General features: G+C 33.3%; 3 protein-coding genes, 1 long non-coding RNA gene and 1 other non-coding gene across 7 annotated transcripts; 2 read left to right on the top strand and 3 right to left on the bottom strand.

Moving 5' to 3' along the window:
• The first annotated feature begins 26,185 nt into the window (after positions 1-26,185).
• LOC133192605 (uncharacterized) lies at positions 26,186-28,012 on the top strand. Its single transcript, XR_009721836.1, has 2 exons — positions 26,186-26,352; positions 27,679-28,012. It is a non-coding gene; the product is annotated as an uncharacterized LOC133192605 (long non-coding RNA).
• A 2,354-nt stretch (positions 28,013-30,366) lies between these two features.
• LOC133192604 (uncharacterized) lies at positions 30,367-48,584 on the bottom strand. 3 transcript variants are annotated; one of them, XM_061328598.1, is made up of 5 exons: positions 48,522-48,584; positions 45,989-46,057; positions 40,389-40,454; positions 40,200-40,265; positions 30,367-30,592 (listed from the first exon to the last, which is right to left on the bottom strand). In XM_061328598.1, the coding sequence occupies exons 1-5, from the start codon at positions 48,570-48,572 to the stop codon at positions 30,506-30,508; spliced, it is 339 nt and encodes a 112-aa protein (XP_061184582.1). In that variant the 5' UTR covers positions 48,573-48,584; the 3' UTR covers positions 30,367-30,505. The 3 variants fall into 3 exon arrangements, with proteins under 3 accessions (XP_061184582.1, XP_061184583.1, XP_061184584.1); XM_061328599.1 differs by having other exon boundaries at positions 30,367-30,589; XM_061328600.1 differs by lacking the exon at positions 40,389-40,454.
• LOC133192343 (uncharacterized) lies at positions 33,456-36,804 on the bottom strand. The gene is made up of 2 exons (XM_061328361.1): positions 34,690-36,804; positions 33,456-34,134 (listed from the first exon to the last, which is right to left on the bottom strand). The coding sequence occupies exons 1-2, from the start codon at positions 36,711-36,713 to the stop codon at positions 33,456-33,458; spliced, it is 2,703 nt and encodes a 900-aa protein (XP_061184345.1). The 5' UTR covers positions 36,714-36,804.
• Positions 48,585-51,061: 2,477 nt separating the features above from the next.
• Positions 51,062-105,672, top strand: LOC133192877 (sterile alpha motif domain-containing protein 9-like). Its single transcript, XM_061328881.1, has 10 exons — positions 51,062-51,087; positions 54,367-54,519; positions 76,005-76,042; positions 89,748-89,804; positions 92,717-93,103; positions 94,227-94,304; positions 98,004-98,364; positions 98,498-99,688; positions 99,890-104,415; positions 105,319-105,672. The coding sequence occupies exons 2-10, from the start codon at positions 54,447-54,449 to the stop codon at positions 105,412-105,414; spliced, it is 6,807 nt and encodes a 2,268-aa protein (XP_061184865.1). The 5' UTR covers positions 51,062-51,087; positions 54,367-54,446; the 3' UTR covers positions 105,415-105,672.
• On the bottom strand, positions 66,553-66,625 carry Trnat-cgu (transfer RNA threonine (anticodon CGU)). The gene has a single exon. It is a non-coding gene; the product is annotated as a tRNA-Thr (tRNA).
• Positions 105,673-144,179: the final 38,507 nt, after the last annotated feature.

Here is a 144,179-nt window from a genome sequence, read left to right as displayed (position 1 = left end):
GAGACAAACTTGCGTGCCTTGCTGGATGGCTATGTATTTTTTGGTACTAAAATCTTTATAAAGAATTGTTTTACAAGATCTGAAAAGGAAACTTCTCAAAAGTTTGTTTTGAATTAATACCATCTACTCAAAGTTGCGCATTTTTGGTAAGAATATATAGCAAAATTTAATACTGTTGTGCAACCTGCAGTAAAAGCAGATTTTATACTTCGAAATATTGTAGTCTATAATTTAAGGTTTAATTTCGTGAGTTTAGACGGAAAATGAGAAATAATGGCATTTTTTGACCGTCATTGCTGTTCGTTCGCGTTTAATGGAGCAGAGAAAATTAGTCCAGATTTCCTCTAAAATAATTTATCTTGACCACACAAGAGCCTGATTTCGATGTATCGGGTTGAGAGAAATGCATGAAAATTAGAGGACACTTTAACAAATACCTTGCCATCACACTCGTTAACATTATTTACTCATAAACAATTTCAAAATCTATAAAATCTATCAATTTAAAGAATTTACACTAAACCCGGAGCAAAATAAAAATTCTGAATATGTGTAAATATCCGTTAATTTGGAACACAGTGGTAACAGATAAAGAAATCTAGTTCGTAAAAAGAATTATTTAAGCAAAACAATGGTAATTAAGCAGAAAACGCCATGATATTTCAATAATATGTATTATTTCAATGCTCTTTTTAACCCCACCCCCCTTCCTTATGACAAAGACTACTTCTTTCGCCCTGTTATAAAAAGCAAACATATTTTAAATAATTTTTAATCCTTATGTGAATCAGTATGCATTAATTAAAAATCTGAGATGAAAAAACAACAAAAGTTCAACGCGCAAGATCATTACATACAGTTCAACTTTTGCCATATTTTTAGAAATCCGTGTTCACCGCGAACACCCCTGTCACCGAGTGTCGCCAATATTTTTCCTACCTTGAGACGGATTTTTATGAAACTTGCTTTATTACATTGAATATTCATTACAGATCGGGAAAATAGCATTATACTGGCAAGCAAAAATTTTCACTCTTATTGCAGGTGTCGTAACAGTATTTCACTTGAGGTTCACGTCAAATCATGGCTGACGCAAAATAATTCCTGAATCTTCCCTTCCGATTCGGGCATTTTAACACGAGACTGGAGCTGAATTTTTTTATGAGATGAAAAACAATATGTAAACTTCCTATATTGACTAGATTCATTAAAATTTAGGGCGTGCTGAATTTTCTATATACTGTATTTGAGTGGGGAGTGATTAGGTCCTGGACTTGATTTTCAAGCACCTGCTCGACTTCGAGCGAGACAAACTTGCGTGCCTTGCTGGATGGCTATGTATTTTTTGGTACTAAAATCTTTATAAAGAATTGTTTTACAAGATCTGAAAAGGAAACTTCTCAAAAGTTTGTTTTGAATTAATACCATCTACTCAAAGTTGCGCATTTTTGGTAAGAATATATAGCAAAATTTAATACTGTTGTGCAACCTGCAGTAAAAGCAGATTTTATACTTCGAAATATTGTAGTCTATAATTTAAGGTTTAATTTCGTGAGTTTAGACGGAAAATGAGAAATAATGGCATTTTTTGACCGTCATTGCTGTTCGTTCGCGTTTAATGGAGCAGAGAAAATTAGTCCAGATTTCCTCTAAAATAATTTATCTTGACCACACAAGAGCCTGATTTCGATGTATCGGGTTGAGAGAAATGCATGAAAATTAGAGGACACTTTAACAAATACCTTGCCATCACACTCGTTAACATTATTTACTCATAAACAATTTCAAAATCTATAAAATCTATCAATTTAAAGAATTTACACTAAACCCGGAGCAAAATAAAAATTCTGAATATGTGTAAATATCCGTTAATTTGGAACACAGTGGTAACAGATAAAGAAATCTAGTTCGTAAAAAGAATTATTTAAGCAAAACAATGGTAATTAAGCAGAAAACGCCATGATATTTCAATAATATGTATTATTTCAATGCTCTTTTTAACCCCACCCCCCTTCCTTATGACAAAGACTACTTCTTTCGCCCTGTTATAAAAAGCAAACATATTTTAAATAATTTTTAATCCTTATGTGAATCAGTATGCATTAATTAAAAATCTGAGATGAAAAAACAACAAAAGTTCAACGCGCAAGATCATTACATACAGTTCAACTTTTGCCATATTTTTAGAAATCCGTGTTCACCGCGAACACCCCTGTCACCGAGTGTCGCCAATATTTTTCCTACCTTGAGACGGATTTTTATGAAACTTGCTTTATTACATTGAATATTCATTACAGATCGGGAAAATAGCATTATACTGGCAAGCAAAAATTTTCACTCTTATTGCAGGTGTCGTAACAGTATTTCACTTGAGGTTCACGTCAAATCATGGCTGACGCAAAATAATTCCTGAATCTTCCCTTCCGATTCGGGCATTTTAACACGAGACTGGAGCTGAATTTTTTTATGAGATGAAAAACAATATGTAAACTTCCTATATTGACTAGATTCATTAAAATTTAGGGCGTGCTGAATTTTCTATATACTGTATTTGAGTGGGGAGTGATTAGGTCCTGGACTTGATTTTCAAGCACCTGCTCGACTTCGAGCGAGACAAACTTGCGTGCCTTGCTGGATGGCTATGTATTTTTTGGTACTAAAATCTTTATAAAGAATTGTTTTACAAGATCTGAAAAGGAAACTTCTCAAAAGTTTGTTTTGAATTAATACCATCTACTCAAAGTTGCGCATTTTTGGTAAGAATATATAGCAAAATTTAATACTGTTGTGCAACCTGCAGTAAAAGCAGATTTTATACTTCGAAATATTGTAGTCTATAATTTAAGGTTTAATTTCGTGAGTTTAGACGGAAAATGAGAAATAATGGCATTTTTTGACCGTCATTGCTGTTCGTTCGCGTTTAATGGAGCAGAGAAAATTAGTCCAGATTTCCTCTAAAATAATTTATCTTGACCACACAAGAGCCTGATTTCGATGTATCGGGTTGAGAGAAATGCATGAAAATTAGAGGACACTTTAACAAATACCTTGCCATCACACTCGTTAACATTATTTACTCATAAACAATTTCAAAATCTATAAAATCTATCAATTTAAAGAATTTACACTAAACCCGGAGCAAAATAAAAATTCTGAATATGTGTAAATATCCGTTAATTTGGAACACAGTGGTAACAGATAAAGAAATCTAGTTCGTAAAAAGAATTATTTAAGCAAAACAATGGTAATTAAGCAGAAAACGCCATGATATTTCAATAATATGTATTATTTCAATGCTCTTTTTAACCCCACCCCCCTTCCTTATGACAAAGACTACTTCTTTCGCCCTGTTATAAAAAGCAAACATATTTTAAATAATTTTTAATCCTTATGTGAATCAGTATGCATTAATTAAAAATCTGAGATGAAAAAACAACAAAAGTTCAACGCGCAAGATCATTACATACAGTTCAACTTTTGCCATATTTTTAGAAATCCGTGTTCACCGCGAACACCCCTGTCACCGAGTGTCGCCAATATTTTTCCTACCTTGAGACGGATTTTTATGAAACTTGCTTTATTACATTGAATATTCATTACAGATCGGGAAAATAGCATTATACTGGCAAGCAAAAATTTTCACTCTTATTGCAGGTGTCGTAACAGTATTTCACTTGAGGTTCACGTCAAATCATGGCTGACGCAAAATAATTCCTGAATCTTCCCTTCCGATTCGGGCATTTTAACACGAGACTGGAGCTGAATTTTTTTATGAGATGAAAAACAATATGTAAACTTCCTATATTGACTAGATTCATTAAAATTTAGGGCGTGCTGAATTTTCTATATACTGTATTTGAGTGGGGAGTGATTAGGTCCTGGACTTGATTTTCAAGCACCTGCTCGACTTCGAGCGAGACAAACTTGCGTGCCTTGCTGGATGGCTATGTATTTTTTGGTACTAAAATCTTTATAAAGAATTGTTTTACAAGATCTGAAAAGGAAACTTCTCAAAAGTTTGTTTTGAATTAATACCATCTACTCAAAGTTGCGCATTTTTGGTAAGAATATATAGCAAAATTTAATACTGTTGTGCAACCTGCAGTAAAAGCAGATTTTATACTTCGAAATATTGTAGTCTATAATTTAAGGTTTAATTTCGTGAGTTTAGACGGAAAATGAGAAATAATGGCATTTTTTGACCGTCATTGCTGTTCGTTCGCGTTTAATGGAGCAGAGAAAATTAGTCCAGATTTCCTCTAAAATAATTTATCTTGACCACACAAGAGCCTGATTTCGATGTATCGGGTTGAGAGAAATGCATGAAAATTAGAGGACACTTTAACAAATACCTTGCCATCACACTCGTTAACATTATTTACTCATAAACAATTTCAAAATCTATAAAATCTATCAATTTAAAGAATTTACACTAAACCCGGAGCAAAATAAAAATTCTGAATATGTGTAAATATCCGTTAATTTGGAACACAGTGGTAACAGATAAAGAAATCTAGTTCGTAAAAAGAATTATTTAAGCAAAACAATGGTAATTAAGCAGAAAACGCCATGATATTTCAATAATATGTATTATTTCAATGCTCTTTTTAACCCCACCCCCCTTCCTTATGACAAAGACTACTTCTTTCGCCCTGTTATAAAAAGCAAACATATTTTAAATAATTTTTAATCCTTATGTGAATCAGTATGCATTAATTAAAAATCTGAGATGAAAAAACAACAAAAGTTCAACGCGCAAGATCATTACATACAGTTCAACTTTTGCCATATTTTTAGAAATCCGTGTTCACCGCGAACACCCCTGTCACCGAGTGTCGCCAATATTTTTCCTACCTTGAGACGGATTTTTATGAAACTTGCTTTATTACATTGAATATTCATTACAGATCGGGAAAATAGCATTATACTGGCAAGCAAAAATTTTCACTCTTATTGCAGGTGTCGTAACAGTATTTCACTTGAGGTTCACGTCAAATCATGGCTGACGCAAAATAATTCCTGAATCTTCCCTTCCGATTCGGGCATTTTAACACGAGACTGGAGCTGAATTTTTTTATGAGATGAAAAACAATATGTAAACTTCCTATATTGACTAGATTCATTAAAATTTAGGGCGTGCTGAATTTTCTATATACTGTATTTGAGTGGGGAGTGATTAGGTCCTGGACTTGATTTTCAAGCACCTGCTCGACTTCGAGCGAGACAAACTTGCGTGCCTTGCTGGATGGCTATGTATTTTTTGGTACTAAAATCTTTATAAAGAATTGTTTTACAAGATCTGAAAGGGAAACTTCTCAAAAGTTTGTTTTGAATTAATACCATCTACTCAAAGTTGCGCATTTTTGGTAAGAATATATAGCAAAATTTAATACTGTTGTGCAACCTGCAGTAAAAGCAGATTTTATACTTCGAAATATTGTAGTCTATAATTTAAGGTTTAATTTCGTGAGTTTAGACGGAAAATGAGAAATAATGGCATTTTTTGACCGTCATTGCTGTTCGTTCGCGTTTAATGGAGCAGAGAAAATTAGTCCAGATTTCCTCTAAAATAATTTATCTTGACCACACAAGGGCCTGATTTCGATGTATCGGGTTGAGAGAAATGCATGAAAATTAGAGGACACTTTAACAAATACCTTGCCATCACACTCGTTAACATTATTTACTCATAAACAATTTCAAAATCTATAAAATCTATCAATTTAAAGAATTTACACTAAACCCGGAGCAAAATAAAAATTCTGAATATGTGTAAATATCCGTTAATTTGGAACACAGTGGTAACAGATAAAGAAATCTAGTTCGTAAAAAGAATTATTTAAGCAAAACAATGGTAATTAAGCAGAAAACGCCATGATATTTCAATAATATGTATTATTTCAATGCTCTTTTTAACCCCACCCCCCTTCCTTATGACAAAGACTACTTCTTTCGCCCTGTTATAAAAAGCAAACATATTTTAAATAATTTTTAATCCTTATGTGAATCAGTATGCATTAATTAAAAATCTGAGATGAAAAAACAACAAAAGTTCAACGCGCAAGATCATTACATACAGTTCAACTTTTGCCATATTTTTAGAAATCCGTGTTCACCGCGAACACCCCTGTCACCGAGTGTCGCCAATATTTTTCCTACCTTGAGACGGATTTTTATGAAACTTGCTTTATTACATTGAATATTCATTACAGATCGGGAAAATAGCATTATACTGGCAAGCAAAAATTTTCACTCTTATTGCAGGTGTCGTAACAGTATTTCACTTGAGGTTCACGTCAAATCATGGCTGACGCAAAATAATTCCTGAATCTTCCCTTCCGATTCGGGCATTTTAACACGAGACTGGAGCTGAATTTTTTTATGAGATGAAAAACAATATGTAAACTTCCTATATTGACTAGATTCATTAAAATTTAGGGCGTGCTGAATTTTCTATATACTGTATTTGAGTGGGGAGTGATTAGGTCCTGGACTTGATTTTCAAGCACCTGCTCGACTTCGAGCGAGACAAACTTGCGTGCCTTGCTGGATGGCTATGTATTTTTTGGTACTAAAATCTTTATAAAGAATTGTTTTACAAGATCTGAAAGGGAAACTTCTCAAAAGTTTGTTTTGAATTAATACCATCTACTCAAAGTTGCGCATTTTTGGTAAGAATATATAGCAAAATTTAATACTGTTGTGCAACCTGCAGTAAAAGCAGATTTTATACTTCGAAATATTGTAGTCTATAATTTAAGGTTTAATTTCGTGAGTTTAGACGGAAAATGAGAAATAATGGCATTTTTTGACCGTCATTGCTGTTCGTTCGCGTTTAATGGAGCAGAGAAAATTAGTCCAGATTTCCTCTAAAATAATTTATCTTGACCACACAAGGGCCTGATTTCGATGTATCGGGTTGAGAGAAATGCATGAAAATTAGAGGACACTTTAACAAATACCTTGCCATCACACTCGTTAACATTATTTACTCATAAACAATTTCAAAATCTATAAAATCTATCAATTTAAAGAATTTACACTAAACCCGGAGCAAAATAAAAATTCTGAATATGTGTAAATATCCGTTAATTTGGAACACAGTGGTAACAGATAAAGAAATCTAGTTCGTAAAAAGAATTATTTAAGCAAAACAATGGTAATTAAGCAGAAAACGCCATGATATTTCAATAATATGTATTATTTCAATGCTCTTTTTAACCCCACCCCCCTTCCTTATGACAAAGACTACTTCTTTCGCCCTGTTATAAAAAGCAAACATATTTTAAATAATTTTTAATCCTTATGTGAATCAGTATGCATTAATTAAAAATCTGAGATGAAAAAACAACAAAAGTTCAACGCGCAAGATCATTACATACAGTTCAACTTTTGCCATATTTTTAGAAATCCGTGTTCACCGCGAACACCCCTGTCACCGAGTGTCGCCAATATTTTTCCTACCTTGAGACGGATTTTTATGAAACTTGCTTTATTACATTGAATATTCATTACAGATCGGGAAAATAGCATTATACTGGCAAGCAAAAATTTTCACTCTTATTGCAGGTGTCGTAACAGTATTTCACTTGAGGTTCACGTCAAATCATGGCTGACGCAAAATAATTCCTGAATCTTCCCTTCCGATTCGGGCATTTTAACACGAGACTGGAGCTGAATTTTTTTATGAGATGAAAAACAATATGTAAACTTCCTATATTGACTAGATTCATTAAAATTTAGGGCGTGCTGAATTTTCTATATACTGTATTTGAGTGGGGAGTGATTAGGTCCTGGACTTGATTTTCAAGCACCTGCTCGACTTCGAGCGAGACAAACTTGCGTGCCTTGCTGGATGGCTATGTATTTTTTGGTACTAAAATCTTTATAAAGAATTGTTTTACAAGATCTGAAAAGGAAACTTCTCAAAAGTTTGTTTTGAATTAATACCATCTACTCAAAGTTGCGCATTTTTGGTAAGAATATATAGCAAAATTTAATACTGTTGTGCAACCTGCAGTAAAAGCAGATTTTATACTTCGAAATATTGTAGTCTATAATTTAAGGTTTAATTTCGTGAGTTTAGACGGAAAATGAGAAATAATGGCATTTTTTGACCGTCATTGCTGTTCGTTCGCGTTTAATGGAGCAGAGAAAATTAGTCCAGATTTCCTCTAAAATAATTTATCTTGACCACACAAGAGCCTGATTTCGATGTATCGGGTTGAGAGAAATGCATGAAAATTAGAGGACACTTTAACAAATACCTTGCCATCACACTCGTTAACATTATTTACTCATAAACAATTTCAAAATCTATAAAATCTATCAATTTAAAGAATTTACACTAAACCCGGAGCAAAATAAAAATTCTGAATATGTGTAAATATCCGTTAATTTGGAACACAGTGGTAACAGATAAAGAAATCTAGTTCGTAAAAAGAATTATTTAAGCAAAACAATGGTAATTAAGCAGAAAACGCCATGATATTTCAATAATATGTATTATTTCAATGCTCTTTTTAACCCCACCCCCCTTCCTTATGACAAAGACTACTTCTTTCGCCCTGTTATAAAAAGCAAACATATTTTAAATAATTTTTAATCCTTATGTGAATCAGTATGCATTAATTAAAAATCTGAGACGAAAAAACAACAAAAGTTCAACGCGCAAGATCATTACATACAGTTCAACTTTTGCCATATTTTTAGAAATCCGTGTTCACCGCGAACACCCCTGTCACCGAGTGTCGCCAATATTTTTCCTACCTTGAGACGGATTTTTATGAAACTTGCTTTATTACATTGAATATTCATTACAGATCGGGAAAATAGCATTATACTGGCAAGCAAAAATTTTCACTCTTATTGCAGGTGTCGTAACAGTATTTCACTTGAGGTTCACGTCAAATCATGGCTGACGCAAAATAATTCCTGAATCTTCCCTTCCGATTCGGGCATTTTAACACGAGACTGGAGCTGAATTTTTTTATGAGATGAAAAACAATATGTAAACTTCCTATATTGACTAGATTCATTAAAATTTAGGGCGTGCTGAATTTTCTATATACTGTATTTGAGTGGGGAGTGATTAGGTCCTGGACTTGATTTTCAAGCACCTGCTCGACTTCGAGCGAGACAAACTTGCGTGCCTTGCTGGATGGCTATGTATTTTTTGGTACTAAAATCTTTATAAAGAATTGTTTTACAAGATCTGAAAAGGAAACTTCTCAAAAGTTTGTTTTGAATTAATACCATCTACTCAAAGTTGCGCATTTTTGGTAAGAATATATAGCAAAATTTAATACTGTTGTGCAACCTGCAGTAAAAGCAGATTTTATACTTCGAAATATTGTAGTCTATAATTTAAGGTTTAATTTCGTGAGTTTAGACGGAAAATGAGAAATAATGGCATTTTTTGACCGTCATTGCTGTTCGTTCGCGTTTAATGGAGCAGAGAAAATTAGTCCAGATTTCCTCTAAAATAATTTATCTTGACCACACAAGGGCCTGATTTCGATGTATCGGGTTGAGAGAAATGCATGAAAATTAGAGGACACTTTAACAAATACCTTGCCATCACACTCGTTAACATTATTTACTCATAAACAATTTCAAAATCTATAAAATCTATCAATTTAAAGAATTTACACTAAACCCGGAGCAAAATAAAAATTCTGAATATGTGTAAATATCCGTTAATTTGGAACACAGTGGTAACAGATAAAGAAATCTAGTTCGTAAAAAGAATTATTTAAGCAAAACAATGGTAATTAAGCAGAAAACGCCATGATATTTCAATAATATGTATTATTTCAATGCTCTTTTTAACCCCACCCCCCTTCCTTATGACAAAGACTACTTCTTTCGCCCTGTTATAAAAAGCAAACATATTTTAAATAATTTTTAATCCTTATGTGAATCAGTATGCATTAATTAAAAATCTGAGACGAAAAAACAACAAAAGTTCAACGCGCAAGATCATTACATACAGTTCAACTTTTGCCATATTTTTAGAAATCCGTGTTCACCGCGAACACCCCTGTCACCGAGTGTCGCCAATATTTTTCCTACCTTGAGACGGATTTTTATGAAACTTGCTTTATTACATTGAATATTCATTACAGATCGGGAAAATAGCATTATACTGGCAAGCAAAAATTTTCACTCTTATTGCAGGTGTCGTAACAGTATTTCACTTGAGGTTCACGTCAAATCATGGCTGACGCAAAATAATTCCTGAATCTTCCCTTCCGATTCGGGCATTTTAACACGAGACTGGAGCTGAATTTTTTTATGAGATGAAAAACAATATGTAAACTTCCTATATTGACTAGATTCATTAAAATTTAGGGCGTGCTGAATTTTCTATATACTGTATTTGAGTGGGGAGTGATTAGGTCCTGGACTTGATTTTCAAGCACCTGCTCGACTTCGAGCGAGACAAACTTGCGTGCCTTGCTGGATGGCTATGTATTTTTTGGTACTAAAATCTTTATAAAGAATTGTTTTACAAGATCTGAAAAGGAAACTTCTCAAAAGTTTGTTTTGAATTAATACCATCTACTCAAAGTTGCGCATTTTTGGTAAGAATATATAGCAAAATTTAATACTGTTGTGCAACCTGCAGTAAAAGCAGATTTTATACTTCGAAATATTGTAGTCTATAATTTAAGGTTTAATTTCGTGAGTTTAGACGGAAAATGAGAAATAATGGCATTTTTTGACCGTCATTGCTGTTCGTTCGCGTTTAATGGAGCAGAGAAAATTAGTCCAGATTTCCTCTAAAATAATTTATCTTGACCACACAAGGGCCTGATTTCGATGTATCGGGTTGAGAGAAATGCATGAAAATTAGAGGACACTTTAACAAATACCTTGCCATCACACTCGTTAACATTATTTACTCATAAACAATTTCAAAATCTATAAAATCTATCAATTTAAAGAATTTACACTAAACCCGGAGCAAAATAAAAATTCTGAATATGTGTAAATATCCGTTAATTTGGAACACAGTGGTAACAGATAAAGAAATCTAGTTCGTAAAAAGAATTATTTAAGCAAAACAATGGTAATTAAGCAGAAAACGCCATGATATTTCAATAATATGTATTATTTCAATGCTCTTTTTAACCCCACCCCCCTTCCTTATGACAAAGACTACTTCTTTCGCCCTGTTATAAAAAGCAAACATATTTTAAATAATTTTTAATCCTTATGTGAATCAGTATGCATTAATTAAAAATCTGAGACGAAAAAACAACAAAAGTTCAACGCGCAAGATCATTACATACAGTTCAACTTTTGCCATATTTTTAGAAATCCGTGTTCACCGCGAACACCCCTGTCACCGAGTGTCGCCAATATTTTTCCTACCTTGAGACGGATTTTTATGAAACTTGCTTTATTACATTGAATATTCATTACAGATCGGGAAAATAGCATTATACTGGCAAGCAAAAATTTTCACTCTTATTGCAGGTGTCGTAACAGTATTTCACTTGAGGTTCACGTCAAATCATGGCTGACGCAAAATAATTCCTGAATCTTCCCTTCCGATTCGGGCATTTTAACACGAGACTGGAGCTGAATTTTTTTATGAGATGAAAAACAATATGTAAACTTCCTATATTGACTAGATTCATTAAAATTTAGGGCGTGCTGAATTTTCTATATACTGTATTTGAGTGGGGAGTGATTAGGTCCTGGACTTGATTTTCAAGCACCTGCTCGACTTCGAGCGAGACAAACTTGCGTGCCTTGCTGGATGGCTATGTATTTTTTGGTACTAAAATCTTTATAAAGAATTGTTTTACAAGATCTGAAAAGGAAACTTCTCAAAAGTTTGTTTTGAATTAATACCATCTACTCAAAGTTGCGCATTTTTGGTAAGAATATATAGCAAAATTTAATACTGTTGTGCAACCTGCAGTAAAAGCAGATTTTATACTTCGAAATATTGTAGTCTATAATTTAAGGTTTAATTTCGTGAGTTTAGACGGAAAATGAGAAATAATGGCATTTTTTGACCGTCATTGCTGTTCGTTCGCGTTTAATGGAGCAGAGAAAATTAGTCCAGATTTCCTCTAAAATAATTTATCTTGACCACACAAGGGCCTGATTTCGATGTATCGGGTTGAGAGAAATGCATGAAAATTAGAGGACACTTTAACAAATACCTTGCCATCACACTCGTTAACATTATTTACTCATAAACAATTTCAAAATCTATAAAATCTATCAATTTAAAGAATTTACACTAAACCCGGAGCAAAATAAAAATTCTGAATATGTGTAAATATCCGTTAATTTGGAACACAGTGGTAACAGATAAAGAAATCTAGTTCGTAAAAAGAATTATTTAAGCAAAACAATGGTAATTAAGCAGAAAACGCCATGATATTTCAATAATATGTATTATTTCAATGCTCTTTTTAACCCCACCCCCCTTCCTTATGACAAAGACTACTTCTTTCGCCCTGTTATAAAAAGCAAACATATTTTAAATAATTTTTAATCCTTATGTGAATCAGTATGCATTAATTAAAAATCTGAGACGAAAAAACAACAAAAGTTCAACGCGCAAGATCATTACATACAGTTCAACTTTTGCCATATTTTTAGAAATCCGTGTTCACCGCGAACACCCCTGTCACCGAGTGTCGCCAATATTTTTCCTACCTTGAGACGGATTTTTATGAAACTTGCTTTATTACATTGAATATTCATTACAGATCGGGAAAATAGCATTATACTGGCAAGCAAAAATTTTCACTCTTATTGCAGTAAAAGCAGATTTTATACTTCGAAATATTGTAGTCTATAATTTAAGGTTTAATTTCGTGAGTTTAGACGGAAAATGAGAAATAATGGCATTTTTGACCGTCATTGCTGTTCGTTCGCGTTTAATGGAGCAGAGAAAATTAGTCCAGATTTCCTCTAAAATAATTTATCTTGACCACACAAGGGCCTGATTTCGATGTATCGGGTTGAGAGAAATGCATGAAAATTAGAGGACACTTTAACAAATACCTTGCCATCACACTCGTTAACATTATTTACTCATAAACAATTTCAAAATCTATAAAATCTATCAATTTAAAGAATTTACACTAAACCCGGAGCAAAATAAAAATTCTGAATATGTGTAAATATCCGTTAATTTGGAACACAGTGGTAACAGATAAAGAAATCTAGTTCGTAAAAAGAATTATTTAAGCAAAACAATGGTAATTAAGCAGAAAACGCCATGATATTTCAATAATATGTATTATTTCAATGCTCTTTTTAACCCCACCCCCCTTCCTTATGACAAAGACTACTTCTTTCGCCCTGTTATAAAAAGCAAACATATTTTAAATAATTTTTAATCCTTATGTGAATCAGTATGCATTAATTAAAAATCTGAGATGAAAAAACAACAAAAGTTCAACGCGCAAGATCATTACATACAGTTCAACTTTTGCCATATTTTTAGAAATCCGTGTTCACCGCGAACACCCCTGTCACCGAGTGTCGCCAATATTTTTCCTACCTTGAGACGGATTTTTATGAAACTTGCTTTATTACATTGAATATTCATTACAGATCGGGAAAATAGCATTATACTGGCAAGCAAAAATTTTCACTCTTATTGCAGGTGTCGTAACAGTATTTCACTTGAGGTTCACGTCAAATCATGGCTGACGCAAAATAATTCCTGAATCTTCCCTTCCGATTCGGGCATTTTAACACGAGACTGGAGCTGAATTTTTTTATGAGATGAAAAACAATATGTAAACTTCCTATATTGACTAGATTCATTAAAATTTAGGGCGTGCTGAATTTTCTATATACTGTATTTGAGTGGGGAGTGATTAGGTCCTGGACTTGATTTTCAAGCACCTGCTCGACTTCGAGCGAGACAAACTTGCGTGCCTTGCTGGATGGCTATGTATTTTTTGGTACTAAAATCTTTATAAAGAATTGTTTTACAAGATCTGAAAAGGAAACTTCTCAAAAGTTTGTTTTGAATTAATACCATCTACTCAAAGTTGCGCATTTTTGGTAAGAATATATAGCAAAATTTAATACTGTTGTGCAACCTGCAGTAAAAGCAGATTTTATACTTCGAAATATTGTAGTCTATAATTTAAGGTTTAATTTCGTGAGTTTAGACGGAAAATGAGAAATAATGGCATTTTTTGACCGTCATTGCTGTTCGTTCGCGTTTAATGGAGCAGAGAAAATTAGTCCAGATTTCCTCTAAAATAATTTATCTTGACCACACAAGGGCCTGATTTCGATGTATCGGGTTGAGAGAAATGCATGAAAATTAGAGGACACTTTAACAAATACCTTGCCATCACACTCGTTAACATTATTTACTCATAAACAATTTCAAAATCTATAAAATCTATCAATTTAAAGAATTTACACTAAACCCGGAGCAAAATAAAAATTCTGAATATGTGTAAATATCCGTTAATTTGGAACACAGTGGTAACAGATAAAGAAATCTAGTTCGTAAAAAGAATTATTTAAGCAAAACAATGGTAATTAAGCAGAAAACGCCATGATATTTCAATAATATGTATTATTTCAATGCTCTTTTTAACCCCACCCCCCTTCCTTATGACAAAGACTACTTCTTTCGCCCTGTTATAAAAAGCAAACATATTTTAAATAATTTTTAATCCTTATGTGAATCAGTATGCATTAATTAAAAATCTGAGACGAAAAAACAACAAAAGTTCAACGCGCAAGATCATTACATACAGTTCAACTTTTGCCATATTTTTAGAAATCCGTGTTCACCGCGAACACCCCTGTCACCGAGTGTCGCCAATATTTTTCCTACCTTGAGACGAATTTTTATGAAACTTGCTTTATTACATTGAATATTCATTACAGATCGGGAAAATAGCATTATACTGGCAAGCAAAAATTTTCACTCTTATTGCAGTAAAAGCAGATTTTATACTTCGAAATATTGTAGTCTATAATTTAAGGTTTAATTTCGTGAGTTTAGACGGAAAATGAGAAATAATGGCATTTTTGACCGTCATTGCTGTTCGTTCGCGTTTAATGGAGCAGAGAAAATTAGTCCAGATTTCCTCTAAAATAATTTATCTTGACCACACAAGGGCCTGATTTCGATGTATCGGGTTGAGAGAAATGTATGAAAATTAGAGGACACTTTAACAAATACCTTGCCATCACACTCGTTAACATTATTTACTCATAAACAATTTCAAAATCTATAAAATCTATCAATTTAAAGAATTTACACTAAACCCGGAGCAAAATAAAAATTCTGAATATGTGTAAATATCCGTTAATTTGGAACACAGTGGTAACAGATAAAGAAATCTAGTTCGTAAAAAGAATTATTTAAGCAAAACAATGGTAATTAAGCAGAAAACGCCATGATATTTCAATAATATGTATTATTTCAATGCTCTTTTTAACCCCACCCCCCTTCCTTATGACAAAGACTACTTCTTTCGCCCTGTTATAAAAAGCAAACATATTTTAAATAATTTTTAATCCTTATGTGAATCAGTATGCATTAATTAAAAATCTGAGACGAAAAAACAACAAAAGTTCAACGCGCAAGATCATTACATACAGTTCAACTTTTGCCATATTTTTAGAAATCCGTGTTCACCGCGAACACCCCTGTCACCGAGTGTCGCCAATATTTTTCCTACCTTGAGACGGATTTTTATGAAACTTGCTTTATTACATTGAATATTCATTACAGATCGGGAAAATAGCATTATACTGGCAAGCAAAAATTTTCACTCTTATTGCAGTAAAAGCAGATTTTATACTTCGAAATATTGTAGTCTATAATTTAAGGTTTAATTTCGTGAGTTTAGACGGAAAATGAGAAATAATGGCATTTTTGACCGTCATTGCTGTTCGTTCGCGTTTAATGGAGCAGAGAAAATTAGTCCAGATTTCCTCTAAAATAATTTATCTTGACCACACAAGGGCCTGATTTCGATGTATCGGGTTGAGAGAAATGCATGAAAATTAGAGGACACTTTAACAAATACCTTGCCATCACACTCGTTAACATTATTTACTCATAAACAATTTCAAAATCTATCAATTTAAAGAATTTACACTAAACCCGGAGCAAAATAAAAATTCTGAATATGTGTAAATATCCGTTAATTTGGAACACAGTGGTAACAGATAAAGAAATCTAGTTCGTAAAAAGAATTATTTAAGCAAAACAATGGTAATTAAGCAGAAAACGCCATGATATTTCAATAATATGTATTATTTCAATGCTCTTTTTAACCCCACCCCCCTTCCTTATGACAAAGACTACTTCTTTCGCCCTGTTATAAAAAGCAAACATATTTTAAATAATTTTTAATCCTTATGTGAATCAGTATGCATTAATTAAAAATCTGAGACGAAAAAACAACAAAAGTTCAACGCGCAAGATCATTACATACAGTTCAACTTTTGCCATATTTTTAGAAATCCGTGTTCACCGCGAACACCCCTGTCACCGAGTGTCGCCAATATTTTTCCTACCTTGAGACGGATTTTTATGAAACTTGCTTTATTACATTGAATATTCATTACAGATCGGGAAAATAGCATTATACTGGCAAGCAAAAATTTTCACTCTTATTGCAGTAAAAGCAGATTTTATACTTCGAAATATTGTAGTCTATAATTTAAGGTTTAATTTCGTGAGTTTAGACGGAAAATGAGAAATAATGGCATTTTTGACCGTCATTGCTGTTCGTTCGCGTTTAATGGAGCAGAGAAAATTAGTCCAGATTTCCTCTAAAATAATTTATCTTGACCACACAAGGGCCTGATTTCGATGTATCGGGTTGAGAGAAATGCATGAAAATTAGAGGACACTTTAACAAATACCTTGCCATCACACTCGTTAACATTATTTACTCATAAACAATTTCAAAATCTATCAATTTAAAGAATTTACACTAAACCCGGAGCAAAATAAAAATTCTGAATATGTGTAAATATCCGTTAATTTGGAACACAGTGGTAACAGATAAAGAAATCTAGTTCGTAAAAAGAATTATTTAAGCAAAACAATGGTAATTAAGCAGAAAACGCCATGATATTTCAATAATATGTATTATTTCAATGCTCTTTTTAACCCCACCCCCCTTCCTTATGACAAAGACTACTTCTTTCGCCCTGTTATAAAAAGCAAACATATTTTAAATAATTTTTAATCCTTATGTGAATCAGTATGCATTAATTAAAAATCTGAGGCGAAAAAACAACAAAAGTTCAACGCGCAAGATCATTACATACAGTTCAACTTTTGCCATATTTTTAGAAATCCGTGTTCACCGCGAACACCCCTGTCACCGAGTGTCGCCAATATTTTTCCTACCTTGAGACGGATTTTTATGAAACTTGCTTTATTACATTGAATATTCATTACAGATCGGGAAAATAGCATTATACTGGCAAGCAAAAATTTTCACTCTTATTGCAGGTGTCGTAACAGTATTTCACTTGAGGTTCACGTCAAATCATGGCTGACGCAAAATAATTCCTGAATCTTCCCTTCCGATTCGGGCATTTTAACACGAGACTGGAGCTGAATTTTTTTATGAGATGAAAAACAATATGTAAACTTCCTATATTGACTAGATTCATTAAAATTTAGGGCGTGCTGAATTTTCTATATACTGTATTTGAGTGGGGAGTGATTAGGTCCTGGACTTGATTTTCAAGCACCTGCTCGACTTCGAGCGAGACAAACTTGCGTGCCTTGCTGGATGGCTATGTATTTTTTGGTACTAAAATCTTTATAAAGAATTGTTTTACAAGATCTGAAAAGGAAACTTCTCAAAAGTTTGTTTTGAATTAATACCATCTACTCAAAGTTGCGCATTTTTGGTAAGAATATATAGCAAAATTTAATACTGTTGTGCAACCTGTATATATCATCGGCCTGATTCTATGAGTGGGGTCTGTCAGCTAACATCCGCAACTGTACTCGGCAGTGCTGGTACCGGACATCCATGACTGTACCTGCTCACTAATATCAAAAACGGAATGCCAGAGCAAGATTTTCCGGATTGTTCAACATATTAAACTATATGTTCATGATGTTGTTAATTAAGTATGGATTGTTTTTTTAATGAAAAATACGAAATGTGTTCATATGGAGGAAAGAAAATTTCTGATTTTAAATAAATCTACTTTATGGAAGGCTGTTATCGCCAAAACGGTAACGATAACTGGCTTAGTGAATATATCGCGGAAAATATATGTAAACTTGACTATGCCTAAATTTTGCATATCTATGACTGTATACCTGTGCCTGATATACACCATCTGCGACTGTACCTGTGCCGTACATACACACTACCACTGACTCAATCCGCGCTTGATTAATAACATCCACAACAAAAAATTCTGTGGATTTTCTCCGATTTAGATTTAGACTGAATTCAATCAAAGCGCAATTAACGCTAATCTTTATATTACCCATGACAGTGATACCGAGACAAACGATGTCAGCAGTGATTAGGGAAGGATCCAAAACTTTTACAGATTTAAATTTAAAGCACAATATGAGCCAGGTCTTTATTTTTTTTTTTTTGGGGGGGGGGGGGGGGCTGGGGGCATGATTTCAATATCCTACGTGCTCAATAATAATGATGAATTTAAAATGAAACATGCTAGTATAATTATAGAAAATATACGAGTAAACAATAAACAAAGTAAAATAAAAAAGGAAATTAAAATAAATATTGGAATTAATTTGTAATCCTTAATTCTATGTTAGAAAGTATAAGTACGTCACAATATTATTAATTTCACCCATTTCATTGATCACGCAAGTGGTGTCAATGAAAAATACAGGTTTTTTCCCATAAATATACATTTGTATGTCTTACGATATATACGTGTGGAATGGGCTGATCCACGCGTTTTCAATGTGTTATATATAAACATTTCAAGTGCACCCCAGGAAGTAGCCTCCCATGCCCTGAAAAAGAATAGTTCCTGACAAAAAAAACCCTTTATTTATTTACAAAGTACATAAAATTTACTAGGCACAGGTATCAAAGTTGTAAAAATAGGCTGGAAGAACCCCCCCCCCCCCAAAAAAAAAAAAAAAATTCTCAAAAGAAATAAAAATTAATTTTATATGCATGGAACAATTAACATCTTGGCTGGTCGATAACCGTGGTGTGATACCTGAAATATGCAGGGTATGGTATTAAAATAATTGATCATATTAAAGGAAATTAATGCTATAATCATCGATAACATCCGAAGAAAATATTTGTATAAGTAAATAATTTTATTAGATCCGCCTCTCTAAGATTCTGCAATCAATTGTCTGGAATCAATCTATAGGGAATATCGGTGAATAGCGTTAATAGCACCTTTATTGTGTTCAGCTCAAAGAAAATCGTAAGGAATTTCTTGGGATGCAACATCCAAAACTGTACCTGTCCTGACAACTCTAGAAATTTTACACCATGACTGTACCGGTGCCTGATTGACAACATCCGCGACTGTACCTGTCCAGTACACACACTTTATTCTACATCCATGACTGTACCTGTGCCTTATAAACAACATCCACGACTGTACCTGTCCAGTACACACTTTATTCTACATCCATGACTGTACCTGTGCCTTATAAACAACATCCACGACTGTACCTGTGAGTATACACATCTAACTCTACATCCCTGACTGTACCTGTGCCTTATAAACATCCACGACTGTACCTGTCCAGTACACACTCTTTATTCTACATCCATGACTGTACTTGTGCCTTATAAACAACATCCACGACTGTACCTGTGCAGTATACAAACTTTACTCTACATCCATGACTGTACCTGTGCCTTATAAACAACATCCACGACTGTACCTGTGCATATATACATACTTTATTCTACATCCCTGACTGTACCTGTGCCTTATAAACAACATCCACGACTGTACCTGTGCAGTATACACATCTAACTCTACATCCATGACTGTACCTGTGCCTTATAAACAACATCCACGACTGTACCTGTGCATATATATACACACATTATTCTACATCCATGACTGTACCTGTGCCTTATAAACAACATCCACGACTGTACCTGTCCAGTACACACACTTTATTCTACATCCATGACTGTACCTGTGCCTTATAAACAACATCTACGACTGTACCTGTCCAGTACACACACTTTATTCTACATCCCTGACTGTACTGTGCCTTATAAACAACATCCACGACTGTACCTGTCCAGTACACACACTTTATTCTACATCCATGTCTGTAACTGTGCCTTATAAACAACATCTATGACTGTACCTGTCCAGTACACACACTTTATTCTACGTCCATGACTGTACCTGTGCCTTATAAACAACATCCACGACTGTACCTGTCCAACACACACATCTTAGTCTACATCCATGACTGTACCTGTGCCTTATAAACAATATCCACGGCTGTACCTGTGCATATATACATACTTTATTCTACATCCATGACTGTACTTGTGCCTTATAAACAACATCCACGACTGTACCTGTCCCGTACACACACTTTATTCTACATCCATGACTGTACCTGTGCCTTATAAACAACATCCACGACTGTACCTGTGCAGTATACACATCTAACTCTACATCCATGACTGTACATGTGTCTTATAAACAACATCCACGACTGTACCTGTCCAGTACACACACTTTATTCTACATCCCTGACTGTACCTGTGCCTTATAAACAACATCCACGACTGTACCTGTGCAGTATACACATCTAACTCTACATCCATGACTGTACCTGTGCCTTTTAAACAACATCCACGACTGTACCTGTGCATATATATACATACTTTATTCTACATCCCAAACTGTACCTGTGCCTTATAAACAACATCCACGACTGTACCTGTGCAGTATACACATCTAACTCTACATCCATGACTGTACATGTGTCTTATAAACAACATCCACGACTGTACCTGTCCAGTACACACACTTTATTCTAAATCCCTAACTGTACCTGTGCCTTATAAACAACATCCACGACTGTACCTGTCCAGTACATACACTTTATTCTACATCCATGACTGTACCTGTGCCTTATAAACAACATCCACAACTGTACCTGTGTATGACACACACTACATTCATGACTGTACCTATGCCTTATAATCAAGATTTACACACAATAAACTTCTCAGAGTTTAAGAGGTACGTTTTGTATACTGTATTTGGACCATCCTACCACAGAAAACAACAATATTTAAACATTTTATTTCACTCACAAATTTTAATCTTTAAGTGTGTCCTTGACTCTTAAAATTTGACCATGAAAATCAATTAGAATCAAGTTGAAGACACGAATAATCATCAGTGTACAGGTGGAGAACTCAAAGCTATAAGTCAACTCATAGCCAATTACTATTATTAATTTTATTTAATTTTAATAAACATTTGTCGTATATATTTGACGTATAATCAGTTGTAAACTATGATAATAATACCCCGCAACTTTGGGGTTGGCACAGAAGAAGGTGTAAAATGTTTTCATAGTTGAAAACATTTTAGGATGGAATAGTGCATTTTATCGTGTTAACAAAGAAAGACCTATTGAAAATAATTATTGCAGTAGATGTAATACTACATGTATCTACACTTCACAATTCATTGTATAAATGGCATTCAAAAGAATTAAAAAATAACCCAATGATGAAACATGACATAAACAGGAGGGGAAAATGAGGAAAAAGTTGGATTTTTTTTCTTGTGCTTAAGAGCCCTCTATACACTGCACACTAAAGAGTTCTAATTTTGTGGTACATTTATGCAAATAGAGTAATCTGTCCTTTCATCAAGAACAAGCATTCTGAGAGTAAATTGCATTAGCAATACTAGTCCCCTACCGGCAAGTGTAATCTAGTTCCCGTTAAAAATTGAAAATGCCATAATTCCGTCAAAAATCAATGGAGCTTAACGAAATGCAAACTTCATCTATAACTCATCAAGGTAAAGTCACATACCAAAATTCAGCTCAATATCTGCAAGCGTTTAGGTTCCCATTAAAAATTTTCAATTTCTAATGGGAACCAGATTACACTTGCCGGTAGGGGACTAGTATTGCTAATGCAGAAGGCTTGTCTCAATAGCTTTAATACGCATGCTTGAATAAACCATATGATAGCAAGAATCATAGTAAAATTCTGCCACCTATCGCAGAGTTAATTTAGAAAGCTAACATATTGGAATGATTTTTTCATATTTATATACCGAATATTTGTGTGAATTTTATCAAAAAACATAACTTATTTGGGAAACGAAGAGAGATAAGTCTATAATTTTGGTAAAACTTCATCTCTATAGAAATCAATGGAAAATATTTTTATCCCTCCCCCCCCCCCCCCTCACTGAAACAACAATTCCTTTTTCAAGTATTATGAATTGTTATTTCACAAATTCAGATTTATACCAATTGTTTGTTGTTTCAGGGGAGTGGGTTGTTGGGGGGGGGGGGGGTTGGAGAGTGGATGAGGGTGTAGAACATATGTTTACAGACTAAAAGCAGCAAAAATAGTCATTTTATTGCCAGTGAATCTAATATGTCAGTTGCCTTTTACATAAGTTAAACATACGGAGAGATTTGATGGTTATTTATCCATTTCCATGATATTTAAAATTTGGTTCACTCGTTATGTTTAAAGCCCGATTTCAATTTATAAAATTGTCTAACCCTTCCCCCTCTTTATGAGAAGAGTTTTAAATGAGCAGTTAACTTTTTGACACTGGTTTTAAAATAATTAATCCATTACTTATAAACTATTCTACAATAATAATAAAACTTGGCAGAAGTTGTGAAGGCGTGGATGGAGTATATCGAAAGAAGGAGTATTTCCTCTTAAAAACAAAAGTCTAAATCCCACGCTTTCTTGCAGGCATATGATTCAATTTTTTTTGACGGGGTTGGGGTTGCATTGGGGGTGAGGGTTCGGATCACAAAGGACAAAAGAACAAACTTTTAGTAGAGCCTTGAGTAACTTTTCTTCGATGTTGTTAATAACGCAAAGATGCAGTCATGGAAGTAGAATAAAGTGTGTGTACTGGACAGGTACAGTCAAGGATGTTGTTTATAAGCACAGGTACAGTCATGGATGTAGAGTAAGATGTGTATACTGCACAGGTACAGTCATGGATGTTTATAAGCACAGATACAGTCATGAATGTAGAGTAAGATGTGTATACTGGACAGGTAGAGTCATGGATGTTGTTTATAAGGCACAGGCACAGTCATGGATGTAGAATAAAGTGTGTGTACTGGACAGGTACAGTCGTGGATGTTGTTTATAAGGCACGGGTACAGTCATGGATGTCGTGTAAGATGTGTATACTGCACAGGTATGTACAGTCGTGGATGTTGTTTATAAGGCACGGGTACAGTCATGGATGTCGAGTAAGATGTGTATACTGCACAGGTACAGTTGTGGATGTTGTTTATAAGGCACAAGTACAGCCATGGATGTAGAATAAAGTGTGTGTACTTGTCAGGTACAGTCGTGGATGTTCTTTATAAGGCACAGGTACAGTCGGGGATGTAGAGTTAGATGTGTATACTGCACAGGTACAGTCGTGGTGTTGTTTATAAGGCACAGGTATAGTCATGGATGTAGAATAAAGTGTGTGTATTGGACAGGTACAATCATGGATGTTGTTTATAAGGCACAGTTACAGTCATGGATGTAGAATAAAGTGTGTGTACTGGACAGGTACAGTCATGGATGTTGTTTATAAGGCACAGGTACAGTCATGGATGTTGTTTATAAGGCACAGGTACAGTCATGGATGTTGTTTATAAGCACTGGTACAGTCATGGATGTAGAATAAAGTGTGTGTACTGGACAGGTACAGTCGTGGATGTTGTCAATCAGGCACCGGTACAGTCATGGTGTAAAATTTCTAGAGTTGTCTGGACAGTACAGCAGAATCTTAGAGAGGTGGATCTAATAAAAATATTTACTTATACAAATATTTTCTTCGGATGTTATCGATAATTATAGCATGAATTTCCTTTAATATGATCAATTATTTTAATACCATACCCTGCATATTTCAGGTATCACACCACGGTTATCGACCAGTCAAGATGTTAATTGTTCCATGCATATAAAATTAATTTTTATTTCTTTTGAGAATTTTTTTTTTTTGGGGGGGGGGGTTCTTCCAGCCTATTTTTACAACTTTGATACCTGTGCCTAGTAATTTTTATGTACTTTGTAAATAAATAAAGGTTTTTTGTCAGGAACTATTCTTTTTCAGGGCATGGGAGGCTACTTCCTGGGGTGCACTTGAAATGTTTATATATAACACATTGAAAACGCGTGGATCAGCCCATTCCACACGTATATATCGTAAGACATATATTTATGGGAAAAAACCTGTATTTTTCATTGAAACCACTTGCGTGATCAATGAAATGGGTGAAATTAATAATATTGTGACGTACTTATACTTTCTAACATAGAATTAAGGATTACAAATTAATTCCAATATTTATTTTAATTTCCTTTTTTATTTTACTTTGTTTATTGTTTACTCGTATATTTTCTATAATTATACTAGCATGTTTCATTTTAAATTCATCATTATTATTGAGCACGTAGGATATTGAAATCATGCCCCCAGCCTCCCCCCCCCAAAAAAAAAAAAAAAAAAAAAAATTAAAGACCTGGCTCATATTGTACTCTGAACATATAGCTTTAAATTTAAATCTGTAAAAGTTTTGGATCCTTCCCTAATCACTGCTGACATCGTTTGTCTCGGTATCACTGTCATGGGTAATATAAAGATTAGCGTTAATTGCGCTTTGATTGAATTCAGTCTAAATCTAAATCGGAGAAAATCCACAGAATTTTTTGTTGTGGATGTTATTAATAAGCGCGGGTAGAGTCAGTGGTAGTGCGTATGTACGGCACAGGTACAGTCGCAGATGGTGTATATCAGACACAGGTATACAGTCATAGATATACAAAATGTACGCTGTAGTAAATGTTACTTTTTAGACATTATAGCGATCCATGCAATGGATTTAGGAATAGTCAAGCTTACATATATTTTCCGCGATATATTCACTAAGCTAGTTATCGTTACCGTTTTGGCGATTACAGCCTTCCATAAAGTAGATTAATTATTAACACATTTCGTATTTTCATTAAAAAACAATCCATACTTAAAGGACATTGGCAAGGTTCCTGGTTATTGTATAGAATTTTTCAAGAACTCTTGAGTAGGTTTAAATGTACTAAACAGGCTATATTCTGGATCGTTTTACCTACCAATCCAATCTTCTTTTTTTGAATTTGTCAAATCAGTGTTTTTACACTTCTCAATGCATTTCCTATGTAAAATGTTGATAAAAGGAACCTACATAATTTTTCACCATAATATTTTCACAAAACCCACTTATTTCATACAGTTTTTGTATTATATACATTATTGTATCTTCATTTCCTATGACTTCTAAAAAATTTTCGCTGAAAAAATATATATCGGAACAAGACATGGATATACCGGCACCAATCATTATTTCTGAGTTGCTTCCCTTAACAGCTAAAATTGACCAAGAGACTGGTTGATTGTTTTTATCATGTAGTTGACTGAATTGATTGAAACACATTGTAACAAAAATATTGGCATTGTTTTATTTTTATTTTTTATTCGTAGTTACTAAACGCAGCTTCCTTCACACAACCTAGCTAAGAACTGTTCTCAGTCGGCCTACCTTTCAGAATATGTCACATCTTTGCTCTTCCCAGCACACTGAGCATAACTAACGTTAATGTCGACCTGTTGGCTCTTTGTCCCTGAATGCAATGTACAACAAAGCCATTACGACTTTTCTTTCTTGCTGTATAGATGATTCTACCCGTTAAGGAAGTACACGTGCTTTTATTTACCTCTGTAACATACGAATTCTACACGGGAGATCACTCTCAATCACTATTTTATAAGTGAAAAAACCCATGTATTAAACCTTCTTTTTCCGGAAAACCTTGACTTGCCAATGTCCTTAATTAATTAACAACATATAGTTTAATATGTTGAACAATCCGGAAAATCTTGCTCTGACATTCCGTTTTTGATATTAGTGAGCAGGTACAGTCATGGATGCGTACGGAAGCGACTTTTTGCAGCTTTTGGCCTACCGAAACATCCCGAATGTGGTTGCAATCGGAACATTGACTCACCTCACTGCGCATGCGCAGAAGTCACCTTCTTCCTGTGTAACGTAAACAAGGAAAATTTTCCCCTCCAGTACGACAAAAAGGTTATTGCCAATTACTGTATGTAAGTAGTAAGTTATATAGTATTGACTACATGTAAATAAATGAAAATTTTGATATAAGCATATTATTAAACTAATTTTATTATGTTTAAGGCGAAATATTTCAATACACATATTATACAATTATGGACTCTTTCGGTAATGAATATGGTTTGTTATTCTCCAAAAAAAATATCAATATTGACAGAGGCGAAGTAATAACATTGTATTTATAGACAAATATTATTTATAATAAATAATGATGATAAAGTTTAGCAGCGGCAGCATGATAAATAAAACATAACATACCCTATAAGGGGGGGGGGGTTAATATCACCAGACAACGAAGTTGAGGACAAATTATTTTCAGTACTTCCTAGCAAATATTTATTTCCAAAATTAATAGGCCATCCTCTTGTTATCTATGACCATAGCAGTGTTTGAAAAGGAAATTTGAAACAGGGGTATATCCTCCTCAATAAAACATTTAGAAGTTAACACATGATATTGTTATTGTGTATATTTTTGGCAAATTTATTAATCAGCCCTAACTATGCAGTGCACAAAAATTATCTCATATGCTGAAGTTAAAACTCCCTTTGGGCTTTATGGGATTTGATCATGTTGCTAACCTGTATTTAGTTTATTTACACCCCAATAAAACGCAAAAAATACCTTATTTCTTAATTTAAAAAAATTTATCTCCTTGCTTTGATCTCGTCAAGATAATTTTTTTTTTGGTTGAAATCCTCCGTGAGTTTTAGGAGATTAAGTACTAATAAACAATATTAAAATAGTACGTATACACACAAGCATGTAGATGTGACTGGCATAATTCATCCAGTGCATTTTAATGTAATACATTTATACTGCTACAGGGTTGTCTGTAGTGAAACCGGGGGGTCGGTTAATTTCCCCATGTATAATGACGTAATCCTTTAGTTATCCTGTTGTTACCCCTCAAGAACATGATAGGGGAAGAATCACAGACCCCTTGTGCTTTCTTAATATCCTGTACTATTGCAATTCTTAGAGACAACCCTGCAATTTTGTGATACATCTTGTTTCTGTACATGTAAGCTAACTACAGTAAAACACGCTTATCATGAAGTGCCAGGGATGGACAATTTGTTTAGTTGACAATATAATTTAAAGTCATGGGGAATGAAAATCACTGTGATATAAGCTTGTTTTACTGCATAACATTAAACTTAACCAAAATGTTCTTCATGAATGAATTTATATTCAGAAATAAATTTCCATGAATCTTGACATTTTATATTAAAATTCTTACTATACAAATGTTTAATAATTTTTTTTTTTTTAATTTGTTATGTTTTATGTTTAAGGAATCTATGTTCAACAAAGTCTTTGGTTCATGTGCAAACACCTTAGATGTCATCAACTTTCAAGAGGTATATCATTATCACAATGCCTGAATGGGATAATTAACCTCACAGATGAAAAAGACAGTGTCCTGATTGTTTTTCCCTGCCTAAAGAATATTGAAGAGAACAGAAGAGGTGTGTTGTCCTGACTGGCTTCAATTATTGCATATGCAAATATGACTTTTCTGATACAAAGTAATAAATTGTAACTTTATTTTGGAATGGCATCTGATTAACCTTTACATAAAATGTTTGTTTTTTTTAAAGGAAAGTAATAAAATTATTGTAAACATCATATACTGTTTTGAATTTTTTAAGCTATATAACAGTTTTCTTTTATTTTACTTGTAATGTACAGGGTGTGTCAGAAAACATGCAACCATTTACTTCCCTTACTTTGTTGATATGCAAACAGAAATTTTTACAAGTTTCATACCAAATTATACTAAAAAGGCCTAAGATTTTATTGATAACAAAAATATGGGGAATAAACATCAATTAAATTAGTTGTGACATCATATCTGACATCATTATAAACAAACAATTACCTATGAATCTACTAGAAACAATTAGCAGGTGTTGAAACTGGTATATAAAAGCACATCACAGGTTCTTGCGAGAAGAACAATGAAAAAAGGAATCCAGCAGAACTCAAATACTAATAAATGGAAGTTATAAAGAATGTTTAAAAAAAGGAAGTTAATGGAATACAAGACTAAGGTTAAGGACTAAAATCAAAGGCAGTCCTTGGCACAAGGGGAATCATTGAACTGGCCCATTTTTCTTTCAAGAATCGAAATGGAATGTGTCTATTCTGAAAAATACCTGAAATTGTTTCACAAGAAAGATCTACCCTTTGCAGAAGAAAACCAATGATGTGGAAAATGCATGGTTTCAGCAAAAATGAGGTGCCCAACATACCTCATAGTGTGTTCTGGACTGAATGCCAGTGGATGACAAAAACATCATCTTCTTCAATTCCATAATGTTAACGTTTGCCTTTTTTTGACACTCACGTATTGATTAAAACCCCTTTACTTTTATTTCCAAGGACATTTGAAGGACACCGTTTATAAAATAGGACCTCAGACTACAGAAAATTTGGCCATAAATTAAAAGCTGATTACACAGAAATCCTGTGCTATAGTTAGGCCATTCCAAGTTTTTTCTCTGTTTAGCGTCCACCCATCTTTTAAAAACCTACCTACCTATTTGCAAAAAACACACAAAAGAAAAAATAAAACAAAGAATATATAATCATAAAAATAAGGTCAATTATAGGATTTGATTTCATTAATCTATTTTCTCGTAGAAAGATCTATTCTTAAGCAAAATCAGAATATTAAATGCTTAAAGTTTACCTAACATGACATATTGTAGACAAATATTTCAAAAATTGACAGAATTCAAAGATTTTGACTAGAATAATCAGTTTCAGGTATCCTGATTTTGTTTGTTTTTTCTGATATAAGGTGTCAAAAACCTAGGCGCACGTGGACGCTAAACATAGAAAAAACTTGGAATGGCCTTATAGGAAATATCTAACATCAGATAATTAGATTTATTTATTCAACAAAAGGAACACCATTTAAAGCATATTTTGTAACAAAATGACATTTTACAACTTCTCTTAATTCTTTTGTAACTCATTAATTATTTGAGGGATTGTTTTCATTTTCATTTTCTTAAAAATAAATCTTGAAATTATACCTTTCAAAATGATAGGTTGTTGGCTGGTATTGATTGAAATCATAGAGAAATTCAGTAGTTTGAAATAGTTGCATGTTTTCTGAAACACCCTGTATGTTGAATGCATGATCCATCATCATTTAATACTATGCTTACTCTTATGAGTAATAGCCTCAGTTATGTAAGTAAGATACATATTTACTGTGATATACATGTAAGCAATATTTAGCCAAGGATAAGAGTGGCTTGCCTCTGTGTTTTTGACCTAAGCCCAGAAATTGCTTGTGTTTCAAGAAAGTTGTCATGTATTTTGTTTATTCTGCAAAATACATTTTTAATTTGACCTCCAATATGAGCTATTTTCCAACAAATTTAGGCCATCTATGCAGTTGAAACTATGTTAGCATGGCAAATAACTTTCTATAGATGACTTCACGATGCTTTTAAAGAAGTTGGAATGCACATGGTCATATTTGGGTAATGACTGAGTATTATAGTTTCATTTATTGGGGAACCTGTTTTCAGTCAAAGTAAGCAGTGGTTGTATAGAAAAAAAAAAGACACAGATGGTAAAAAGTATTGATTTTTTTATTTTACACACATCGCGACAGGAAATATAACTGAGTAAAAAAAGGTCGCGAAACTGGTTTCGAAAATTGGTTTACAGTAAGTGATATTGACACTTTTTGTCATAATTGATTTTTATAATGATAAGGCCATTCCAAGTTTTTTCTATGTTTACCTTCCACCCATCCTTCAAAATCCTACCTACCAATCCGCAAAAAACACACAGATCAAAAAATTAAAATACAGATTTCATAGTCATAAAAAGGATGTCATTCAAAGGATTTGATTTCATAAATTTTTTTTCTCACAGAAAGTCCTAAACTTTAGCAAAATCAAGGTATGAAACATGTTAAATGCTTAAAACATACCTAATATTACATATTATAGTATAGACAAATCATTGCAGAAAATGAAAGAATTCAAAGATCTCAGCCAGAATAATCAATTTCATGTACAATATGACTGTTCTTTGAGGGGTTTGTCATTCACACTGCATGCCACCAGTTATCTCTTCTGCAAGCTGGAGGACTGACTAGAACTCGTACAATATATCATCATACAATGGACTAAGCACTGAATTGGGCCTCATACGGTACTCTAAGTAGCCAGAAGAAATCTGCTTTAAAATACATAAAAGAATTGACACAGACAGTTGTGGTTTTTAAACAAATACACAGCATACTTTGCAAATGTAACAATAAAAGAGAAAATGTGACAGACTTGACCAGAATTTGAACACCCCCCCCCCTCCCTCCACCCTTAAAATAAGTAATCAGGTGCTTTACCAACCATGGCATGCAACATGTATCTGCTTACCAGCAAATGAATCTGCCTGACTGCCACACATTTGTTCAATTCATCAGATTGTCTCTTTGGGCCTCATCAGTCAGGGAAGAGATCAATCTGATGAAGTTTAAAATAAAATTGATATGTATTTCCCTGATACCTTCCTGGTGTATTAAAAGAATCATTTAATATTACTTTAAAATTTTTACCAAAACAAAATTTTTCACATTTTAAAACCACCAGGAAAGTTTCGGCCCATAAAATAAAACAAAACTAACGCTAAGAAAAACCAATGCATTGGAAAATTATCATATGCTCTTTTTGATAAAGATGTATGATATTGACTTACATTGGAACTAACCCTCTATTTTTTATATATTATTTGGTAAAGTATATTTTGACAGCGTTAGCTTTGTTTAGTTTGTTTTTGTTTTTTGTTTTTTTTCTTTCTTTTTTTTTTTTTTCTTTGGGTATTCAAAAATCAAAAATTTAATAAATATCAATGTCATTTATTTTAAAAGTAGAACAGAGGTAATCAGAGATTACAGAGCTCACCGCAATGATGTTTTCTTTAAGTAAGGCAAAGTCCCAAACTAAAGTAATAATGTAATAGTGTGCACCCCTAGATGAAACATTTATGCAATTTTGATCTGATGGGGCTTGCAGTTACTTGGGAATGGACTTATCTAAACACTTTAAACTATTCACTCATCCAGAAAATCCAGTCATCTAAAGCAAGTTTGAGAGTGTTCGTCCCTTGATGCTTCATCCATGCAAGTGTGGTTCAGATAAGCCTTATACTGGTAGTTACTTGGAAATGAGATCTGCTCAAAAAACTTTAACCTGGTCACTCATCTGGAAAATGTAGGTCAGATCCAGCAAGTACAGTAGTGTGCATCCTTAGATTATCATCCATGCAAGTCTGGTCAACATTAAAGGGCCTGTAGCTACTTTGAAATGAGACATGCTCCAAAAACTTTAACCTACTCCAAAAACTTTGACCTGCTCCAAAAACATTAACCTGGTCATTCTTCAGCTGAAATTGCAGCATCTGAAACCTTGACTGGTACAATGAAACACATTAGAAGCATCCTCAATGCATCTCTGATTAATATAGGGCATAGAAGTACTTAAAAAGAAAACTGCTCCACAAACTTTAACCTGGGACACCAACGCCGAGGGTATTACATAAGCTCCCCCAACTTCGTTGAGGTGAGCTAATAAAAATCATGATTCTTATTTAAAGAAAATTATGTTATCATTTTAACAGAAAATTATTAAATAAAAGATTATGTTTTCAGTGACTAATCTCATAATATGGAAAATGCTCTTTAACTAAATTATCAAGCATTCAATTTCAGTTAAACTTCAAAATGGGCCTGAAGAACAAGTAAAGAATAAATCTTGGTAACAATAACGAAACAAGGAGTAAGAACTCAAATTATTTTATAATTCTTTTAAATAAATGAATTATTAGAAATTTGTGTTCTAGAATTTTAAATTTATCCAAATTAAGCTGTAAATATAATCAATGAATATGAGTTGATACTCCTTAAAATTCTCAAGGAAATGTGTAATAAAAATAAAACTGCAAGAAACAATCATCTTTATACTTATTCTCCTACATAATGAAATGCTAATTTACAACTTATGGTATATGATTTGATGAAGATATGTATCCGTAATCATGTTTCCGTTACTGTGGTGTCGGTCTGACTAAAGCCAGCCCCTACTATTTCCATTCCTTCTACGAACAAAGTGAAATAGTAGGGACTGGCTTTAGTCAGACTGACTGTGGTGTACAACTTAGTCACAGATCTGAAATGCTGACCAGTCTTACAATAATAAAAATCTGAGTAATGTTCCTAATATGCTGCTAGAAGTTAACTGCTGACCTAACAAACTACAACTAGACACTCTCTTACACACCTGCTCCCATCCCAGTATTCTTCTTTTAGATAGCTGACAAACTGCAACTAGACACTGGCCTAGGGCAAAGCTGGAAATGCCCATCTACCATTGCCAATCTGCTACTGGACTGACTTTATGCCAGTTACAGCTGTCAACTAGATATGTCCAAAAAGTAATAACCTAAATCCTAACTTTTAAAAATTAAAATGGAAATAAAAGCCATCATAAACAAGATAAATATGTTACTTAGTTAAATTCTCTCTTACACACCTGCTCCCATCCCAGTATTCTTCTTTTAGATAGCTGACAAACTGCAACTAGACACTGGCCTAGGGCAAAGCTGGAAATGCCCATCTACCATTGCCAATCTGCTACTGGACTGACTTTATGCCAGTTACAGCTGTCAACTAGATATGTCCAAAAAAGTAATAACCTAAATCCTAACTTTTAAAACTTAAAATGAATTAAAAAAAATCATAACCCTTTACCAATTTGTAATTTACATGCAACTATGAAATAATGACCCAACAGATCTACATTTTTGAATTGCAAATGATATCTTTGAAAACGGTAAAGTATGGAAGAAGAGGAGGTTTACACACTTATGCAAGTTTGTCAGTTAGGTAGAATTTTCTATGCAAGTTGCTTGACATTCAAATCATATGCAAATTGGTTGTTTATGGTAAAAAAAAAATGAGTACACTCAAAGACTTTCATCTGGTTTTTCTGATGGAACATGAAATATTATATCTTGTTTTCGGTTATTCTGGATAACTGTTATTCTTCTACCATACAAAGATGGGGGTATTCTGTATGTCGAGGGTAGACCATGTTGTTGAAAAAACATTGAATAAGGGTTCAGTTGTTTGTATGGGTAAGTTTGCTGGCTGAGAAGGATGAACTAATCTTAGTGGGGGATATGGGGCAACAGATGGCCCTAACTCAGATGTTTGTAAATTTGCACCTTGTTCATTATCTCTACTTGATGTTTGATCAGAATCTGAGTTCTGCATATCAGAGATGGAGTTTTCACCTTCAAAATCCTGGTTTTGTTGCAAATTCTCTAAAAGTTTTATTTTTTCACCCTCAGATGGTTTTCGTAAAGGTGCTTTTCTTTTTCTACCAGCTGTTTTTTCTGTACGCCTAAATCTTGGTTGTTTCTCATTAATGGCATTTGATGTTATTTTTTCAGTTTTTGAGAACTGGAGGAATGACCTTGATATTTTTTTGCAACCCTCATTTGCAGATATGATATGGTTCAAAGCAAGAAGCACATTGTCTAGCCTATGATCTTGAACAGATTTGTCATTTTGGACCTGATCTGATATTATCTTTAATTTGTCTTGAATTTCTTTGATTTTGGTCATTTTGGATTGTGAAGTAATTGATGCACTAACAATTTGGACCTTATCTTGGACATTACTAGTTGGTATCTGATGACCTTCTATGTCTGTTTCTTTATTTCTGTTAATGATACAAAATACTTTATGAGTGTGCTTGCACATGTTTCCTTGACTATAGTCAGGACAGTTGCACATTAAGAGATGGCGACATAAATTTATGCATGGAATTTTCTTGCATTTGACTGCACATTGTGATTCTGGGCAGGTTTGGAAATGAATTTCTATTGTATAAATACATGTACCATTTTTTGAGATTATCATAAAAGTTTTTTCATTTACTTGTGAAACATCTGAATCTGAAATGCTGTAACTATTTTCATGACGGTCATTAACTTTAATATCTTCTTTTGATGGTAAATTGTAGGTTTTCTTTGTGAAATGTTTGAAAAAGAGGTTATTTTCAATCTGGAGTAATGTTTCTACAAGCACATCTACTCTGCGATTTCGTTTTCCTTCAAAATAAATATTTTTCAACTGATTGTGAAAGCTTTCAAGAAACATATTTGTGTCTACATTGTAGTATTCTGCAGTTCGAAAACACATAGCCCACTTTTCCTTTCTACAAAGGTAAAAATCCTGAAAATATTTCAAAAAAGCTGGGCTGACCTCCCCTAACTTCCTAACTAAACCTTGTATATATTGATTAAAATAATTTTCCGATTTGGTTTGTAAAGCTGAACATAATAGGTAATAAATCTCAGTTTGAAGTTGACTTTCTTTGATGTGTTGCTGGATTCTTCGCCTCCAATTTCTATGAACATGCCAAATACATAGAAATTGTTTTAAATCAGGCCCATATACCTTTTGAGCTGCATTCCACCCTGAATTATCGTCATCGGTCATTATAATTTTTACTTTTGTCTGAGGTGATCTGTTTTTTACTGACTGAAGAAAAATGCTAATTGCTTTCTCATCTTCTTTGTTTGAAATACAAAATGCCACGGGATAACCATTTCTAAATTCATCTGGAACTAACAGTGTTATTAATTTAAAAGAATAAATATTGGTTTTGTGGGTTGAATCCATACAAAGAATAATGGGGGCAAATTTTTCATACATGGTAAGTTGTTGTTTTGTCATAATTGCCAACATGAAATCCCCTTTATCAAGTCCTAATGTTTGGTCCACTACATCTTGTTGTTTATAAATTAAAACTGGATCAAATTTTTCTTTCCTAAGAGATTCTACACGCAAAAATGTTGATGTGGCATCATCACTGTGCTTAATGACCGAAGAATCGACTATTTTCTGTTTAATATTGTGAATTGTCTTCCTATCAATTAAGTGATAATGTTTAATTCCTTTCATGTCCTCACGATTATCCCTATCACAAAAATTTTCTCTTATTTTATCAAGAATATTACTAATAGGAATTTTCAAGGCCAACATTGTACTTATTTCACTTTTTATATTTTCGGGAATGGGAAGAAATTTACTTTGACCAAAATCAAGGGAGTGGGAATGCGATTTGATATACTTTACTTTGACAGTTCCATCTATCCCAACAGATACCGACATTCTTGACAAACAAAGACCTTCTATTTTACACGAACCTTTCTTGTTATTTCTTCTTTTTCCGGTTTTATCTATACATCTTTTTTTACCATCTCTATGACAAATTAAAATGAAATTTTTGCTGCCATCTTTATTTGTTTTAATTGATCTGTGTAGAACAAACCTTGTATTTTTTTGTAAAGATTCCTCCTCCTTAAATTTATCAAAAGCCCCCATATTCTCAAATTCCAAATTTTCAATTTCAATATCGGCACTGTGCGCATTGATCAAATGTTCAATTAGGTTCTCTATATGAAAAAAATTTAAATCACATGATGGTACAAAACATGACACCCTATTTTCATGATTTTTACTCTCTTTTTCATGCACTTTTTTTTTATGTCTAAGTAAAGTTGACCTATCATAGAATTTTTTTTTACATTGACTACACTGATTTTTTTCACTGACTTCAGGTTCTTTTTCTTTTCCATAAGAATGTATATTTTTTATGTAATCACCTGACTGCTGTGTCTTTTGATTTACCAGATTATACAAGTCATATTTCCTACAATACATATTTTCTTTCCATACATATTTACTAGATGGTTTAGATTTAGATAAGTCATTTTGCGATTGTTCATTAATATGCAATGCAGGATTTTCTAAAACACTTTCATAATGCCCACCCCCAAATCTTGTCCAAACCAGGTGAATTTGCGAATCTGATTGACCAAAGTTGTGTTCATGAGTGACCACATTTGGATTATCTATATCACCACCAAATGTTACCAAAATGTTAATGTGAAAGTGTCTTGACAAAGCTAAAATGCATTCCTGACCAGCATATGTCCCAAACTGCCTCAAATTATTTAATTCTATTTCAATTTCTTGGTCAGTCATTGGCATATTATCACTATCATGATAGAAAGACATCCTAAATTCATTTAAATTTTGTTGAATTTCATTGATAGCTGTTTCTCTAAGTTCGAGGTGGTGGTCTTGATCTCCAAACAATGATAAACTTATTGCTCTAAATAAACAATTTCCATCCCCTATGATAGGTTGCCTGAAAAGCCCAAAAACTCCTAAATATTCATTTTGACGTGTAATTTCTAAATCAAAATCATCTACCATTTGAAGTTGCATTTCATTATTAATGATTTGGTCAATTACGGAATGAACTGGATCTGCAATCTGTAACAATTTTGAAACATGGAAGCTTTTATTTCTTTATCAAAATAAATGTCTGCCAAAATTGAATCAAAAGAGGCTCAATTTCCTAAACAATACATACATATACAGTTATCACACATTATCCCATACAGTTTGCCAAAAATCAATTGAGAGGCTACAAGTCTCCCCCGAATCCCTATGGTTCTGCTATTCTTCATAGGCCGATTTTTCCTTATATATTTATTATGTAAATCTTAAATCACATAATGTGGCCTCACACTACCCTGTCAATTAGTTATTTCATTCTACACTATTAAGTAAAGCTTGAAATCAAATAAGTTTTAACTAGTGATGGGCTGATTGTCGGTTGTTAGGAGCTCTTGGATGTGACTAATTGAATACAAAATAAATGTCACTGACATCAAGAACATAAAATATTATTGCAATACTTATTACCATATCCAAGTGCAAAGAGTTTTAAGAAATTTTGAATATTCAAAATATTGAAGGTATCCATTCCACATTGATATTTTTACACCATGATTGAATATATATCAGAAAATTGACCTATTACAAGGTTTTACTATACACGAGAAAGCCCTTTTAGTACAAGGCATCTGTAAACATAAGTATAATCAGGAATACAAGTTCAATTTCTGGATAACTGCTTTTAAAACTTGTAATTCCAAGAAATAAATACATGTAATGCAAGGTTGGACAAATATCAGTAATATTCCCATTCAATATATATAATGAGATTTTTTTTTAAAAAAATAATTGTATAAAATCTCATTCAATATATTTTAGAGATTTTTTTAAAGTAAAGAAATAATAATATCCACTGATTTAAACCAAAAATTAATAAACATTTTTGAATGTTATATTTAAATGATTTTTTTTGTAAAAGTCTGAACTTAAAAATCTGAATAATTATAAGTTTTTTATATTTATTTCATTAAAGTTAAAAAAATTGATTATAACCGATTATAATCTGATTTTTTCCACTTTCCCATCACTAGTTTCAAATCTTTTGACCCTTTGATTCTTAAAGAAGATTTTTAAAAGATGTCATTAATTTTTCACAAATTCTTATATATATATATATCCCTTTGGAAGTGATGATGATGGCCCAAAATTTTAATTCCTTTTATCCAAGGATGCTCTGATTAAATTTGGTTGAAAATGGCTAAGTTGTTTTTCATCAAAAGTTAAAAATGTGAAACGTTGACAGATAGGCTGAAGAAAGCAGGGCAAATTGTGGTCATAAATGCCCATTTGAGCCCTCTGCTCAGGTGAGCTAAAAACCAAAATCAGGGGCAGATAACCCAAAATTATAGCATTTAATACTTTTACAGTAACTTGTTTCCATTGTGCCCTTGACTGATAAAGCAGTTGAATGAAAGGCAAAAGAAGAGTAAAACTATAGTTGGTAGAGTAAAATTATGCTACAATAAAAAAATCAAAAGCTTCAGTGAAATACTGTATATTTATCTAGCTTGTGTGTATTATATCCCCTAGCAAACGACTAAGTATAAAACAAATAATTCTAAATATAGGAAGTCCTAAACATATTAGTAGCCATCACCACTTTATCGATAAAATCATGCATAAAATTGTAACTTAAAGTTAAATATTGAAAAGTAACTAGCTGCCTGGTAGCGATGGGAATTGAACCCATGTCATAGACTGCCGAAACACTACCCATATTTACTGGTTTAATTAGTACTTATTTTTTAGGAAGTTGCTTTAACACAGCTCAAGTAATTTGTAAAAAATAATAAATAAAAAAGGAAAAAAAAAACATAAGAAACAAAATTGAGATATTTTCTCTTGTTCGAAAAAAAGCAATTTAAAAAAAAATTGCTAGTTGTTGGTTTAGAAATTAGAATAAATTAAGTAATCATTTCTCATGTAGTATAATTAAGGAATATTTCAGGTTTTGTGTGAGTTATTGGTGTGTCAATCACACACAATTAATTGTCACATAGGCATATTTCATGACACTTTAATTTGTGATTAGATAAAACTGGAAATATGTTGATAGGACATAAATGCCTCGCCCAGGGTTTATTAATAATGCAACATGAAAATTTGTATTAGTGCAAGACTTTGTTGAAAATACCATAATGGTTTCTTTATAAGTTAGTTTAATACACAATAAAAAGTCAAGTCAAAGGTCATTGGGAAGTTCAGGATAAATAAAATGAACATAGTTGATATATTCTCACCAAATATTGTATCAGTGCAAAAACTTGCATAAAAAATATCTGGGATAGTTTTTTTGAGCAGAAAACAAATTTGAGAAAGGTGAGGTCATGATCAAAGGAAAGTTCAAGGTCAAAAAATGTTAATGCAGTTAAACAGCTCTCATCTAGTTTATATACAGTATAAGCATACAGATTTGATAAGATTTTAGTTTGGTTTTTTTTTAACTGAGAGCTGAGTCAGTAAAAAGGATATTTGAGACCATTAAGTCAGCATTAACAGTTGCAAGTACCAAATGAGATTATAGTTATTCCCTAATTTAAAGATATACATGCTATATAAATGCAACCTTTTTTTATAAGTGAAACAAAATGATTAAATGACTTGAGAAACATAGTGTGTAATAAAAAATAATACTTTACACAAAGATTTACTAAGTAAGTCATTATAATTACAAAACAATTAAGCAAGATCTGCAATTAAGAATTCAGCCTTTTCATGAATATTGATGAAAGAAGTGCGTAAACAGTATATAGACACGCATGTCTGCGGGAAATCATAGACGACGAGCTACGTTGCATTTTGACTACAATCATGAGTAAAAGGTCAATATCTTTCATTACAGAGTAGATGGTTAATACTAGTTGTTTTAAAGGATAAGTATCTTTAAGCATTACACATGTGTCATCCATTTCAAAAGTTATTTGTATACCAAACAGCCTACCTCGTTTTCTTGACGCCATTTTTGTTTATCGTTCTAAAAGTAGCGACAGTGTCACGTGATGCATGATTTTAAATATAGAGGCATTGCTTTGCTAGTAGGACAATAAATAATTATAATTTGAGATCTTTATAACACGTTCATTTTTAATTGTTTAATTTACAGTATTTTCGTAACTTTATTTGGCAAACAAAATAAATAACAACTTTATTTTTATCTGACGCAAGTTATAGCGTGTATATCTTTAAGAAAAGTGAGGTCAAAGTAAATGTCAAGGTCAAAAAATGTTGATGAAGTTGAATTGTTGTCATCAATTTGTATCAAGGACAGAAACTGCTGATGAACCAAAATGGCTTTTATCAATATATCAGTGTATGAAGTTTGAAAAGGTATCTTAAATAAATTCTTTGAAACTGAGCTAAATGCATAGTGACAGAAAGACATAAGGATGGAAGACAGACATGACAAACACTATGTGCCCTGTCTATATTCATGGCAGGGCATAGAAACAAAAGCAACTTTTCAAAACTTACTGAATTCTGAATGGGAGCTATCTCTTCTGGTTCCGGCTGTCCAGGTATGTGTATTCTGACTGGTTCCTAAAATCGAGTACTGATGCATGAAAACTTAGAAATTCACAAAAATATTAATTCTTGGTAGTTTATCACCCCAAAATTAATTTGTAATAAAATAAAAAACAAAAGCAACTTTTCAAAACTTACTGAATTCTGAATGGGAGGTATCTCTTCTGTTTCCGGCTGTCCAGGTATGTGTATTCTGACTGGTTCCTAAAATCGAGTACTGATGCATGAAAACTTAGAAATTCAATCAGATATAATTTTTCATAGTTTATCATTGCTTATTTCTACATTATAACCTGTCTTTAGCCTAATTTTAAAGAATGAATTTAACAGTTACCAAAGTTATATGAGTTTCTGCTTCAGAAACCAGAGGGCATTTATGTCTGAATTGTCACCATATTCAGAACAAAGATTGTAGTTTTATGTACCACTAAAAATATTACAATTATGGACTTTTTATATGGTTAATATCTTTGGTTATTCACCAGAAAATTATCAATATTGACTGAGGCAAAATGGAAAGAATTTGGTTATGGTATTGTATGTGACTGAGATTATTTGAAATTTTTTTTACCCTGGCATTTTTATTATTTAGGCTGGAAATATACAAGTTGATAGACTTCCATAAGGCCAAAAATATTAAAAATAGTCTTGTTTCCTGCTACCCGACCGACCCATTTTTTTGCACCCGATCCTAAAGTTTTTTTTTGTTTTGGAAGAAAAAAAAAAATTGGGAATTCTGAAATTTCTTCGTTTTGTCACTGTAATCAGTTTCTGTGTTAATACAAAACAAGCATTTCATGAAATTCTCTGTTTTAAATATGGACTTTCATAAAATACCACTTGAGTTGTGCATGAAAAGACATGAAATTTAATTTTAAAAGACAATATTGACCTGTGATGTGTTTAATTATACCCGCACTTTCTAAAGAAAGTTCGGTATATTGTTGTTACTCATGTCTGTCCGTCCGTCCGTCCGTCTGTCACACTCTTCTTTCTTAAACTCCTCTTACATTTTACACAGTAGCCTAATCATCTTTTGGGAGATGGTTAGTGGTGTCATGTAGATGTGCAGTAAGGTTTCGGAATTTTCATTTTCACCCTAGGGGTCAAATGGGGGTCAAATTTTTTTTAAAAATATTTAACATGTTTAAATACCCTGGTTTCCAGAACCTCCCTTCTATTTTATGCATTAGCCTTAAATCATGATCATTTGGAAGATGATTGATTTTGTCCTGTAGATGTATAAAATGGTTTTAAAATTTGCATTTCCATGTGGATGGCAAATAGGGGCAGGAAAAAAATGGCCCCTCCCTAACCCATGGGGTCATGATTTGTAAAAACTTGAATCTATACTTCTTGAGAATGTTTTCATTTTAATCATGCTTTTGTTGTTCTTGAACATGTTGAAAAGAAGAATTTTGAAGATTTTTTTTCCCTTTTATTCCTATATAAAACTTTGATCCCTTATTGTGGCCTGACCCTATCCTCAGAGGTCATGATTTGAAAACTAGAAATATGTCCATAGGACATAAATGCCCCGCCAAATGTATGAAGTTTGATGAGAATATCTTGAATAGCTATAGTTTCTTTAAAATTGAAACTAAAATCTAAAAAAAAATTGGATATAGATGATAAATTCTCACCAAATTATGTATAAGTGCATGCTTACATAAAATATCTTAGATTGTTTCTTTAAAACTAAGCAAAATACAATTTGAAGAGAAGGTAGGTCTAAGGTCACAGGAAAGTGCAAGGTGGAAAGTTTTCGATGCAGTTGAATAGCTCTCACTAATACATGTCAGCATACTAGGTTTGATAAAAATATCTTGAATGATTTATTTAAATCTGAGCTTAACACTTATTTAAGAAAAGAGAGGTCAAGGTCAAAGGAAAGGTCAAGGTCTAAAAGATTGATGCAGTTGAAAAGCTTACATCAGTATGTATCAGCATATGACATTTAATTGAAGTCAGACATGACAAACACTATTTCATGGCAGGGCATAAAAAACTTGAATCTACACTATATGTTTCCATATCAAAATGACTAACAAGCAAATTCAAAGAATTGTGGTCCCCTACTTTCTGTGTCCTAGTGGATGGGATACCATTATTTATGACATATTGTTTCAAATATGCACGCCCTATTATATGTCATTCAAAAGTAATCACCAAAGTTAAAATTTTTGAAAATGAGGTAAAACATCAAGGTCAAGGGGTAAAGAATCATAGCATGCATGGAAACATATTGTTACAGATAACGTACATATCAAATATGAAAGTCCTATCTCTTCTCAATCAAAAGTTATTAAGAAATATAACATTTTTGAAAAATAGGTTAAACTTCAAGGTCAATGTCACAGAGTCAAAAGTCATGATATATTTAGAAAGATCTTGTCACAGGTAATATACATGTATAATATGAATGCCCTATCTTTTCTCTTTCAAAATGATCAATTTAAAATAATGTTAAATTTTTTGAAAAGTAGGTCAAACTTCAAGGTCATGGGCATGGGTTCAAAGATCATTGTATATTTAGAAAGTTCTTACAGGTTATGTACATGTGAAATATGAAAGCCCTATCTCTTATTATTCAAAAGTTATGATCAAGGTTAAATTTATTCAATATTATGACAGATGGACAGACTGACAAACAGACAGACTGACAGACAAATGAGATTTAATGTCCCCAAGATCCCTTTTGCGAAAACGGGGGACAATAATGCCATTGCTGTTCTTGAGAAGATTTATGATGGAAAAATTCCCCTGCATTTTTCTATGTAAATCTTTGGATCCCCATATGTGGCCCCACCCTACCCCAGTGGGTAATAATTTGAACAAAATTGAATCTACACTAAGTCTATGTAAAAGAAAGTTTCAACTTTTTGGGACCAGTCAGTGGTTCTTGAAAAGACTTTTTTGAAATGATATCACCAAATTTTCAGTAGTTCTTGATTATCCCCCCTTGAAAGTAGGTGTGACCCTTCATTTGAACAATCTTGAATCCCCTTTACCTGAAGATGCTTTGTGGCAAGGTTGGTTAAAATTGGCCCAGTGGTTCTAGTGAAGAAGACAAAAATGTGAAAAGTTTACAGACGGACAGATGGATGACAGACAAAATGTGATCAGAAAACCAGAAAAACTCAAGTGAGCTAAAAACTTATGATCACAAGTACTTGGAAAGAGTTACAGTATTTGAAAAGCAGTTTTTTTTCATGCATTGTTTTAAGAAGCTGAAAATGTATGACTTGTATCCATGTTGAAAAAACTGCACATTTCAGAAAACAGTATGATTAAAAATAGTTAATCAATGTGCTTTGAGTAGCAAAATAAGCTAAACTGGTATAGCTAATTCAACCACAGAGCTTACTAGTCAATTTTAAGATGCACAACCTTTTCAACTCTTAATCAATCTTAAAATATTTATATCATCATTTCTGATTCAAGGGAGAACTAGATATATGACATATGGTTCATATAAAGCCAAAACAGTATGCACATTGATGCAAAGAAGTCTTTAAAAAACAAAAGAAAGTTGTTTTCTCAGATTTCTACTATTATTGTCAACTTGTATACTAGTATATTAATAATGTCACATCAAGTTTGAATTGCATCAAAACATGAAATGTAGTTTCTTTATATAAAGGAAACAAGAGGCCCAAGGGCCTTAATGGTCACCTGAGTATAATACAAGACTGTAAAGGGTCCATAAAAGTATAAAACAAAATTAACTAATAGATGAAGCAATGTTGCCCAAGAATTTTGAAAATCTGGTAAAATTACCCTTGCTTATTGTAACGTGATAGACCCGAGTGATCTTCTTAGGATCATACAATGCAAAATATACAAATAACAGTACTTATTATATACCCAAATATTTGTCACTCAGTTTAAATTATTGTTGAATTTATGCAATCACGTGACGATCCGATGTTCCGGATCACCACACTGTGGTTTTCTGAATCCATATATATCACCCCTCTCTGAAACTGATGACGTAGTACATGTACACAGATAAATGACGTTTTTATTCTCGAGCATCTAAAAGTTTCTTGACAAAATGGTTTGTTCAATGGATAAAAGTTATGGAATTGATCCAAAAAGTTTCCTTTTATTATATTTTGCTAGTTGTAAAGGGGTATATAATAAATTTATCATTATAACAGTAACTTGATCAGAAGGGCCATATCACGTCTCGTTGACAGGCGCGGATCATCAGATCAAACGCGACACTTCGTAGTTTCATATATAATGAACACTTGCCTATTGTGTAAGGTATTCAATATATACAGATATGTTTTTGTCACTTGCTTAGTGATACAATTCAGTACATATAGACTTGGTTATACAACATGGCTATTTGCCACTGTCACAAATTACAATAAGTCACCCTGACTCTCTGTGATTTTTTATTAACTTTGATAAAGTATAAAACAACTTCGTCAAGTCTCTTGTCAACCATGACTCTACCAGTGACAACAACTCATCTACTGTCAAACAGAACACCACAGTGTAAACATACTATGTACAATTACAATTTTTGCTAAATATATATAAATAATCTTTATGTCAATCTTTTATATTGCTTTCCAGGCAAGAATCTGACTTTGAGAATGCTTTACTCATTTAAACCAAACATTAATTTTTATTTCGTTTCTAAATATATAACATTCTTTCTTGTATTCTCATTCAATCAAATAACCTGTTAATTAAATTATATACAAGGATTTCTTGATTAACAACATCTAGCAAAGGAGAGTAACTCTCGTTTGCTTCACTTATTACAATTGTGTACTCTTTTTGCCTCCTAGATACTCAGAAGCAAAGAAAAGGCACATTTACTCATAATTTTATTTAATACATTTACACTGATATTATTCCATTTAGTTTGTTTGCTTAGTACTCAGGGGCAGAGGAAAAGATTTTCAAAGCATTAATGCATTTTTGCTAATTAATCAATAGACTCCCACCCAAGCACAAGAACCCTTGACCCTGGGGCCATGAAATTCACAATTTTAGAGAGGCACCCTTTCTCATCATAACTATGTACTTAGTTCATTTGCTAAATACCCAGGAGCAGAGAAGATTTTCAAAGAATTAATGCATTTTCACTATATAATCATTACAGCCCCGCCCTAGCACCAGAACCCCTGTCCCAGGGGCCATGAAATTCACAATTTTGAAAGGAGGCACTCTTCCTCATCATAACTATGTACTTAGTTCATTTGCTTACCCAGGAGCAGAGGAGAAGTTTTTCAAAGAATTGTATAATTATTAGAGCCCCGCCCTAGTGCCAGAACCCCTGACCCAGGGGCCATGAATTTCACAATTTTGGTAGAGGCTCAATGCTTATTACAATCATGCCAACAGTTTGACTACTTGACGTTCAGGAGTAAAGAAGAAGATTCTAAAAGATTGCATTAATTTAATGATGATTTTTGCCCCACTCTCAGGCCCCAGGGGGGCAGAAACCATGAAATTCACAAATTTGTTCCCCTTCACCCATAGATGCCATATGCTAAAATTGGCTGAAATTGGTTCAGCGGTTTCAGAGAAGAAGCTGAAAATATTCAAATGTTAACACAAGACAGATGAAGCACAACGGACAACTGAGGATGCACGACGACGGACGAAAACAAATAGCAATAGGTCACCTGAGTTACTCAGGTGACCTAAAAAGTTTGGAATGCATATTTAAATATATATGTCTTGTCTGACTGTATAAATTTGAAGCAACTTACTGGGACACCAAATTGACCTAAAGGGTCAAATCCATCCTCCATCATTCCATATATGGAATACATTGTCATCTGAAATTAAAAAAATGCAATATAGGAAATTGAGAAATGGAAACTCTAAAAATAAGCCTCGATTTTTAGCTGCCTACTAATAACTTGTCCCTTTCAGAGGTTGTAAAATAATTTTTTTTCGGATTATTTATGACAACTGGTTGTAAGTCAATCTATCAAAGGTTAAAACATGTCATTATAAGAATTGAAGTAAATTACTTATGTGTTATGTATATTATGAACATTCTTCCTTGTTTTTTTATTTAACTGTATTGCTTGGCCCATATGGGGTTTAATATGCTATAAAGATTAAATATAAAGAAATTCATATTTGCCTATAACATTTTCAAGTCCTTATCAGGTTCAAATAAAATGATTTAATCCCCCCCCCCCCTTTCCTTGAAATCACCACTAGGCCTGAAATGCAAAAAACAACCACTAACTTAAGTATGAAATTAATATTAGATGAATCAGAAATTCTTATTATGAAGTTCTGGGGATGGGATAATTGAAAAAAGTAATTGTTATTGACCATAAATAATTACATTTTTTGAAGTAGTTGGATGTAATTTGTAATTCTAATGCAATTGTTTTGTAAAACACATTTTGATTGGCCGTTAATGCTGATTTAATGGTCATAAACATCTGTTTTACCAGCTCCGCTTACATGTGCCGGTAAAACTCAGTTTGCGACTGTTAAATCTGCATTAACAGTCACAAATACTAAATTAGAGGACAGTTATTCCCTAATTGAACAGATTTTCAATTTTGTACAACCTATCTATTTAGCTATGAAACATTTCATTCATTTTTGTTTGATCAATAATATTAATTCTAAAAGAATAGGACTGTGTGTGTCATTAAGATCTCTCTTTTTGGCTAGAGATAACTGCTGAAAATTGCAATCAAAACAAATCAACCCTAAAAAGAGACATTCAGTCCACGATTTGGAAGATAAGAACAATAGAGGTGGTTATTTAAATTAAAATTGCTCCACTAGCTTTAGAAAAGTATAACTTTCAATTCAATAATTATTTTATGAATAAAGTTTTGGAATTTGTATCTGAAAAAGTTACATCCAAATATTATACAGAAATAAAAATGTTCAACATTAAAAGCAAATTAGGAAATTCAGATTATCTATAATTGAGCATAATCTGAGGAGTTTCAGTTACTCGTTTATTCATTTAAATCATTTACTCTAAATAAGTCTCACAAGGCATGCAATTTGTGTACATGTAGGTTTTTTGTGGAGGAAACAGTGTCTAACTGATCACAGGTAATTCTTGAATGTTTTGAAAATGAAAGTTATAACACCATAAAGATGCACAATTTCTAAAGTCATATTTACTTTTTGTATTGTTTGTACAGAGGCTGCATGAGCTTGTACAATGGTGTTTCGTACATCTATAATCATTCATAAGGATTTTGAAAAATTGAATAAAATAAAAATGTAATTTGTAATTAATTAATTACTCTTTCAAAGTAATTGTAATTAATTACATGTCTTATATCTTATAAAGCATGTAATTAAATTGTAATTTAATTGAAGAAAAAGTCAAAGCAATTGTAATTATTGACCCCATCCCTGATTATGAAGCCTTAAAAAAATAAAACTAAATGCCAGGGCTTTCAAAATGATTATAACATGCAACATCTACAAAGACGTGGACAAAAATAGGAGGCACCACATGGATGGGATTTAAGTTAAATATGTTACTGAATTTTTCTAAAAAGGAATACTTAGTTGGTACAATCCTGATATCAGCTGGCTAAAAGGTATAGGGTACTTGCAAATTTTTAGTGGCCTACCATTCCCACTTCCTTTCAGAAAAAAATCAATGTTATTTTCACAACATTTAAAAAAATATTTTAAATTGTAGTTCTCTCACAATTCCTTTTTTTAGGGGTGGGAGGGGGGCACAATCATATCTCATTCTACCAATTAAAAAATTCACTTGGTTGACCTGAAAAGTGTTGGTCTTTAAATTTTTCCATACAAAATTCAGTGGGTAATATTTTGAATTCATTGAATAACTTGATAGAAGCATGTATTGATAATAAGAACACTTTTCTTAAACACTTAAAATGTCTTTGTGAATAATTCAAACAATTTTTTTTTAATAGAACCGACTATTGACATTGACAGAGACAAAGTTGCATACAATGTCAAGCAATGACCTTGGGCAAATGGTGATTTCCAAACAAAGCTGATGTTAATTGCAGATATATGATTAAATATTGGAAAAAATATCATTTCTTATTATTTTAATTATATAAGGCACAAGCATAATGTTTAATGATAATATGAGGCCTACTTCATTCATTTCTGATAAAGCACCTTCACAGAGTACGGAGAAACTGCTCAATTGTTTGTGTTTTTTCAATGAATCATTAACTAAAGTTTGCAAAAAAATATCAAAGATGCATCCAAGTTTTATAATTTTTATCATATTTTAAGTACTGGGGAGAAAACTAAGCTTACCACAGCAAAAACAATACACCGAAGTGCAAAGCCGCATCTTCTTACAGCCATGTTGAAGTAAGAGGGTTTCCGCATTTCGCGCATGCGCAAACTTTCGGGATGTTTCGGTAGGCCAAAAGCTGCAAAAAGTCGCTTTCGATGCGTACGGGATGTTGGGCGAAACCAGGGAGGGTGCACTCTTTATTTATCTTAATAGGAAAATTGATTTCTACGGAGTAAAAATCTTGAAATTATGAAATGTATAATCAAGGACATTTATCAGTTTATTTGCCTTCAATTAATTTCTTCCCAAACACATTTTAAATCACGATCACATCATTCAGGTCTTTATTTTATTCAGCATTTAGTGCGTCCCGAGAACTGATAAAAAATGTTTTTCAAAAAATAACAACGTAATATTATTGGAAATTAAGAAAACGAAAGTAGCACATTGGACTTGATCATGCAGATGTTGGTATCGATAACATAATGTCTTAATGTAAGTTCAATTTATTGTATGTTGTACATTGTATATGAAATTTTATTTTCCATAATTTTAGAATTAAACTGCCAAAGTACAGTAACTACAGTAACAGGCCCACCTAAGAATCGGGCACAAAGAGAAAGAACTTAGCCAGTGCTAGCAAGCTAATTTTTTTAACTCTCGATTCCCGCCTACATTTTACACCCATTTAAGGATACACCAAAGGCTTTTTTCAAGATTTTCAACAATTTTGAGATTTTTGGCTAAGAAAAAGAAGTTAATCACTGCTTTATAATGCATGCAAAATTCTGAGTAATTATGAAATGGTTTTCTAATTATTTAACAATAATGAAACATAAACACTACCACATGTGAATGTTCCGTTATTGAAGCTTCTGATTTGATCTGTGACTGCCTGCTCATGAAAGATGCAATAAATCACTGTGACCACTTGGGGAATTCTACACTAGCCACACAGAGGTTATCAGTAATTAAACTACAGGGACTCTAGATTTAGAGAAGAAGATCTAACAGATCACTGATGACCATAAAATAGGAGGTGGAGCTTAGCTCTTGCCATTTTGCCGGGAAATCTTTCTGATTCAGAATTGAACCTATTTTTATTACTTAATTAAAAGCATCTAAATACAGAAAAGAACCTCCCATTCTTGTGAATATGCATAGGAAATATGGCTAAGTGACAGGTATCCAAAGCTGAATCTCCAAGGTGTCATATATTCCTAGCTTTGGCAGATTTTGTTGTGTAATGGGTTTTTGCCCTCTACTGTAAAGTAAGATCAGACAGTTTGTGGTATTATTTCAAAGGATTCAGCTCCCTTATTTATTGACCAATTTCTCTGAAAATTGGATGGGTTGCTTCTCAAATGTGTGTTCACAAAACCGTATCTCAGATTTTTGATATCTAGCTTAGTTTTGGAATTATTGAGGGAAATGTTAAATTAGGCTAATAAATTGATAATATTGAAGAGCAAATGGCTGTAACTTTTGAATTAGAAGATTTATCAAAAATCTGAGATACAGTTTTTAAGTTCAATCTTTAATCTACCTTGAGGCAAAATGACCACTTTGAGGGGTTAAATACAAAATAGTTGATTTATAAAATATTTATGCACTAAAATTTACATTAATATTTAAATAATTTTTAAATAAGTTATTAATTAAAGTTTAAATTAGGATAATTATATAGTAAATTTAACAAGCTTTCAAATGATATATACTTTTATTATTTTATCTTTGATAATGAAAGAATTACATGTAAATTAAATTCTGGCATTTGGAAACCTTTGGTGTATCCTTAATTCAATACTAATGGCAATCTATTGAATGCAAAGAACAGTTCAATGGTAATTGACTGATAATTTTAATTCCAGTGTTAAATCACAGGGGCTTGTGTAGAGAAAAATCAGTTAGAAAATTAGTACCTTGGAGAAAAAAATCATGTTTTCTCTGAGGTACTAATTTTCTAACTGATTTATTTTCTCTACACAAGCCCCTGTGGTTAAATATTTAATTACCCCTAATTCCAGCTGGGTAGACGATATTTTTCATTGAAATCGGGCTTTAAAGTATCACTACACTTTCAAAATATTCTTGGATATGAGTAAATGTTCCTTAAATCTTTTCTTTTGTTTTACTCATATAAAATTAAACATATATTATTAATGAAATACAATGTTTTAGTTGTAATCCCCTTTGAAATTGGTGACAAAATAAGCATTTTAGTAGTTTTTTGTCTGTAAACATATGTCCCCCCCCCCCCCCCAATGAAACACAAAAAGCTTTGGTATGAATTTGTGAAATGACAGTCCATATATTACCTGTAAAAAGGATTTTTTGTTTCATGGGGGGCAGAGGGGGGGAAAGATGTTTTAAAAATATTTTCCGTTGATTTCTATAGTGAAAACACGTTTTCCCAAATTAAAGAGTTATCTCTGTTTTCCCAAAGAAGCAATGTTTTATGAAAATTCATTTAAATATATATATAGATATGAAAAATCATTCAAATGTGTTAACTTTTTAAAATTGTAGCATATTGGACTTGATCATGCAGATGCTGGCATCGATAACATAATGTCTTTAAATGTAAGTTATTGACTTGGAGGTAGGTGGGAGAACAATACTATCCTTCGCAGTTCTTATTAAGAAAAATGATAATCTATCATGTTTATTGCAAATTGCAGTAATGGATGTCTACTTAAATAAAGGCAGCTTTAAAGATTTTATAACTATTGCTAAATGTACATTGTATATCCCCATCTACCCAAACTCCGTCACACAAGCAGAAAACACGCCAGGTTACTCTCTCAATTATTTCTTTGATAAATTTGTTTTTTGTTTGCTACACTTAGTAATGAACTTAAACATCGTTTTCAGAACATTTTAAAATATTCAGTTGTTGGGCTTATACAAAACTAATATAAATAGAACGCGTATCACATCCGTGTACATTATGTACAATGAACCCAAACTCTGTCACCAGTGTCCTCTACAATATGTCAACAAATTGATTATAATTTTTTTTCCAGTTTGGTTTTATCTCCCTTCATCTTAAACTTGTAAACATAGAAAATTAGTTTTGAAGATTTAAAATAACAACAGAAAAAATAACGTTAATATAATGTATTTAATATGTAATACCTCACGCTACGTTATCGCCAACGTGAAGCATATTAGACCAAAATGAGATGAAAAATTTTTTTTAGCCATATTCAATATAGTATGTCTTATTAATCCTTTGTCAAAGACCTTCATGAATACGACTGACATGTAAAAATGAGCATATTGGCACACATGTCGGATGTATCGATGGAATAGTGCATAAAGGAAAAAGTACTAACTGATTTCACATAAAATATGATAGATACAATAGATCACATGTATTTATTATTTATTTTTGTCACATTCTTGAACTTGACTGTCATAATTTCTCGGCAATTGAGTGTAGATTTTCAGCATGTAAAAAGTGACCTCACAATCGCATTTGTTTACAAACAGCGCGGAGTTTCCCGAAAGTGACGTAGTTAGGGTAGTGACAAAGTTGGGGGGTTTGGCGATGATAATCACTCGGGAATTTAGAAGGGGCAATGAGGTCCTCCTAAAATTGTCAAAAGTTGGATTACCCCTACATATAAACTGTAATCAGGGAGGGAGAAATGTGACAGACCAGACCAGGATTCAAACCTGTTCCCCCTGAATCACAAGTCAGATGCTCCATGAATAGCCTGGTTCCCTGTCCCTGTTATGCTTTGTATATACTCCGCGACACTAACACTAACAATTGACATGCGATACTCTCCTGCCTTGGCAAGGATGAGCCAGGGAACCAGGCTACTCCATGAATAGCTGAGCTATCTTGCCACTAGGGATTGATCCGAAATGATGGTGACATTCCTCAATCTTCAGGGGGCTGTGCACCCAAAGACATCAACTCAGACTCTTCCATAGCAGGTCATTTTTAGCTCTACTGTCAGAGACAAGAAGAGCTTATGTGATAGTAGGGTGTCCATCGTCTGTCTGTCTGTCTGTCTGTCTGTCTGTCCCTCGTTTAACCATTTTTCAAAACGCTACTCCTAGTTTTGGTCTGATTTCAATGTAACTTGGCACACAAGTAGACTACACTAAGATACACAATTCTGTATATCTGTTTTTGATTCTGATGAAAGGTATTGCCATGGTTACTATAGAACAAAGAAAATTCTGTGAAATACTTTCTAAATGCTACTCCTCCTACAGTTTTGGTCTGATTTCAAAATAACTTGGCAAAAAAGTAGACTACACTAAGATACACAATTCTATACATATATATCTGTTTTTGATTCTGATGAAAGGTATTGCCATGGCTACTAAAAAAAGAAATTTCTGTGAAATACTTTCAAAATGCTACTCCTCCTACAGTTTTGGTCTGATTTCAATATAATTTGGCACTCAGGTAGACTACACTAAGAAACATAATTCTCTTTATCGTTTTTTTTTTTATTTCAATGAAACATAATGAAAGGTGTGCCTTGGTTACTAAAAATAGAAATTTCTGTGAAATACTTTAAAAATGCTACTCCTCCTACAGTTTTGGTCTGATTTCAATATAACTTGGCACATAAGTAGTCTTCACTAAGGCACACAATATTATTGTTTCAACATGTTCAAAGTTTCAAATCTAAGTGCTACTTTGCCCTTCCTTTGTTATAAGTACAATCCAGTAGAGCTATAGTATCATCAGCGACTTCTGGTTGATAGATACACAGTCAACAATATGGTCTAATGCATTGTCCACTAAAACGAAGCAGTTTCACTTTTCCAGAAATTCACAGTGCCATAATAGGCCCTAAGTGAACCTTATTCTTTTCTTGGGGATAAAATTTTGTTGTTTTGTCATCTAAGAAGGTTTCATGGGCATTTTTCATTGTTTCAAGAGTAACCCTATTCTATACATGTATATAGTCATATAAAAATTTTGTGTGGGATTTAATTTCATTGATAATTGTAAACCACAAAATAAATGAAATTGAACCCAAAAGAATATTTCTGCTTTTATCATGTTTATAGAATACATGAATGATGTCACAGTCTAGACTTTCTAGACTTTCCAAATGTCTCGCGTGGTTTGCACTCCATATTCAAGAATTCTGATCAAGTGACTGACTTCATGTCATTGAAAACTGAATGCTAGTTTCATTAGTATTTTCATTGGTAAATGTAAATATAACTTAATAGATCATTCTATAATTCCTACCTTGATGAAGGAGCAGCTATGAAAACTCAATCTTTATTGATCAGTCCTTTTCAAATGACAGGCTGATATTTATATAGGTATTGAAAACTGAATAGGTTTAATTATTTTAATGTCAAAATAACACAGTGACTGTGAATATGGGATATGGTGTGTACTTACAGTACCTGTAAAGTTCTAACAAATACTAGAATTATTTTTTTCAGAAACACTTTCAAGAATTTACCATCCTAGTTTTTTAAACACTTTAAAAGCAGAATTTGCTAAACCCTTTCAGTAACAAAAACTGTTTGCCTTAATTTATTTGACCTATGTAATAACTTCAGTTAATAAAAAGTTTGGTTCTTGGGTTGGCCAAAATGTATGTCATTGTAGCCTTTGAACCCAGTCAATAAATGTGTTTTTCTTTCGCATCGATGCTTGCATAATACTTATATGAAAAAAGAGAGAGAAAAAATTACTTATTGGCCTTAATTAAGGCATTGATAAATATTATTTATAAATTAAAGCATGCAACTAAATAATTAAGGGAAGGAATATTACACTGTATTTATGTTTTTTATTTATGTATAGTTGTATTAAAAAAACATTTTGCAGTGATGTATGAGTTTTCTGAAATGCATTTAATTTTACAGGCCAAAAATCTTGCAAGACTTGGAAAATTTCCACATGAGAGACTGAAATACAAAGGACAAAGTTTCTGATAAGTGACAAAATGACTCTTTATGTGAGTGGAATTCCAAAGATGACATGCAAGTCATCTGATGTGGAGAAACTTTTCAGCTCAGGTAATTAGAAGCTAGTATTTTAGTTAACGTCATTCTGCAATTGATGTGATTTACCACAATAGCTTTTCTAATAGAGATTTGCCTTCTGTCCATCATACTTGTCTTTAAATTATCTGTTAACTTCATGTGTTGTCAACATCTTTTAATTCTTTAGAATCAGTCCACTGTTCCTTTTTATAACAATTTTGTATGATTTAAGGTCTGATGACATGTTGCTTTAATACCTGTTTTGTATTTCTTCATATTAGTATACGACAAATTAATCATAATTATCATTATCTTGAGATTTTAAAACTGTTTTCAAAATGTCTATGTTTATTAATTATAAATCACCAAAAAATTGTTATATTGGCAATGCAAGTGATTTCCAGTAGGATTATGTTGTAAATAACATCCTCCGGTATCTTACACAAATGCCTGGTAAGGTAGCTTCATTTTTTGGGTGGAAATTTATCAAAGTAGCAATACTTCTATGACAAATTCTTGTAAAAAAATATGTATTATAAAGGTATGTGTCGCCTGTCCTTAAAGCATCCTGAAATCCTTCCAGAACAATTGTTTAATTTTTTTCAAAATAAAATTGTATTTGTATAAGAGAATAATTTAAGGTTTTGATTGCAATAAATGGTCAGTTATAAGGCTGATCAGTGGGAAAATGTTTCAAAACAATAATATAATAATTATTTTGTGATAGAAGAATCTACACACAGTCCAGTATAAAATGATAGGCATCCAGCTCACAGCTGGCCCTCATCTCATATTTAAATAACATTAGATTTAAAAGATGTTTATGAACTTCAAAAGTTAAAAGTCGATCTCTCTCTCTCAATTCTCAATTCATAGGCTTTGAGTTGATTAAAATGTTAGTTCCCCTATTTTGCTTATGTGGCAGATCTATTCATCACAATATGTGCAGGCCACTAAGTAACATCTAAAATTTAGGTGCCAGCTGGCTCATAATATTTTTAAATAGTTGTAAATGCAAATTTTTAGTCACCAGGCAAATATTTCTTTTGCGCCAATTTTAAAAGCTGATGTGTGTCAATGTAGGGACAGATGGAGGGGGTGTCTAGTACAAGTATATCTATGCCCTAGCTAATCTCCAGTCAGAATGGTTATGTAGGAGATATAATAGTAACTAGGAAATGTTCAAAGTAGAACTGTAATGCATTTGCCGAAAAATGAATGACAATTTTAAAACAATTTTAAAACATTATAAAGAAAAAATACCATAAAATATGTACTAGGCAGTTAAAATGTTAAATCCTACAAGCATACTTGTAAACTCTTCTATTAAAAAAAGAATAATAATTATTGATCATTTCCTTTTAAGAAAATTGAATCTAATCATGCTAATATTAATATTCTTTAAAAGTATGATGATACATGTATCTAGGATTGTTTTAAGCATTTTTTGATGTTGTCAGTCCTGTAACAGCACCTGGCTGTGCCAACAAATTGAATACCTCGCGTTAGTGAGGTATGATAATTTGTCGGCACAAACAGGTGGTGTTATAGGACCCACGACATCCAAAAATAAGAATTCAATGCTTATATTTCAGAGTTCTTGAAATCTTTTTTCTGCTGTCAGTCATTTGGACTGACTGCAATGTGAAGATTGCCAGTCCAGACAGATTTCTATCAGTCCAAAAAAAAAAAAAAAGATCAGTAAAAAGATGAAAACTGTATTTGAATTTTATCATCAATACAGTTTTTACCCTGCGTCAATACACTCTGTAGATTTCATGCTGATCTGATCGTCGTATAACAATTTTCATCGAATTCTCGTGGGGGTCGATTTTCTTCATAAGTTTTTAATCTAGTTTGATTTTCTCAGTTGGCTTAGCGCCGTCAACAAACTTGTTTTAACATATTATCAGTCATAGTTTGGCACTTGCGTTCATCGAAGAAGCCATTATGAGATACAGAAAAGCGTTTAACAGATTACGATCGGTATGTTATAGGGGATTCGTACGATTCTGTGTTTAGTCGGATTTTTGCAAGTTGCTCTGTCAACATATACCGGTCATTTGGACTGACACAGAACCTAAAGTAATCGGTCCTTGGTTGTTTTTATCGGTCTTGCCGACAGGACTGAAAGATTTCAAGAACTCTGATATTTACATTCTCTAATTTTCTCTCTTCATAATTCTTAATTTTGTCATGTTCGTTTTAAATCTTTATTATGAATTAAGCACCTTTCAGAACTGGTGTGATTAATAGACAAAAGAGCCGTTTGTGACACATGGAAAGTTAAAATAATGCAAATGAACATTGCGAGGGAAAAATTTGACAAATAATTTTTACCGCACAGTTTTTGTATTTTTACGATATTTAAAAGGATAATTCACAGTTTTTAAAGCTGACATGAATTCTTAAAAACGCAACATTTGCATTAATGTACGACTTGTTTCATACCAACTATTCCGCCATATTTCTTTCAGATACCTTGTCTTATTGTAACGATATATACCCAATTGCCCTCGTTACACTTGAGTGAATTTTTGGTTTGGCTATCGACGCGTGCACATCTCCGAAAGTAAAGTATTTGGGAACACATGAATTGATGAAAACATTTTAAAACCAGAACAGATAAAAACAGTCATAATGATAATTATGAATAATTATCGTTTTGAGTAACATAAATGCAAGTTTGGAAGAAAAAACAAAGTTGCGCGTGTTTTTTAAAAGCATACCAATATATGCACAATAAACTTGAAACGATACACAGTAAAACTCGTACAAACAATTTGCAATAATCTATCGTAAGAATGGAACAAACCACCACTTCACCAGCGTATTTCCTATGCATGTCCATATGCATTCAAATACAACTGATGCATATCGAGAGAACACGTAGAACACTGTAAACTTATTCATACCTGGAAATAGACCACTGTACCCGTTCGAAGATGTGCACATGCCGAATAATTTACACCTTGTATTCCATTTATTGAAATATGCATCACAAAAAGTAATAAACTCCATAAATAATCAACAGTAAACACATTGTCACTTCATCGTACAGCCTAGCACTCGAATACGCTTAGTCCGTGCTGATCAGATTTTGGTCAGGGAAAATATCAAAAATAAAAAAGGGAATTAGTATTAGCGCGACTGGGTAAAAAATAAGAAATCACTAAAAAAAAAAAGTTTGATTGCTGATTATGTGAAAACTAAACTAAGTAATTTTGTGTAAAAAATGATTTAGAACACGACATGAGAGCATTTAAGCAGAACACAAATTAACAAATATACACATATGTGGAGCGGGGGGGGGGGGGGGGGGGGGGTTACTCCCTTTTTTCAGAGTGTCTTTCAGGCACGTAGCATCTAAGAAATAATTCACACTTTACCTGAAAAATCTTTGACAAGCAAAAAAAAAAAAAAAAAAATTATGATAATTATGGATGGGGAGGGGCAATTTTATCAAGGATTTGACTATAGTGCAACAAAAAGTGGAGGAGATCAGCCTTTGAGTGTGTATCTCATACTAAACAGTAAAACATTATGCTCGGAAAAAGGGGGCATCCCCCACCCACGTGTTCGACAGGGATTTTTTTTATTTGAAGACTGGCTGCCCCCCCCCCCCCAACTCTAATCAACATTATTGTACATTGTACTCAAATATTTTTCTGCCGAAAATGATAGTATGAATAGAATCTGTCCCTCCCCTGACTACGGATTTTTTTAAATGCCTGTTTTCCTTCTTCATTCCCCCCAATTTTTAAGTTCCTAAAGTTTTTCGTTTGCTTGTGAATCATTTTACTGTCCCCGCTCCCCCTCGCATACACACATTTTGAGAAACGGTGCTACGTGCTTGTTTTATATGCATGTATAGAAAGTCTTTTCAGATTGGAGAGTTTCCGCAGGTAGTCTAAAATTGGGTACCTATTCAATTTCTTGTATTTTGAGAAAATCTTAAAAGATAGTTTAAGGATTACTTAAAACCTAAACCGCAAAGTTATAGATAAATATTTTTTGCATTTTCATACAAGTATACTCTCTCTCTCCCTCTCTCTTATATGTAAGCATCCATACATGTACATATGTAAGAGTAATAATGCATATAAAATCCGATGTAGTAAAAATCTTGGAAATGATATAGTCTTTAAAAGGGCAGATTGAGGAATTTTTCTGGGGCAGGGTGGATCAAACCTGCTGAAAAAAATTGTTTCCTTTTTTTGACACGCCAAAAAAAAAAAGGGAAAAGAAAAGAAGAAAAAAAAACCTACATACCCAAACGAAAAGGGAACAAAACAATTGTGAAAACTATATTTCACGGGAATGGAATTATGTGGACCCTTCTCGTGTACTTTCCAGAGGAAACAAATTCAGTTTTTTGTTTCTTTATACCTCCGAAGAGCACAGAGGGTTCCTACCAGAAATTATTTAGACAAGAAAAAAAAATCAAAATAAAAAAAAAAACTTTTGTGTGTGTGTGTGTTTGGGGGGGGGGGGGGGGGGGGGACTGTCAGGGGCACATTGTTTTCCTTTCCTATAAACTTTGACTATTAATTATATAATATTTAAAGAAATAATACACATGCACGCAACCATATTTTAATCATTCAGTCACATCACAAAATTTCTTTAAATATTATGTGTAGTTGTTAAAAAAAAAACTTATGTAATGTAATAATTAGTACTTTTGCATCGCCTCGTGATATCTTTGGCAATGCGCTCGAAGATTGTTGAATCACACCACTTCACATTTGGGTACACGGTAGAACTATTTCAATTATCAATATTACTTTGACATATACTAATAGTGTAATACTTACTCAACTTCAATATATACAAAAATATGTACTGTAGATTATTTTATATACACATAATTATGTCTGTGCTTGTTGGTAATTGTATCAATCGTGCTTGTAATTCGTGACGCCTAAAAGGGCCCTGTTTTGAAAATCTCTACAGAAACAAATTGTTCAGTGTGTGTTAATTTAAGATATATCAGTTTTATATCTAAAATAGTTGAGGCCAGTTCATTGCAAGTATATAAATATATTTGATCAAGGAAAATCCGACCTTTTTCCGACGTTTGTTTAAAATATATTGAAAAATGAATTCTACATATCCCCCCCTTTCATTTTCTTTAAAAGATGTAAGATCCGTAACAAGAATGTATGTTTATGTAATAAATTTATTGTAATAAAGTCACATTCATGAACATATTTACTACATGTACTGACAACAGTTAGTTCGATTTCTGAAACGTTTTATTTGCGTGACTATATTGTCTAATCAGGCAAATACCAGTGTCATTTCCACCTTCGATATTTTCCCTGACCAAAAATGCTGATCGGCAGGGACCACGTGTGTTCAAGTGCTAGTGACAATTTGTTTAGGTCGTTGAGTTATAAATGGAGTTATTTCTTCTGTGATGCATATTTCAATAAAAGGAAAATAGGAAGTAATTCTTTCGACATGTGCACATCCTTGTAGCGAGCTCTGTATTTCAGGCAGATGAGTATAAAGCGTTCGACGCATTTTCTCGGCATGCATGTATTACTTCAATGCGTAAGTTGCATAGTATGTGCTTATACCGTGTAGCATGCATAAAGCTCAACAGTACAGTGGGGTTTTTTTGGGAAAAAATACATGTGGTCGCTTCTTTATTGTTCAAATATATATGTAATGTATATCAAACATGCATTTGCCGTTTTGATTTTTATGCATTGCATCAAAATTATTCAAAATTTTTATATCCTTTCCAGTTTTCAGTAAAATTCCTAGTTTTGGTAGGATTGTTAGATTTATTGCATGTTCCAAAACTGCTTTATCGGAGATACAGGCCTATGTTTTCGGTCAGTTCATGACGTGTTCCAAAACTTTGCTATCGGAGATGTGTACATGCCGACAGCCAGGCTAGAAAATCACTCAAGTGTAAAAAGGCATCAGGGTTTATATAGCCGGTAAAATAAGTGAGCGAATCTGAAAGAAATATGGCGGAAAAGGGAGTGCGGGAATGAAATAAGTCGTACAAGGATGAAAATATCACATTTTTAAGAGTTCATGTCAGCTTTAATTAAATTGAGACTAACATGTACATTAATTTTGGTGTTCCTAGAGTATTGAAAGTGCATAGAGATCCTACTGTGTATTATTTTCTTCCTTGTTTCACGTACTCCTCCAAAAATAAATATTTTCTTGACTAATTTATTGAAAAACAAAGAAAAAGAATATATTGTAGGATTGTTGCATTCGTTACAAATCGCTTTTTATTCAAAATAACACAAACCAATTATATAATTTTTACAAAATAAACAATGAAGGGCTGGGTGGGCAGGGAAAACCAATGACACAAAACGACCTGCGATTCTTTGTAACGAACGTCGCATTAATTGAACATTTCCCAGTAAATGTATTTATAGTGAGCGCTAAAGGGCTCGTGCATGAAAAACCAGTATTCTTAAGATACGGAAATTCACGGAAAGTACCGAAGCTAAAAATGTAAAGAAATAATTAAATTTCTACCACACAGTAACAAGGTTTGGTGTGTGTTATAGAGATTTGAACATCGTAGATTTCCAATGAATTTCATAAGGAAAAATACACTGAATGTTAATATTACACAATAAACATTTTATGCTTGTCCGTACCATTACAACCTAACACTAATATGTAGACAATATTTCTAACGAGTGAGAATTTTATTAGCAAACAAATGACCACATCACCTGTCCATTTTACTGCATTTCACAATTGTCCATATTCTGGAACCAAAAATTACTGGGGACAGCTATTGTCTTATCTGGTCTACCTGAGCAGTCTGTATGCACTGACGTGACACAATATTTTGTTCGCATGTGCGCTGACTGATAAAAGAAACAATGAAGGTGGCAAAGAAAAAAAGAAATGCCCATTACTAAAATATGATTTTCTCCTCTTTTAAAATTTCTTTTGTCCAATTGTCTCTGTAGAAATATAATTGTTGAAAATGTTTATAGTTTTGGAATTTGATGATTGCCAAGTTACAGGGTAATTTAAATATGTCTCCAATTTGGTGATTTATGGCACCATGGCCAATTGTATGTATATTTTCCTAATCTTTTCAACAATACAAAACTCATTAAATCCATAAAACAGTTAATAATTTATCAAACTATTAACAGAATTTTTCAAATGCCCCTCATACTAAGCTTAAATAATTTCTTAAGTTGCCTCGCACCAAATGTCAGTAGCATAGAATGTGCTGTTTTTGAAATGTGCACACGTTTATTCTGAAAGTTCACATACACTAGCTGTAACTGCCTATATATTGACCATGCGCATTTTATAATTTTCCTTTATAATTAATAACTAAAGAAATTTAATAGCCAAATGCAAAGGATTAATAATTTTTTTTAATTTTATTAAGAATATAGAACAAATCAACAGATAAAAATGTCTGTTGGAATATATTTTTTAAAAACTTTTTAGCTCACCTGAGCCGAAGGCTCAAGTGAGCTTTTCTGATCAAAATTTGTCCGTTGTCTGTCGTCGTCGTCGGCGGCGGCATTGTTGTTGTTGTTGTCGTTGTAAACTTTTCACAATTTCATCTTCTTCTCCAGAACTACTGGGCCAATTTCAACCAAACTTGGCACAGAGTATCTGTGGGTGAAGGGGGTTCAAGTTTGTTCAAATGAAGGCCCACGCCTTCTTCCAAGGGGAGATAATCATGAATTCATGAAAAATTAATGGCATCATTTAAAAATCTTCTTCTCAAGAACCACTGTGCTTGAAAATATGAAACTTATATGGAAGCATCCTCAGGTAGTGTAGATTCAAGTTTGTTCAAATCATGACCACCGGGGGTAGGGTGGGGCCACAATGGGCGATCAAAGTCTTACATAGGAATATATAGGAAAATTCTTTAAAAATCTTCTTCTCAAGAACAGCAAAGCCATGATTGGTCATATTTATATGGAAGCATCCTCAGATAGTGTAGATTCAAGTTTGTTCAAATCATGACCCCCGGGTGTAGGGTGGGGCCACAATGGGCGATCAAAATTTTACATAGGAATATATAGGAAAACTCTTTAAAAATCTTCTTCTCAAGAACAGCAAAGCCATGATTGGTCATATTTATATGGAAGCATCCTCAGGTAATGTAGATTCAAATTTTGTTCAAATCATGACACCCCCCCCCCCCCCCAGGAGAATAGAGGGGCCATAACAGGGGATCATAGTTATACAAAGGAATATAAATGAAATATCAATAAAAAAATGTCTTCCTAAGAACAGCATAGCCATTATTTGTCATATTAATTCAAAAGCATCTCTTTGAAGTATAGATTCAAGTTCAAATTACCCCCCCCCCCCTCGAACCACTTTTATATCAAAACTTTTCAAGACTGAACTGATTTCTGCTTTTTCCTAACCAGAGTGCTCAGGTGAGCGATGTGGCCCCTGGGCCTCTTGTTTATTCTGCAATGTTCTGTTCAAATCTAAAAATGACAAATAATGCATATATATAAACAGAAAAAAATGGATACAAGACAATCATGGCTTGTAAATCACAATTTTCTAAGATTTTTGAGGGTTTACTTTTTTCCTAGCTGGCTTTTATTATTTTTTTTTTAGCTCACCTGAGCCGAAGGCTCAAGTGAGCTTTTCTGATCAAAATTTGTCCGTTGTCTGTCGTCGTTGTCGTCGTCGGCGTTGTTGTCGTTGTCGTTGTAAACTTTTCACAATTTCATCTTCTTCTCCAGAACTACTGGGCCAATTTCAACCAAACTTGGCACAGAGTATCCTTGGGTGAAGGGAATTCAAGTTTGTTCAAATGAAGGGCCACGCCTTCTTCCAAGGGGAGATAATCATGAATTCATGAAAAATTAATGGAATCATTTAAAAATCTTCTTCTCAAGAACCACTGTGCTTGAAAATATGAAACTTATGTAGAAGCATCCTCAGGTAGTGTAGATTCAAGTTTGTTCCAATCATGACCCCCGGGGGTAGGGTGGGGCCACAATGGGCGATCAAAGTTTTACATAGGAATATATAGGAAAACTCTTTAAAAATCTTCTTCTCAAGAACAGCAAAGCCATGATTGGTCATATTTATATGGAAGCATCCTCAGTTAGTGTAGATTCAAGTTTGTTCAAATCATGACCCCCAGGGGTAGGGTGGGGCCACAATGGATGATCAAATTTTAAATAGGAATATATAGGAAAACTCTTTAAAAATCTTCTTCTCAAGAACAGCAAAGCCATGATTGGTTATATTTATGTAGTAGCATCCTCAATAGTGTAGATTCAAGTTTGTTCAAATCATGACCCCCGGGGGTAGGGTGGGGCCACAATGGGCGATCAAAGTTTTACATAGGAATATGTAGGAAAATTCTTTAAAAATCTTCTTCTCAAGAACAGCAAAGCAATGAATGGTTATATTTATATGGAAGCATCCTCAGGTAGTGTAGATTCAAATTTGTTCCAATCATGACTCCCGGGGGTAGGGTGGGGCCACAATGGGCGATCTAAGTTTTAAATAAGAATACATAGGAAAAATCTGTAAAAATCTTGTTCACAAGAACAACAAAGCCATGATTGGTCATATTTACATGGAAGCATCCTCAAGTAGTGCAGGTTCAAGTTTGTTCCAATCATGACCCCCGAGGGTAAGGTGGAGCCACAATGGGTGATTAAAGTTTTACATAAAATACATAGGAAAAATTTATAAAAATCTTTTTCTCTAGAACAGCAAAGCCATGATTGTTTTTTTTTATGGGTGCATCCTCAGGTAGTGTAGATTCAAGTTTGTTTAAATCATGACCCCCCCCCCCCCAGGTGTAGGGTGGGGCCACAATGGGCGATCAAAGTTTTACATAGGAATACATAGGAAAAAGCAAGCCTTTTAAAATCTTCTTCTGAAGAACAGTAAAGCAATAATTAGTCATATTTAAATGCAAGCATCCTCAGGTAATGTAGATTCAAATTTTGTTCAAATCATGACCCCTAAGAGAATAGAGGGGCCATAACAGGGGATCATAGTTATACAAAGGAATACAAATGATATATCAATAAAAAACAGGGAATTATTTAATCTTAGACTAATTATAAATCCTGGATTTTCAGAAAATTTTGAAATCAGGTGTAGTGCCTGAAGACTAACTTAGTTTTGCTTGAAATTATCAGTTTTCACTGTAGTAGATACTGTCTAAATGGGTAAGTGTGTATATAAGAAGCTAATATAATTGAATTATTGTTTATTTTTATTCATTCATGTTTTTATTGTGTTCCAATTTCATATTTTTATTGTTTATTTTCAGTCATAATGATTATTTCTAGGGTAAATGTCTTTTATGCAGTGTATCTGGTGTTCTACTGTTGTAGCTGTAGAAAATAATGACGCATGCGCAGATGGGGGTTAGTCGATGCCTGGCATCAAAAAACGACTAACCCCCATCTGCACATGCGTCATTATTTTCTCGCTAAATTCTGCAGTTTTCTGCAATCAAACGGCGATATTAAAATAATCCATCGAATTTCCGTCATTAAATTATGCTACGACTCCACTGTTATCGCAAAACGTTCCTTCCGAGTTGTAGATATCCGTTAAACATTGCCAACAACGCACTGCTTCATAGTCCCCATGAATGAAGACCCGACTGAAGAAATGACTCGCAGCAAACGAAAATACATACCGATGCGTATTCAGCACGACAACTGCAAACACTTACATATGTTTTCACAATCGTAACAACTTTTAAATCCAACTAAATGGTCAGAAAAACGCAGCGATGTAAACACTACCAAATTTACAGCAGCTTCCTTGTGCAGACAATCATTCCTCGACGTCACAGTTGTAAAATACGACGTTACAGATACACTGTTTTCCCGAACTTTTCTAATGCAAAATGGCGATTAAGCATTGTACGTAATATAAGGTATACTGTCTTTGTTGTTCAGCACACGTACTTTTAATTTTTTGTAAAAAGTTCTCCTTTAACCAGGTAATTGAATATCACAAGAGGAAAGGAAAGTGGAATGTCTTAAGTACAGAAATCGGTCTTTGAAATTTAGTGTGCAAATCGAGAGTTTTAAAGCCATTGTGACGTCACCCTCAATAATTTGTAACAGATCAGTGAAATCTCACACATGAATCAATAAAAAAATAATAATTAAGAGTTAAACTGTGGAAAACATTAGTTTGAAGTCTTGTGTACTATAAACAAATTCCCAAGCCTGTGTGACATTACTCTTAAACTTGCAATGACGGGGAACAGACAAAAATACTGCGTCATAGATATAATAATAACAGTATTTAGATACACCAGTCTAATTAATCCACCCTATGTCCTCTTTTCTTGTACTTTACAAACGTGTTTTTTTTAGACAGAATCCCCCCCCCCCCCCTTGGCGAAAAACGGATCGAGTACTCGGTTCAAATATTTTTTCTTTCTTTTTTTTTTTAAATTTTCATCATCAATATATATTTGTACTGGCTCAAAAAAAATATTGAACAAGTTAAATTGATGCAAAGCATCAAATAGACCTCAAAACTATATAAAGCAAAAGTATATAAAGCATTCTGAAGTATTTCCAAAAGAAAGAATAAAAAAAAAATGCATTTATGGCAGAATCTTAGAGAGGTGGATCTAAAAAAAAAACTTAATATTTTCTTCAGTCGCATGTCTGATGCACCATGGAATTAAGTGGGTTTTTTTTTATAGCCTTAAAATATTTCTTAATCTAGTGAGAATCCATAGTGTGCAAGTCTTTCTAAGACACTGCGAGTTACCCCATACCCTGCATATTTCAATTGCCCATTGATTGATTGATTGATTGTATATTGTTTTACGTCCCATTCGAGAATCTTTCACTCATATAGAGACGTCACCATATACCGGTGAAGGGCTTCAAGTTTTGACCTTTACTCGGCACTCAGGGCCATTGAGCAGAGAGGGATCTTTATCGTACCAACGCCTGCCGTGACACGGGGCCTCGGTTTTTAAGGTCTCATCCGAAAGACCCGCAACTTTCACTTCAAAGTGCCGAGCGCATGGCGAAGGAACAGTTGCTACCTATTTTTTTATCGACTTAGGTCTGTCGCGGCCGAGATTCGAACTCACGACCTCCCGATCACGGAGCGAGCGCTCTACCGACTGAGCTACCGTGACCGGTTAATTGCCCATTGAGGAGAAGGTAAACATGGCCTATTTACACCCTTCTTACGTTCAAAGGCAACATTCTCAATATTCTAAATTTTAATTCTTTTCCCCAGATACTCTTCTTCCTATCTATGCCCTAAAATTAGTCCATTCCACCCCGTTCTCATCCTAAGACATATGGGGGGGGGGGCTGCGTTTTGGTGGTCAATGAAATATTGAATTTATGCCTAACCCCCTCCCCCCCCCCCCCCCCCACCGAAAAAATTTAAAGGCGTCATGTTGTTCCCTAAAAATAAAATTTAAAGCTTTAATCTTAAATCTGTAAAAGTTTTGGATCCTTACTGCTGACATCATTGTCTCGGATAATGTAAAGATAACTGTAAGCCAGCGTTAATTGCGCTTTGACTGAATTCAGTCTACATACAGCTACACCAGAGAAAATCCACAGAATTTCTTCCTATGTAGAAAAGTACATCTTTGTGATAGATTTTTACACTTGTTAGACTTTTCTGTGTATTTTTTATCCCCTCGCAATGGAGTTGCGTGTTTGTGGGTGAGTGACATAGTTCTGTGCGAAACGGAAGTGACGTAATTTGCATTGGGATCGATGTCGGATGCTGCCTTGACTTATGGATAATAAATTGCGCAGCTCGATCACTAGCGCTTCATGAAAAATATGCCTACGTGCAAGTCTGTGTGATTTACACACCAGTAAATCACACAAAACTTAAAAGCATTCCTTATATTTACATTTTACAAGTTTAAAAGAACCATTGATATACTCAATATCTAAATTTCTTACTGCCCTATATCGTTACATTTTTATTAATGTCTCTGTAGCCTCATTGTGACGCCACTTTAGCGCGAGTTTCACCGTGTATATTTCTACGCGTGAGTATGACTTTCAAATCAATTTCACAATTGGCTTAGTAGAAAAACACAGCAAATGTAAATATTATATTATAGTATGCTGCTAATCTATTATTGTTATCATTTTCTTTAGCTTCATGTGGTTTTCTACCCTCTCAATCTTCCATTTATACCTACATGTTAAATATAACATGGTTAATATTCTACCATATTACAATATTTTAATATTATTTAATTAAATATGATCTTACTGTAATAATTGTATTCGTCCTCTGAGGGCCCTTGATTGGTGAATAAACATACTACATGTATTATACATCATATTTCAACAACAAGGGAATGGGAAGGGGCTGTAAATTCTGTCTTTCCATATAGCGTTCCTGCATTGATGATGGTTTTTCTGCTCGATGTTCACAGGCTCGACTTGTAGTACTAGTAATGCAGTGCTGGATTTTCAAACTCGCAATCGCATGGCAATATTGTATAGGAAAAGTTCATGTCACATTTTGATAAAATTGGGGAAAAAAAATTAATGATAGTGAAGGTAACATAATGTAAGCAAAATCATATAATTGTTCTTTCCTTGCTGGGAAAATTGTTAGACTGGAGTAATGCTTTTATTATATGCACAGTATTATTTCTTCTTCGAACAACATTTAACACTTAACATGGAGGTTTACAATTCCTTAATTTTGTTGATACCAATGTAGAATAAATATTATCAGTAATGTTAACCTTTTTTTATATGCTATTTTTAAATATCTCGTTTCGGCTGATGCATAAAAAGAGAGATTTCTTTTTATTGACAAGCAGACCAGTAAAATGCTGGGGGGGGGGGTTGTTTTTAAGTATAGTTTTTCACTGTAGTAAATCTTTATTTAAATGCTTCCTGCAGTCTCCCCATTTTGTTGCAGCATTAAGATCGAGCACTCGCAAATTCCTGCAGTTGAAAAAGAAATGTACTAATGTACCCCCCCCCCCTCTCGAAATAGGTGTTTTGAATTTGGAGACTAGCATTTTTTTTACTGCATAAACATGATAAATATTGCATCTCAAAGTAATTGCCCCCAAAAAATCTCAGTAAATGCTAATGATAGATTTATAATTAAGCTGTCAGTGCATAATATCAAATAAAGTAGTTCGTCGTATAATGTAAGCGTTATTGTTTATATTTGCCGTGACATGGAATCAGCAACATGTACAAGCTTATCCTTTAAAAAGAAAGCTGATCTAGCGCTGGGGCCATCATAAAACACAGAAGTAGATATCTGAACCATTGGTTTAAGTTGCTGAATCGATTAATTATAAATAAAAAGGCATAGTGAACTGGGGGGGGGGGGGTCAGTTCAGAAAGGTGAATCCAGAGTGGGCTTCACATCGGCAATGGCATTACTCATTAGTCATGTTATAAGCATTCTGTAGTTTACTGTAATTTAAATTTTGAGGTGAAACGTAAGAGATCAGTAGAACCAATGAGCACTTAGTTTAAAAATATTCCAGTGTGGTACTGTTTTGTAGCAATTGCATCTTCTCGGGTCTTTCCGGCAAGCTCGGCAAGCATATCCAAGGTTGTTATCCGAGCGTGTCGGAAAGTAGTTAAGAAAAGCTAGATATTTATCATAATTTTAGAATTAACTGATATCTTCATTCTTTGCATTATTAGACCTAAGTAACTGTTACTTTTCGTACATTTATGTACAGGTTAAACAACAAAGCACGAATCTTTTAAAGATAATGAAACGAAATTGTCATGGTACAATTTATCTACAGTTGTATTCCCAGAATGCCCTACCATTAGGTCGAGCATGCGTACTCCAGAAAAAAGAGTAATGTAGTCGCCAGCGAACCGATCACAAAAAATTAACAAGTAAAATTGATGCAAAGCATCAAATCGGCCGCAAACAAAATTTAGCATTTTCAAAAAGTACTTTCCCAGTTAAGCATCCAAGAAAGCACAAGATATTCGAAGCTGAAAGCAGGATCGTTTTTTTTTTTTTCAGACTGTCTTCAACGCAAAAACTAAATAAATAAAAATTAAGAAATAAAAAAATAAAGAAATAGAAATTCAAGTACATTTGTTCATCAAATTGATTCCTCAATTTAATAAAGTCAGTGATAAATGATAAAAATTTCTTGAGATGATGCCGATGATGATTTCTGCAGTGTAGACTATGCTGCACGACGCAGTGCAAAATGTAGAAGAATTATCCTTGTGTCATTCGCAACTGTAGCATATTCAAAGCAATATTTGCTTGTTGCACAACTTTTCAACTTTTATTCATCATATATTTTACCACTTAATTATCATCCGGAAAATCATAACGATTTGTGTTCATATCTTACTCACTCCCAGGTTGGGGAGTACCTATTGTTAACTCTTCTTATATAATCATAAATTAATAATTATCTGAAGAGAAATGAAAATGGAATATAAAAACACAATAAAGAAATTTTTCAAAGCAAATTTTCCGCATAATTCACTCATCATTTTTTTTTTTTACATGTTATCATTAAAGAATAATTTTACTGAACAAATAGAAAAATAACGTCTCGTTTCCACATGTGCATTTTCTAACACAACCACAAATAGATCGGCCGCTGCTTCGGCCGATAATAAAGAGAGAAAATATGTAGTAAAATTTGTTGTGACACCACGATAATTTATTTTTGATACATCACATTTCAGTAGTAATCATTAATATTGTATCATCACGTAACATAGATCCAGGGTAGTATGATGATCCACGTGGAAAGATTGCTGCCGATTTCTTCTTTGTTTCCTTCTCCAACTGTAATTGGCAAAATGGCAGCAAGAACATTTTAATTAAGTTTTTTTTTTGTTCAGCGTCCATTCATCTTTCAGAAATCTACCCATCTATATAGTTTTTACTATTTTAGGAGCGATAATGGATCGACAAAAGGAAAACTAAGTGTTTTTCATAATAAACAAAGAAAAAATTAAATATTCTAAAAATCACGGTAATGCCTAAAATGAATACACTTGCACTTGGATGGTGTTGTATTTTCGCTGTATTTTCCTCAAATGTTACCGATGGTGAAAACGCAAAGTACACTTCAAATTATTTTGAATAAATAAATGCATATATTCAGTACTTCGATATAAACACAAACACTGGGCTAATCCAGGAGAGGTGAGGTAACAGCACTTAAAACGACATCAATATTTGAAAAATAAAGAGCTTAATTAAGCATTTAAAATTTCAATTGAAGTTTTTGCAGATAGAGACAGATAGGAGGACAGACGGGACAAAAGCATTATGCCACCATCTAAGTTCGTCGGGGGAAAATATTCCTCTAGGAAATTCTTCTGAGTTTCATAGTTAAAATTGTTGGCACATTCAATCTCATTTAACAAGCATGCATTCAAATCTCAATAGTTTGGATACATAACTCGAAATGTCTGCTTGTATGTTGTTTAACGTCCCTCTCGAGAATTTTTCACTCGTATGGAGACGCCACCACTTGCCGGTGGAGAGCTGCAAATTTTGACCTATACTAGGCACTTAGGGCCATTGAGCAGTAGAAGATCTTTTTCGTGCCAGCACCTACTGCGACATGAATCCTCGGTTTATATAGTCTTATTCGAAGGACTGGTCTCCACGTCCCTTAGTGGATTCGAACCTGCGACGTAAGGATCAACTACTCCGCAACTCTAGAGCAGACGTTCTAACCACTTCGCCACCCTAACGACTAACTCAAAATGAAGTACATGTATATAATCACTAGTTAAAAATATTAAACAAATGCTAGTATTTGTGTTTGTAATTCATTAAACTAGAGTTCACAGGATATTCAAATATTATCTTTACTTTCAAAAAAAAAAATCTTCATCTGCCTTATTTGTGTATTAAACAGGGGCTTGAAAATGAAGCGCAAAGCATAATCACTTAAAAATGAAATGACAGTACATTAGATATATGACGTTTTGTGTGAAAACACTATCAAGCACACTTTACAGAGTGGATTGATCATGTGTTTAAAAAAAAGGGGGGGGGGGAGAGGGATGATCGTCCAAGTAACTATATGCTAATTCTTACAGACAAAGGGTAAAGCATTAATTCATGTTTGTGGCCACAAAATCCATGACTTCAAAACTTTTTATCTGGATTGCACAAAGAAAAAAAAATCATTCAAAAGAATTCACAAATGATTTGCTGGCATCATGAGGAATAAACCAGGCACGAAGCATCGTTTTTCAAGAAATGGGGGATAATTGATGACGTCTGAAAAATTTTGACAAGCATACCCCCTTCCCTGAAAAAAGAAAACAAATAAAAGGAAAATACCAAAACTTGCAAAACTTATTTCGGGGGGGGGGGGGCAATTTATTACCATTAAACCTGCTGAAGAGACTTCTATACAATATCCAGGAACCTTGCTAATGCCCTTAAGTACAAAACAGTAAAGCTTCAGTCTCATCAGACACTTCTATTGTTTTAAATACAGATGGAATTGCAGGTACATGTATTGAGATGCATACATACATGTTATACGTTACCTTAGATTTTTGTAACATGATTTTCACCTCTAATTTTACATACTCAGTAAATTAAAATGGTATCAGATAAAAATATACAAAACACAGTATGACTATATTTCATTTAACCGAAATCCAAGGCTTGATGCGCGAGTCAAAGGAGGACGAAATGTGTGTGTAATCTCTTAATTATTTGTCTTTACAAAATTCAGGAGGCAAAGACATGTTATGCTATTACTTTTGTTTAATTCGTTTTAGACTTTCCGATGAGGATGACAGTTATTGGAATAATAATAAATAACTTAACATGCAACTTCTGGAAATACAAGTACTGTACCCCCCCCCCCTTTTTTTTATTTTTGTTGAATGGATTATTCAGTAAAGGTCGACAAAATATTCTCATGGTGTTTTTGATAAATATTAAAATGGTTCTTGAAGGAATCTAACTTGCGAAGAACAAAATAAAACACTCACGGCCAGCACCAAGACCATTTGACAGACTAATCGATTTATGAAAGTATCTTTTAATGATCGAGTTTTCACTTGATAAAAATATATGTAAGCTTCTCTGAAACAAAAATCGTAAACAAAGTTTTAAACTTCAGAATGTTTTAAATGTAGAAGAACTGCTCTCTTAGACGATAGAAACTGAGCAATTGTCATTTAACGGAACTAAAAGCACAGCACTTCCTTGAGCAGTGTTTGGTAACACCCCCCCCCCCCAACTGCCCTTCTTTTCCTCGGCAATTCTGAGTGACATTTCCTTCACAGGTGGCCTGGCAGGTATAATAGTTCTAGTAAAACTGATGAGCATGTTATATCTCTATATTGCTATTCATAATTAAATAGATATGTGTAGCACAAGAGTTTTGATGGAAATGTGCTACATGTATTACATTTGTATATTTGAAGAATTTTTCCCCGTTAATGACAGATCTACTAGAAATTATAGGGAAAGAATGGAGCGACTAATAGTTTATTCGGGGGATATCATACATGTACTTAAAATACGTCGACAGTAACATATCTTTATACTCATTCCATATACTTCGATTTTTCGGCAAGTGACAATATCGCTAAGATTTTAGTCGAACTTATAATCTACAGTGAAGGGAACTAATTTTGTTACATAAACCAGCATTAGCATAAGCATTAGTAGCATCAGGATCGAGCTAGCATCAGCATTTAAAAAACAGCATTACCAGGATCAGCATCAGCAAGCAAAGGATAAAACCAGCATTGACCTACATAAAATCAGCATTATCCTACTAGCATCAGAAAATCAATGAGTTTTAATTCAGTAAAAAATTAAAAAAAAAAGAAAGAATATTGGTTAAAGTATTCACATTATTGATACATAGTGAGATATTATGATCAAATAATTGTAAAAGGCACTTTTATTGCTTTAAACGGCAATGCTGAAATTCATTATCTACTTCCGGTAGCATGATGCTACTTCCGGTAGCATTGACCTAATTATAAAACAGCATCAGGATAAGGATTACTAGCATTAAATCAGCAAGCAAAGGAAGTATTCAAATCAGCAAGCAAAGGAAGCATTCAAATCAGCATCGATGCTGTAACAAAATTAGTTTCCTGCACTGTATAAAGTCTAGTTAAAAATTATTAAAAGCGATTTCATATCCATATATCTCGGATGAACCAACGGTAAATATTTATAGAAATGTCTCTTGCACCTGTGCTCAATGGAGGATTTCAAGGGGATGTTGGGGAGGATGTCCGCAACAACCCCTACACCCCCTCCCCCTTTCACACAAATACACACAGAAACACACTAAAAATTCTTACAATACATCTTAATTTTGCTTGCATAAGACTCTATAAAAAAAGTGTGAACAAAAGCATGTGTGACTTTCGATATTTTAATAGAGAAAATTACGAATTTCACCGAGTATACGGGAGCATTTTTCCTGGTGGGGGTAGGTATCTAGAATTTTTTAAAAAATATTTAATATAAAAAAGGGGATCATTATCCAGTATCATATAAAATCGCTGGGGATTTATAGATATTTTAAGAGAAATCCATTTGCTATTTGCTAAGGGACCTGTATAAAGGATAAGAAGTCGACCCCCACCCTATTCCAGTCACCCCCCCCCCCCCGTTCCAGTAAACCCACTTCTAGTTAGTTCTTGCTCATACACAAATCAATCAATAAAAGGGTTCAATACAAATTTATTTCGGGGGCAGGTTGGGTATCTCAAATAAACGGATTATCTACAGTATATTTACATGTACATCAAGTACTAACTATCATATTGTATTACATGTACATCAAGTACTACTATATTAATGCTGCCTTGTGGAGGATTGTTGTGCCTTACACCTGATTAATCAGTAATAATTTGTTTATAGTACACAAGACTTCAAACTAATGTTTTCCACAGTTTAACTCTTTATTATTATTTTTTTTATTGATTCATGTGTGAGATTTCACTGATCTGTTACAAATTATTGAGGGTGACGTCACAATGGCTTTAAAACTCTCGATTTGCACACTAAATATGCACCTCTTAGCTGGAGGTGAAACAAGTGGGCGGATCATGGATCTTCAAATTTCAAAGACCGATTTCTGTACTTAAGACATTCCACTTCCCTTTCCTCTTGTGATATTCAATTACCTGGTTAAAGGAGAACTTTTTACAAACAATTAAAAGTACGTGTGCTGAACAACAAAGACAGTATACCTTATATTACGTACAATGCTTAATCGCCATTTTGCATTAGAAAAGTTCGGGAAAACAGTGTATCTGTGACGTCGTATTTTACAACTGTGACGTCGAGGAGTGGTTGTCTGCATAAGGAAGCTGCTGTAAATTTGGTAGTGTTTACATCGCTGCGTTTTTCTGACCATTTAGTTGGATTTAAAAGTTGTTACGATTGTGAAAACATATGTAAGTGTTTGCAGTTGTCGTGCTGAATACGCATCGGTATGTATTTTCGTTTGCTGCGAGTCATTTCTTCAGTCGGGTCTTCATTCATGGGGACTATGAAGCAGTGCGTTGTTGGCAATGTTTAACGGATATCTACAACTCGGAAGGAACGTTTTGCGATAACAGTGGAGTTGTAGCATAATTTAATGACGGAAATTCGATGGATTATTTTAATATCGCCGTTTGATTGCAGAAAACTGCAGAATTTAGCGAGAAAATAATGACGCATGCGCAGATGGGGGTTAGTCGTTTTTTGATGCCAGGCATCGACTAACCCCCATCTGCGCATGCGTCATTATTTTCTACAGATACAACAGTAGAACACCAGATACACTGCATAAAAGACATTTACCCTAGAAATAATAATTATGACTGAAAATAAACAATAAAAATATGAAATTGGAACACAATAAAAACATGAATGAATAAAATTAAACAATAATTCAATTATATTAGCTTCTTAGATACACACTTACCCATTTAGACAGTATCTACTACAGTGAAAACTGATAATTTCAAGCAAAACTAAGTTAGTCTTCAGGCACTACACCTGATTTCAAAATTTTCTGAAAATCCAGGATTTATAATTAATCTAAGATTAAATAATTCCCTGTTAAAAATTGTCTTCCTAAGAACAGCATAGCCATTATTTGTCATATTAATTCAAAAGCATCCCTTTGAAGTATAGATTCAAGTTCAAATTAACCCCATCCCCCCTCGAACCACTTTTATATCAAAACTTTTCAAGACTGAACTGATTTCTGCTTTTTCCTAACCAGAGTGCTCAGGTGAGCGATGTGGCCCTTGGGCCTCTTGTTTTAAATTAACATGCATTTTACAATTATTTCTGGCTAATTTTGACCCTTGATATATTCCATGATTAGGCACACGTATTAATAAGCAGACATCCTTAAGAGATTCAAATTTATTCAAATCTCTAGAGCTAAGAAATAATATTAAAAAATTGGAAACTCAATGAAAATTATTCAAATTTAATGATACATGTAAATATTTATTTTTTAATAATTATTTCTTGATAATTTCATTGTTCTTATTTTCTTCTTCAAGTTGCTCAGTTAAAAAGAGTTGAATTTAATACGGAAAAGGTAAGAATACAGTTTCATTATATATCATATTATGAATTAAATCATGATTGATGTATTCTATTGTGTTTCTGTAATATATTTGTATTTTGTTATTATAAACAATTCAATTACTCAGCTACTTACAGTCCCTGAAACGTTCTACTTTCCCATTTTTCCGTTCGCTTACCGTTCATTCACTGTGCGCTCACCGTGCGTTCACCGTGCGTTTACCGTTCGCTCTCCGTTCACAGTTTTGCGTTCAGCGTTCACCGTGCGCTCGCGTTCACCATTCACAAAGCGTTCAGCATTCGCTCTTCGTTCGTTCACTTTGCGTTCACCTTGCGTTCAGCGTTCACTTATCGTTCAGTCTTTATTGTCATTCGGAACTCCAAAGTGAATGGACTTATCTTTTTTTAAGTAAGGATTTACAAATTTAATAATTAACATATCGTGTTTAAAGAAAAAAATATCTACAATATTTATTTTTATTATTCTTACTTAGCTGTTAGGTTATTTATTAAATTTATCTGGAAAATAAATGTTTTTATAAGTACATGTATGTACCTATGTAGAACGATGCTGAAAAATTAAATTTAAATACAGGCAATATACAGATGCTTCAAGCACTGCAACATTTTGTTGTTATGTTAAAGACAACAAATCATTAATGGATAGATAATAACCGAAGTCAATTAATTTACCAACTTCAGCAGAAATACGAAAATATTTATTTCTAACACACTTTTTTTCAAATAATACAGAAATACATGTTAGAACTACCCCTGCGAAAGTATCAAGAATAATTCTTGAACTTTTAAGAAAAGTTCATGAATTATTTTTTTGAATCTGCTCATGAAATATTCATGAAGATCCTATGAAGTTAAAATTGGACATTCATGATTTCGTGAATTTTATTCATGAAAACCAAGTTAAAGAATATTCATGAATAGTGGGTTGTTCATGAACTACTTACTACTCTTGAAAATTCATGAACTTGCTTATAGAATTCATGAAATCATAGTGTCCAATTTTATGATCTTTCATGAACATTTCAGGAACTTTTTAAGAATATTATTCTTGAATTACATAATTTGACAGAAGGCCAAATTACTGTGAGTACCCTCAAAATACATGTACATAAATATTCTATTCAAAATTTGATATTATATAAATAATGACTACAATATTCTAAACTAAATGCTATGTATTAATTCACTGAATTTATAAATGTATACAGCTTTTAGCCAACACACTCTTAAACAATTACATGTACAGCCTGGATCAGTTTCAGAATCTTAAACAACGCTTGTGTTCTTCTTTTGGCACGTTCAAGTAAGTCAGATGCCTGTGGTGCATTTGTTATCCCTGTCAACTTTGCTTCTTGACATTCCAAAAATGAATTTTTCTCTATGGGTGTCTGCTGGATCACTCATTAATTCATCCAAAATTGAAATCCGTCCTTTAAATCATGATGTGGTAATTTTTTTCTTATGCTCTTTTACAATAGGCCTTGTTTTTCTCTTCACTCTCCCTTAAAATACATATACATGTATATAAATGATATGCCAAATAGAAATAAATATTACAGGGAACAGGATACTTTTAAATGATATGGGAATTGCGGTGATGCTGCAACTGGAGGCCAGAAAAAATATAGGAATTACCTGTCTTTTATACAGAACACTTGGTCTTTAATTTTTGAAGAGTCAGGAATCCTCAGGGACGAGTCAAAGTCAATTTGTTCTAATCTGTAAAGAAAATTTAAAAATGATTTTTAATAGTTTCAATTTAGAATCAAGTTTCCTTTTTTTCTTCAATTAGAGCTAGACCGTGGGCACACAGGGGTATGTATGCATTCCCCTTCCATTTTTTAGCTCTTCTGAGCCAAAGGCTCAAAGAGCTAATGCTATGGCCATTTGTGCGGTGTGCGGCGTGCGGTGTGCGTAAACTTTTTAGAATATGGGCCATAACTCAAGAACCCCTTGGCCAATTATTGTCAAATTTGTCACAAGGTATCCTTGGCCCAAGGGCTCCCTTTTATACTAAAACTGGGGTTGTGACCCTTTAACAAGGGGAGATAATTAGGAAAATAGAAACAAAAGTACTGGTTGCTAAAAAATCTTCTTCTCAAGAACCACTGGGCAGATTATAACCAAACTTACACAAAAGGATGAGGATATGTTGTAGATTAAAATTTGCATGGGGATTTACCCTGGGGCAAAGGGTGTGGTCTCAAGGTCACTTCAAAGTTGACCAAAAATTACATTTTATTAAAATGTTGATATTTTGCTTACTATAAGGACTAGGATCATCAAATCTTGTCAGTTGATGTATCTAAGGACCTCATATCATGTTGACTCAAAAGTAGGTCACGGTGACCTACTTTTTAAATTTTGCGGCCATTCTTTTTCAAAATGATTTAAAGGCATATTTTGAACAATTTAAGGCCTATGATCATCAAACTTTGTCAGTTGATGTATTTTGGGTCCTCAAAGTACGTCAACTAAAAAGTAGGTCACCTTGACCTATTTTTTGAATTTTATGGCTTATCTATTTCAAAACAATTAAGGTCATTAATTTGAATACCGAGAGGTTTAGAATCATTAAATCTTGTAAGATGATGCATCTTGGGGCCATAAAACATATTTATTAAAAAGTAGGTCACAGTGACCTACTTTTTGAACTTTGCAGGCATTTGATTTCAAAGCATTTTAGAGGCATTATTTGGACATTTTAAGTTCTATGATCATAAAACTTTGTAAGATGATGCATCTTGGGTCCTCAAAAAAGGTCAACTGAAAAGTAGGTCATCGTGACCTACTTCTCAATTTATATGACTATAATTTAATATTTCAGGTATTAATTGGCTTAGAATCATCAAACTTTGTCAGTTGATGCATCTTGGGTCTTCGGAGTAGGTCGACTAAAAAAGTAGGTCACCATGACCTACTTTTGAAAATTTTTGGCTTTAATTAAATATATGGGGTACTAATTGGCTTAGAATCATCAAACTTTGTCAGTTGATGACTTTTGGGTCTTCGGAGAAGGTCGACTAAAAAGTAGGTCACCGTGACCTACTTGCAAAAATTTATGGCTTTAATTAAATATTTCGGGTACTAATTGGCTTAGAATCATAAAACTTTGTCAGTTCATGTGTCTTGGGTCCTTGGAGTGCAACAAGTGAAAAGTAGGTCATGGTGACCTACTTTTGAAATTTTATGGCTGTATTTAATATTTTCAGGAATTATTTGGCTTAGAATCGTCAAAATTTGTCAGTTGATGCATCTTTGGGAGTAGATTGACTGAAAAGTAGGTCATTGTGACCTACTTTTGAAAATTTATGGCTTTAATTAAATATTTCAGGTACTAATTGGCTTAGAATCATTAAACTTTGTCAATTGATGCGTCTTGGGTCCTCAGAGTACAGCAACTGAAAAGTAGGTTACGGTGACCTACTTTTAAAAACTTATGGCTTTAATTAAATATTTTGGGTACTTATTGGCTTAGAATCATCAAACTTTGTCAGTTGATGCATCTTGGGTCCTTGGAGTACGACAACTGAAAAGTAGGTCACGGTGACCTACTTTTGAAATTTTATGGCTGTATTTAATATTTTCAGGAATTATTTGCCTTAGAATCATCAAAATTTGTCAGTTGATGCATCTTTGGGAGTAGATTGACTGAAAAGTAGGTCACTGTGACCTACTTTTGAAAATTTATGGCTTTAATTAAATATTTTGGGTACTTATTGGCTTAGAATCATCAAACTTCGTCAGTCGATGTATCTTTGGTCCTCGGAGTACAGCAACTGAAAAGTAGGTCACCGTGACCTACTTTTGAAAATTTATGGCTTTAATTAAATATTTCAGGTACTAATTGGCTTAAAATCATCAAACTTTGTCAATTGATGCATCTTGGGTCCTTGGAGTACAACAATTGAAAAGTAGGTCACTTTGACCTACTTATAAAATTTTATGGTTATAATTTTAAGAAATATTTTAGGTATTAATTGGCTTAGAATCATCAAACTTAGTTGATGGGTCTTTAGAGAATGACAAGTGATAAGTAGGTCACCATGACCAACTCTCAGGTACTAATTGGCTTAGAATCATCTTGGGTTCTCAGAGTGTGAATTGGAATTTCAAGGGTTTATCTAAATATACAGGATACTTCGAGGGTTCAAATAGAAGTGATAGGTTGCACAGGTTATCAGAAGAGCGATTCAAGGCCCATGGGCCTCTTGTTATTATAAAATTAAAAAAAAATATTTTGAGAGCAACACACACAAGTTTTTTAAAATAATTTTTTAAAACATATTTCATTAAATTCATTTCATTTAACAATAACTTAAATTATATTTCTCTCTGAGTTATATTTTTTTAAATCAAGTTTGTTTTGCATGCATGCAACAAGTGCTTATCAACAAATTTGGAACCAAAATAATTAAAAAATTATGTTCTTACCACATGCTTTCTGTATTGCAGTCCTTCCTTTCTATGAATACATGTATAATAGTTAACACTCCATTAAAAAATGTTGACAGAATCAAGATCTACCGACAATCTTCTAACAATGCAATGCACGTATTCCTTCCTTTCAATCTATTGAAAATTTGGCGCTCGCGTTACTGTTTAACTAATCAGTAATGATGTTATAAATCAGCTACCAGAAGCGTCCAATCAAACGACGTTTTATAAAAACGATTGAGGTTGCGATTCAAATCATACCCGTAATATTAATTGGCCGCCAATGTATTCTTGTTTGGGGTACCTTGATAAAAAATGACGAATAAATAGGCCTAGTTAATCGTGGACTGGTACTATTGAATAAAGTTTTACTTTTTTCAATATATTTATGCCAACGTTTCGACAAACTTTAAAAAAATCTTTGAATAAAAAGGGTGTGAAAAATTATTGATACGAATTGCCTCGCCACCCGCTTAAAAGATGGCGGCCTTTTTCGGTGGGCGATAGAAGTTTGTAAACTTCAGAATTTACAATATACACTGCACTGGAGGTTATATTTTAAATGCACACCATGCAAACAACATCCACAGAAAGATCAGCACTGTTCCGCCTGCATTCATCAGCTCACAACGTGTCATTGAGTAAGTTTTCATCTGTTTTATACATGTTCACTGATGTTAAAACCTACAAGGTTGTTGTTTCAAATGTTCTTAAATTAATTATATTTTTATGGCCCTATTTATTGTTTGGTTTGTTCGAATTTCGAAATGAGATTGGCAAGGCATTTGCTTTTTTCTCAAGAATGAAACAAGGGGGAGATAAAATACGATTTAAAATTGTATATAGTGTTGTTAGTTGACAGAGTTTGACACAATCCGTGTCCTCACAGATTATTTAGTAGGCAAAAAGTAACGATATTATGTGGAAATATTTTATATAGTATTTAAACTTAATATTTTTTTTAATTATCTAACTTATTGAATTCAGGGAAAACGATTGTGTTTCTATTTATACATCAAAATTATTCACATAAATTGAAACTTAAGTCATCACAGGCATACTAGACGTTTGAAACTTTTGATGCAGATAGTTGCTGAATGTTTTGTTTGTTTTTGTTTTTTTTTTTTGTCAATGGCTATTCATTTAAAATATAACTTTCATTAAGAGTGTACAATTATTACAGGTCTAACAAAGAAACAACTATAGAACTGAAATATTCCAAAAGACAGAAGAATCAGCGGCAAGAATCAGCTATGTTTATCAGTGAAGGAGAATTGACAGGAGTATGATTCTTATGGAACCAAGTTGTTCTGGATCTTCTCATGCAAGCACACAATATGAAACTGACATCATAGACAAGACTATTATGATATATTTTCAGATGATCAGCAACATGTTTATTAACCTCAAAATTTTTATTTTCTACCTTAAGATGTTACCTTATAAAAAAATAAATATATATGTTGTAAATTTTAGAATAATTTATGCCCATGAACAAAAATGTTGCAATAGGCATGGAGGCTTTTTTTAAATAATAAATTATAGGTTTTAGGGATCAAATAGTATTTTTTAATATACTGGACTGTGAGTGATGGTTATCATTACTTGAAAACATTGATGATTCATGTATTTCTTAAATGGACATGAGTAAATACAATTCATGTTAATGTGTATGCACCACAATTGTATACATATTTTGCATTTTAAGACTTAAATTTACATAAATTCCCTGATTTGCAACTGATAGTCTATAATGATGTTAAAAAAAAAACTCCAGCAAACTTTTCTACAGTCTATTTAGTCTTTCCATTTCAACATTGAACAGTATTGTAATACATGTAATGTTAAGCAATTACCAATGGAGAACACTCAGTTAATTAAAATTGTACTTTAAAAATTCAATATCAGTAAATTTGAATCATAGAATTCAAATTGTATTGAGTCATGAATAATCATGAATAAACATGAAACTTGTGTTGCTGTGTAATGTTGAAGATTTTTGAATTTCATGAAGGTTCATCATTGTTCATGAAGTATAATTTTTTTTCAATATGAATGTCTTCATGAATTAAATTCATGAACTACTTTTATGAAGCTGTTATGAATCTTTTATGAGCATTCATGAACAATGATGAACAACTCATAAAAGTTCTTTAAGTCATGAATATCATCTCGCAGGGGTAATTCTGAGGATTATAAACAGTACTGCAGCTATCCAGTTAATTAAATATCTTTAGAGGAAATTAAATTGATAGTGTGGTTTGAAAAAAAAATATTTGTTTGAAATGTAATACATTATGGAATTTTTTTCTACTTTACAAATATAAAGTAGAGAGAGAGAAATGCCTTTACAACATGATTATCATTAATATAACCAAAGTGATTCTCCAGTATGATATTTTTCAACGTAACTTTATATGTTTGCCATTAGATATAATTAAGAGCCCCCCCCCCCCTTTCCCGTTAATCTGTTACTTAGTTAGTATTTCCAGTATATTTTAATTAACATTTAAATAGAAGTTAATGTGTTTTGTAGCACAAAAATTTCAGTCTCAAAACAAACATGCATCTAAACAAAGTCATTAAACAATATTTGTTCAAAATATACATGTGCCAGCGGTGATATTTTAAATTGGCAAGGAGTAGGTTTCAAATTCAAGCGGCTTAATCATTCATAGTGCTTATGCCCAATGTATTTTATTCATTTATTATTATTTTTTTTTTTAGAAATGTTGGAATCAGATCTAGAAATGACAAGAAAAAATGTTAAAACTTCTTGGAGATACTTAACACTTTGCCTTCGGTGTGACGAGACTTTCACACCTGCACAGTGTTGAATGATTTTGATTGACAGGTCAAGCACGTGGATTGAAGCAGGAAAATAAAAACCGATTATGACTGTAACACAAATAGGTTTGGAGATAAAAATAGTTTTTTCATTGCCTGGTATATTTAGAAAATAATTAAGAAATTTTATTTGATATAGGTACAAACATTTGAGGAAGGGGGGGGGGGTAAAACCGAATCTCTCTCTCTCTCTCATTTGTCTGTTTAATAAAAACTATGACAGCATATTACCTAAATATGAAGTTGTGAAAATTTAATATTTAACAAATAATATTAATGCCTCTTTGTATCATCTTGTCCGAGTATAATCACAGCCGAGAAACATGTAGAAGTCTGCTCATATTGTTAGAAACTTAAATTAATAATTTACTTAATGTGCAAGTATCGTCTTTCTTAGGATACTTTTCATTGATTTGTTTATTTATTTATTATTCATTTATTTTTTTAGCACCAGGCATACATACAATAGAATAGTTTCAATGTAAGGAAAAGATCAGAGGCATTCCGAACAAATCGGTTCATCTTGCGTTCACCGTTCGTTCACCGTTCACTTTGCATTCGCGTTTGCGCTCCGTTCGCGTTCTGCGTTCGCTCACCGTTCACACATCGTTCACCAAGTTGCGTTCAGCGTTCACACATTGTTCACTCACCGTTCGCTCTGCGTTCGTTCAGCGTTCGTTCACCGTTCGTTCAGCGTTTGCTTACCGTTCAAGTGGGAAAGTAGAACGTTTCAGGGACTGTACCTGCAGTCTACACCTATTAACTACATGTATTAATTATATAAGTCACAAAAACTTTCTACATTGTTGAAAACAGACACCAATCATGCCAATTTTTAGTTCACTTTCAAGAATCTGAAAGGCTTTAAGCCTCATACAAGGAAATAATTTCACTATGTGTTACTATATACAGTGATGTAGCTTTAATTAAATTAATTAATTAACTAGACTCTCTGCAGATAATTCATGAAAGAGAAAATAAAGATTAATGATGAGACAAAAATTTGAGATCAGAAAAAATATGCCTTATTTTGTTTTTAAGAAAAAAAATTGACAGTTAACATACCTACCCCAAAGTACATGTGGGTTTCACATGTTGACAAATAGCCTACACACCATCCAGGAAGTTGCATCATGTGCACCTAAAAAAGAGTTCCCTTTAATTAGTGATATGATATTCCTAGTACTTGAGTCCAAAATTAAGACTGTAGACCTAAAAAAAGTTGCTGAAAATGAAAAAAGAAAAAGAAATTGTCTCTATATAATTATATAGAACTATAATTGAATAAGTTCATTTTGATTGGCTATTTCCTTGCATAAGACCTTAAGTGAGCATATATATGCACCTCTGGTCAGATTGTTTTTATAGCATCTGTCCTATCAATGTCATGTTGTCTTTAATCATTTTAGTAAACTCAGGTGACCTATTGCTATCTGTTTTCGTCCATTGTCATCCATCGTGCGTCGTGTAAATATTTAAACATTTTCAAATGTAAATTTTATTATATTAGAAATATCGCCATTTGATATATAATATCCAATTCTTCATTTTAAAATGCACGTCGATCCAATGTGTTGCATGTGAAGCTCTGACTACCAAAATACAACTGATGTGCAATTTCCCAACACTTAGAAAATTTGGATTCTGTGTAAAAACCCTTATTACTCTTTTCAACAACTTGATTATACTGTTCATGTGATTTGAAATATAAACAGTTAATGATATTTCATAATGAACAATAAATATAAATCTATTTTGGGAAATTGTTGGAATTATTGTTTATTCATTTGGGGGTGGGGTGGGAGAGTAATTATAATTTCTAACATAAATGCACATTTTAATTCTGTTTTGTCAACCCACTTACCAGCCCAATGTTTGAAAAAAGTCTTGAAAAATAATCAATATAAAAAGTTCTTGCAATGACAGCTAGGACCTCTACTTTATACATTTCAGTTTTACCACAATTCATTATACAAAGTTGTAACCGTTAGATGGGTTTTATTACATCATTCAACTGTAATTTAAAAAAAAAATGTTTTCAGATCTTTTGCTTTTAATTACACTGTAACTTCCATCTACAAAAGGGACTCTTTCAATGCACTTTTTGGTAAAGATCACAACGTAAACAACTGGTAAACTGTTAAAAAGGGTCTACTTTCCCAGTAGCAAAAGCAACCTTATAACATGTATGTCATAAAAATATTGTATCAGGGACGCATACTAGTATATACCTCCCTGATTGATTTGTATCAATTAATTTTTTTTCTAAAAAATAATAACAATCACAGTTTATTCACGTAATTCAATAAAGTGACATTCGATTATCGAAGATAGAAGAAAAGGTCAAGATCTAGTGAATGAAAGGTGCCCACAGATTTCTCAAATTTGAGATACACATTCTTTTAATGATCCTTTACGAATATAGCTTGGTAAAATAAGGTGTATCCGGACATAATTTGTTGTAAACTCATTGGAATAACATATTATAAACTGCCCATTTTCAATGAAAAATGAAGAAAGTCTGGTATAAATATGGGAGTTTTTTCCATCTCAGACAAAGGAAATGTATCAATATTGCCTACAGTCTCTCAGAAAACGTATTTTCATATCTTCTTGATCTCTACTTTAAAATGATATTAAACGGAATAAGGGTTTCGGAGTTATATTTGACATGATTTCAAATTAAATTCCATGAAAGTGCTTTATTTTCTACATAATTCTATTGAAGCCGTAAAGTACGGGAAAAATTAAGTTTAAATCAATTATGACGTCATAATGAATCTAGCACCAAGAAGAAAGTCTAAACTCATTTACTAGATCTTGACCTTAAGCAATACCAAAACAATACCATAATAACTATGGGCAGTTCTGGTTGTTAGTATATGACCTTGTGTCATCACTAGCTGCATAGACTATCATGATCTCTATACTGTTGATTACCTGTGTATTGTGTGTGCTTAAGAGGAAAGGGTTTTCTCCTAACCTGGTGACTGTATATTTCACCTCTTTGTGTAAAACAATGGGCTTGGATAGAGTTTCATTTATAAAATATAATTGTTAAAATGACACTTTTAAAAAATTGTTTTTTGATTGGGGGGGGGGGGGGGGGTCCTGAACCCCAAGCCCCCTTAATCTGCCACTGAAGATCTTCTCCTCTGCTCCTGGGTATTATGCTGATGATTTAAGTATATAGTTATTATGAGGAAGGATGCGTCTTTCAAAATTATGAATTTTAAGGCCCCTGGGTCAGGGTTAGCAGAGGGGGGGGGGGACTCTAATGATTATATACTGAAAATGAATTAATGCTTTGAAATCTGCTCCTTGGTATTAATCAAACATTTATGATGAGCAAGGGTGCCTTTTCCAAAATTGTGAAATGTGTGGCCCCAGGGCCAGGGGTTCTTGTGGGATGGGGGCACTACTGATTATTGCTAATTATTACTGATTAATGGAAATGTTTTTTTTTTCTTTCTACTCTGCCTCTGGGTATTAAGTTATCAAACTTAAAGCATACTATGTGTATATAGTTATGATGAGCAATGGTGTATCTTTCAAAATTGTGAATTTCATGGTCCCTGGTTTAAAAGACCAACCAATTGAGTTGTTGGAAAGTTGTTACATGATACTCAGGTGACCTATAAGGCCAGTGAGCCTCTTGTTTACATTTTAAAATTCTTCTCCAGAACCACTTGGCACAATTCACTTACACCTGCCACTATTATTAAAAGCATTCTTGGGTGTAGGGGTACATTCAGATACATTCAGATAAAATGAAGGGCCAAACCATTTTTCAAGGGAAGCTAATCAAGAAATATTGAATACTGTGGCATATCTTAAATTCTAATGAGGAGCCACACCAGAAATGACATAATTCTATAAAAATTGTTAAAAGAACAGCAGGGTCATGATTAGTTACATGTTAATAAGTTATATATTAATATGGAAGCATACTCAGGTAGTGCAGTTTCAAAGAACAAGGTTCACTTAGGGCCTTTTTTGGCCCTGTGAATTTCTAAAAAATCAAAGTTTTAGTTGAGAATACATTAAATTTCACTTGGACCCTTAGTGACTGCATACATGTATCTATTAAAAATGACATAATCTTCTTATTTGTTTATGTATTATGACGTCATGAATTGCGTCATTATCCCTGAATCCTGAACATTTCTTCAAAAATGGCCAAAATTTTTAGCTGTTCTTCAACATTTTGTATAGACCCCAACCTCTGATATAAAATGTTGAATTATACATGTTATATAATGAAAATACAGTTTCAGAAGATTTTAATCCATATGTTTTATTTTTTGTAATGCGGGATGGGCTCATATTTTAATTCTTAACTGAAGGTGCTGAAATACACCCATTTTCTTCAAAATTCAAGAACAAAACACTTTCTTAAAGTCTGTTTTTCAATACCTGGACTTCGAGGAGAAACTTTTTTATAGGAAATAAAAGCACCAAGTCTCTACTTTATAATGATGTTTGAAATGGGACATAATTGGGACTTGGTCAGTTAATTGATATATGGACAGGGCCATTTATAGAGATACATGCAGTGAACCCAGCTCTTTATGGCCAAAGTTTTATTGGGAATATGTTTGAAATGAATAAAAGCTTTTAGGAGTAGCAGGAAAAACTAAATTATGGCAATTAATAAATATGCAAACATATCAAAATTCTGTGGATTCAAGTTTTAATGAACCTTGGGTAAGAGTGGGGCCTTAATTGGGGATCATATTTTACAAAATTCATACAGAAAAGAAAATCTTTTAAAAATCTTTTCAGAAAAGCAAAGTCATTTTAAGTCATATTGATAATAAAGCATCCCCATGTTGTATGTATTTAAGTTCAGCTATGAAGTGACTTCTAGGATGGGGCCTCATTATAGGGTCAAAATTTTCATGGAAAGAAAGAGTGAAATAAATACCTTCTGAAATATTGTTTGAAAGAACAGCAGGGCCATGTTGTTTCAGATGTGCATTTTCACCCATGGGCCTCTTGTTTGATAAAATTTTCAACTTTTACACTTGTTCTAAGACAAACAAGGGCACTGCAAAGCAGAGCATCCCCTCGCAAAGAGCAGATCTAAAAATCAAAGTAGCATTTGACATCAATCCTGATGCAAATTAAAAAAAACCCTTCTATTTTGCACACAGGACAAACTAACCCCCCCCCCCCCCCAACACACAAGTGCATTACTATACCCCCACCAACTCCATTGTGAAGGGATAACTCAGTGCCTGGGAAGGTCAAGCAACAGGTGGGGCCAATGGCCCCACTGTTCATAAAATGATGGGGCCATTTTGAAATTTAAGGGGCCAAGGGGAAATATATTAGGGCTGTTCTAAAATAAATCATAGTATGATGCTATAGGATAATGCATATATCTCTGACAACAAAATTTAGGAAAATTAAAAAGAAAAGTGCGATAGGAATTGACAAGTCATATGACATTGCATGACTAGTGTGCAAATGATTTTTCCGTTTCTAAGAACTTCAGTCATGCAATCGTCATCTAGATTCTAACCAACTAGTATTTAGAAAAATTATATTTAAACCAAAAGCACCATTTTTCAACGATGCCGATTTAGAGATCACGGGACAGGCTAAAATAAGTGGACTTCATTGAAAAGGTTTTTCATTGTAAGGTATATAAATTTTCCATGTGTGTGACTTTCGTAAAGCTGTGGTCAACCATCGAAAACGACTTGACACTTATGAATTGAACGACATGAAAAAAAAACTGTTTCTTTGCCAGTGGATGTCAATATGCTGAATGATGGTTCGGATTTTATTATATAATACATTACAGATTCCATCTAACCTCAATGAAGAATACAGATAGTGCGGACTGCGATGAACTTACAAAGTAATAAAACATGCATACTCGCATTTTGCGGGGCGCGCCGCAAGGCGCTGCGCACTATTATTTCATTGCGCCATTTTTCGACAGTATGCGCCAGGCCCTGATAACTAACTGACAAATGAACAATATTGGATTGATTGATTATTTGTTGTTAATGATATTGGATGTTGGTCAGTTTCAGTATGATACAAAATTAATATTGATGCATGTCAATATACATGTATCAGTACATGTATGATAATCAGTGCATTTATATTAATTCTACTTAATTTTGATTAAGTTATGTCCTCCTGTCCATATAATGGGTAGGACCACAGTAAGAATTAGAATTTACATAGGAAACTTTCTTAATCATATATGCATACCCCCCCCCCCCCTTCCCCAAAAATGTGATTTGTATGAACATGATATCAGTTAGTTTACTGTAGTTTAATATTTTGGATTTAAACTTTAAGTTTGGGGAAAAAGTAAAGGTGTTAATTCACACATTTTTGTCAGGAAGGGAAATCCGACTCAATATTAATCATGCTAACACATTTTTTAACAGGGTTGTGCTAAATTGTCATTATTTGATAAGAACACAACACAGTTTGTCATTGAAAAGGTATGTATATGCATGATGTTCTTTAAAAATGTTTTAACTAGCTCTTTTAAAGTTAGTATAATCTGTCCAATATTTATTGTTGTTAATATGGTCCACCTTGTTTTATCCAACTTATTGATCATTGTACATGTATATTACAAGTAAATTGAACAAGTGATAGTCACTTTATTTCATGCAAACTTAAAGTTTGTTGTTATACTGATTCTTGTTGACAGCACCATAACTTTGAAATGGAGAATCAAGGAAGCTCACACTTGGTACAAAGATTGTTTAGATCCAAATTTGAATGGGCACTTTTTATGCCTCTCCTCCAAAAAGGGAGGGAATATTGCTTTGCTGCTGTCTGTCGGCCAGTCTGTCTGTCTGCTGGTCCACCAACAGTGCATTTTCTTTGCAGAGGTTGCACATACTGAAATGAAATTAACGGTATACAGGTTTTAACATAAGAATATCTAGGTCAGGTTCTGTTTTGGGTATGATCGAGCAATTAATTTTTGACAGAGTTATGCCCCTTGGACTTAGAAAAATTTCCAATTAGTTGCAGTTTCCATTCATTTTCTTTATTTGCAGGTTGCACATACTGAAATGAAATTCAGTATACAGATTTATCATAAGAATATCTAGGCCAAGTTCTGTTTTTGGGTACAATCGAGCAATTTTGACAGCAGAGGTTGCACATACTGAAATAAAATTTCACTATTTGGTATACAGATTTATCGTAAGAATATCTAGGTCAAGTTCTGCTCTGTTCTGGGGGGGGGGGGGGGGAAGGAGGGGGGCATAAGTGTTTCACAAACATCTCTTGTTAAAAAAAATGCAGCAGGGATAACATTTTGTGAGCTCGTTAAAAGTACCTCTAATAATTTTTTTTACAACTTGCTATAGAATGTTTAAGTTTGTATACATACCACTTGAACTTGTGCATAGTATTTTCAGATTGAGTAAAAAAATATTAAGAATTTCATTTTTCAAAAGGCTCACATTTTATAGAAAGGTAGCTTGTATCCAGAGATGTACCTGTACATGTATCTTGACCCTGTGGCAAGGTCATTATATGCAAGATCAAGGTCATAGGTTTGAAAAGTATGAAATCATTGTTTGGTCAACAGCCTTAAAATGAAGAAACACATTAGAAGGCTGCTACTGGAGACAAGGATTGTTTGTGACTCAAGGGTTTGTCCTGATCTTAGATCAGGGTAATTTTAGAGCTTTGCACTACTTTTCTATTACAGAAATTTCGTATCATTCCAAATTTTTATTTCAAAATAAGCATTTCACACCCAAAAATTAAGCTTCCTGGTTTTTGTTTTTTGTGAGCTAGGGTTCACAGTGAATACCTCAAAGCAGAAACATAGATAACAGATTTTGGCAACTCTACCTTTAACATGTTTATTTGCTAAAATATGTGATGGTCCCAGAATTTACTTTTTTTTTTATTGTTTGTGTATTTTGATCTAAACTTAAATTTTATAGCTTTACAATTATTTTATTAAAGTCTTAAAACAATTTTTTCTACGTATATGGAAAATAGCTTTAAAAACAAAAATCATATACATCAAAAGTTATCACATATGCATAGCATATTAAACAGGTTGGGACCAATCGCCCAAATGGGATATAATAGCCTGTTTGGGATATAATATCCCGAAGAGGATATAAATGTACAGTGCAAAAAATGAAAATTTTTATTTTGGCTATAAATATATCATAAATCCGCATCAACATACTTATAAAGGAATAAGGTTTGGTTTTCAAGTTTTTCTGTATGCCCACTGTTTATGAGATTGATCCCTCGGTAGTTCCTAAACTTCTTGGGGGATCAATCTAACAAACTGTAGGGTTGCAGAAAAACTTCTATGCCAAAAGTTAATCCTTTTTAAGAATTCTGATGTGGATTTATGATATTTATAGCCAAAATGAAAATTTTCATTTTTTGCACTGTGAATGTATATCCCATTTGGGATATTATATCGCAAACTGGCTATTATATCCCATTAAGGCGATTGGTCCCAACCTGTTAAAGCCATTTGTAGACTATGGACAAAAAGCTTAAAAACAATAAAGATGCACGCTAACTCTCAATTCCCGCATACATTTTACACCCATTAAATTCAATACTAATGGCAATTTGGCCATAAAATCTTTATTGAATGCAAAGAAGAGTTCAATGGTAATTGATTAATAATTTTAATACCTGTGTTAAATAGTTAATTACTCTTAATTCCAGCTCTTTTTATAAGGAGGGGGGGGGGGGGTAGATGATGTTTTCCATTGATATCGGGCTTGAAAGCATCAGCATGTTTTAAAATATTTTTGGATATGGATAAATGTTCCTTAAATCTTTTCGTATGTTTTACGCATATAATATTAAACATATGTTATTGATAAAATACAATGTTTAAGTTGTAAACCCCTTCGAAATTGGAGGAAAAAAAATAAGAATTTTTTACGTTTTTTGTCTGTAAACATGTCCACCCCCCTTCCGTGAAGCACAAAAAGCTTTGGTTTGAATTTGTGAAATAACAATCTTTATTTGGGGGGGGGGGGGTGTTTAAAATTTTTTTTTTCATTTTCAGTTGATTTCTACTGTGAAAAACACAAGTTTTACCAAAATTAGAGATTTATCTCTCTTTGTTTTCCCAAATTAGTAATGTTTTATGAAAATTTATATAAATATCTATATAAATATGAAATTCATTCAAATATGTTAACTTTTGAAAAATTGACTTGGAGGTAGGCAGGAGAACAATACTATATATCGTTCGCAGTTCTTATACATTGACTCTTATCTATAAGTACAGGGAAACTTAAGAAAGCTTGCTACAAATATAGGGGCTTATATATATAGGAAATATTTCTACAAAAAGCTGCAGGATCTTGCTAAGCTGATAATAAGTCTCATTATTTTACAGACATGGAAAATAAATGGAGCAGAGTTATTTATAAAAGAGCTACCAGGATTCAACAAAAAATATTTTGACTGGAAATCGGAAATGTCACATGCTAAAACAAAAAGGAGTGAAAATACTGAGCATACCAAACCAGGGACTGATATGCCTTACCAGGCATATAAGAGGAAAGCAAGTTCATTCTGGAAGGACATTCCTCATCAAGAAGCTAAAATACGGAAAAAAATACCTAGAGGCAAATTTCATTTGTCAAAACTTAAAATCAAATGTCTAAAAAATAACTCTGTGCTAAGCATAAAAGGAAGCAACAAACACCCAAAGAAAAAACAGAGGAAATTATCAAAAGATGTTTCTGAGAAAAACCTTGATAAATATAGTTCAATTACATTGGTAAGAATTTTGCTTTTCAGTTGCAAATATTGAGAGAATGTGTTTATTCATATTTGTCGTGTTTCAAATAAGCAGATTATCATTGTGATGTGAATTAAAGTTGACCATGCATGTTTTATCAAGGAAGTTCATCAGTTAATCAAATGGGGAGTGTAAAAACAGTATACATGTTCATGTATAATTATATATTTACATGCAAAAGAAACTCAACAAATAGCTTACAATAAATGTTTGAATATTTTTATATCGTGATATTTTAAACTTAAACACAGATTTTTACAGTAAGAGATAACTTGATTAAAAAAAAACCAAACAGTTGAACATTAACACATTACTTCAGAAAGTAACTGATAACTATTCACTCCCCCCCCCCCCCCCCCCCCCTTCACAATTCAATAGCGATTATTTGAGACATATACAGCAGGTGCAGCTGGGATTCTACGATGTATTGAGTTTTTCAATCTTGACTTGAGTGAGAAATATTCTGTCAGTCTTTTTGATGAGGATGTTTCTCAGATGCTGTAGTTGAATTACTCAATTCTATGCAGAGGAGTAACCCTTGGTGTTCTGGTCCGTGGACTTTTTGTCTAGATCCAGAGAGACGTTCTCATAAGTAGAGATGGTATTTAAGTAAATATTTGCACCTGCAACACTTTTTAACCTTATTTTGAAAATTCCCCACCAGAAATTGGAAATATTTTTTTGACAATGTTGTTATACATATGAAGAAGCTAACTCTTGTAAACCCAAATCATAGCCAAATTTTTTGTTAAACCTGCAGTTTAAGGATTCTGTTAAACACATGTTAAATCAGGACAGAACTTTTGTCCTGAAACAACATGAAAATCAGTCAACTGACAATTTTTGACTACATAAAGTTGAATTGTACTAACTAACAGTACAAAGTTTTACTTTATTTGTGATTTTATTCCCTGAAAAATAGCATGCTGCGTTTCTTTTGCATGTCAGTTTTTAACTATAAACTGGCAAAGAGTGCTCCTGATAAATTTAACAACAATTTAATACATTGTCAGAATGCTGAAACTGAACATATTTAAATTATTTAATCAAGATTTGATGAAATACTGACACACATTATTGAAATTTTCTTAAATGTTTAAAGGAAAAGTTCATTGGATATCTGGACAAAGTGAAGAGAGAAGTGTTTTCAACAGGACCAGAAATACACACTCGTGTTCAGGTATTTAGATCATACCTCAGTCTGTCCATCTGTCAGTCTGTCACAAAAACGTAAACCCTTGTCATAACTTTTGAATGTTTAAATGAGCGCAAAGATAGGGCTTTCATTTGCTTTAAGAAGGTAATATTAATTTTGAACTTGTGACCTTGACCTTAAAAGTTTGATCTAATTTTCAAAATTTTACATTGGTTATAACTTTTGAATGAGAGTAGATAGGATTTCATATTTTTAATGTACATTACCTGTGACAACACCTTTCATGGAATACTATCATTTTTTACCTCATGGCCTTAAAGTTTTATCTTCTTTTAATTAGCTTTTGCACCTCAAGAGATATGGCTTTCATATTTTTACAAGTTTAATACCTGTGACAAGACCCTTCCCAATATATGATGATTTGACCTCATGACATTGACCATGAAGTGTGACCTATTTGGCTGTAACTTTTTAACCTAAAGAGACAAGGTTATCAAATTTTTAGGTCACCTGAGTCATTCAGATGACCTATTGCTATATGTTTTCATCGGTCGTCGTGCGATTTGCATTAACATTTTCACCTTCTCCTCTGAAACCGTTCAACCAAGTTTGTAGCCCGTGTGGTACAGTAGTTAGAGTGTTTGCTCTAGAGTTGCAGAGAAAGGAGTTGATCCTTACGTCGCATGGTCAAATCCCATTGTTGGACATGGAGACCGATCCTTCAGTTGAGACTGGATACCGGTAAACAGAGGTCCTGTGTCGCAGCATTGTTGGATACCCACTGGTGATCTCGTCTTTTACTAATCACCCATTGGCAAACTCGCTGAAATATCATCATAACTTAATTAATATGCACGGGTCATTTGATTGGCTGCTTCACAGAATCGCGTTAGCAAATCATGAATCACAATTTACGTTACGTACGTATGTTGTTGCCCGCGTGGCAAAGTGGTTAGAGCATCTGCTCTAGAGTGGGGAAGTAAGGAGTTTATCCTTACGTCGCGGGTTCGAATCCCACTGTGGGACGTGGAGACCGGTCCTACGGATGAGACTGTATAAACCGAGGTCCCATGACGCAGTAGGTGCTGGCACGAAAACGATCCCTCACTGCTCAATGGCCGTAAGTGCCGAGTATAGGACAAAATTTGCAGCTCTCCACCGGCAAGTGGTGGTGTCTCCATATGAGTGAAAAATTCTCGAGAGGGACGTTAAACAACATACAAAAAAAAACCAAAATGTATGTATGTTCAGCAGTGACAAATGCTTTTCCCTTGTTAACATACCAATTGTAAACAAATGCACTCACCGATGAGTTAAGCAGCTTTTTAGCGGTTTGAGAAATACTCGGTATAGGTTCTTGTGTTAGGACTGAGATCTATTGATAATATAGTGAAAATGCATAAATTCTTTGAAAAACCTCTCTCCCCCTGTATATAAATAAGATAAACTAGGTGCATGGGTATGATGATCAAGGGCGCCTCTTCCAAAATTGTGAAATTTGTGGCCCAAGGGTGAGTGGTTCTGCAGGAGGGGGGAAATAAGTATTAAGAATTTAGTAGTAAAATTAATCCCCTGGGATTAATTATCTTGCCTGGTGCAGAAAATTTTGGACACTAATTTTTATTTGTCACTTTAAGATAAATTAACACCTTTGTCTGCAACTGATGTTTGTTTTGAAGTTCATGTTAAGCTTAGGTGATATTTGCATTCACTGAAGGCTGGCATTTTATAGAACACATACTTTATTCTTGTTTAAATATACATTTAATTGAGTTATTATAGATATGATTTTTTTACTGCCTTATGTAAATACAAGGATGCTATTTACAGGTTGTTGGATATTACGGAACTTGAAATTTTATAAATACAGTTGTAGTTGCATATTCTTTATATATTTTTAATTTTTTGCATGTAATCAAGTAAAATTCTCATTCTGTAAGCTGCACTCTTATATTTCTACCCCTCGGCGGGGCCCTTGCTGACTTGTCAGTTTTCTGGTTACATTCGTGTGTATTTAAAAAACGTTGGATACAAAATCTGAAATTACTTGTCCATCATTTACATTGTGCGTTTGAGAATCGCTTAGATGAACTAAAATGAACTTTGAACAATAATTTTGATCCAGTGTTTTCTCAAACGCCTGCGTTGAATTCTACCCACCTATTTCGTTGTGATATTTTCCATAATAAGCATTTCTTTGAAGCACGCTTCTTCCTGTGTGTGTCACTATTACTAGCATATATAAATATGTTTACTTGCATACAATAATACATGAATGGAGAATAGAACAGAAGACCTCTCGTTTCTCGCAACGAGTTTCTAGTTGCAATCTTTTTTTTTTTCAATGTAATAAAAAACAATTTAATTATTAGGATTGATGTTTTATTAGGCTGCAACTTAGTTTCATTCATTAAAAAATATAATAAGCAATTACATTTGCACTCTAAATGTTTAAGCAAATTGTAAACACCTCTTAAATTCAGAAAACATTAGTGATTTGGCACCTTCTCTGAAAAACCCAGCCGGGGAGGGAGGGGGGAGGGGGTAGGAGGGGGTATTTTTCCCTTTTGGACAGTTCTAGTTTTTAAGTCTTCTTTACCCCTTGGTAATTAACAGAAAAAACTAATTGCGTGGTTATGACGAGCAAGGTTATCTTTTTTAAAAGTTTGAAATTCATAATGATGTTTTGGTGAGACTCTTTTGAATATGTAGTAGAAATGCATTATTTCTTTGAAAATCTTCTCTGCCCATTGTTATTTAGGAAACCTACTAAGTGCATTGTTATGGTGAGCAAGATTACTTCTTGGATGGATCAGGGGCTTTGGTAATAGCTATAGGGTGTGGCTATATTGAATCTATAGTGTAAATGGATTATTTCCTTGAAAATCTTCTTGTCTGCTATTGGGCATCTAGGAGGCAAATAGAGTATGTGAAAGTGAAATAAGCAAGGGTGCTTTTACCAGATTTTGAAAATCTGTACCCTTTGGTCAGTTTATAAATTTCTACTGAGAGAAAGTTATTCTACTTTGCTATCCACCTGTAATAGTTAATCACTGTAAATAATGTAACTTTAATGGACATTTGAATTACAGAATTTTACAAGAATTTTTATAATATTTCATACAAAAGTACTTTCATAGTTTTTTAATAGTCAGATAAACTTTTAAATAATAGATATATAAAAATGGGACAAAAATACTGTATCTTTGTACAATAGATAATCTTCAAAGACTAAGAGAGGCCAATGTGAGGGGGAATGAAATGTGTTAACTAATAGTGCTCTAGAACTATTGTTTTGTTTAGTCCGCTTTAGGATAGTGATAAATGGGGGAAAGTATAGGCAAATAAATAGATCAACTTTAAGATTTGTTACTGAGTACTAAATTAATATTTTGCAGATCCCTGATCATCCTATTTCTCTTGCTTTTCGGCAACATAGCTTTTATATTATTTATCAGCTTATTTTGTTTTAATGTAGGGATCGTTACATTATACTCAGGTGACCGTTAAGGCTCTAAGGCCTGTTGTCTCAATTATGGGAATAAAAAAAGCTCTAAAAGCAATGCATGTTCAAAGTGCAACTCTAAAATTACGGTGGTCTCATTAGACACCTCTTCCAACATTAACTTATCAGAAATTACATGTAGGTGCAACAAAACTAACTATAGTCTGTATTAGGTAATTTCCACTTTAACACTCAAAAGTTTCTGTTTGTCTTCACAGGACATGGAACATTCAGGTGAAAATGAGTGTCATATAAGGAGCGTAGGAAGTAGAGAAGAATCCAAGAGGACCTCCTCACATTTAACTGAAGAAAAATGTAATGATATTGCCCATTCTCAAAGAATCCCAGTCTGTCTTCTCTATAGAGAAAAAAATACTGTTGTTAAGTTCGATTCACATTCAAACTCTTTGTTTGAATTGAAAGAAAAGATAAGATCAGAGTTTGGAATTCCAAGCAAGTTACAGTTAATGCTTTACAAAGGAAAAATTGTGAACCAACTCAGTTCCATCCATTTTGAGCCATTTGACAACATTTATGTTTTGGTAAAGGGTAAAGGTGGAATGCAAGAATCCTCAACTGGTAAGATATCCAGAATGATTCTACCATTTATAAGGTTTTTATAAAGACTTCACAAAATTATCAAAATATATGGAATTTATTTAATCATAAAATACATGCAGCTATTACGTTTGAATTTTTATTGTCTTTTCAGATATAGCTACAGATAGTTCAGAGACAGATGTTGAGCAGTGGTTAAAGGATGAAGTAGGATTAAATGATGGTCTTTTGAATGAGTTTAGCATTCTTTCTGTTTTGGATGGGCAAACATTATTTTCTTATGACATTAGCTGCATAGACTCCTTCCTAACAGATACAGAATTACCAGTTGGACTGGCAAGGAAAATCTTAGGTTTTAGGGACAAAATATATGAAGGAATATCAAATCCTTTGCTAAATTACTCATCATTGCAAATATCGGAATTTATAAAAGGAATTTTTCCTTTAAACGAGAGTATTGATCAACTTTGTCAGTGTGCAGTTGATAGACATGTCGATGGATATGTTTTTTACAGTTACAAAGATGAGAAACAAATACAACATGACTTCCAAGATTTGAATTTAAAAGGATTGTATTTCAAAAAAATATTTTTAAAGCGCAATGAAAAATTTAAAATTGGACAGGATCCAATAAAAACACCTGAGTTCACAACTTTTTTATCTGAAAATGTGGCAACAGGAAGTTCATTTCCATTTAAACCAATTCAGGAAGAACATGGTGGTGAGGTTGTTGATTACCCAGTTCAAGAGGCATTTTCTGAAAATTCTTTTGATAATGATTATGAATATGCCTTATGCAGATTGCTTCAGTTAAATAAATTACAGAGAGATGATTGTGAACCATGCCAACTGAGTATTCTCCATGGAGGGTGGACAAACATGAATGAGTTAGAGAAAAATTTTGTCTTCTTTATCATAAGCTGTGAAGATGAGTGCAGAGAAAAACAGCAGCAATATGGGCTTTGGAAGCAAATAGGCAAGCATATGGGCCTATGGCTTGATCATCTTCCACCCAGGACAAGAGATATGTTTACAGAGAGTAGGCAGTCAGGTGTTTATTTGTATAACAGGAAAAAAAGCGTACAACTTTCAAACCAGTGTAAACTTGCATTTGTTATGGATAAGGATCTTGCTACAGTTCTCAAATTTGAAGTTGCAATACTTCTGATAAGCAAAACACTTTTGCAAATACCTTGTGTTGGAGGATATGTGACAAGTTTGTCGAGAAACCCTAAAAAACCAGAGCATTTTAAGTTTTCTTTTAATTCTTTAAAGGAATACTACATTTTTAATCCAGAAGACTATTCAGAAGGATTTTGTAAGGAAGTAATACCAGCAACATATTGTGGACAACAAACACCAGTTAACTTTAGTGAATTTGTTGACACAAGGATTAGGGAAATACCTGTAAACATTAGTAATACGGTTGAACAAGTACCAGAAATAAGTACATCTGACACAAAAGAAAATCTGGATCACCAAAAACAAAAAGCTTGTGAATCAAGCATTAAACAACTAGGAGATGGAACGAAAAAGTCATCTAAAGATATGACAGTACATGAGAGGAATATAAAGGGGAAAGAGAAGCAAATTGAGACTCAGATTCCAAGAGATTTTAAAAAAAGTTCCGACTATGTAGTATACTCTGCAGGAAAAATATTCTCCCAACCAGAAAATGACGGAACATTATCAACAAGGTGTTTAGAATTCAAATCATTTTTCAATTGTGTAAATAAGGCAAAAGAAAATAGACTGATCAAATTCCAGTTGGAGGTATTAAGATTTGCCTGTGGTTGTCTCAATGCACGAAAAAATGGAACCATTTATTTTGGGGTGGCAGATTCTGTGGCTAGCACTGACAATGAAACACATAAACACGGTGAAATTGTTGGTTTTGAAATAAGTGAAATAGATTTAGATAGCAGAACAAAATATACAGATGCGTTGCGTGATGGCATATCAAGATGTTTTTTCAGTGAAATGGTGACCATTGTTCAGAAATGTATATCCAATCCAATATTTGTGAAAGTCGTTATTCCAGGTGAAAACATTTGCCGCTATGTAATGGAGGTAGATGTAGAACCTTCATATGGTAGATGCAAAGAACACCATTTTAAAGTAAATTTGAAAAACATAAAAAATTTGTCAAATAAATCGGTGGAAAATAAACCCTTGCTTTATGTGCGGAAAGGTTCCTCAACGACACACCTTACAAATGAACGAGAAGAACTTTTTATCAAAGCAGAGTTGTTGGAAAATGTGAAGGAAAGACAACTGTGTGATAATGAAAGAAAAACTGAACTTTCACCGAAAAGGGAAGAATTAGCTACAAAATTAGAGCGTCTTCTGACAAGAGGTACATTTAGATTCGATAAACGACTCTGGCCAGTTCTTGTGCTTAGTAAACCTACGGATCAGCAGAAGTTGAATGAAAAATGGACAGAAAGCATGTCTTTTATAAAACGAATGCAGTTCACTGCTGTATTTGATTTTGACGATTTTTCCAATAAAAATGGTTTGTGTCACTTGTATAGAAACACAGAGAGGTCTTATTTACAAACAGAACGTTTGTTCCACGATAACGCTGGGAACTTTCAAGAACTGGCAAACAAACTAGGTCTGCCTTATGATGTGAAAACTGTGTGGATATTTGCTAATGGACGAAATGATTATTTTGAAGATAAACCTCATCTGAACAGGTCTGGATGGCACGTATCATACTCAGCTGGTGTTTGTGATGCTGTCTCATTTTTTAACCAAAATTTCGTGATTCCTAAAGGAAGAGCAGTAATATTAATCCTTCTTTTTTCAAGTGACTATTTTGGATTAATAGATACATTTAACGAAATAACAAGAAACTTTGGTTGGGAACCAGTTGTAATCATTGCAGAACACCAAAGAGTATTTGACGATTTTGCTGAAACTATACAACAAGAATGTAAAGGGGATAGGGAACAGTTAGAGAATGTTTCAGTAGTAGGGATGCCATGGGAACATGTGAAAAGTACTATCACTTCATTAACGGGATATGATGAAAAAATGAATTGTTTTTTGCCATCTTCATCTGGTGCTCTTGTTCATGTTGATGAGAGATTTATAGATGCTTTAGATGACTTAAGTATATTGAGCGCAAATCAATGTGAAAGCAAAGAATTCAAGAACAGTAAAGTTCGAAAACAGTTTGCTGGAGAACAAGAATTACAGTTTTACAAAGGCAAGCATGTAACATGGTGGAATTTCTTTTTCGAAAACCATGTTTGTGAAAGATATAAATTCTTGACTTTACAAGAGAGAGCTCAGTCTCTGCTCCTTTTTGCCAAAGAAGAAACACGGAAAATAGTAACACTTACTATTGCACATGAACCGGGAGCTGGAGCTACAACCCTTGGACACCAACTTTTATGGAATTTCAGACGAAAGTATAGATGTTGTGTAATTCAGAAAATATCAGAAATGACCACCTCTCATATTCTTTCACTTTGGCAATACAAGGAATGCGACGAAAATGAATCGCAACCGGGACCAGTTATTCTATTGTTGGATGACATTGTTCAAACAGAACTTTCTATAACTGAATTTACAAGGCAATTGAATATTGAATTCAGGAAAAAAACTTTGAGTGAAGGGATGGATTGTCTTTTAATAATGTGTCAAAGGGAGGAAAAAATAAGTTACGGTGAATATCAAAGTCAGAATATATTCTATCTAAAACAGGAACTTAGCAAAAGCGAGAAGACATGGTTCACAGACAAATTTGATGAGTTAGAGCGAACTGGAAAGGAATTAGAATTAGAAGAATATAAACCTCAACATTTAATATCATTCATGATCATGCGCTCAGAATTCAATCCAGAATATATCAAAACAACCATCCAGCATTTAATCTGTGACATTGACCCTACGTCAAATGAATACAAATTAATGAAATACGTGTCTTTTCTTGCATCATACTCGTCATTTACAAGACGTGGGGTAAAGGTTTTTATTCCACTCGAATGTTGTGATGAGCTAATGGGAAGCAAGCATGGATTCTGGGAAGATCGTTTATCAAGTCCTCTACGTGTTTTACTTATAATCGAGGAAAAGGAAAATGCAAGTGGACGACAAGTTCGAATAGCACACCCTAGCCTTGGAAAAGTACTCCTAAAGGAAATAATGAAACGTGAAGAAACGCAGCTGACTGACATTGCAGAAGAATATCTCAACTGCTCACTTTTACAAAGTAATTCGTATGGGAAAAAGCTCCTCGTCGATTTCACTTTAGATATGCTTAAGCGTCGGAAAAAAGAAGAATATGACGACGAGAAGACGACACAATTTAGTCCTTTGATTGAAGATATAATTAGTGGATCGGTAGATAACTATGGTAAAGCTGCAGAAATATTACAGCTGGGATTTTACAAATTCAAGGATTATATGTTACCACAGGCTTTAGCTCGACTTTATTTGAAATGGCAGAAATATGATGAGGCCATAAAATGGGCTAAAGAAGCTGTTGACTTATCATCGAAACAATCACTATCATATATTCTTCACACATACGGCCTTGCATTGCGAGAAAAATTTAAACATCTCACAAAGCAGAAATTTTTTCAACCGAAAGATGCATGTGAACACTTAGACCTGATTTTAAATTCCTTGGAGGTGTTTCTTCGTGCTCAGAGGGAACGGGACGATGAAACAGACACACAGAAATTGCTTAATCCCTTTCATGATGCCATTCACACCATTAATGAAATAACAAAATTTTTAACGATGAACATCAACTGCACTATGGATAGAAAAGATATGGTACACTATCTCAAAAATACGGAATTTATTCCCGATGAAATATCTATCGTTTGGCAAAGTTTTCATCAGCGTCTGAAACAAATGAGGGAGCAGGGTCATAATGCTTTTAAGGTTTTGGAGGACAATGTTTGTTTCAATACCACTTTTTATGCACCTGAAGAAGCTTTTAGAAACACAACTAAATTGAAGGAGCACAGATTTTATCGAAGTTTTCACTATGGACATGAAAGAATGTTGGAAAGATTTTCTCAAATTTATGGTGAATCTGATCCTCATAATCAGGTTGAAGGTGTGAATCAAGCAAGCAGGGATGCATATCACAGAGGAAGATTATGGACTCTCAAAGGAAACTCGTATATGAATATTTTCAGTCATATGAAAAATAGTGGAAACAAGCTAGGACCTAAACAAATACAGGAGAATTTAAACAAAATTAAAGAACATGTCATGGCAATTGAATCGAAGGATTCAAACGATCTTGCTAACCAAGTTTGTGTAAATGTTGCTCTTGGGATTATGGGGAGTCCAAATCGTGATTCTGAAAAGGATATTCTTAAAACTTGTCAAAAAATCATTTCTGCAGGCTCAGAAAGGGTGGATTTAGCATATTTATTCATCAGTATGCTTCTGTGGCCCTGTGATAATCCAAAGAGTTTTTACGACGATTCTCTATTGCAGAAATCACTTTCCTATTTAAAAAGGAATTATAAACAAGAAAAATACAAACCAAATGTACAAAAATTTTCTCATTTCATTAAAGAAGAACGGAATATCTCGCAACCAACACCGCAATTTTTCCTTGCAAAAGGAAAAGGATTGAGGTCTCTATGTCATCGATGGGAAATGCCCGTGTTTGTTAGAGAGAATCCCGACTCCCAGTTTGATAACTCTTTATGGGACCACTATAAAACTAAAGAAAAGCTCCGGCGTTTACATGGGACAACCACATTTAGTAGTGATGGCTCAAGTCCGTACATTGTTTTCGAAAATAAACACGGAGAACCAATAAGAATAAGTAAAATCAGAGGTACAAACAAAGGATTTGTGTCCGAGGAGAAAGTTTTGTTTTATTTAGGATTTAGTATTGCTGGACCAATCGCATATAATGTCAAGCCAGCACGATATGAAAAGCAATTGCCTGAAACATTTAGTCGAATAGAATTATTTTCATCATCAAAAATAGAAGATTACATGAAGAAAACTACAGACGAGCTTCGGAAAATACTTTTAAAAATCAAAGGATTAGAAGAGAAAAGACCAGAATACTTAAAAGAACGAGAGGTTTAAATTATTTTAAAGTGATATGGTCAATCATTTTGCTTGCAGTTGACAACTGAAAATAAGTTTATTTTGGTAAATACGTGTACGAGGACAATGCTGTTCGAAATTATATTTTCCACACATCTTCTTTCAGTACCCATTTGAAGAACAACTTTTTGAGAAAATTGAGATTTTATGAATTTTAATCAACATAAACCTGAAATTGGTATACATTATATATATATATATATATATATATATATATATATATATATATATATATATATATATATATATATATATATGAAGTTATTTCAATGAAAAAGTTAAAACTGTTATGTGACCAGATATTTTATGCTGCATGAAACAAGTTTGAATGGTTTTCGTCTTCGATACTGATTTCTGGCAATCTAAATTCATATACATGTAACTATACATTTGAAATGCTTTGACTTAACAAATGTTGGTACATTGAAAAATAATCCGCGATTCCTTACTTTCTTAACCCGCTTTTATCTTTTGGCACTGATTCAGTCAAAACTTGTATTTAGTTTACTTGATTTCAGTTTTCTTTGGGATCAGACTTTTCATATACATGTATGCATAATTATATATTTTATTTACACTTCTTAAAACACCGTAAACACGATGTTAAAAAGAAATCTTTTCGCCAGCTATTTGTACGCAAAATTACGGACCATATCACTTTCATTTATTTGCACATTTTTATTATAATAGTGTAATATAATAAACCATGTGGTGTTTCAATTAATCAGATCACTAAGTTTAGGAATCATATTCACAAGCCAAGTGGAATTTATTCGCTCATTCTCTTATAAATGGCTCTTTTATGTAACCAATATCGTACCTTTGCTTCCTGTAATGATATACATGTTGACAAATTCTATCTTTGTCTAATTTCAGAAGCAGTTAATGAAGGATAAAGACGATGTCAAAGAAGCGTTAGATCGACTTGAAATAAATAATGGAGAAACAGATCTTTCATTGTTAGCGGAGTAAGACTGTACTCCGATTAGAACAGTGTTATTACACGTATAGGAGAGAGAAGAGAGAGAAAGAAAGAGAGACTGTGTTTGTGTGTGAGTGAGTCAAACAATTGAAAATATCACATTTATGTAAAATTGTCATGCTTTTCAAATTCTTATTTTTCGAGCACTGCTTGTACATGTATAGATATATGTAACTGAATCAAGTTTCTTCTGTACTTTATCATGCCATAGCAGAAACTAGTCATTAAAAATTAACGTGGCAACTTTATTACGTGTCATCAACAAATTAGTTTAGATTTTTAGAGTGTATACATGTATGTATTTGAAAACTGTTTTGTTAGCTCACCTGAGCTGAAAGCTCAAGTGAGCTTTTCTGATCACATTTTGTCCGGCGTCCGTCTGTCTGTCCGTCTGTCTGTCTGTCTGTCTGTCTGTAAACTTTTCACATTTTCGACTTCTTCTCAACAACCACTGGGCAAATTTCAACCAAACTTGCCACAAAGTATCCTTGGGTAAAGGGGATTCAAGTTTGTTCAAATAAAGGGCCACGCCCTCTTTCAAGGGGAGATAATTAGGAATTAGTGAAAAAATAATGGCAACATTTAAAAATCTACTTCTCAAGAACCATAGGGCCAGGAAAGATGAAAGTCATGTGGAAGCATCCTCAGGTAGTGTACATTCAAATTTGTTCAAATCATGACCCCCGGGGGTAGGGCGGGGCCACAAATGGAGGATCAAAGTTTTACATAGAAATATATAGGAAAAATCTTCTTCTCAAGAACAGCAAGGTCATGATGAGTCATATTTATATGGAAGCATCTTCAGGTAGTGTAGATTTAAGTTAGTTAAAATCATGACCCCAGGGGGTAGCGCGGGGCCACAATGGAGGATCAAAGTTTTACATAGAAATATATATGAAGAATCTTTAAAAGTCTTCTTCTCAAGAACAGCAAAGCCATGATGAGTCATTTATATGGAAGCATCCTCAGGTAGTGTAGATTCAAGTTTGTACAAACCATGACCCTCGGGGGTAGGGCGGGGCCACAATGGAGGATCAAAGTTTTACATAGAAATATATAGGAAAAATCTTTACAAATCTTCTTCTCAAGAACAGCAAGGTCATGATGAGTCATATTTATATGGAAACATCTTCAGATAGTGTAGATTTAAGTTTGTTAAAATCATGACCCCAGGGGGTAGGGCGGGGCCACAATGGAGGATCAAAGTTTTACATAGAAATATATATGAAGAATCTTTAAAAATCTTCTTTTCAAGAACAGCAAGGTCATGATGAGTCATATTTATATGGAAGCATCTTCAGGTAGTGTAGATTCAAGTTTGTTAAAATCATGACCCCAAAGGGTAGGGCGGGGCCACAATGGAGGATCAAAGATTTACATAGAAATATGTAGGGAAAATCTTTAAAAATCTTCTTCTCAAGAACAGCAAAGTCATGATGAGTCATATTTATATGGAAGCATCCTCAGGTAGTGTAGATTCAAATTTGTTCAAATCATGACCCCAGGGGATAGGGCGGGGCCACAATGGAGGATCAAAGTTTTACATAGAAATATATATAAAGAATCTTTAAAAATCTTCTCAAGAACAGCAAAGTCATGATGAATCATATTTATATGGAAGCATCCTCAGATAGTGTAGATTCAAGTTTGTTCAAACCATGACCCCAGGGGGTAGGGCGGGGCCACAATGGAGGATCAAAGTTTTACATAGCAATATATAAGAAAAATCTTTAAAAATCTTCTTCTCAAGAAAAACAAAGTTATGATGAGTCATATTTATATGGAAGCATCTTCAGGTAGTGTAGATTCAAGTTTGTTAAAATCATGACCCCAGAGGGTAGGGCGGGGCCACAATGGAGGATCAAAGTTTTACATAGAAATATATAGGGAAAATCTTTAAAAATCTTCTTCTCAAGAACAGCAAAGTCATGATGAATCATATTTATATGGAAGCATCCTCAGGTAGTGTAGATTCAAATTTGTTAAAATCATGACCCCAGGGGATAGGGCGGGGCCACAATGGAGGATCACAGTTTTACATAGAAATATATATGAAGAATCTTTAAAAATCTTCTTCTCAAGAACAGCAAAGTCATGATGAGTCATATTTATATGGAAGCATCCTCTGATAGTGTAGATTCAAGTTTGTTCAAACCATGACCCCAGAGGGTAGGGCGTGGCCACAATGGAGGATCAAAGTTTTACATAGAAATATATAGGAAAAATCTTTAAAAATCTTCTTCTCAAGAAATACAAAGTTATGATGAGTCATATTTATATGGAAGCATCCTCAGGTAGTGTAGATTCAAGTTTGATCAAATCATGACCCCCGGGGGTAGCGCGGGGCCACAATGGAGGATCAAAGTTTTATATAGCAATATATATATATATATAGGGAAAATCTTTAAAAATCTTCTCAAGAACAGCAAAGCCATGATGAGTCATATTTATATGGAAGCATCCTCAGGTAGTGTAGATTCAAATTTGTTCAAATCATGACCACCGGGGGTAGGGTAGGGCCACAATGGACTATCAAAGTTGTACATAGAAATATATAGGAAAAATCTTTTTCTCAGGAACAGCAAAGCCCAGATTGTTCATATTTATATGGAAGCATCCTCAGGTAGTGTAGATTCAAATTTATTCAAATCATGACCCCCGGGGGATAGGGCGGGGCCACAATGGAGGATCAAAGTTTTACATAGAAATGTATAGGACAAATTTTAAAAATCTTCTCATCAGGAACAGCAAAGCCCTTATTGATCATATTTATATGGAAGCATCCTCAGGTAGTGTAGATTCTATTTTGTTGAAAACATGACCCTCGTGGGTAGGATGGGGCCACAATGGAGGATCAAAGTCTTAAATAGAAATATATAGGAAAATATCTTCTTCTGAAGAACTGCAAACCATGATTAGTCATTTTGATATGGAAGCATCCTCAGGTAGTGTAGATTCAATTTTGTTCAAATGATGACCCCCAGGGGTTGGATGGGGCCCATTGGGGGATCGAAAGTTTTACATAAGAACATATAGAAAAAAATATTTCTTCTCAAGAACAGGAAAGCTATGTTTAGTCATATTGATATGGAGGCATCCTCAGGTAGTGTAGATTCAAGTTCAAATGATGACCCCTGGGATAGGGAGGAGCCACAATGGAGGATCAAATTTTTACAAAGGAATATATGGGAAAGTTTTTTTTAAAATCTTCGAATTCTCAAGTACAATAAAGCCATTTGTTATATTGACATGGAAGCATCATCAGGTAATTTAAAATTCAAGCCCCCCACCCCCAACGTAATCTTTTCAATACTGAACTGATTTGTGCTTTTGCCTAGCCAATGTGCTCAGGTGAAGCGATGTGGCCCATGGGCCTCTTGTATTATCATATTACGGCACCTAAACAGTTTATCAACACAATATAAAGATGAAAACCTCAACATGTATGTACAATGTAATCATTCTCATTCTATGACTCCAAATTGACATATCACTGTCGCTTATGTGAGGAAAAGGGATAAAATTAAATGTTTTGCAATAAGTGAATTAGGGGGTATATTTTCTGTTTTTGTGATGTCTCAAACCATATTGACTGCCAAAATAAAGACGTTACACAGTTTTACACGTGTCGCAAAATAGGGTAGTGATAATGGGGGGGGGGGGGGGGAGTTTTTTTTATCGATATAGAGGCTCGTAAAATAAAAAAGTGAAAAAAATCAACATTATTCAACTCTGCCTTTCAGGAGCAAAAATAAAAACCATTCGTCAATTGAATTCAAATAAATGATTGATAAAATCTTGTCGCTATGAAAGCATTAGCAAGCGTTCCAAAAAATCCTACCATAAGAATTTAGGTAGAAACGATCATTCACAGATTAGTTTTCACTTTAATTCTACTACATGTATGTACTCAAGAGCACCGATCTATTTTTAGCTCTTCTGAGCCAAATGCTCAAAGAGCTAATGCTATGGCCATTTGTGCGGTGTGCGTAAACTTTTTATACGCCCGTGTTTAGACGGGACATATTGTGTTATGGCGTTCATGTCCGTCTGTCTGTCTGTTAGCTTTTCTCGTGTCCGGCTCATAACTTTAATACTTAGTCTATTAGGCCTAGGATTATCAAACTTTGTCAGCTGATACTCTTTGGGTAGAAGGTGTGTCGTGCACTAAAAGTAGGTCGCTCTGACCTTTCATTAAGATGCTATGGCCAAATATGGAAAAGTCCTGTCCGGCTCATAACCAGAAAACTATTGGACTTAGAAAATCATCAAACATGGCCAATTTATGCATCTTAGGTAGAAGGTGTGTCGCGACCTATTTCAAGGTCACTGTGGCCTTTAATTTAAGTGGAATTTAAAAAAAAAACTTTTTTTACTATTAGATTGCACAATCCCAAAAATGCAAGATTGTCGCAGTATCCTTATTAAAAAAATGTTAAATCAAGAAAATACTTATTTTTTTCACTATATACTTTACAGCAATCTATAACAAATGTAATGTTAAAAGAGAAATTCCACCTCTCCCAGGGGTGTAATTATCAAGCACTGGTCAAGGAGAATTTGATAACAGAAAATTGCACATCAAATTAGAGAGAAATTAATGAGTTTAGTATGAGGAGCTAACTGGTAGAGCATCTCTGATCAAGCAGGTGTTATCTATATCTCTTGGGAACTGGGCAAAAAGAATCAGCTGTGTTGGATTAAATAGATGGCTAGCCTAACTTTTAAAATGAATTTGGTGAAAAGTAAACTTATTTGATATTGTATAATAAATTAATTTGATATTGTATGATAAACTAATTTGATATTGTATAATACAATTAAAACTAATTATACTGGGGGGGGGGGGTGATATTGGAATGAAATGCAGCTTAAAACCAGTCTGACATTAAATCTAAAAAAAAAAAAAATGTATTTAAAAAAATGTTTTAATTATGGTAGATAGTCCCTACAAATCTAAGAGTAATACAGGAACCTTATTAAAATGTTGCATCAAGATTTTTTTTTCTTTTTATAAATCTTTGTAACAAATAAAAAAAAATTGTTTTCAAATTTAAATTTCAAAATGACATAGATATGCATTTTTATTGCACTACAAAGCAGATACTAGTTGAATGTATAGATCCATTCATCCGTTGGGAGTAATGAGTGGACATGCATCCAGTTAAAGATTAATTAATGAGTTCAGTGTAGGAAGGCTAGCTGTCTCAATCATTTCTTTTAGTGGATCTCTGATCAAGCAGCTCTTATCTGTATCCTTTGGGAATTAGACAGAAGAACTGCTTGTCAGTTTATAGCATAAATGTCATTTGATGGCCAGCCTTTTATTTTTAAAATTAATTTGATATAGATTAAAGCTGAACACGCCTCGTAAAAAGAATCTGTCCGCCATATTCAATTGGAGTGGCGCTATATCTGAGAGCCCCTATATATAGAGCCGCTCACTTGGTCACTTTTCAGTGTAATCAGTTGTCACCGGTGTAGACGGACGTATGCTACATAGCATTTGGTAGCGACAAAAATAACTGTGCGCTTCTTCTAATGCAGGAGAGTAAGATACCAAAGAGATTTACAACAGTTGCACAGGTCAGTGTAGTATACAAACACAAATATACCTAACTGCAATAAAATGTAAACAAAAGTAATGCAAGATAACCAGCACGAACATTCCACGCCGATACCCGTGACAATAAAGCAGTCAGGTGTAACGAATGCGAAGAGTATACCCTGGTGCTGATATCTAAGATAGTAATATCGAAAATGGCGTAGGTATTCCTATTTACGAGTCATTTTCAGCTTTAAGTTGTTAAGACTAAATTGATATTGGTTAATATGATATTTTTATTTAATTTTTTGAAAATATAAACTAATTCAGAGCAATATGTCTGACAAATCTGTAAGCTGGGGGGGGGGGGGGGGGGCTGCAGATGGGCATTTGTCAAGCTCTAACACAACCAGTTGAGGATCTATAATGTAATATTTGTTATATTTAATGCCTACACCACAGGGATGTATAAACAAATATTATAAGGAATGGAAAAATCATTGAAATCCTTGTATCAAGGTTGACATCATTTTCTTGCACTCTAAACTGTTTATGACAATTGAACAATATTTGACGCGCGTATCATGCTGTGGCGGGGCACTTTATAAGAATATGGGCCATAACTCAAGAACCCCTTGGCCAATCATTGTCAAATTTGTCACAGGGTATCCTTGATCCAAAGGCTCCTGTTTATACTAAAACTAGGATTGTGACCCTTAAACAAGGGGAGATTTAGGAAATAGAAACAAAAGTACTGGTTGCTAAACAATCTTCTCAGCAACCACTGGGCAGATTATCACCAAACTTACACAAAAGGATAAGGATATGTTGTAGATTTAAATTTGCACGGGGAATCACCCTGGGGCAAAGGGCGTGGTCTCAAGGTTACTTCAAAGTTGACCAAAAATTACATTTTATTAAAATGTTGATATTTTGCTTACTATAAGGACTAGGATCATCAAATCTTGACCATTGATGCATCTAAGGACATCATATCATGTTGACTCAAAAGTAGGTCACGATGACCTACTTTTTAAATTTTGCGGCCATTCTTTTTCAAGATGATTTAGAGGCATATTTTGAACAATTTAAGGCTTATGATAATCAAACTTAGTCAGTTGATGTATCTTGGGTCCTCGGAGTACGTCAACTAAAAATTAGGTCACCTTGACCCACTTTTCGAATTTTATGGCTAATCTTTTTCAAAACAATTAAGGTCATTAATTCGAATATTGAGAGGTTTAGAATCATTAAATCTTGTAAGGTGATGCATCTTGGGGCCATAAAACATATTTATTAAAAAGTAGGTCATAGTGACCTACAGTACTGACCAGACACAACCTAAGAGAAAGCGAACCGAAAGCACACCCTGGGTTCACTTTCCGGGTTCGCTTTGGATTTGCTTGTGATTCGCTATAGCTGACCCTGAGCGAACCCAGAGCGGACCCCAATTGAACCTGCAGCGGACCCAGAGCGAATGCTGAAAGCGAACCCCAATTTCAGTAGCGAACCCAGAAAGCGAAGACGTGTTCGGTGTTGCTTAACAGAGCTGTCAATCAGGATTAGCGATAAAATGTGTTAACCAAACAGCACGTCAACCAATCAGCATGCCAGTTTGTCATTCGATGTAAATAAAACATTGTACAAGCAAAGCGTAATAATGTACAGTGTTAAACTATTATTAACATAAAAAAACTTAAATTAATATATTTTAATTATCCAGGTAGTATATTATATTTACATATTTATTTTCTTTATTTTTCATTTTCAAAATCCATTGATATACATTAAGTACATTTATCAGACAAAACGTATTTTAATGTATAAAAGAAAAAAAAAGCAATGGTTAATACAATTGTTACTAGAAACAAAAACAAAAAATGGTTTTTGACAAATTTTAGCGTTTCATCATCTCAAGATACTGTTTATGTATGTGTTCTTATTCAATTATTTTATTTTTATAATTCTAATGTACATTTTCGTTTCAATCCAGATCAACATCAAAATAATGGATCTTCTTAATTGAAAATAAAGAAAAATTAAATGTACAGCATCAATGTACATGTATGTCCAATCGTAATCTTCTACATAATGGCATTATTTTGATTCATCTTTTACAAAAAGTAATGTAAAGTTTGATTTCGCTTTTTTGTTTTCTTTTAAATGAAATAAAAAGAAAAAAAAATGAAGCGCGATTTACATAATTGAACGAACTAATTATCGGTAGTAAATAAGGAATATAGTAAGTCGTACAGTATTTTATTCTCTTAAAATATTGTAACTTTTAATGATAAAGATTTAAGATGCTAAACGATTTTTCTCTGATGTTAAGTATGTGAACTGCTAATTGTGGTCATGACATTTTTATATCAATACATCAAAAATGTATCAGTTGTTGTATTTTGGGTCCTCGGAGTATGTCTACTGAAAAGTAGGTCACAGTGACCTACTTTTCTATTTATATGGCTATAATGAAATATTTCAGGTACTAATTAGCTTAGAATCATCAAACTTTGTCAGTTGATGCATCTTGGGTACTCGGAGTAAGTTGACTGAAATGTAGGTCACTGTGACTTACTTTTGAAATTTTAATGCTTAAATTAGATATTTTAAGGTACTAATTAGCTTAGAATCACCAAACTTTATCAGTTGATGCATCTTCGGTCCGTTAGTCGACTGAAAAGGAGGTCAGGTACTTATTGGCTTAGAATCATCAAACTTTGTCAGTTGATGCATCTTGGGTCCTCAAAGTATGTCATCTGAAAAGTAGGTCACTGTGACCTACTTTTGAAATTTTATGGTTATAATTTTAAAGATATTTTAGTAAATAATTGGCTTGGAATCACCTAACTTAGTTGATGCATCTTGGGTTCTCAGAGAATGTCCTCAGAGAATGACAAGTGATAAGTAGGTCACCATGACGTACTCTCAGGTACTAATTGGCTTAGAATCATCTTGGGTTCTCAGAGTGTTTCATGTAAATTGTAGGTCATGATGACCTACTTTTGGAGTTTCAAGGCTTTATCTAAATATACAGGATACTTAGAGGCTTCAAATAGAAGTGATAGGTTGTACAGTATATCGGAAGAGCGATTCAAGGCCCTTGGGCCTCTTGTTGGTTGTGTTCGAATGACTATGTGCACATAGTAAATAATTTCATTGCTTCCATGAAATAATTTCTCATTGACAAAATAATTAAGAGTTATGAATAAAAGTCTTTAAAATTTGCTTAATACTAAGTCTATAAGTGGTTGTTTTTATTTTCCGGTCTGTTTGTCATCTCTCACTAGGTATTTATTAATTTATGATTTTATAAAAAAGTTGTTCAATGAACTGTTCCCCAACGTGGACGTGCATAAGATATAAAAACAAAATGTAATGTTTCCGGATATGTATTACAGTTCCTAAAATGATTTTATAAATTGTAAAAGTTTTAAGAAGTGAATTTTGTTCTGAATACAGTACAGTTGCAAGTGACACAGTTATTATTTTTTGCACTTCACATTTATTTTGATGCATACAATCGGCATGATCCAGGGTATCAACACGTGAAGATTTTTTTTTTTGGTCAGCATTCAGGCATTAACCGGGGTATAATCAATAATTTTATTTGCTGCATTGTCTTTGAATCAAATTATTTAATGATAATACATTCCTATCATCGTGCGCAGTCCGATTTTCATTTCCATGAATTTCTTATTTTGATTAATATTTAGCAATGGTTTGCTAAAAAATAATGTATAAAAGGTGCACAGAAAAGTAAGGCAAGTGAGAGTTTGCAATAAAAATATATCATATACTTTTTCTACTTTGATTTTTTTCTTTGGACTCTTTCTTGTGGAAATAATTTAAAATGCTAAATATATTTTTGCGGCCGATTTTTGCACCAATTTAGCTTGTAGGAATTTAGGTATGCTGTTGGTTTTACTGACTGGTGAAATTTGCAAAAATATTAAATGCGCAACAAGAGTGCAAATTAGCGCAAATCTATTTAGTACGGAAGCCCATTTAGGACCTTTCAAAAAATATTTTCAAATTCCAAATAACGAAATGTCGGATTTGTCATGACGAATTTAATTCGTTATAACAATTTCTTTGAATTTGTTATAACGAATTCAATCTGTTATAACAATTTTGTTGAATTCAATAAAACGAATTCAAAATTTCGTTATTACGAATTAACTTTGTTAAAACGAATTCTAAAACTTGTTATAACAAATTAAATTCTTTAAAAAGAATTTGGCAAATCGTTATATCGAGTTCATATGTATTTTTCTATAGCTCCGATTGTTAAATTTGATTAAACGTATTTAATTCGTTATAACAAATTTTAGAATTTGTTTAAACGAATTTAATTCGTTAAAACAAATTTTTGATTTCGATACAACGAATTCAACAAATCTGTTATAACAGATAAAATTCGTTATAACGAATTCAAAGAAATTGTTATAACGAATTAAATTCGTTATAACAAATTCGACAATTCGTTATATCGAATCAAAAATATTTTTGATAGGTCCTAAATGGGCTTTTGTACAAGTCTTTAAACGGCCATTCCGTTAAGTTTTGTAACGCGTATTACCTTATTGGAGTTTACTAATGTTTGCTTCATAAATATGAATTAACTAAAGATTTTTTAGTTTGATGAACATATATAATGCGGAAAGAATTGGACAATTGTACAAACATTGAACGTAAAATGTAACGGATGTTTACTTTAACTATACATTTATATCTTCGACGTAGTAACTCTTTTTGTAGCGCTTTTACCGATAATTTGTTGACAGAGAGATAGTATATCTTTTCCTTTCTCTTTTCATATATATATCTTTCACCTTTTTTAATTTTTTTAAAAAATTTTCTTTCTCGATATTCATGATATCGGTGTTGCATTTCTGCAATGCCAAGTACCATAAAGACCAATAAGAATACTTGAGTAAGCTTTATTTTAGTACTTGATCGCTATTCAATATAGGTTTTATTCATTTAGAAGGCAAAGAATATGTATGGTATGATATGATCACTTCTCTATTTGATTAAACTCTTTTAACATCCGTGACCAAACATTTCAGGGAATATTTTCTATAGTTTTTTTTTTATTTTCTAAAGTTATTCATAGCTGTATTTTTAGAATTTATACATAAATTACTCCCATTTTAATAGATAATGACTTTGAATCCAAATAATACATCAAAAGGGGATTTGTATTTATGAATCCCCTATAATCCATTAAATGGATAATGTACAAGCCTTTAATAATGACCTTTAAAACATGTTTACATACTTACTGAATATTTACAGACGTTAACACATCATTCACCAGACAAGTCATTTGATCAACATATTTATCTGAGTGTTAAGCAGAAACAATCTCTGGAGATTTCCATCGTCATCAATATAAACATCCTTAAAACATCTTCCAGACAATAACTGTTTTTTTACTGGGGGAGGGGGGGGGGGCAATGCCTTGGATCTTTTTGATAATTGTGAGGCAATACATCCCCTAAATTGTGAGCTTCTCAGCCATTCATCTCTTTTATAAAATCTTTTTTATCATGTCTTTTATCTGTTACTTTCTTCATTTTTTTCTGCAATGAAACACAATCCGGACAATTTACTGTTCTTTCACGTATCACATACAAGTAATATTTCATTTTCTGGAAGAATCTTTTTTCTGCATTTTAATGCCCAACCAATTCTTTTTCCTGTTGGCTGTCACTGAACTCCAACAATACCTGTTCCTGATAGGACACTCTACAGTTTGGGTCAGTAAATTGTGAAACTCTCTGATGTTTACACATTTTGTGGCATTCATATTTGCAGAAATGTTCATACTTGATCTTCAATTTGAATAATGTGTGATTTCCAACTGCCGAATGTTTTTCAAGATTGCAATATTTTGCAAATACTTTTTGGCCTTATGAATCTGGACAGGAGTAATACATTGTTGAGTACAACTCCCTTTGCTTTTTGTAGTGTTTCCAGAACTTTTACAACTAGTATCATCTTTCACTTGATCAGTCAGCTTATGGTTTGTTGAAATGAAACATTTCGACTCCTTAAATGTTCCTGCTCTCTCGAAAAATGCTGTATTACCTATGAAATAAAATGCACCGTGAAATGAAAAGAAATGTACAATCCTTCTTTGAGCATATACCAGTAGATATTATGAGAGTAAGAATAATTTATTTATTTTTGTACATACGGAACTTAAGTAACTGCAAAAAGAAGGAATAGTGAAGTTGTTTCATTTGAAAGGTCCAAACAAGAAAATAATAACAAAGCAGTTGCTGTCACTAATACTGAATAAGAAAATTAAGTTTAAAATAAAAAAAATCAAAACTGAAGTTTAAGGGGAAAACAAAGTCATGAGGAAAGTCAAAGTGTTTTGCGTTTAAACGCAGTATACAATGCGATTAAACGCAGTCTTTTGCATTTAAGCGCAATTTAATTATTACGTTTAAACGCATTAAAAACTTGTTCTTTCTCTGAACTTGCCTCAACGGGCTTCCGTAGTTCTTTAAATAATTTATTTATAATTTAATGTTAAGAACATTTAAATCTATTACAAATTGTGTCATTCACTTTAAGTTTAATTTATTCTTTATTGCATCTAAGGGTAGATCTTTCTTTCTGCATGATTGCAACTCTACAGTGTACAGTGTTTGGAGCCTTCTGAAAATAAAATTTACAGGTGTATATGTACTATTTAACTTAGCTTTATGTATCTGTTATCGTGGAATAAAGGGCATTTAATTTTATCTCCGGCCTTGTGTATTGCAGAGCTCTAACATGCTAAGTATAAACTTAATAATAATTTTAGTCTGCATGATATATTATCATTCAATATGGATAACCATGTAAGGGAAAAGATATATATACACATGAAATCCAGTACTTCTGAGTGTTTTGAATGCACCAAGGCAATATCCAAAGTTTAGTTTATCGTTGTGTCTGAACATGTTTGAATTAAGGTATTAAGTTTTCTTTTATCGAACGACAATAAACGGCCATTTCAAAAGGGAATATTTTAGTTCTACAAAGGTAAATAAGAATAATCAGTTGTTTTATCTAAAAGATTCGTGTTCATTTTCTGAAAACATACAGTTATTCGTATATTGAGAGGAAAATCAATTGATTAACATATAGTTTAATGTTTTTTATACGAGTGCTTGAGATGTTTCGTTAATATAAAATACAAGAAAAGGTCATTTTTATCAAACGAAATGACCATGCTTGCTATCTGAAAATTTTAATTTTGAAATGTTCTGAAAATTTTAATTTTGAAATGTTCTGAAAATTTTAATTTTGAAATGTTTTTCAAAAAATTCTTAATTCCTGTATAATTTATTTCATATATATATATATATATATATATATATATATATATATATATATATATATATATATATATATATATATATATAATATATAATATATAAAGCACACAGAAGAAACTCACTATTTATAAGGATACCCACTTCCGCCCCAACCCGGGGTTGAACTCTCGACCTACGGAATCTGTCTCCTAGCAGTACGGGTACAACGCTAGACTGTTCGGCCATCTAGGCAAGTCAAAAAACTTGCATTGAAAAAAAAGTTTTATGTAAGATACAAAACTCAGATGGTCTACAGTCTCGTATCTGACATATTAGACTATCTTTGTCTTGTATCCCTTACTGAATGTGTATCGGTAACGATCCTCTAATAAAACTAAAGTCCAAATAACTGTAACTCACTTCTATTCTCAATGACCGCGTAGTGTAGGACAGCGCCGCGAGAATTCCATCGGCATCGAGTTTTTTTGACTTGCCTAGATGGCCGAGCGGTCTAGCGCGCCGTTCCTGTACTGCTAGGAGACAGATTCCGCAGGTCGAGAGTTCAACCCTCGGTTGGAGCGGAATAAGGTATCCTTATAAATAGTGAATTTCTGTGTGCTTTCTATATTAATATTTCTCCACTTAGGGCAGTAATCTTAGTTTAAGAGTTGTTGTAAAATGTGCTTTATATATATATATATATATATATATATATATATATATATATATATATATATATATATATATATATATATATATATATTTCATCAATGTATTTCAGATGCTTAGAGCAATGGTTTTCCGGAATTTCGTCCATTTCAAGGACAGACATGTGCTATACTTCAATGATCCCAGTAAAAATTCAGAAGGGAGTATGAAGTCAGATCCAATAAATTGCCTAAATTTGTTTGTGTGTGCAAATTTTTGTGGGAAAAGTGTTGTCTTGGAGCTGATAAGAAGGTGTATGACAAACGAAATTAATGTTTCTTTGACAAGTTCCTTTCATGAGAATTCTATTGCATATGTGTTCTGCAAATTCCAATTCCTGGGCAGTAAACATGTTATTTCTGGAATAATCAAGGAACCTCATCAACAAGAATTTCACAAAGTACTAATTTATACCGACGATTGTAGAACAACTCTTCGCAGTATAAGCTTTTCTACGCTTGACAAAACAGATATCTGGAAAAAGATCGATGAAAGGTTTCATGAAATTCATGATGAAACCGATTAATATGCATTAGAATCTCTGTTTAAGAAGAAGATAATGGGTGTAGTAGATGTACAGCATGTCCTCAGTAAGATAAAATGTAAGCCCATTCTGAAAGAAAGGATGCCAAGTGAGTTAAATTGGGACGACTTGGAACGGCAATATGTGGCAACAATGCCTCTCAGAGGAATTGGAACAGTTCAGTGGACTAAAAGTGGAAAAATTGGAAAAGAATACAAAGTAATAAACTACAGAGCAGCCACTGAACAAGCAGAAATAATATCGTCGCTTTTAACAAGTGAAGCAGTTGACAAAGTTAAGGAGGAAAAAATGTTTAGTTATTTAACAAATCCTCAAAAATTTGTATTTGAAAAAAGGGACACTGCAGAGGGAGCAATGATTGATGTTCGACAGGGCGAGTCTCCCTCATTCCCGCTATTAAAGCTTTCCGTGGGAATATTGGAAGCCAAACAAGTGGCTCTGCTTTTAGCACACAAGGAATTTAATACGATCTGCTTGGAAGAGCCTGACAGGGGGATGCATCCTCAGTTGATTGAACGTTTGAAGGAAGTTTTGTATCAAGAATCCTTTAGTAAGACTATCATTGTGTCCACACATAGTCCATATTTCATTGATACCATTACCATACGTGCTACACATGTTTTCTTTCGAAAAGATTCAAGTTGTTCTTCTATTGTCTGCGGCATTAAAAATGTTGGTGTAAGCAAAGAACTATCAAGGGTTTCCGATTTGGAGACTTACAGAAACCTGTTATTTGCAACCAAAGTCCTATTAGTTGAAGGATCTACTGATAGAGAAGTTCTGCAGATTTTATTTGCACAGTTACGTGATTCTGAAACGGGACATAGACAGGAAGTTCAGGAACCAGTCTTTAAAAAGGCGAAACATCCCGACATAACAAACTATCAAATTATTCCTGTTGGTAGTTGTGAAAACGCCAAAAAAATAATGACATTTTGCAAATTCATTTGTCTTCCGTGTTTGTGTTTGCTAGATCGTGACAAGTTCTTTAAAATTAGTAAAGATTTGGTTGTATCAGATATAGTTGGCATTGATGATAAAGACCTTGAAATGTTTAGAAAGAAATTTGTTGATCAGACCGAATCTGATTTCACGAAAAAAGGATATGAGGAACTTTCCTCTTATTTACAATCGCGTTATAAAGTATTCATATGGAAACACGGTGCACTGGAAGATGCAATTCTAAGTTCAGATCATCTCAATGAATCCATTGCCGTTTCATTGAAACTTACGAACAATGATAAAGCTATCGGAAAAGAAGAAAGAAACAAGATTTTAAAACGAAAACTGAAAGATCGACTTGACCAAGAGGAAAGGAAAAAATTTGGTGAGATCCTAGAACAAGTCGAAGATATCAAAGAATTTTTAACGTTTTTGAAAACCAATACTCACTGAAAATTGCTTATAATGATTCTTTAACCTTACATCTATTTTTGAAAACGGTAACTTTTTTTATTTTTCAATTTTATTCTAAATATTTGAACTATCTTAACTGCAGGCCTGTAGGAAGCAATTTCAGTTTGGGGAGGGGGGCACAACCATACACAATGGTGCCCCCTCCCCAATTCCTACGGCTATGAATTGCGAATGTTATTGTGAACATTCAAACACTATACAGTTCTTAAACGACATATTACGAAAGTGTCGCGTTAACATTGTGATCGACAAGAAAGAAAGACAAAGACACGAGGAAGACCAGTATTCGAAACAGCGCCCCCTGAACCTCTATTGAGTCATCTGTCTTAAAGCTTGCGGCGATCGACTCAGCCTGACCGCCGCATGTTTGACGATTTTTTTGGTTTTATTCTCAATAACATACAATATTTGAGGCAAAACTTCCTCAGAAGCCTTTCATACTCGTATATACATCACCTTGGGTGCCAGGAGCTCCCTGGATTAGTAATTTATTTTAATATTTAATTTACAAGTTTATATAAATGATCAACATTTCTTTATCGTACGACTAATTGAAAAAAATTAGTCGAATATTTAACATTCCAGTCGTAAATAACACACATATATATAATGGATTAGGGTACTATTCAATGTATACGTAGATGTTCAATTTTCACATTTTAAAGATAAAAATCATTCGAAAATTGAAAAATTAATTAATCAAAGTATAAGAAATATTATAATTGGTCTGCTACAGTTTTTTTTTTAAGAAATAAGGTATCATTTATAAACATCTACCGGAGAGCTTTATGGAAATTTGATCTCGTACCAACCCGTATTTATATCCCTATAAATGTTTTAAAATGATACCTTATTACTTATATTTACATTTGAGACTTATTTATATATTATATTTGCCTGATTATAATCTCTAACGCGAGAGATGTTTTATTTTTCAAACTCAACTGCACGAGTTTGATTTATTGATTGCGCGTCGACCCTTTATGACGTCACTGAGAAATTACGTCGAACATTTATGACGTGAGAGACCTGTGTTTATACGGATATAATTTAATTTTGTTTGTATTCTAGCCTCTGATTGGTTAATATCCAAAAAGGAACACAAATTATTTCTGTATAACCTGGTTTGGTATGGGGACACCCCCCCCCCCCCCTGACAACCAGCTGAATCATCTGTATGCATACAATCCTCTCATTTCCAGTCCTCGGGATTCATGGAAAATTCCAGATTTAATAAATATACCTTTAACTTCAAACAATAATTCGATCTTACCACATGTAAACAAGCTGCTAGGCCTATGTATCAGTTTTTACCTCCCCTCGCTTCCCATCACTTCCGTTACTACGGTTGTATTATTGAGCGGCAAATTTGAACTAATAAAAAGCAACGAAATTTTACACCCATAGTTATTTAATGATTTTAAAATTAAATTATAAGGAATGACTCTAATTCTTGACCAAATTTTTCGAGTATAACCTGGTTTGGGTCAGTTTACGCTGTTTTATAATCCGCTTCGCGGATTATAAAGCGTAAACTGACCCAAACCAGGTTATACTCGAATAATTTGGCCAAGAATTAGAGTCATTCCTAAAATAGATTGCTTTCAATAGTGTTATATATATATAATTTAATTTTGTTTGTATTCTAGCCTCTGATTGGTTAATATCCAAAAAGGAACACAAACTATTTCTGTATTACCTGGTTTGGTATGGGGACACACCCCCCTGACAACCAGCTGAAGCATCTGTATCCATGCAATCCTCTCATTCCAGTCCTCAGAATTCATGGAAAATTCCAGATTTAATAAATGTACCTTTAACTTCAAACAATAATTCGATCTTACCACAAATAAACAAACAACAAGGCTGCTAGGCCTATGTATCAGTATTTACCTCCCCTTGCTTCCCATCACTTCCGTTACTAAGGTTGTATTATTGAGCGGCAAATTTGAACTAATAAAAAGCAACGAAATTTTACACCCTTAGTTATTTAATGATTTTAAAATTAAATTATAAGGAATGACTCTAATTCTTGGCCAAATTATTCGAGTATAACCTGGTTTGGGTCAGTTTATGCTGTTTTATAATCCGCTTCGCGGATTATAAAGCGTAAACTGACCCAAACCAGGTTATACTCGAATAATTTGGCCAAGAATTAGAGTCATTCCTAAAATATATATATATATATATATATATATATATATATATATATATATATATATATATATATATATATATATATATATATATATATATATATACATGTATAAACATTTGAAAATGTAAATATGAAAGATTATTGTTGGATTTAACACTTTTTGCATCTGATATAATGATAATTTTTAAAAATGATAACTTTTTATAACTTCTCTTCTGATACATTATTCAAGTACATGTCACTATTTTCTAACAGATAGATAGATAGATAGATAGATAGATAGATAGATAGATAGATGATAGATACTTGTAGATAGATAGATAGATGTAAAATTGTATAAAGTATTTAAAGCCGATTTATATGCATGCATATCAAATTTCTTTCTCCCATTCAATATTTTCAAACTTACATACGAAAGTATGCATATAAATTGATTTGAATTCATGTACATTTACTAATTATAACAGAATATAAATTGTACATTATTTGTTCTACATGCATAACTTTTCATTTAATTCAGTCTAAAGCTAGAAATACATGGAAACACACAAGAGTTCTGTATTGACTCGCCTGGATTGCCTCATTATACTGTTTAGAAGATACATAACATATGTATATTTTTTGCAACTATTATACAAATTTCTTTCAAACGATTGTTTTTGGATTTACGTTATCAAGTCGTTTATTGGCAGAGAATAAAACTGATATTCAAAGTTCCCTATCTTCTTTGTAGTTGAAATTGTGCTGCTGGGTTTTTTTTTTCAGATCTGAAAGATTTAAATTGATGTATTTCAAGGTCAAATCTTCAGTCTTTTTTTTTTTTTTTTTTTTTTTTTTTTTTTTTTGGTTCATCATTTTCATTGAACTGCACATTATCTGCCGAGAAACAGAAAGAGAGAGAAGTGTCACTATGATGAAGTAAAAAATAACTTGAAACAATATTCTATGGCAGAGGCTGAACTATCATGACTATTATGGAAGTAGGAAACTACAAAGTAATAAATACACAAATTTCTATGCCGAACTATTACCAAGAAGTTAAGAAAGCAAAGCACAGGTAGAACTGTTCCTTCGTAAAGGAGTTGGCACGCTAAAGAACCATCACTGCTAAATGGCCCTGAGTGTCAAGCATAGATCTAAATTAGAAGCCCGTCATTGGCATTACATTACATCTATAATTCAGAAAATTCAGAGTAGAAATGTGCGAAAGCAAACCCTCTCACTAATATCGTCAGCCCGTGCTCAGTGTTGTGTACAGAGCTTAACAAATTGAATACACCCGTGAAAAGTAAACTGTTTTTGTAAACAGGGCACGAGCTCTGTTATTGTTAATGTTTACGATTCACCGGGTGTGTTCAATTGTTAAAGTCCCACTGAGCACGGACTGACAATACTGTGAGTGGGTGTTGCTTTCGAACATTTCTACTCTGAATTTTCTGGATTATAGTTCTAATATTTTTCATTAATACACAATAAAATTGCCACTTTTCTTAAGTATTAAGATTAAAATTAAAATTTGTGAAAGTGCAAGGATGTGTCAATCAAACGCGTCCAGAAATTTGAAGTTTCAATAACTTCGAGATGAAATAAGATTTTTATTTTATTTTAGTATGAAGTGCTATAGCAACATATAAGTCATGAATTTATACAGAAAATTTAAGAAAATATTAACTTCAAATCTGTGTCCAAGCACCTTTAATGCCATCTCTTCCTGTTGGAAAAGTGATGAATCTCCTGCAGAGGATGTTGATAAGTGCAGATGCAACACACTTGACTGTCCTGCCTACAGATGACTCAGAAACTCCTAAGCTATCCCCTACCAGTCTGAGATGAGCTCCTGTTGCCACAAATCTTAAAAAAATTAGCACTTGGAGGAGAGCAGGAATGGGCTGGTTCCTATTTGTGTCTGATTCCAAAGTGTCATGAAGCTCAGCGGTAATGAACAGTACAGTTCGTGGACGGAATCTGTATCTCTGGTAAACTTCTTCTTCCAAATCTTATAAAGGATTTCCACGGTCCCTAAACACTCTTGGACGTGGCAACAACCCTCGACGTCTACGATTTCTTCTGTTTCTTCTATGCACAGCGGCCATTTTGAGAAGTTGAGAATACACTTAAGTAACCTTTTTTGTGTTCTCAAATATTTGAGAATAAAACTGATTCTGAGAATTTTTTTGTTACTCAACTTTTTTATGGCGGCGGTTGAGTCTGAGAATTGAGGAATTGAGAAAATTCTCAGATTGAGAACATTCTCAGACTTAAGTATGTTTTATGGCGGCGGGGCCTGTATGTCAGAAATACTAGTAATGAGTTAAATAATACAACTACAACAATCAATCAACCATACCAAAATTTACCGTCATGACTAGGCAATGTGGATGTTTCGAGCCATGTTCAATTACATTGTATGTCTAAAAAAAAGAAAAACAATCACCACTGCATTTCCAACACATCAAGATTTTAAACAGTACGATTTCAATATTGGGAACAAGAAGGTGTTGTATTAAAGAAGGGATGGTACGGCTCTTTCAACATTAAACTTCGATTACAATAAACTGACTTGCCTTTGTGGAGCATATGGAGAAATAAACCATATGTTTAATTTGCATATTTCCGCCATATTGAATTTCCCCAATCAAATTTTACAAAGGTATATACATGTATAAAGATTTCTTTAAACCTGCACCCAGTCCGAGTTGTCCTGGTCGGATTTTCTCCTACCCACTTTTACATGATTGATTGATTGATTGTATGTTGTTTTACGTCCCATTCGAGAATTTTTCACTCATATAGCGACGTCACCATATACCGGTAAAGGGCTTCAAATTTTGACCTTTACTCGGCACTCAGGGCCATTAAGTAGTGAGGGATTTTTATCGTGCCAACGCCTGCCGTGACACGGGATCTCGGTTTTTAAGGTCTCGTGCCAACGCCTGCCGTGACACGGGATCTCGGTTTTTAAGGTCTCATCCGAAGGACCCGCAACTTTCACTTTAAAGTGCCGAGCGCATGTCGAAGGAACAGTTGTTACCCATTTTTTATCGACTTAGGTCAGTCGCGGCTGAGATTCGAACTCATGACCTCCCGATCACGGAGCGAGCGCTCTACCGACTGAGCTACCGTGAACGGTACCCCACCGTTACAGAAAAAATAAATAAAAATAGTCAATGTCAACACAAAATTCGGCTTGCCATTTTTATCTGAAAATTCATAGCGCATAGTGTTATTTTCTATATTAAAATGGCTACAAAGGTTGAAAACCCATACTTTTGACTTCCAAATTGATAAATTTTCATTGAAGTAAGCCATGTTGCCATGGCCTGATTTAACAATTCAAGATGTGAAGAACACGGAAAATTAAAAAAAAAAAAACCTTTATAGAGTTTACTATGTATATGCCAATTATCACAAAAAATGTTATCATTTTCAAAAATGCATCAGTGTGACCAAGATTCTTAAGTGATGCTGGAAGGTCTAATAAAAGAATTAATTTCCTCAATGATTTAAGCAAATATAAAGACAGTGATGATTATGTAATAACAAAAACAATTGGGTACAGAACAGGGTATTTATTTACACTTTATCATGCATCCAATATGTCGCCCGGGTGGCGCAGTGGTTAGAGCGTCTGCTCTAGAGTCGCGGAGTAAGGAGTTGATCCTTACGTCGCGGGTTCGAATCCCACTGCGGGACGGGGAGACCGGTCCTTCGGATGAGAACGTATAAACCGAGGTCATGTGTCGCAGTAGGTGCTGGCATGAAAAAGATCCCTCATTGCTCAATGGCCCTTAGTGCCGAGTATAGGTCAAAAATTTGTAGCCCTTCACCTGCAAGTGGTGGCGTCTCCATATGAGTGAAAAGTTCTTAAGAGGGACGTTAAACAACAACAAAAAAACAAACAAACATTCATCCAATGTTGAATTTAAATGACATGGCGTTCTACTACTTAATGGTGCAACGTCACTCACTCATCTTGTATGGATAAACTTAATTTACATGTAGAAAAGACAATTACTAGAATACAGCAATAAATTGACTTCATACCAAAAGTTAATTTTGGGTTGTATTTGCGTCCATGTAGCCATTAGTAATATAAATTTTATTAGAAAAATATAGCAAGAATTCTACGGGAGCAATATCATGACTTTTATTAGGAAAACAGGAAACCACAAATTAGGAAATGCACAAACGTTTATGCGCCGCACTATGACGAAAATGTTATGGAAACAAAGTACAACTAAATGTACTATGATGCAAGACCTGAAAATAGCGATATCACACGACAAGTGGTTTTCTACTATCAGAATTGCCACAAATGTAATTCAGTTGAAATCCAACTGCCGAGTTTTTACAGACCACTATTTCTGTGAAAAACTGCTTACTCAGCCTACAGAATACAATAAATAAGATATCTATATAATATTAGACGATTTTAAGTTGAAAATCGAGTGTTATCAAATACAAACGGGGAGACAGGAATGACCACGCACCAATGTGTTGCTGAATTTTCAGAATGAAAATGTAAAAATTATCTGTCATATTTTTCAACAATAAAATATGTTTCCATTCCATTGAATTCTGGTAAAATGTGGACCACAGTTTTGAATCATAATAAGTTTGTTTATTGTTGTTAAAATGAAGAAGTGACGAAATTGTGAAACCCATAAGAGATAAATACAGGTTACGTAATGAAATAGCTCTGCCACCAGTCAAGACCTTCGTCAAGAATGCAAACGAGAACAGCTGAAAATTGAAGGTCCCTCTAAAAGATTTTATGTTTATCTGATATTTAGCTAATTTGTTTTTGAAGTTCATCTGCTATGCCTTGTAAAACAAATATCGTTTGGTAAAGGGTGTTGGAGACTAATCCAAGAGGATTCAAAAATGTAGGATTGGTGTTTTGTTTGTTTCTTGTTTAACGCCGAGTTGAAATATTTCATCCGTATTTTGGAGATTAAGTTGGTTCATATGACCGGTTTTTGAAAGCTTTGGTTTCTCTGATGGCCCTAAGTGAGCTTTTTTTTTTTTATCGAAAACCAGAGAAGCGATCTTTCGACTATTTGGGGTTGTTGACACGGGGTACCATTTAACATCCCATCCTATTGTTATTTAATGTGATTCAACCACTCACTGTTAAATCCATTCATCAAAGTTTCTTTTTCAATATTTGGCTAATTTGGTTATCTTTCAGGTCCTGTCCTTGTATTTTGAAATATTAGCTAAACTCGATCACAAAAACCTATCAAGCGCAAATACGTCAAGTTCCTGCAAAACAAAATCAACAGGTAGGGCGTGTTTTATGCAGCGATAATTTTATTTGAGACCATCGTCGTTATTTGGCAGATATTTTTTTCTTCCTTTCTCATGCAGTGTTGGAGAATTGGCTTGTCTTCACTGACTACACACTTCGTGATCGGAAGGTTGTGTGTTCGAATCACGGCTGCGACTGACCTAAGTCGATAAAAAAGAGAGGTAGCAGCTGTTCATCCGCCAAGCGCTCGGCACTTTGAAGTGAAAGTTGCGGGTCTTTTGGATGAGACCGTAAAAACTGATCGAGGCCCCGTGTCACGGTAGGCGTTGGCACGATAAAGAATCCTCACTGCTCAATGGCCCTAAGTGCCGAGGAAAGGTCTAAATTTGAAGCCCTTCACCGGTATATTGTGACGTCTTTATATGAGTGAAAAATTCTCGACCAGAAAACAACATACAATCAATCACTGACTAAATAAACCTTTGAACACATTTGATGGCTGAATAATTCGCAGATATCAGTTGGATACAAGTTTCTATTTGCGTAGCTAAACGCGGTTAAAATCTCCATTTACTGTTTTCCTGAAAGTGCACGTCCCTTATCTGTCACCTCATATATATTTGTATATTTTATAACGAACACCTCTTAAGTGAAAATGCTGAAGAGAAAACGAGAACCAACGCCTATGGCAAGGCCACGGAGGCGACCTAAACGTGGTGATGGTGCTTCCCTAGTTCCCGCCCGAGGTCAGACAGCACCCTATTCTAGCGAGACCGTGAACCAGCTATGATAATGATTTGGGGCACACTGTATCTAATAGATTGAAAGTAAAAATTGTAAATGGTGCTTACATCAATTTTGGCCTGTTGGTTGAAAATTGGCATGAGGTTGACCCAAATGATGAGATCAAATATTTCTCTATGAAAGAGGGTAGCCTTACGTTGGCCCCGAAAAACCAAAGCCAATGCTTGGGTGGTGTGACTATGACATTCAATTTAGATTGAAGAAGGAGGGTAACCCATCTCTCTCATTTGCCATAGTCGAACAAGTGCCATGGCTCTTGCATGTACATGTACAGTGCTTCCAACACCCAGATTTCCTCGCGTCAGACCTCTCTTTTTAAGTGTTATGATTTTAATTGCAAGGGGCTATGTATCAAACTCATGATCAATACAAACATGAATGTATGATATGATCACAAAACCATCCCTACGTTAAACATAAGACATCCCCAAGCTCTAGTTTAAATTTTAGGTCTAGTGGTTTGCAAGCAGCATGGCGACCTCAGCTACTTAAGAGACCTACAGCATCAAGTTCAGCTACTAGAGCCTCTTTTACCCAGTCAACTAGACCTTAGTAATATTGCACTAAGCCCTGTTAATGTGCCCAAATTAGGGGATTTATTGATCAATTGCAATTACCTACTTGGCTTGGTGGCCTTATAATTATTGCAGGGATTTACATATGGTTTTAAGTTGTGTTATGAAGGACCACGAGTGGCCACTGACTGTAAAAATCTCAAATCTATGTCTGGTTTACAATTTGAGGCTACTCAATTGGTTATCAGTGAGTTTGTGTCGGGTGAAGTGGCAGGTCCATTTGATCAGCCCCCTTTGCAGAACCTTAGTTGTCTCCAGTGGGCATGGAACCAAAGAAGGGAGGTTCTTACAGAACCTTCCCCCTGGGTCTAGTGTCCATGATTTTATAAGTAATAAAAGAGTATTGTTCAGTAAAGTACTCGTCTTTTGACGAGGCGTTGGACATGCTTGCAATATTTGGTCAAGGTGCACTAATCGCTCGCTTAAACGTAAAAATGCATTTAATTATTGCTCCTTCACAAATCAGACTTTCATTTATAAGGTTTAAAAATTCAGGGAATTATATATGTGGTTAAATGTTTGTCTTTGGGGTGTTCAGTGAGTTGTTTAAAGTTCGTTAAATTGCTTTTTAGAATGGCTACTTAAGCAGCAGGCAAAAAGCAACAACGTAGTTCATTGTTTAGATGATTTTCTGGTGGCAGGTAGAGAGGGTACTCAAGGCTGTGCTAGGCTTATGTCAATGTTAAGCTTCATCTGTTCCGAGCTAGGTATCTGATATACATTCTGGTTGAAATACTCGATAAGGCCATCTTTAAAAAATTGTTTGTTTGCCCTCTCCCGACAGACTGGCTAAAAATGGCCCGACTCTGCATTATTTTAACCTACAGGAAACGATTTTTTTTATTCATTCCAGAATGTTCTCATCCCTTAAACAACTATTTTATTTTTAAAATTCAGCATTGATGTTGAAAATTTCTTGGGAAAAAAAACTACAGACCCGATTTTTTTTATCCCGAGTCGAAAGAGAGCAAATAAATATTATTTTAAGGACCAGGAATCCATTTTCAAGACGCATTTCATACTATGTCCTTAGAGTATTTTCTTTTTTGTCAAATTTGCGAAGATTAGTCCATATAAATGTCTATAAATTAGTTATAAAATTCCTAATTTGAGCTGAAATCTCTTGATTTTAACCCTAAAATTTGCCCTATTTTTTCGTCAAAAAGTGCTGTACAGCCTGTCAGATCCAAATACATGCAGTCCAGGGGCCCGTTTCTCAAAAGACTTACAGACTTAGACCAAGATTTAATTCTGCTTATAACTACATTATATTGAAAACGGTTTAATCTTTTTAAAAGGAATGGAGTAAGATACCTTAACGCTAGCAATTTTAAACAGAAGCATTAATTTTGCAAAATTTTCAATCGACTTAAGTTTTTGGTCTTAGTCGTAAATTTTTTTGTAAAAGGGGCCCCAGGGCCTTGATGGTGCATTGTGTCAAGAGCTTTTAAATGTAAATGAGAAGTCCTTGCCGAGCCATACACAATGCAATATCAAAGTAATGTGTCAAACCTAAGACGTAAAAATAGATAGTGGCTGTTCCATCGACTGTTCCCTGCATTAGAAGTGTAAGTCACTGGTTCTCCGGATTAGACTTTGAAAACCGAGCTCCGGTGTCTTAGTAGACATTCGCACGATAAAGAACCCTCGCTGTTCAATGGTCCTAAGTGCTGAGTATAGGTCTAAATGAAGCCCTTTACTGGTATATGGTGACGTCTCTATATGAGTGAAAAATTCATGAATGAAACATTTAACATCATACAATCTAAGGGTGCAACGATAAACCGTTTGACGGTATATCACGGTATATTTTTCCACGGTTCAATTCACGATACGCTAAACTGATATCGCGGTTCGGTTCAATCGGTCCAGAATTATCCATTTTATTTCCTTCTTTACTATTTCAAAATGGCTTCCGCGCAAAACGTGAGGTCGCCGATAACGCATTTACGGCCGTTAAAGTCATCTCCAGCATCTTACAGACCTCAGATTTGACACGGAGAAGGACTTAATGTGATTATAAGTTATAGATGTTAAGACAAATGATAAACCCTTTAGACCTAAACGTATTCTTTGGTAATACACGATATTCCATCACCTGTGTATTTCAATGAAAATTCGCTGTCTTGTTGACTAAAACGTTTTAACACGTGAAATATAACTGTTTTTTTTTTACGTAAATAAAAGGAATAAAAGAATGAATGTCTTCCTTTTTCATTTCAATTTAAAAGGGAGATTATTAGGAAAGGTCCCCGTAGTTCCCTGTAAATGTTCATCATTGGTTTAGAATGTTGTCACAACTCAAAAGATCTACATGTACCTAGCAACCCAATTCAAGTTTACAAAATGTTATTTTAATTCATATTATTTTAAAAATATGAACATTTTGTATAACCCTGTCAAGTTAAAAAAATATGATGACAAACTTGAAAGACTTTTTTAACCTTGTTAGCTAACCTGAGCTGAAAGCTCAAGTGAGCTTTTCTGATCACCCGTTGTCCGTCGTCTGGCCGTCCGTCCGTCTGTAAACTTTTCACATTTTCAACTTCTTCTCAAGAACCACTGGGCCAATTTTAACCAAATTTGGTACAAAGCATCCTTGAGTGAAGGGGAGTTTAAATTGTTAAAATAAAGGGCCTGTAACGCTAGCGGTTCTGCTAGAAATTGTTTTCATAGAATTAATAATTCGCTCAACTCCTTTAATAAATGTACCATTCGCAAAGAAGACATAAGATTATAAACATTAAACAATTAAATTTATTCAGTGCATTATCAACAAAAAATTTATTTAAACGACGACATTCACACCACATTCATACCAAACTATAATAATAAATGTTTAATTAAAATAAATAATTAAAATCATACCATAAAACAGACTGAAAAACCACCCTTAAAATCTAACGTATCTATTCCTATGCGTATAAAATATGTGACAACAAGTCGTAGTTATTTATAACTTTGACTTGTAAAACTTAACACCAAGCTTTACTGTATTTAACAGGTTAGCTTGTTAAACTCCTAAAATACTTTATCAAATAAGGACACAAGCCGTGGTTATTTATAACTTTGACTGGTTAAACCTAACAACAAGCATTACTGTATTTAACAGGTTAGCTTGTAAACACTAAGGGCAAAGAAAGATAACTCTAATAATCATAAGTAAGTTTATCGAGAAGCAACGTTTAAAAATTCCCAAGTACTCTAATAAAATAATTTCTAAAAATAATTGAAGAAAAATTTACGTATCTAGAATAATTAAATTACTGTATGAAAATAAAATAAATAATTGACTTTCGTTGAACTAATCAACTTTAGTCATCATAAAAGAGAAAGATAGCAAACGTATAACTTTAGTTACATAGTTTGCATTAAAGGTGCTTGGACACAGATTTGAAGTTAATATTTTCTCAAATTTTCTGTATGATATCACGACTTATATATTGCAATAGCATTTCACAAGAAAATATAATTAAAAACTTATTTTATCTGGAAATTATTGGAACTACGAATTCCTGGACGCGTTTGATTAACACATCCTTGCACTTTCACAAATTTTATCTTTATCCTTAATATTTAAGAAAAGAAGCTATTTTTTGTGTATTAATGAAAAACATTACGTCCATAATCCAGAAAATTCAGAGTAGAAATGTGCGAAAGCAAACCCCCTCACTAATATCGTCAGCCCGTGCTCAGTGTTGTGTACAGAGTTTAACAAATTGAATACACCCGTGAAACGTAAACTGTTTTTGTAAACAGGGCACGAGCTCTGTTATTGTTAATGTTTACGATTCACCGGGTGTGTTCAATTGTTAAAGTCTGCACACACCACTGAGCACGGACTGACAATACTGTGAGTGGGTTTTGCTTTCGAACATTTCTACTCTGAATTTTTCTGGATTATAGTTTTAATATTTTTCATTAATACACAACAAAATTGCCACTTTTCTTAAGTATTAAGAATAAAATTAAAATTTGTGAAAGTGCAAGGATGTGTCAATCAAACGCGTCCAGAAATTTGAAGTTTCAATAACTTCGAGATGAAATAAGATTTTTATTATATTTTAGTATGAAATGCTATAGCAACATATAAGTCATGAAATTATGCAGAAAATTTGAGAAAATATTAACTTCAAATCTGTGTCCAAGCACCTTTAAAATGAAAATGAAATAAAATAAAGTAAAAATGAAAAATAAAATAATCCTAGATCAATTAATTACTAAAGAAGACTACTCAGTCATAGACTGTTGAGTCTTTAAAACAACCGATAGCGGACAATAGTATTTTACTATTTTGCGTCCTACACGGTAAAACCCTATCCTAAATAAATAAATTAAAAATAAATTCCTAAATAAAAATAAATAAATAAATAAATAAATGAATGAATAAAATAAAATAAAAGATAGACAAAATAAAACTTAAAATAAAATCCTAAAAAAAATCTGAGAGTTCCGTAAAACGGACCTACCAAATCAAAATAAGCAGAAGAGTGACTAAAAAAAACTCAGCGTCTAATTTTTATATGACTCTATGACAGAAAATAACGGAAAATGCTGGAAAATGACAGATATTAACGGAATTAATAATTATGAAATTTCATTGGATTATCAATTAATGATCAATTATATCGAACAAGCTGATTGGTCATTTGTTAAACATCACGATCTTTCACGTGAACAAGTGTCACCAAATATTCTATACAAGTATGAAATAATGAATTTTTACATATTTATCAATTAAATAAAAATATATTTCACAATAAATAACTAAAACAAAACAGATTAAACTTAAAACAATATTCAGTTTATCTCAAAATACAGTCATTCATAAGATACCGCCATTCAAACTCGATATATTTATCGGTTATATTACAAATGCAAGGATAAATTTATCAATTACTTTTACAAGTTTCTAAACCGGAAGTACATCGTAATGAAGAGCGAAACTGTCAAACAATGTGACAACAGAAGTTTAGACTATTTCACAGGTATTATATCAACTAAATAACACTAACCAAACAACAATTACGTACTGTTTCACACAGTTATAGTCTTAGGATGTATGCTTTAGTGCTGATTTACAAATGACATACTTTATTAATCTTTTACCAAACTCTAACTCAGTTCGAATTATCTCAGTCATGTTTATGTTATAAAAATATATCAATCTACCCTTGTTTCACAAGTATATACATTTACAATTAAGTGACTTAGCTACAACTCTGCGAATAGCTCATTCATATAAAACAAAATAAAACTGTGAATAAACAAACTTCATCAACCCGCTCCAAATCACCACAATGCATGATAACATATTAAAGACATTGACCCTATTTGATAGAAAAATCAACCCGCTCCAAGCTCACACATATATAGTAAAATATTACAGTCATTGACTCAGAATGATTAAACACTGTTGTGGATAAAATAAAAAGCTACACCATGTAACCTAACATTACTATTATTACATCATTTAAAAAAGGGGTGGTGGGGTCACATGCACTACAGGGCCAAACTCCCTTACAAGGGGAGACTATCACGAAAAGACAAAAATAGGGTGGGGTCATTAAAAAATCTTCTTCTCAAGAACCACTGGGCCAGAAAAGCTGAAACTTATGTGGAAGCATCCTGGGGTAGTGTAGATTCTAAATTGTTAAAATCATGACCCCCGGGGGAAGGGCGGGGCCACAATAAGGAACCCAAGTTTTACATTGAAATATATAGAAAAAATCTTTAAAAATCTTCTCAAGAATCACTGGGCCAGAAAAGCTGTAACTTATTTGGAAGCATCCTGGGGTAGTGTAGATTCTAAATTGTTAAGATCATGACCCCCGGGGGAAGGGTGGGGCCACAATAGGGAATCCAAGTTTTACATTGAAATACATAGAAAAAATCTTCTTCTCAAGAACCATTGGGCCAGAAAAGCTGAAACTTACATTGAAGCATCCTGGGGTAGTGTAGATTCTAAATTGTTAAAATCATGACCCCTGGGGGCAGGGCAGGGCGCGGCCACAATAGGGAATCCAAGTTTTATATTGAAATATATAGAAAAAAAAAATCTTCTTCTCAAGAACCACTTGGTCAGAAAAGCTAAGACTTTTGTAGAAGCATCCTGGGGCAGCGTAAATTCTAAACTATTCAAATCTTGACCCCTGGGGGTAGGGCGGGGCCACAATAGGGAATCCAAGTTTTACATTGAAATATATAGGAAAAATCTTTAAAAATTTTCTCCTCAAGAACCTCTTGGCCAGTAAAGCTGAAACTTATATGGAAACATCCTGGGGTAGTGTAGATTTTAAATTGTTAAAATCATGACTCCCGTGGGTAGGGCGGGGCCACAGTAGGTATTTCAAAAAGATCGTCTGGTGAAGAACAGTAGGGCCTAAGTTATTCAGGTGAGCGTTGTGGCCCGTGGGCCTCTTGTTATGTATCGTGATACGTATCGTATCGTGAACTGAATACCGTGATACGTATCGTATCGTGAGGTACCCCTAATACAATCAATCACGTCATATAAATTTAAGACATTCAGTTAAGACCTTTGAGAAAGCCAACCTCCGCATTCACAAAGAACGTTTGATTTTGAAGAGTTTGTTAAAGGAGCCGACATATTTTGTGCAAAAAACTACAAAGATCTTTATTATTTGTTCCTACTTCTAGGAAACTGAGAAAAAAATTCTTATGCTTAAAACTCTATGTACAGTAATGTTTCGTACGAAGGCTTCTTTTACATGAAGTAAAGTTCAATATAGAATTTCACAATGAATAAAAGTAATCGTATAGTTTTTAAAGAATATCTATTTCCAAAATACAATGTAGTCTGAAGTGACCGTTTTTTAAGATATCGAATTTAGGTGTTCGTCCGCCAGTTCAGGGAATGGTTCAAAATTAGTCTCTGTCCGTTCTCTCAAGTCTGAGGTCTGAGTTTTCTCTCCCGTCTCTTGTTGGTCTCCATCCGACTGCACCTTTTATACTCGTGTACAGTTTCTAGGGTACTGGTGTAGCAACACCCGTGTCCAGGCAAACTGCTGGTCATAGTTTTCATCCTATTAGTTCTGTAGTCCTATTCAGACACCTTGGGTTTGTTCTTTTATTATGAGATTAAAATTATATACGTTAATGAAAGGCAGGGTATTTAGTTATTATCCTGTTACTATCCTGGCCACTAGTAGGCCAGGAATAGAAGTGCATCCCTCAAGGTGAATAGATGAAATGTGGACCAATAAAATAATTCGGTAATCCAGTCTTATTTTGGACTGTTTTTATTTTGTCATTGCGAATCTATTCCGTCTTCTCGATTAATAGAAGAATCACATTCAAGAGCACTGGTTCTTAAGACAAACACAGGGATTATTATGCCCTCAGACACTTGTTTTTCTTTAAGATAGTATTATTATAGAAGAACTAAAATACAGAGACATCAGTTAAACATGATATAGATAATGCATATAAAATATAAATAGATAATACATACATGATATATAATCATTAATAAATATTAAGGCATATGTCTACTGTGTTATAATCAAAATAAGTACGTACAATATGTATACACGACTAAAGTCGTGTACATGTACTTATTTTAATTTTCAAATGAAAATAAGAAAACGACACGAAGGTTTGCTCTTTGGCAAGCGTATCTTACTGAATATTGGAGTGCAAGGATTCATAAAGAAATTTGAGATGTTTTAAACTAATTGTTAACTTCTTGAATAAGAATTTGATAGCTTCAACATGAACAAAGAGAGGTAAATCCGATTGAAAGTGTACAAGAAATACACTTAAATGTTAGTGCATTCTCTACATGGACAGAGAATGGATGGTTTTGTTTTTCGATATGAAATGAGTTATTTGATTAAGGGGTAAAAACATGCTTTTATCATCGGAAACACGGGGTTTCTATCATTGAAATATGAACGGATAGATCAATGTAGCCCAAGGTTTGCTTCTATACTTATGAGCGATTTGGAAAGGAATAAAATTTGTCTTCATACTTAAGAATCCTTTGTTTCCCGAAGGTTATTTTTAGAAGACTCAAAAAATGATTAATTACAATAATTACTAAAACAGTTTGCACATGCTGTATAAATGCTTAAACACAATTAAGGTTTCTCTAATTTTCATAAGGTTTCTTTTCAATCCATATGTAAGAATATGTAGATAACATTATTGAAGGATCAGATGAAGTGAGCCTTTTTCGGATTTTCCTAATATTTGAACACACAACAACACAATGTAAATCAACTATATATATATATATATATATATATATATATATATATATATATATATATATATATATATATATATATATATATATATATGTCCTTGCTTTGCATTGAATTTTATTATAGATGTCGAAGTATAGATTTCAGGGAAAAGATGACTCGAAAAGGATGTTTTCTTGATAAATATAGGATTGAGACGTAATATAACCTGCAGAAATTGTCTTAAACAGATTTTCTGAGTACTGTTGCCTAACATTGCCTAACTTTGATGCAGCTCCATTACATATATCTAAAAACGCTTTAAAAAATTCTTTCGATAAGGATTTTTTTAACCTCTGTTGTAAACTTGTGCACATTTTAAGTTTTTTTGAAAAAGTTTCAGAATATACCAATTTGAAACAAATTGTAAAAATGCAGCATTTTACGAGTAATTTCTTTCTTATTAACTCTTTCTCTTTTAACAACTTATAACCATTTCCACAAATCTTCAAAGACAATACACAACACACTCATTACCAATTTCAAACATGAAGTATTTTTGTCTTCATGATAGAATTGCTCGTGGTTTTGTTTTGCAAATTCGTAATCATCACAGTCTGACTATTAGAGAGAGCTGCAAGTAGAATTTTCTGTAATAGCATCATATGATATCCTTGATCTTTTATTACTGGAGATTCGGAACTGGAATGTTTGGAATGAATTGTCTAATATAACGCCCAACAAATGTACATTACATGTATCAGAAAACGAAAACAAATTGCTTCAATAATCTTCTATTACCAGCCAGACATTGTAACAGTGATTGCATTTGAGTTATTTATTACTGTATATAATTCCGTCTCGACATGAACCACAGTGATCAAGATTTAACATTCTTTACTTCAAAAATGTTCCCTTACAACATCAAACGATCGAAGAGATATTATAGTTCGACTGCTAATTATAAAATATTAATGTATTATTCTTAAACGAAAATGAGCATTTTTCTTCGTGGCTAATAACTTTGTGGATTGGGTTTACCTAAGCAAAAAATATCCCTGTCTATGATTGCTAACGCCATTTTCCAAGAAAATTATACTTCTCTTAGCTATACCAATTCTCTGATCAGGGATTATCATATTTTTCAATTTCATAGTTTGATGCTAATAAAAGAAATTTAGACATGAACAAAAAACATTTTTAAAATGTTGCAACGATATCCATGCTACATCTACATGTATCGTATCGTACTCAATATTATAGAAGGTATAAGTGTCTTTACGGCGTCATTATTGCTTACAGCTTCTTCTTGCATTTCCATGCGAGCAGAGTTGAAACCAACGTGAAATAAAAGAAAAATACATGAAAAAATCCTATCATATTAGAAAAACAGAATTGTTAAGTGGATAAAACTTGTTATGTGCTCTGACTTCAAGTTAATGCATGTGATGAATTTGATGACATCAGTTGTGAAGAGCGAGGTTCACTTTATCCCTAGCCCTGTCCATATACTATAATTATCTGACCAAGTCCTAATGTCCCATATCAAACACCAGTATAATGTAGAGACAATGTTTTCATTTCCTATTTAAAAAAGTTTACTCTGAGAGTACAAATATTAAAAAAAAAAACAGGCTTTGTAAAATTGTAATGTTCTTGAATTTTGAAGAAAATGGGTGTATTTGAGCAAAGAATTAAAACATAAGCCCACTCCCGATCCAAGAAATAAAACATGTATTATAATCTTCTGGAAAAGTTCTTTTATTATATAATTGAATATTTTGGATCAGAGGTTGGGGTCTATGCAAAATATTGAAAAACAGCTTTAAATTTTGGCCGTTTTTGAAGAAATACGTTATTTTTAAAAGATATGCAGTCACCAAGGGTTCAAGTGAAATTTAATGTATTTTCAACTAAAACTGAGCATTTCTGATGTTTCAGAAAATCACAGGGCCAAAAAAGGCCCTAAGTGAACCTTATTCTTTATTATTGCACTAAAAACTATCACCAAATCATCAGAGTTTGACTACGTGATAATTAATACACATACAGTAAGCTTTTCTCCTAACATGCTTATGGAAAAGAGAATAGTTTAAAGATGAAGCGTTGAAGACCTTACTGGCAAGTAATATTGAAAGTCAGGCCGAATTTTGGGATGGATAGTTTGATTATTGAATATAAAATTATAATTTAAAATTAAAGTTATTGACAGCTGAGAGACGTTTAAAACATTTTATTTTTTTATTTTTCTAGGTGTTTCTCTTTCTAATTACTTTTTTGTTAGCAAATTAAGAATTCTGTAGCGTTCACGTTTAGCACACACTGTTTGGCTGGTATTAGTTTAAACCATATTTTATTTGAAAATGTCAAGCAGAAGATACAGGTAAGTAGTACAAAAAAATCAAAAAGGATTCGGAAACAAGTTTGGAAACTTATACTAATCCGTTTCCTTATTATTATGATTAAGATGGCAGACCCTTATTAGATAGTTACATAACACGGTTTGAAGCTGCTTAAAACCTAATATTTGAAATTGACATACATGTTAAATTAGCTCTAAATATCTTTTCAGACAATAACTGAAATTAGAATGATTTTTTTTCAACTAACAGCAATCAAAACTCATTGTTGATGAGCAGTCAAAATACACAACACTGAAATTTCCCGTCTCTCAGTTAAATACAAGCTGTGTCATTAAAATACGCAGGTATGGATTATTTTGGCGATGTTTTCTTTCAAATTGACAATTTACAAAATCTGTAAAATACAAAGATGAGTTGCCTCTTTCTTTTATTACTTTCAAGACATTAAGACAGCGGCATTCTAGTAATTTATGATTACTGCAGGAAACATGTGCACATATCTCAAGTATTTTTTATATTGATGCGAGTTTACGGGCTAATTCTATCGTATTGGTTCTCTTTCATTATGCTACAATGTTAAAAATAATGAGAACTTGTAAGCGTGATGCAGTTAAAATATTATATGCACTACGTTAAACTTTAAAATATAACATTAAAAGAGGTTGATTGACTACAAGAAAAAAGTTTATGAACCTGAATTTGACAAACAAAGTAATGACTTAATGTCTTTTGAATGTTTAGTTACAAAGGTTATGAGGTTCGCGCTGTATCTTCTACATGTAGGAGAGAAACAGAAAATATGTACTTCTTTAAAATACTTAATATAGAAATGATCTGTGGACTTTATTTTAAAAATTCTAATCCATGCATCTCATTTTGTCCAAAAGATAAAAAATAAAACAATAAAGAAAGAAAATCAAAACAAAAGAAACAAATGAAAAATCAGTTCACTTCAAATTTCTCTAAAACCGTATTACTTCTGTAAATTATGTTTAATTAACAAATAATAAACTATTTCTTTTTTGAAAGAGACAGCGAGCATACAAAAATTGTGAAGAAAATCGATTGTAGAGTTATATATTGTGTTCTGGGCATTTGGGGGGTGGGGGGTGGGGTGGAGTGGGGGTGGTTAAATATATGATTTTAAACCCAACCACAAACCCTACCCCACCCCACAACATGTGTGAAACAATTGTTATAAATCGGATTCAAGCTGAACCGTTCAGTTCAAACGTAGTGTCCTTCCTGATATACTTTATTTTAATAAATGAAATATACACATGACTATCTTATCGTATATTTTATTTGTTAAAATAAAGTATATCAAGAAGGACAGTAGGATACAAATCAAGTTTCTCTTTTCCTATGACTGACAATGATTCAGGCTTCTAAACAAAAAGAAATGCATCCACTCTGATTTGCCTGCAATGCCTCATTTGAGATGTATGGTTTTGGGAATCACATTCCGGAGTTCCAAGGAGGCCTTAGCTACAAAATGATTTGTCGTACGTTTTTTGCCCAATTTTGTACATTTTGATAGCTTTTGACGAAAGAGAACGTTGATGGTTTTAACTACTTGAGTCAAATTTTGAACGAGATATGTCTACACCGCATATGTACATTTATATAATTTGCCTGTCTGATATGTTCCCCTGCTTAATGATTATTTTGTAATATTGCATTTAATCTGTAAATGACTGAAACATATTCAAAATGCAGTAAAAAGTCCTTTTAATTTCTTTAGTGGCATTTAAACAGTGTAGTAAAATGGGTTTGTTTCCAGAAAGAATAGAAACTCTATGAGAAGGCTGTTATAGGATAATTACGACTCCATTTAATTGAATTATACTTCCCAGTCACTAAAATACAACCAATGTATCATTCTGGGAATACTGCCACTTTATTGCAACACCCTCTTTACTACAAAGACTTTTCTTGTTTCAATAACTTTGAATGAAACCACGAATTTATTTAGTTGACTTTGACCTTGTTATCTTTGATAGGGAGGACTGAACACCTTCGTAAGGTGAAAATAATAAAAACAAAAAAATCCAATAAAAAAAATAGACACGAATAAGATGTACATCTTTTTAATTTAAAATGGTTCAGTAGTTGAGTAACTTTTCTCATACCATATTCTCAAAGGATGTAAATCTAATTATTCGTGCATAATATACAAATTGTGGTTCCCAGGACAAGGATAAGATCACGAAGTGTTACATAAGGATTAATTAAGACTTACACAGAAGTAAACTGTACTCGGGGGAAAAAGTACTGGTCACTTTTTCATCACATGTAGCAATTTTAATATTCTGTGAATATATTCTCGTAAAGTTGGTTAGAAGAATTATTTTCAACTTGTTTTTCTCAAACCTGATTGATGCCGATGTGCAAATTTTCTGCGCTTGGCTTTGTTACTTGAAGAATTCAGTCTAAACCTCCACCTGCTACTTGTATGAAATGCTTCCAATTGAATCTTTGCTGTTTAGCTACTGTAAACGACATCTTTAACATTCTCGGTGTCGGTGATACAATTCTACAGTACATGGCTGTGAATAGCACTGAAAGTAATCCTTGTCTAGAATGATTTTCCTCAAAAAACGACTGACAGTATTTGAGTTTTGAGAATATTGTCAGAAAAACTCTATGTCATAATATTTAAAAATAAATCAGATAATTATGATTTTATTTACATGAAAGAGGAAAAAATATATATGGTGAAAATAAAAAGTAAACTTTCTTACAAGGTCAAAATTCTCATAAATTACAGTAAGAACTAATATCCGTTGAGAATTGAATACCATTGTTTTATGCAAATTTCCTGGTATGTAAATTTAAAGAAAAAAATACGTTAACACAGGAAAAAACATTCAATATGTGCATCCAAGGTCCTTGTATTATTTCAACCCGGTTTTAATTCTTTTTAAAGGTATTTCCCGAATAATGGCATAAGTACCAATAAATCAGTAAATGCAAATTAAACAAGTGTTTATTTTACTTTAAAAAAAAAACCTATTATTACTACTGTAAAATCACTTATTGTGTGGTCAAATTTTCGTGGTTTGATGAAAAAATATTGTTTGTTAGGGATTTATATTCTTTGTATAGGAAGAAACGTGATACTATAGCTTAAAAGTTTAATATTTTGTGCAGAACACGAATTCATGGATTTAAATCAAAGTATATTTGAGATTTCTTAAATATTGAATTATCTTACAGAAATATAGAGATGTTAAGAATTTTATGATCTCAAGTCTTTTGTAAACATAATGGAGTACATGTATCTGAGCCATCTAATGTTCTTGTAAATACATGTAATTAAACATGAACAACATCCACTAAGAATTAACTTGCCTCTAATTTGTTCTGATAACCGATGCATTTACTTCTTTACATATATGAGGATTGGATGTAAGTCGATATTGATCTGACTTTGTTATACATAGAATACCTTTTCTTGCCTATTTAAGTCATATTTGTCATTACATCTTGCACAACCCATCCTTAGTTCATTAATATTCTGTCAAATAATTTTAAGAATTCATTATTTAATTAACATTAATGAATTCATATTGTTGAAGTATAACCCGGTTGATATCCAATTTAATGCTACTAACCTGAAACAATGGAAAATATATATTTTCAAAGAAATAGTTCCGACAAATAATAAATCAATTTCTTACCTATTTTGTTTTTTGGATGCATAGCCAAGTTCCCTGATTGTAAACACACATTTATTTATTTTTTATTCTTGATGATTGAAAGAAATTATGAAGAAAAGAAAATTGTATTCTAGTTTCAATTAATTCTGAATCGTAGCTTTCACTCATGCTCGTAGATAAACTATCATACATGCATTCTAAGA

The sequence above is a fragment of the Saccostrea echinata genome, unplaced genomic scaffold, assembly GCF_033153115.1.
Source record: "Saccostrea echinata isolate AGI-Se365-2 ecotype Australia unplaced genomic scaffold, CSIRO_AGI_Sech_v1 ptg000025l, whole genome shotgun sequence".
Lineage (NCBI taxonomy): Eukaryota > Metazoa > Mollusca > Bivalvia > Ostreida > Ostreidae > Saccostrea > Saccostrea echinata.
The sequence above is the reverse complement of the archived record's forward strand: the minus strand, read 5'-3'. Positions and strand labels throughout refer to the sequence as shown.

Bases quoted from the DNA above. Each gene is read 5' to 3' on its own strand.
- LOC133192343 (XM_061328361.1), bottom strand. From the start codon at position 36,713: ATGCAACTTCAAATGGTAGATGATTTTGATTTAGAAATTACACGTCAA. The intron at 34,135-34,689 runs GTTAGGGGAGGT...TATCATTAACAG, and splicing joins ATACAAGGTTTAGTTAGGAA to AAATAAAGAAACAGACATAG.
- LOC133192604 (XM_061328598.1), bottom strand. From the start codon at position 48,572: ATGGCTGTAAGAAGATGCGGCTTTGCACTTCGGTGTATTGTTTTTGCT. The intron at 40,455-45,988 runs GTAAGTTGCTTC...ACTCGATTTTAG, and splicing joins TAGGTCAATTTGGTGTCCCA to GAACCAGTCAGAATACACAT. The intron at 40,266-40,388 runs GTAAGTTTTGAA...ACTCGATTTTAG, and splicing joins TACCTCCCATTCAGAATTCA to GAACCAGTCAGAATACACAT.
- LOC133192877 (XM_061328881.1), top strand. From the start codon at position 54,447: ATGACTCTTTATGTGAGTGGAATTCCAAAGATGACATGCAAGTCATCT. The intron at 89,805-92,716 runs GTATGTATATGC...ATTATTTTACAG, and splicing joins CACAGTTTGTCATTGAAAAG to ACATGGAAAATAAATGGAGC. The intron at 93,104-94,226 runs GTAAGAATTTTG...AAATGTTTAAAG, and splicing joins AATATAGTTCAATTACATTG to GAAAAGTTCATTGGATATCT.